At 45.8% G+C, this 144,179-nt stretch overlaps 1 protein-coding gene across 1 annotated transcript; it reads left to right on the top strand.

The window, feature by feature from the left end:
- Positions 1-71,111: 71,111 nt before the first annotated feature.
- Positions 71,112-133,195, top strand: FABP3 (fatty acid binding protein 3). Its single transcript, XM_085645655.1, has 4 exons — positions 71,112-71,266; positions 109,343-109,515; positions 121,260-121,361; positions 130,597-133,195. Exons 1-4 carry the CDS (start codon positions 71,194-71,196, stop codon positions 130,648-130,650), a joined length of 402 nt encoding a protein of 133 aa, XP_085501781.1. The 5' UTR covers positions 71,112-71,193; the 3' UTR covers positions 130,651-133,195.
- The last annotated feature ends 10,984 nt before the right edge of the window (positions 133,196-144,179 follow it).

Here is a 144,179-nt window from a genome sequence, read left to right as displayed (position 1 = left end):
TGAGTGAGTGAGTGAGTGAGTGAGTGAGTGAGTGAGTGAGTGAGTGAGTGAGTGAGTGAGTGAGTGAGTGAGTGAGTGAGTGAGTGAGTGGTTGTTTGGTTAAGTGAGTTGGTGTGTGAGTGGCTGTTTTGGAGAGTGAGTGTCTGTGTGAGTGGCTGTATGGGTGGCTGAGCACGTGTGTAAGTGGTTATATCAATGTGTTAATAGATATGTATGTGGTTGTATGAGTGGGAGAGGGAGTAGTTGTATGGGTGAGTGAACAGCTTTGTTCAGGGGCTGTGTGGGTGAGTGACTTGCTTTATGAGTGGCTGTATGGCTAAATAAGTGGGTGTGTGAGCATCTGTATGGGTGAATGGGTGACTGTGTGAGTGGCTGTGTGGGTGAATGACTGGTTAAATGAGTAGCAGTATGGGTGAGTGAGTGGTTGTGTGAGTGGCTGTATGAGTGAGTGAGTGGGTTTATGAGTGGCTTATGGATGAGCAAGCGGTTGTGTGTGTACTTGTATGGGTCTGTGAATGGGTATGTGAGTGGTTGTGTGGGTGTGTGAGTGGGTGTATAAGAGGTTGTCTAGGGGTATGAGTGTGTGTGTGAGTGTTTCTGTGGATGATGACATCAGTGATGTCATTTGAGATGTCATTAGTGATGTCACTGACCATGTCATGAGTGATGTAATATGTGAGGTCATAAGCAGGACATTGCATGACCATAAGTTATAGTTAGTTCAGGTAAATATAACAGCTGAATTTCACTGGTTTTGTGTGAATGAAATCTGAGCCTAAGTATAATGTCCCTGTAACCTCTGTTTTTTTCCGGTGAATTTCTAAGGTTTTTAATATTGTTTTCTAACTGGAACGTCCCTATAACCTTCAGCTTTTTTAAATGATTTTCTGAGATTTTAAAATGTTATTTGATAACTGTAATCTTTAAGAGTACGTGCACGAGTGAGTGAATGAGTGCCTCAGTGGGTGTGTGAGGAAGTGCAGGAGTGTCTCAGTGGGTGTGTGAGTAGGTGTGTAAGTGTCTGTACGAGTCTGGGAGTGGCTGCAGAAGTATCACTGGATGAGTGACTGGATGCATGAATGTCTGAGTAGGTGTGTGAGTGTCTGAGCAGGTGCATGAGTGTCTCAGTGGGTCTGTGAGTGGGTTTGAAAGTGTCTGAGTGGGTTTGCGAGCACTTCCATGAGTATGTGAGTCAATCTGTGAGTGAGTACATGAGTGTTTGAGTAGATTCATAAGTGGGTGTGTTAGTCTCAGAGAGGGTCTATGAGTGGCTGTGTGAGGGTCTGAGTGGGTCTGTGAGTGGGTTCAAGAGTGTCTGAGTGGGTCTGGGAGTGGGTGTATGTGTCTGAGTAGGTCTGTGAGTGGGTGCATGAGTGCCTGAATGGGTCTGTGAATAGCTGTGTGAGTGGCTGTATGGGTCTGTGAGTGGGTGCATGAGTATCTGAGTGAGTGTCTGAGTGCATCTGTGAGTGAGTGTGTGAGTGTCTAAGTGGGTCTATCTGTGGGTGTGTGAGTGGGTGTGTAAGTGTCTGTGTGGGTGTGTCAGTAGCTGTGTGAGTGACATGGCCACAAAGGAACTGCGTCGGCCCTTTCATACAACAAGATTTCACAGTTTTACACAAAATATCTACCCAAGTGGAGTTCTTTCTCCTGGTTAATTACTAAGTGCTACCTCCTTGGGTAAATGTCCAGTACGTATTCTACACTGCAGCTGTGTAATGGATCACGAGGAAATATCACCAGTGACCTTGTGTGCAATTTAGCAATGTGATTGTGCCTAGTGTGTCTTTATCCAGAAGTATGTGATAACATGAATCCTCCTATACAGAAGACAATGGGACTACAAAGAGGTAAATATCCACCAAACAAGGGCCCTTCCTCTTGACTATATGAAGTAAGTACTTCTTTGCTTGGTGGAGATGTCCTCATATCCCTCGGCATCAAGAACTCCTCACCAGAATCGGCAGGATACACAACGGGGGGGTGCTTGTTAAGCTGTCCATCATCCTTGCAAAAGACAGCAAGACTGTTGGCTAATACTATGGTGGGCGGGGCCATACGGGTAAGCATCCAAGTGATTTCCACATTTGCATACTCCTAGCAATTTAAAGGCATGGATGTTGCTCTCACCAGGAGAGGACAAGAAGGAACCCACAAATCACAGTCACATACAGACAGATGCAGAAAAGGACAAAGTATTTGAGTGAGTGAGTGAGTGAGTGAGTGAGTGAGTGAGTGAGTGAGTGAGTGAGTGGTTGTTTGGTTAAGTGAGTTGGTGTGTGAGTGGCTGTTTTGGAGAGTGAGTGTCTGTGTGAGTGGCTGTATGGGTGGCTGAGCACGTGTGTAAGTGGTTATATCAATGTGTTAATAGATATGTATGTGGTTGTATGAGTGGGAGAGGGAGTAGTTGTATGGGTGAGTGAACAGCTTTGTTCAGGGGCTGTGTGGGTGAGTGACTTGCTTTATGAGTGGCTGTATGGCTAAATAAGTGGGTGTGTGAGCATCTGTATGGGTGAATGGGTGACTGTGTGAGTGGCTGTGTGGGTGAATGACTGGTTAAATGAGTAGCAGTATGGGTGAGTGAGTGGTTGTGTGAGTGGCTGTATGAGTGAGTGAGTGGGTTTATGAGTGGCTTATGGATGAGCAAGCGGTTGTGTGTGTACTTGTATGGGTCTGTGAATGGGTATGTGAGTGGTTGTGTGGGTGTGTGAGTGGGTGTATAAGAGGTTGTCTAGGGGTATGAGTGTGTGTGTGAGTGTTTCTGTGGATGATGACATCAGTGATGTCATTTGAGATGTCATTAGTGATGTCACTGACCATGTCATGAGTGATGTAATATGTGAGGTCATAAGCAGGACATTGCATGACCATAAGTTATAGTTAGTTCAGGTAAATATAACAGCTGAATTTCACTGGTTTTGTGTGAATGAAATCTGAGCCTAAGTATAATGTCCCTGTAACCTCTGTTTTTTTCCAGTGAATTTCTAAGGTTTTTAATATTGTTTTCTAACTGGAACGTCCCTATAACCTTCAGCTTTTTTAAATGATTTTCTGAGATTTTAAAATGTTATTTGATAACTGTAATCTTTAAGAGTACGTGCACGAGTGAGTGAATGAGTGCCTCAGTGGGTGTGTGAGGAAGTGCAGGAGTGTCTCAGTGGGTGTGTGAGTAGGTGTGTAAGTGTCTGTACGAGTCTGGGAGTGGCTGCAGAAGTATCACTGGATGAGTGACTGGATGCATGAATGTCTGAGTAGGTGTGTGAGTGTCTGAGCAGGTGCATGAGTGTCTCAGTGGGTCTGTGAGTGGGTTTGAAAGTGTCTGAGTGGGTTTGCGAGCACTTCCATGAGTATGTGAGTCAATCTGTGAGTGAGTACATGAGTGTTTGAGTAGATTCATAAGTGGGTGTGTTAGTCTCAGAGAGGGTCTATGAGTGGCTGTGTGAGGGTCTGAGTGGGTCTGTGAGTGGGTTCAAGAGTGTCTGAGTGGGTCTGGGAGTGGGTGTATGTGTCTGAGTAGGTCTGTGAGTGGGTGCATGAGTGCCTGAATGGGTCTGTGAATAGCTGTGTGAGTGGCTGTATGGGTCTGTGAGTGGGTGCATGAGTATCTGAGTGAGTGTCTGAGTGCATCTGTGAGTGAGTGTGTGAGTGTCTAAGTGGGTCTATCTGTGGGTGTGTGAGTGGGTGTGTAAGTGTCTGTGTGGGTGTGTCAGTAGCTGTGTGAGTGACATGGCCACAAAGGAACTGCGTCGGCCCTTTCATACAACAAGATTTCACAGTTTTACACAAAATATCTACCCAAGTGGAGTTCTTTCTCCTGGTTAATTACTAAGTGCTACCTCCTTGGGTAAATGTCCAGTACGTATTCTACACTGCAGCTGTGTAATGGATCACGAGGAAATATCACCAGTGACCTTGTGTGCAATTTAGCAATGTGATTGTGCCTAGTGTGTCTTTATCCAGAAGTATGTGATAACATGAATCCTCCTATACAGAAGACAATGGGACTACAAAGAGGTAAATATCCACCAAACAAGGGCCCTTCCTCTTGACTATATGAAGTAAGTACTTCTTTGCTTGGTGGAGATGTCCTCATATCCCTCGGCATCAAGAACTCCTCACCAGAATCGGCGGGATACACAACGGGGGGGTGCTTGTTAAGCTGTCCATCATCCTTGCAAAAGACAGCAAGACTGTTGGCTAATACTATGGTGGGCGGGGCCATACGGGTAAGCATCCAAGTGTTTTCCACATTTGCATACTCCTAGCAATTTAAAGGCATGGATGTTGCTCTCACCAGGAGAGGACAAGAAGGAACCCACAAATCACAGTCACATACAGACAGATGCAGAAAAGGACAAAGTATTTTGCCTTTTCTACAGCAAAGTCTTTAAGCATAGGATTAACACAGTGTTGTCTATGCTGAGCTGTAATACTGTGCCTGGAGTGGTGAAAAGCCTTTGTCATTTTACAGCTCGGCATGGATAGCACTGTGCTAATCCTATGCTTAAAGACTTTGCTGTAGAAATGGCAAAAGACTTAAGGCCTCATTTACGAGGCCCCTAGCGGCACTTTTGCACAACTATAGGTGTTGCTGTGGGTGTTATCACGCAACACCCATGGAATTCTCAGATTTATGAGGAATCGTAAACCTGGGAATGCATCAGATTCTAACGCCACCCCAGGGGTGGTGCTAGGGAGGCACAACGAGGAGAAATAGCCGTATTTCTCCTCGTTTTTTCCTCTTTCTATGTGTGCTGCATTCTGCAACACACATAGAGTGAAACACCTCTTTTGATTGTTTTTGTGCAGGAAGGTATCCCTTCCTACACAAAAACAATCACCCCTACTATGCAGACACCCTTGCACCATGGTGCATGTGTACCTGCGTTGGCGCATGGCAGCCCATTGTGCACCAGCACAGGGGAAAAGGACAGGAATGCGGCGTCTCTCATAGACACGGCCCATTCCTGCCCTTTTCTTTTGACCTAGCAAAGCAAGATTCCATGCGGCGCTGTCCTTCACCAAAACCTCACAAATTAGGTCCTTTGTCCCTTTCTATCTTGGCGTGGATGGCAGTGCATTGAACTGATGGCTGAAGTGGGAAGATCCATTACCATGCCATTTCATGATATATGCTGTGGTAGGTGGAATAAATAACAACTGAACTGTCCAGCAGATGATGAGGGCTGACCGAAAGCCCCTCTATCTATCTATATAGTTTAAGCCTATCCTTTGAGACAGTTTTAGCTGTCTCTCCAGTCCATTCTTTTAAAAAGAAATGTATACAAGATATACATGCATAGAAAAGGTTTTAGTCTGTGTACTTCATCCACTGGTCTGTTGAATTTTGCTCCCGCCCACTGCAGTGTGATCCATGGGGCAATAAGTCAGCCCATTTTACCTATTGACTTCACTCACTTTGAGTAGCTGCACAAGCCTGCGCACATTAATCTTTTCTCTCCACTAACATATCTGGTTCAAATTGTATTTTATCTTATCTTGATTTTAATTTTAAATGCAAGCCACTTATTTTGTCCGGACATTGGGTACCCAGTTAGATGGCACAACTGGAAGGATTCTTATTTAATAAACACCACTTGCAAAATAGTCACATCAGCAAAAAATATTTTAAGTTTCTTTTTTTATTTCAAACATATGGCAGTCACATTTAGGTGGCTGTTTTGTTTTTACTTTTCAGATTGTGCCATATGCTTACGACACAATTTTTTTACAAAAATACCCATTGTACCAGCATGCAAAGTTCAGACTTATTGGAGTTGCCATGTCCTGTTCAATTATAAATGTATTATTGTCAAAATGAAGTTGATATACGGCTTGCAAATGTCACACCGCGAACACGAAAATAAATGTCCCAGAAATGCATTTTGAAAACTGACATCTGGGTAGGGCTCTCGTGTGTTCTCAGGACACATGACCCCGTCTTTGCCCTTGACTTCGGAGCGCAGCCAGGGGGCGGGGCCTAGTGCTGGGCTGCACAGTAGTATTTGGTGATAAAATACGCTCACGGTCCTGGGAGTCTTGCTTGAAGGACGCCGCCGGCTGATAGCGCTGGGGGAGGGGGTTGGCTGGAATGCACACTGCCTGGCGCACACACAAATGCATGCCAGGGCCTGGGCCCACTGGGCACACTGAGCCTTTCCTCACAAGGTGACCAGCCTGTCTCCGAGCCCAGTAGGGCAGGGTCAACTGGACAAGTGCAAGGCGCCTACAATAGCATTAACTTCTTGCCTTTCGCCTCTTCGCTGGTTGTACATGTAGCGCTGTGAGGCATCCACATAGTCACATTAGCGCTAAACAAAAACTATATGTAATGCCAAACAAGCATTAACAATGCCAATAGGTGAGGCTTTGACGTGCTGCACGCTGCGCTCGCGCACACAAAGTACGCCATTCACTACATTCACAAGTATATTGCGTCATGCAGAATTATTAAATTTGGGATTTATTACAAGACATAATGCGAAAGCGAGGTTTGCGCCCATGTGACCTTTGTTTATTTTACGCTCGGTTTCTCCAGTAATTGTTTCCTCCATAAAAAAAAAAAGCTAATACAAGCACAAATGTGGACCATGTAGAAATAGCCTTCCATTATTTGCTCAATGGTGGCCTGTATGGTCATTGTTGCTCCTACTTAAAAACCGAAACTATTCTGGATAATGATGTTTTTTCAATCACCTAGGCTGACAGCAGCTGCTCTCTTTCTTCATCGTGCAGAGGGGCAGTACTGTCAGCTGGAAATGGCATTCAAAGGGACGGGCACGGGACAGCACAGACCACTGCAGTCAGAAGGTGGGGGGATGGGAGAAACAGTGGGAAGGGGGGAAGGAGGGAGCTGACCCTAAGATTTCTCAGCAGGTTGTGTACATCCAGAAACGTGTGTGCAGCAGGTTCAAACAGAGGCGTTTTAAGCCATGGGCAAAATGAGAAATTGCCTAAGCCCCCTCCCACCCCAACCCACCTTCCAACTCACCCACCCCCACCTCAGGGAAAAGTGATCTTTCTATCTGACCTTTGTATATTTCTATATTGCAGTCTCTCTCCACCAGCATTGTCGGCCTCAATCCTCTGACTCTTATCTTTTTTTACCAGTGTCATTTTGAGGAAGTCATATTTCAACTTTTTTTTGTCACCCCGTGTCTGGAGGTTTGTTAGGCATCAGGAAGTCTTGAATTAGCAAAAATGGGAAATACAATTCACGTTGCTTCGAACATGTTCACCAAAATAGGCCCTGCCCAGGAACCAACATATCTTGAAAATGACACTGGGTTCAACTCTGTTGTTCATCTCACTGAAGCTTGGAAGTGTTACAAACCTAGGCAGCGCATAGTATTTTTCAGATCACTTTCAACATCCGAGTTCCTCAAAGGAGTACAGCTTGGGGCGAGCAAGGTTATATAGATGGTAAATATTTATTGAAAGCGTGTGCCATGGCGCGGGGAGTGCCCACTGGAGCGTAATCACGTACAGCTTTGCTTCTGTTGTGAGAAGCGAAATCTGGCCTGTTTAGGAAATATTTAGTAGAGAACGTTATTTTCGGTGAATAATATGTATATAAGCTTTACTATACCGGGTCTGTTTCAAGCGAGGGCACAATTTGTGTCTTGCAGTTGCAACATTACCCTCCTGTGTTTATCGTGCCAGGAGTGTGGTGCCATAGGGGCAACAAACTTGCTGTAAACAAACGTCCTCCATGGGCACAGTGTGTGGAGGCGCTAGTTTTAACTTTTGCACTTCCACCTGCCGCTAATGCATACAGCTCAACTAACTAATGCACCTGCTGCTGAAATCATTGCACGTCACAGCTCCTAAGCTCAGAGTCAGCCTTTCATCCTTCAGTGGTTGATGAAAGGATGGTTGCTTTTCCGCCTGGAAAATCATATTGAGTATTGGCCTTGCTTCCAAGTTGCGACCACTAATTAAACAATATTAATTACTATTAGCCACCAGTGGTTCAATCGGTAACCAGTGCTGAAATAGAGAGAGCCATGCTCTATTCTCTCAAACATGACGGCTCTATTCTCTTGAACATGGCCTCAGATCTTTTTTGTAAACCAAAAAACATGAGTTACTAAATGTGTGCTCGGGTTTTGGCTTGCCCATATCGCGGTAAACTGCACATTTGCTTTGCAGGCGGTGTCACAGCGTTGGTTGGTAAATGGGGGGGGGGGGGGGGGGGGGGGGATCAGGGAGGGGAGGGGGGAGGAGTGAAATGTTTGTGGCAAACCATTTATCAGTAGCCAGCATTACATGTCCTTGTTTCCCATCCTCACACGTGCAGGTATACATTTAATGGTGCGCCAAGGACACTCTAGTGCCCACTTCGGAGCGTTTTGCGCAAGTTAAAAATAACCATTCAAATATACAAATACTACTAAATAACCCTAGCCATCCAACTCTCCAGATTCTGCAGGCAATGGGGGTAAAGCAGAATGAGAAACTGATTTGTACAAGATCACAGACTGGTCAAGTGGGAACGCCAACGCCTGAGCTGAAGCCCCGCACCCCCATAGTGACGCCGCTGGCTGAAGGGCCCACTATTACTGATCTGTCTGTAAAACCCTAACTGGCATCTCGGCCACTTGTGTGCACATTCATGTTTCTGTCCTGCAAAACATGCGCCGTGTGTTACCTACCTCAGCCCGCACACAGAGCAGGGGTGATCTGTAGGCAAACAAGTATCTTTTGAGGTACCCGCGTATGCCTAGCTAAATCTCAAACACGCTGCAGTATTAGAGACGATAGCTGGGCAGCTGAGACGAGTGCAGAGATAGAGTAAACAATACAAAGGAAATATGTTTGTAACTATATTTGATTGTTACATAAAAACGACAAATAATAAACATATAGTGCGAGTGTCTCTGTTTCACATAAGTATCCCAGGTGTCAGGAGGTACAGGCGTTTGCAGAGATGGTTCACACCCAGAGGTCAGGAACTGAAACAACAAAAAGGGTCGTACACTGGTGAGTACATCTTATTAAATGAACCAAGACGACGAGCTAGACATCAATAAAAGACCAGAATACAAGCTCACTTGGTCGCTTTACATATCCCAGTGTAGATTCCAACCAGGAAAATGTAATCCTCCTCCCCAGAGTTTTCGTCGGCTCTTGAGTCTCCCTCCTCAGTGAATATCTGAAGCATTTGGGCCTAAAGCATTATTTCCTCTACTGCCCCCTCATCAGTGTGCTAGACAAGCGCATGTGGTAATCCTCTGCCACCCCACACTCCATTAGGTCTTTCAGCCACGGGACCATCAGTGGCACCCTGGTGCCCAGCAACCCAATGCAAAAAGAACAAATGATGGACTGAATGCTGAACAAATCAAACATTCACCCCCAATTGTTTTGCCACCACGCCATTACAATTTAGACCCAGCCATATGCAAATCAGTCTCACCATGTTCCCAATGGGAACAGCCCAACCCAAACTGCCAGGTCAAGCTAGCCTGGCTGATATGGGGTGATACCCAGAAACTGGTCCCAGGATGCTTGTTTCCGGTCCAGGGAGGACCTGGCTTGGCAGTTTGGACTGGACTGTTGGTAGCAGGATCAAGACTGATTTGAATATGGCTGGGTCCAAACTGGGGTGGCATGGTGAGCAGAGAATTAATGGATTTAACCCAGATCTCTTGACTGGGGGTGAGTGTTTCAAAAGTTTCAGCACCCTGTCCATCATCTTGTTGTGTTAGCAACCCAATGGCCACACTATGTTTGGCAAGAAGCAAAGTCAACTGAGCGAGATTGTTGAGAATTTTACGTCCCCAATCCTAGGTGCCACCAACCTCCAAAAGTCCTGGAACTCAGTGCATTCCCAAGCCAGATGTAGAAAGGCTGCACCCACCCGTCCGCAACACACACAAAAAGGAAATATGTTAATGGGTATCATGAGACAGTCATGCCTGACAGCACCAAATGGCATTTGTGCAAAAAGAAGTGATGCTCGAAAAACGAGTGCTGATATAGTGCCTGACCAGAAGCGGTGGTTCCTTCATGGGAACTAGAGTTTTAGCCTGACCCAGCCTTGGACACCGGGCACGGACGACCGCCCCCTCCCCCACCCCTCGTAGCAGCTGAAGTTGTGGTTCTCTATGCCACCTTCCATGCCAGCTGTATACCTCTTGCTAATGTTCTTCCACAGGTGTGTTAGGGGTTCAGCCCCCCCTGCACAGAACCACTGCTGGCTATCGCACCCCTGCGTCAATGTCATTCTTTGAGGTGCTGATGCGATAGGGTGGGGGGCCCCTTGCAATCCATCGCTTCCACATTGTATAGTACAGACAACAGATGTGTACTGGAATCGGACCACACACTATCACATTTTTCTCTGTACCAGGACTTCCAGTGATTTTACTGCACACAGATCATCCGAATCACAGTTCATTGTATGCATGTTATTGTTTGCTGCTTCACCTAAAACCCCAATTACCGTTACCTGGTCAGCGTCATAGTTCCCATTATACCTTCTTCCAAATAATCTAAACTATTCCTCTAAAACGCAATATCTACTTACTTAAAACAATTCCACTCAAACTTCCTCATAAACACAAAGCAGCATTTATTTCTATTTAAGAGCTGACGGCGCATCTTTTGAACAAGTGTAAGCAGTTCCTTAATTAATGTTCTGGTATACATCCATGTTTCATATAATGCCTTGTAAATTGGAAAAAACTCTCCCAAACTTTACTTCCCTATAAAGTATCTCTCCACAAGCTCCCCACACACCCGGTTCTTCGCTTTTTCCTCTAACATTTTTATTGTTATGTTTATTTTGCTGCGCAATACACTTAGTTGTATTTAAAAAAAATATATATTTCAGTCTTTTTAAATAGAATATTACATTTACAAAACTGTGCCTCCCCAAAAATGTCCCTCTCCAACTAGCAGAAGACCTCCTGCCCAGCACTACATGTAACACGCTGCACACAGTCTACCGCTTACTAGTATTTTTATTTTGTTTGTGCCATACATTGCTTTCATAACGTAAACACTGTTTTCTCGTCTTTTTAAAATAGTTCTGAAATGCTCAACGCAGTCCACTCCCAAGTAAATATCATTGCCTGCTAGTGATGTTTCACTTGCACAGCAGCAAAGTGTGCACTAATCCGCTGCTCTTCCTCTCAATCAATGATAGAATCGAACACAGAATATTATCCTACTCAAAGGCACACTTACACCCTACATACGCATGCAACTAGGAGAGGAGTCGGCCTAACGCTAGGGCGGATGACCTCGAATTGGGGAACTGGGTTCGTGTCTCGGCAATGACGCTGAACATCCTGTGATTCTGGGCAAATCACTTAATCTCCCCGTGCCAAACAAAAAATGAATGTGTCCTCATGTAACGCAACTGGTGCTATGTAAAGCGCTCTGATACCCGATTTGGGTCAAGTTCACGGTATATAAAACTCTGTAAAAAAAAAAAATCCACACACATATGCTGCACAGCACTACATTCTAAATCGATGTAGGCCAAGGGTGAGTTAAGCACATAGTGCAACCTGTAGACCTCAATCCAGTGACACAGGGAAAACAAGCATTGGTATAGCCAATAGGTCTCGCCATTGGGACCTTATAAGTGTTTACCCATGCAACAGTTGATGTTGTTGTACCAAGGATATTGTGCTGCATAACTAAATACTTATAAGGTCCCAAAAGCGAGACCTATTGGCTATGCCAATGCTTGTTATAAAAGAGATCACTTGTACTAGACATTTGAAAATACACCATACTTAGCTCTCATTTTGAGACTTGGTAAACTTTATAACAATCATGTTAATTAAACTAAGTTTGGCAGAGAGTTGGTACCTATTAGTGCTGCTTCCGCAGCACCCCCCACCGCCCCGTCCCTGCATGGGGGTTGAACAGAGGGTGAGAAAGCACCCAGGGACAGACACTTTTCGTTTTCTCTCTCAAACCCTTTCTGGGGAGGCGGGTGAGGACTGGAAAGGAAAAAGGTTTGGCACTAGGGAAAGACCTACAATAAAGCAACACATTCCTCTTGACTACACTCATTCCATCTGATGTGCTGGCAGAGAAGAAAAATAGTGTGATTATCTATGTGGCAGTGTTTATTTTTATTTTAGTACCATATCCGGGCTATGTGTGCTTTAAAGGGCCGGCACCATCCATTCTAACACAATAGGATTACCATGACTGGATTCTTTATGCACGCTCAGGATGAGGAGTATTCTTAATGGGAAAGCAAGCACTGGTGATGCCAAAACGTCTCGCCTGCGAGAGCATTTGGCTTAGGCGATGTTTTGTAGCCATGCTGCTTTCAGTTTGAATAAAACTAATTTTAAAAGTGCTATGACGCAGAAAGGGCTAATATGCTTTTTTTTAAGTGCATTACTGCAGGATGCATCATAGTTTTTTTAAAATTATTATTGTTATTTTAGCCTTGCTGCACAGCAGCCACACTGCTATACAGCATGGCTAAAAAATCATTGCCAAAGTCAGCAATGCCTTCGCTCTACAGCATGAACAAAAGGCAATGGCAGAGCCAATAGTCCCAAAGGTAAGACCTATTGGCTTTGCCAATGCTTTTAAAATCTCGCCACAAAACTCCTGTGATTCTTAGCAAATCAGTTAGTTTCCCCATGCTTGAAAAAGAAAAAAATATGACATTTGGCAAAAAATCCTACTACATAAAGAAAGCAATTGTGACCATGCACATCTTAGTGAAAATACATTTTGAAGCAAATAACAATTGTTGCCGCAGTAAACATCCATTTCAAAGAAGAAAAGCGCTTCTTAGAAGTTCATGTGGCAAAGCAAAAGACAGCTACAAATGGCAGGAGATTCAACAAGGATGAGATGGAAAAATAAAAAATAAAAATAGTGCCTTATTCACAGCAAGATCAGCGGAACTATGGCAATCAAGCTGAACCAATCAGTACTTGGTTCATGCTCCATCCGAAAAAAGTGGAAGTGAAGCCAGCATGGCCTGGCCAATTAGAAGGCAGCAAATAAGAGTGACAGTGAAGACAACAAATGCTAAGCAATGGGTGGGCTGCAAGTCCCTTGTTGCATACAATTTCTCTCGCAAACGAGAACGCATACAGTGCATGCGCTGTTACAAGCGAGACCTAAAAATGAGCCAGCTATATTGTTGCTGGCTCTTACAGCTTGCTAAACACATGACCACAGCTGCATTGAGGGGTTCCACTTGTACATCGTCACAGCATCACATCGTAACAAGATGGATATGTTAGGTGAGGGCAAATCGTGAACGTTGTTCCATTTGTTCCAAGCAAGTGAAACTAACCCATCCGACCAATCCCATGCTCTGCACTAGCTAGTGTATTAAACTGCCATTTATATAGCACTTACTACTCCTGACCAGATCCTAAAGTGCTTTGTGGATGGATAGCATAGAACACCATAGGCTTATAGGGTTAGCGCTTTAGCCAAGCATAACGTTATTCAAGCTGTTTGCATTCAATGTCATACAATTTATAACGTTCTTTCCATTCAGATATATGTAAACTTCTGCAAATACCATAAGTGCCTACTAATTTCTTGCCTCCAAGAGGGCAGAACGCTCCCACTTTTAGGAATATAGTCATGAACACGGGTACTTTTGTCATGCTGCTAGGGATTTAGCTACCCTATCATTTTGTGCACAGTTCTACTTGCCATTAATTGTGAGGATGAATCTTTGAATTAAGAATAATATAATCGTGCCATTTAGTCCGATGAGCATGCTTGTGTAAGTTTCAGTGTAAATTAGCTTTAGGTTGTACAAATAAGCTACTAAAGTAAGAAAAGTGACATTCATACAATTTATTTGTAGTTCTTTCGTAGTCCTGGTGCTAGTCACGCGTTATTTTCACCTGGAAGGCAAGTGTCGGGCAATATTTATTTAATGCAGCAGCAAAGCGCAGATACCTCGGATAACTATCAACTTTGTTTGTTGTTTTTTGTTACTTAGATGTTTATTTTGCGAAATATATATATTTAGGATGGTGTGCTTTCTATCTTGTTGGTGGGGCAGCAGAGTGAGAATGGTCTCTTTGTTGTCGCCGGTGTGTTCAGATGAGGAGGTGAGGTCTTCTCCATCTTCCTCAATTTCAGATGGTCATCAATGGCTTGTAACCTTAATGGAAGTGAGTTCCATAGAGTGGGAGCCAAGTGCCCATACTACTCTGAGGGGAACGCTTTGAGGACGACAGTGGAGTAGATGGTAGCTCAGGTTTAATTACTGCTAAGGCCCGGTCCTATCCCGCTTCAGAGTAGGCCAAGGAATTATCCTTAAGCAAGAAGTCCCTTGGTTGGTTATGTCTACTCATCGGTGTTCAGCTCTGCATCCCTCCGCACTTCGGTGCTAGAGACCTTTTTAAATTCATTTTTACCGGTAAACAACCTTTACCACGCAGTCATTACATCGCACTACCTTTACAACGCAGTCATTACATCGCAACATCCTTTACATCGCATGTCATTACAATGCAGCCATTACATCGCATGTCACTACAACACAGGCATTACATCGCAAGACACTACAACAAAGGCATTACATCGCAAGACACTACAACACAGGCATTACATCGCAAGTCATTACAATGCATACCATTACAACGCATAGTACCCTTACACTATCCAACACTTACCCTACTGTTGCACTCACTGGAGTTAGAATAGTAATTTTTATCCCTACACTATCCAACACTTACCCTACTGTTGCACTCACTGGAGTTAGAATAGTAATTATTTCCCCTATACTATCCAACACTTACCTTAAATGCGATGTAATGGTAAGCATTGTAATGGTATGCGTTGTAAAGGTATAATGCGATGTAATGGAATGAGTTGTAAAGGTAGTTTCTGAAAATGCGATGTTTGGCATGTGATGTAAAAGAATGCATTGTAAAGGATGTTGTGATGTAAAAACTGTGTTGTAAAGGCATGCATTGTAAATGTATGTGTTGTAACGTCATACATTCATCCCTTTGTAAAGTGTGGGTCGAACCCTGAAGTAGAACTGAGTACTTTGCAAATGTATGTCACCAAGAAAACACACAAATCTGGCAAGGGCAAAAATAGTAAAAGAGAACATGGGAAATCATCATAAAGAAAAATGCAACGTACAAAAAATAAGTCAAAACAGAGACATGCAGTCAAGAAGGCAAGCATTAATTCAAAAATTAAAGCTAGTGCATCCAGATGAGAGCCGAAAGTGAAAGCTCACAGAAACATGTTTTAAACTTCTTTTCCACAAATGTGGAGGAGCTGTGAAGTTAAAGGTCTGGGTAGAGAGCTTGCATTTGCAGGAACTGTGAGTTGCTCAGCAGAATATTTCTAGACATTTGGCACTGCTTGAGTCACCTGAGAACTTCACCTCCTCGACAAGCATTTGGATTGGCCCTGGAGCAGTGACATGAAAGCAAGGGACCAGATTTTGAAAGTGATAAGCAAGCCTAAGGAGCTCTCGGTGCAGGTAAAAAAGTAAAGGCGAAGTCTTCAAATGTGCCTTTCTCTAAATTTAAAAGGGCCTCCCAATGAAGGACAACCTTTATTGGGAAGACCTCACAGATGAGATTGCAAGGATTGAACTACAGTGTAAAAGTTTGAGGCATAAATGAAAGATTCAATTTTTTATGAGAAGTTGCAGATTGACAGAGATGATCAATGCCAACTGAATAATGTGAAATTGAAATTGAAGGTCCAATCTAAAGTGAACCCCAATGGTTTCCCTATAACAACACCTACAGGAGTGAGGAAGCCAAGCATCAATCACAGAGGGAAATTCGGGAATCAATCTTAAAGAAGAGGTAATTAAGGAAGGCTCAGTCGTGGAAGGATTATACATTTCAGAATGATGAGGGATCCATCTCAGGCGGTATCCCCCATTATGAGCCTGGCGGGGAAAGTTGCCCTGAGAGGACACCTCACACTTAAAGTTAGGTGTCATAAGTTTCCTGGTGGATTGCGACGAAGCATGTTACCTGACACACCAGCTCACCCAGCAAAAGGACAGGAGGTACCAAGAAGGCTTGGTGATCAGGTATGACTTTGCACTCTCCTAGAGGTACCGATTCACAAACAAGTTTATGAGTTTCCAAATGCTGATGCTAAGATGGGAATACGCTTTCTGTGGTGTACCGTATCAGAAGCCACTGAGACATCAAAATGAAGGATGTGTTAACAGGTGCCTGCATCACCCGGCCCATGAACAGCATCAACCACCTCGTGCCATGGTGTCCTTCTTTGTGCTCCATCAGGGATGGAAGCCAGGCAGATAGGACCGGTGAAGATGGAGATAGAACAGGTAAGCTCACAGTCTAAGAGCTGCACACTTTTCAAACAGTCAGAGCCTGCCAGGTAAAGGAAGATTTGTAATAAGGCAAAATGTCCATGACATTCCTCACCTAAATTAGCCATCTTTAACAAGATTATACTTTGCTCAGTCTCAATAGGCGTCCAAATGTCTCTCTGAGACAAGCACACATTTTAAAGCGGTAACCGAAAGTAAGAAAAGGCTTCAAGTATGGACTTTAAGGAGGAGGAGCTTAGCGCGTGATCAAGATGGCCGCGTGAGCCTAGAGCTCCCGAGACCCTCGCTCCCTCCGGCAGCTATCCTGTCTATTATCCTGCTTTTGATGCCCAGAATATTGGAGGGGAGCTGTTGCTGAGGCGAGAGCCGCTGTCCGGATCGAGATCGTCCACCGGAGACCGAAGTTGTACTGCCTGGAAGTTTGTGGCCTACTCCCCGCACGGTGCCCGGGACTTGCGTTGGCACAGTGCCCGTGCACTAATTGAACAACAGCGGCCGGGCTGGGGAAGAGTCGGCGGAGGGAAGGTGTTCTCACTTTCACTTTCACTTTCGCCTTCCAGTCTCCACAGCGCCCGGGACGGGGCGTGCGTAGTGCCAGCCACTGGTCGCATGATTGTCTACACGGCAGATTGTGATGTCGACCAAATCGGACGCTGACAAACAGAAGCCTAAGAGTACCAGGCGGGGCAGCTACACCCAGACTAACAACATGGACCGTTATGCCCATCAGAAGGGGTCTCCGGGCGGATCGGGCCCGATACTGGAGGCCTCGAAGGATGCGACACCTCCCTCCACAGAACTAACCCTGCAAGATATCATGGGGGCCATCGAAGGGATGAAGTCCTCGATTGGGCAACAATTTGAGACCCTGGCACATAAAGTGGATGCCATATCGATTGACGTCAATCTGGTCCGGGCAGACCTGGGGAAAACCAATGAGCGGGTTCAGTCCTTGGACCTCAAGACTGCCGGCCTCCTGGGCGACGTCTCCGGCCTTCAGCAGGAAGTCCGTACCCTGCGGACGGCAAATGATCACTTTGCCCGACGGTTGGAAGAGTTCGAAGGCCGTGCAAGGCGCAATAACGTGCGCATCATTGGGGTCCCGGAAAATTTGGAGGAGCAGTCGGTGGACCTGTTCGTGGAGGACCTGGTGGTGAACCATCTGGCGCCCAAAGGCCTCAGTAAGTTCTTTGCTGTCGAACGGGCCCATAGAGTCCCTGGCGGGAGGCCCAAGGTGGGGGCCCCTCCGAGGCCGATTGTCGCCAGGATTTTTAACTTCAGGGACCGAGATGCCATTCTGCAAGCATCGCGGGTGGCCGGCCCGCTGCCATTCCAGAACACTACTGTAAGTTTCTATCCGGACTTTACCCAGATGGTGCAGAAGCAACGGCAAGGTTTCCTGGCGGTCAAGAGAAGACTACGTGAGATGGGACTAAAATATGCCATGCTCTTCCCGGCCAGGCTGCGGGTGGTGTTCGAAGAGCGGACTTTCTTTTTTGAGTCACCTGACATGGTCGGAGACTGGCTGGACACATTGCCCCAAGGACGGACTGGCGTGGAACGCTCCGGTGGCGCAGACGGTGGTGGGGATGAACACTGAGCCAGGACTTATGTACTAGGACTCCGGTTCCTCCGGGAGGTTGATAATCCGGGGGGTAGCGGGGGCAGTATGGGAGCTTTTTCCTCCTCTGGGGTTCTTTTCGTAGATTAGTCTTTATAAGGGGCGACAGGCACACTGCAAGTTGGGGGGCACTTTAGAGCTTACGCAGGGGTGCAGGGTGGGGGGTGGATGGGGGTTGTTGTTGGGGTTGTTGTTGTTTTCTGTTATGCAAGGCGTAAAGATGCAAGCTTCTGTGACTCGGGTCTGGTTCCACGCGGGGGGTGGTGGTCTCCTTACATGTTGAGATGGGGGGTAGGGGCCTAAAAATACTCAGTTGGAATATAAATGGCTTGGGGGATCGTATTAAGCGTGGGATTGTCCTGCAATTTCTGAAGCGATGTACCCCTGATATTGTCTTATTGCAAGAGACGCACCTGATTGGTAACACATGCTATGCACTCAATCGTAAAGGCTATAAATTTGTTGCACATTCCGGGTTTTCCTCGGGTTCTAGAGGGGCGGGAATACTAGTCAGGTCCTCTCTGCCATTCGAGGTTGACTCCACTACCGTTGACGATAGGGGACGCTTTGCGGCAGTAGCGGGGCGGTGGGAGGGCAGGACCCTGGTCCTGGTGTCGGTTTATATCCCCCCTGCACTGCAGCCCTCTACACTAGCGGACTTAGAGAGGACATTGTTGGATCTCCCAGAGGGAATGTTGGTGGTGGGTGGCGACTTCAATGCGGTTGGCTCTGGCCTGCTCGACAGACACCCGCAGAGGAGTTCGGGGGGGGCTCAGAAGTGGCTTCCTGATTTTATAGATACCCTTGGGCTGGTTGATTGTTGGAGACTGTTGCATCCCACACACCGACAATATACTTTCCACTCAGGGGCGCATGGCAGTCTCTCCAGAATTGATTATGTCCTTACCCTAGCAGCACACGCCTCCTTTGTCTCTGAGGCCAGGCACATGGCACGAGGTATTTCCGACCATTCTCCGGTGTGGATCTGTATGGATGTTGGCAGAGGAGTGGGTGGTAGGGTGGCCCCAATTAACCCGTGGTATTTCAGGGACCCTGCGACTCGTAGTGCGGTACTGAAGGCGGTCGACCGTTACTTTCAAGAAAACCTCGGCTCGGTCACGTCGGCGGTGTCCTTGTGGGAAGCGTTCAAAGCAGTGATTAGGGGTGAGGCCCTCTCCTTGATAACAGCGGCCAAGCGTCGGAGAGACGCGGAGGTCGCCCAGCTTGAGGCGGAGATCGCGGATCTAGAGCTGGCTCTGGAGGGGGAGGTCACGGCGGAGGCGCTGCACAAATTGAGCCTTAAACAATCGGAGTACAGGGCCCTCGTGACGGATGCGGCCAGGGCCCTGAGTAGGGAACAGCGGGGCCGTCTGTACGATGTCGGGGACAAGGCCGGGAAATTGATCGCGTGGCTGGATAAAAAGGAGCGGGCCAATCGTGTTGTCCCGGACCTTGTGACGGAGGATGGCGTCATGGTCACGGAGCCGGATGGCATAGTCCAGTGCTTTGCGGATTACTTCCACACGGTCTATACCTCCGTGTCGGACAGGCCAGTGGAGGATTCATGTGAGCCCCTGCGCGATCTTGCCCTGCCTTGCCTCTCCGACATGGACAGAGACGATCTTGATGGCGACATCACAGTCGACGAGATTGCGGGGGCTATCCGTTCTTTGCGTCCGGGCAGGGCCTCAGGTCCGAATGGCCTGCCAATCGAGCTTTACAAACTCCGACCGGACAAGATCGCTCCGCATTTGCGGGCTATGTTTGTGGAGGCGCGGGAGATGGGCTGCCTCCCACTTGACCAGCGCCTGGCAACGATCGTGGTCATCCATAAAGATGGCAAGCCCAGGAACCGGTGCAGCTCATACAGGCCGATCTCGCTCCTTAATGCTGAGCCGAAGATCCTTGCCAAAATCCTCGCAAACCGGCTGGTCAGGGTGGTCGGGGATCTGATCCACCCTGACCAATCTGGCTTCATCCCGCATCGTAATACCGCGTTGAATCTTAGGCGCATCCACGGAGTGATGGTAAGGGTGGGGACGATGCGGGAGCCGGCCATGGTGGCTGCGCTCGACGCAACGATGGCATTCGACACGGTGGAGTGGGCATACCTGTGGGCTACGCTTGCGAAATTCGGCTTCGGGCCCGGATTTGTGGGCTGGGTAAGGCTATTATACGAAGGACCTCTCGCCAAAGTCGCAGTTAACGGTAGGGCGTCCCGTCCCTTCGACCTGGGGAGGGGTACCAGGCAGGGTTGTCCTCTATCGCCGCTGTTGTTCGCTCTCGCCCTTGAGCCGCTGGCGGCCTGGATACGATGGCACCCAGATGTGAGGGGGATTCGATGGTCCCCTGATCACGAAGACCGCATTTCCCTCTATGCCGACGATATTCTGCTCTATCTCACTTCACCCCGGAAGTCCCTTATAGTTGTCTGCGACATATTGACTTCCTTCGGGAGGAACTCGGGGCTAACCATTAATTGGGGAAAGTCATATCTGTATGCCCTGTGTGGGGACGTCCCGGCTACCCCGCGGAATTGCCCGATCCAGATCGCCCGGGAGGGTTTCCTGTATCTTGGGATTTATATCTCTGCCGACCCAACGGTACGGTATGAGAGGAACCTGCTCCCTCCGTTGGCGCGCCTGCGGCGGGACGTGGCGGGCTGGAGTCGGCTGCCGCTTTCCCTCCTTGGCCGTGCGGTGCTATTCAAAATGATGTCTCTTCCCCGTTTTCTCTATGCCCTGCAGAACACCCAGGAGCTGGTTCCGGCCAGCTACTTTCGTGAGGTTGAGAGTCTGCAGCGTTCGCTGCTGTGGGACGGCCGCCCGCGTATAGCGATAGCAAAATTAACTCTCCCTTGGTACGATGGGGGTATCGCGCTTCCCGACATCCTTAGATACTATTGGGCCTCCCAACTGAGCGCGATCAATCATGGAGTCTACGGTCCGGCGCTTGGCCCTGGCTTTGCTATGGACCGGTGGTTGCTGCGGGGTGGTGGCTATTATAGAGCACTTTATTCGAGGCCACCGGCTGGGTCCCTCACAGGGCCGACCGGGGTGGCGGTGCACGTGTGGAAGACAGTCACGAACTCCCTGGGATGGAAGGATAGGCTCACCCTCGCCACTCCGCTGTATGACTCGGACATGTTGGGGAAACTCTGGCACTCTAAGGGATTCGACAAATGGGATCTGATTGGCATCTCCAGGGTGGGGGACATGCTGACCAAGGGGCGGATTAAGTCGTTTGACGAGCTGCGGTCGGAATATGCGCTTGAGGGCACGGAATACTTCCGGTATGCGCAGGTGCGCCATGCGCTGCAGTCGGTCCTCGTTGAGGGGGAAAAGGTGCCTGAGTCCTCTCCATTGGAGGACCGGATCCTGGACGGCCATATGCCGGAGAGCACAATCTCCCTAATTTACAAAAAGCTTGTGAACGTTCGGACCGATCTCCTCCTGGGGGTGCGGGACCAGTGGACTAGAGATGGCCTTGAGCTGGACGATGAGGATTGGCAGTACGCGGTCTCCTCTCCTAAGGAGGTCGCAATCCCCGCCAGGTTGCGGCTGGTCCAGCTTAAGATATTCCACAGAGTCTATGTCACTGGGCCCCGATTGGTCCATATGGGTTTCTCCGAGGATGGGCTGTGTAAGAGGGGCTGCGGGATGGTGGGCACCTTTCTGCACATTATATGGGAGTGTGGTGTGATTGCAGAACTATGGAAGCGGATTCACGTTGTGATGCAGGAGGTCACGGGTATTGTATTGCACCCAGAGGCGCGGCGCTGTCTTTTGAACGTGTGGGGTCCTACAGACTACGACGCGGCGCAGACTCAATGGGTGACCCTAGGTAATATGGTGGCTAAGCGAGATATTGCAAGATTGTGGGGATCCCCTAGCCCGCCCACCCTGGATGCGTGGAAGGACAACATGGACTGGTGCATGTTCCGGGAGAAAACGGTGTATAGTGCGCGGGGGAGGCCCAAGAAATGGCATAAGGTATGGGGAGGTTGGAACCAGTATAGGGGGTACATATGTTTGCCTCCTGCCACTGAACCACTAGAGGAGCAACTTTCCCCCTAGCCTCGCTTCCGACTTGGGTCTTTCTGATGCACCTCCGCTAGACTGTTAGCGCCTCTGCTTCTCCCTCCTCCTCTCAGTCGGTGGCTTGATCTGATGTTGGAAATGGGGCCGCCCCCTCGCTGGGAACTGACGCGAACTTATGATGTATATTGCCTTGCTTGTTGTGTTCATTTTTAAAAATTGGAACCTTTGTTTTTATCCTGCATGAGAGCTGTAGATGACTGCACGTGTCGATTGACGAGCTGCCGAACCTCCGGGTTGTCGGCTGAATAGCAGTGTATCTGAATTATACGAATAAAGGTTTTTAAAAAAGAAAAAAAAAAAAAAAAAGTATGGACTTTAAGATGGCAACCAGAAGGAGATAACAAGGAAGCAGAAGCACCTTCTATCACCAAAAAAGTATTCTTTGACTGTAGACTTTCTCAGAAGGGCAAGTGTTTGCCGAACATTCTCACTGGGATGTGAGGTGAACGAGTTGGATGCACAGAAACAGATGGAAGACATTTCTTAATGGAAGCTATAGATTTCATTGAAGAAATCGAGACTGATGCTATTACATTTGTCATGCAACAAGAACAGTTTTGAAAGTTGATAGAGGATTCAAACAGAACTGAACCATTTAAAAATTGTCCTCGGGGAGTAGGCGATTGAAGCAGAGTTAGTTTTGGTGTGAATGAAGGCCTTCTAGCACGTAGAGAATGTTTTTTTACAACTTGGGGGCCGATTATGATGTTGTTCAGAAAGCACTCCGTCTGAATCGGTTTCGGAATGATTTCCGACCAAATCAAATTCTGGGAATCCGATTGACTGTTTACGATGGTTCCGAACACTGTTCGATAAGGCTCCCATTGACTTCAATGGAAGCCTGTGTTCTGAACGGACTAGACTGGCTCCCGTTGAAGCAAGGGGTTCGTGCGGAAAATCGTGCACCCTATGGAGGGCACCCCATGGTGCCTGCCACACTGTGCATGCATGGTAAGGGGGAACTCATGGGTACCCCCACAGGCCCCATTCAGAGACCCCCGTGTGAAGAGGGCCTGCTATGGGTCCGTAGACCGCTATGATTCGGCTCTGACCAACTCGGCTACTCTGAATGGCGCTCGGACGCAAGACAGAAAGTCCGAACGGTTTTTGACCATTGTAATCCGTTGTTCAGAAATGTGTCGGAGTCAGTCGGAAAGGCAGGTTCCAAATCAGATTTGGACTTACCAAATGCCATTCGGAGCCTTTCCAAATGCCATTGTAATCGGCCCCTTAATGGGAACCAACAACCTAATTCTTTGTTCATCCTTCGTCATTGTAGCACGATGCATGGGAAAGCACCGTCCCCTCAGGACACTACAAAGTGTTCCCCTGGTACAGTCCCTCCCTGGGGCTCACCGCTAATTTGTGCCTCTGACTGCAGCTTCATCGTTCTCTCTCCTCCCCATGATGAGCACCTTGGCCAAGAGCTCCAATCTGCACTGGCCATGCCCTTAGCATGATTTACTCCTGTCCCTCCCAACATGGGTACGCTTCTCACCACATTCCCTGAGCACAAGTCATTACCTGATAGCCCTCGGATATATTTATTTTCACACCCCTCTAGGGATCCTCACCTTCCACACAACTCCGTCCTTCCCAATGCTCTTTACTTCCCGCCCTGCCCCTCTCCCCCATAGCCCTTTCTGCCCGTTCTAGGTGAGGGGGAGCACTGGCACCCGGCATCGCCCCCGTGCCCATACCGACGAATGGAGAGCCTGCTGCAGTGTATTCAGGACTGGGCCTGACCTATGATTTATTTAGATTGCACTCTTCTGACACCTAATGGCATTCCCTCTTCTCTCCCACCAGACAGCCTTCCCAGACCGCCCTCGTCCCCCTTTTCCTCCTGAAGAGCGGCTGTCAGTCAGGGAAGTATTTAGGCAAAAGAGACATGCATTCCTGTTCCTGGCATATACCCCTTTTGGCATCTTATGGCACAGGAGCTGAGAGCAGTTCACATCACAGCTTCTCCTGGGTACTTTGTGGCACATGGCCCCATGATAGGTCACTGTAAAAGACCTAGTGGGCATTTCGTGACATGGGACAGATGGGTGCTGCATGCCACTGAGTTTGCTGGGTATTTCCTAGTTAAGGCCTGCATGGGCTCCTGGCGGATATTGTGGGATTTTTTGTGACACAGTCATTTGCTGATATTTCAAGGTACAATGTTTGAAAAGCACTTAATGACACAGGACCTCGTGGTCGAATCATAAAATGCAACTTGAAGTCTATACAAGGTCACGTGACCTTGTGGGCAATTCATGCCATGGGACAACAGAAGCTCTGCATGACAGAGGCACCCACGGGCTTCTAATGGCACCAGCATCACAGGCATTGTGGAACTTTTTGGGTATTTTATTATATTGCTCTTGGCGTCATGTGCATTTCACAGCACATGACCGCGTGAGCATTCAGAGGCCCAGAATCTACCAGGCCTTTTGTGGCAATGAACATCTGGGGTGTTTCATAATAAAGAACTTGAGGGCGTTTTGTGACACTGCCATGTGCAATTCATGGAACTAGGGCTCGAGTCGGGGAACCACGCGGGTGGACGGCGTCCCCCCACTTATTTTACCAGGAGCTCGATAACTGGGGCAAATGGAGCCACAAATTCACTCTTTGGCCTCTCTGGGGCGAGATCGGAGCTCATTCAGAACGCTGCTCACGCGCTGGCTTCTCTGATGCAATCGCATCTAAGGGGTGAGCGAGGGAGGCAATGAGTCTGATGGTGCAAGCCATCTTTCGTGACATCATTCCCTGTCGTGATGTCAGCGTCCCCCCACTTCTTTTTTTAGGACTTGTGCCCTGCATGGAACACGCCCCTATGTATTTACAAGCACATAACATCATAGGTGTACGATAGGAAGGGCTTACAGGGCACACCATCGCAGAGTGCCTCAATGACATTTCATGGCACAGTACCTCCTAGCACTTCATGGCAGAGGGTGGGATTAGCAATTTATGGGACCGGAAACCAGTTCCAGTTCATGGCTTATGATGTGTGTGGTCTTTCATGGGACAAGATATCTTTGACATTTCACGGCACAAGATTCGGTGGGCATTAAGTACCCACAGGGGACATGGGACTGGTATGGCACATGGTAATTTCACCGCACAGGCTCTCAGTGCCAGGTCACGGTTCAAGATCTCATCTGCATGTCTTGGCAGGGGTCAGGGGGGTATTTCTTGAAGCAGGGTTGGACAGTTGCATGGTAGAGGACCTTATGAGAAATCCTCGGCTTAGGGCATTTCTTAAAACATTATCACGCTGCTTGATGATTTGTCCTGTAGGTCAGTCAGTAAGTCGCCGGTGGAACTGGGATTTGCAGACATCTGTCCACCCCGTGCCCTTGAGCAAACAGCGAAACCGATCACCAATCGATGCCGCGGCGCCATCACACACCCATCGTGTGCAAAGGAGCGCACTTCCGCAAGCACATGACAGGGAAATGCTTCTCACAGCATATCCTTCCGCCATAAAGTGCCTCCCTGTTTAACACAGAGACCTGCTGCTGTTCGTGCTCCCCCTCTCACTTATGAGCCCCCCAAAGCCCCTCCTCAGTTCCGCCGTGGTCCCCAGCCGACCTCTGACCCCATCAGTTCAGCCAGCAGAACCGTGACAGGTGCAGCATTGTTCAGTCTCCAGCGCAGCGGGCATCTGAGAGCCGAGGTCAAATGTCAAGATTAAGACCCGCTACTGGGCCCGAGATCGGAATGCGGCGCTTCGCCGAAGAACCCCCGAAATAACCGCTGCTTTTGTGTTTTAGATCATTAGGAAAAACAGAACTTCAGCAAAGTGGGGGCGGTGGGGTATTGGGGAGGGGGCCGTCGGAGGGAGGCCTACGCACCCCTCTTTCTTGCCCATCACTTGGGCCTGGTTCCCAGGGCTGGGGAGCCCATTGTCTGCTCCAATTATTTCCAGTTACAGCCCCCATGTGGAACCTCCCCTCCTCCCATGCCTTTGTACTTTGGCACTTCACTAATCTTACTCCAAGTGCAGGCGAAGGGCACAGAAAACGTGGTCCTCCCTGGGAGGGAAACAGTAGAGAACAGGCGCTGCTATGCCCTTGATACCAGCGTTTCAATGTCGGATCAGCACTTCTCTATTTTTTTTCACAAAGAAGTGCAGGCAAAGTGCATAGAGTTAGAGTACCGGGCTCGAAGCCAGCCCTGCGAGGACAGGGTGGGAGGTGTATTTACAGGCTCTGTGTACTGGCACTTTGATGTCATAGGGCGAGTAATGGCACTTCACGTCATGTGGAGGAGAAAGCACAGTGTGCAAACTCAATGGCCAGCAGTGGGACAGGCACCTGGGCAAAAGGCACTGGTTGCATTGGGACAGGGAACCCAAATCAGCCCTGGCAATTTTCTTGGACCTGGTGCCAGGGAAGCAGTGCCTGGAAATGCTTGCTGCTTTTGTTACTGTGGGCAGATACTGCAGCACCGTGGCAAAACCGGCCTCCAGTAACAAAACCAGCCTCCACCACTGAAAAACCGTCCCCCACCCTTCCAGCCTCCCGGGGAAATGCCCGATGCCAAGTACGGCCAGTCCAGCCCTGTGGAATACGGCACTTTAATGTCACCGGAATTTCACTAACCTTGTATCACGTGCTGGCAAAGGGCATCGAGTGCAGGCCCAAGTGCAAGCCCTGGAATTGACACATATTTGGAGACATATGGTGCCCTAGGACCCAGAGGTTCTACTTTGATGCCTTTTGGATATTTTAGTGCCATATCGTAATTATATTTGGATAGCGCTTACTACCCCAGACGAGGCGTTGAAGTGCTCTACGTTGCTGCGTAACCCGAGGTTAGTGGTTAGCCCAGTGTTGACGGTTATTGTGAATTATTGAAATTAATATTGTACTCTTGAGGAAACCATTTCATGCTTTAACTTTTAAGTTTCTTTGTGGTAGATGAAACTAATATGACTTGGCTATAATCATCAGTAGGAAGTTTATGAGCTCATTCAGATGGCTGGTGGGATTAATAAGTGAGCTACTGGAGATTCAGAGGCCTTACCAGGGCTTTAAGTGGGCCGGGTCCTTCCAGTGCTCAGCACCGGCAGTTCTAAAAAGCAGGTGCCAAAACGGGTCCCTATCAGGCTCTCCATTTTGCCCTCACTCTCAGGGTGAAAAAATAATCTTAACTGCAGCAATCCCACCCTTCATTCATTGCCTTTGAGGGAATTTCAAAGAGACTGCTTATAGTTCTTTCACAATCTCATCATTTCAGAATGGAAGCATTTTCAATGCTATATACAACAAAGCCATAGTTGTTGCTAATTTATCTTATGCAACTAACAACCATTGGCAAAGTCAATAGTCCTGGCTTGTTGTATGTGTAATGTTACTTGTTGTATTATATATCTGGATGCAATGATAGAAACAGCAAAATACCAGACTGGCGGCACACTATACTAAGCACAGATGTTTAGCTTAGGTGTTTTTAAGCCACTTCTTAATTACATCGCCCACACCCCTTTGAGAGACCCCCCAGTTTTTTCATTCCACTTAAAGCCCTGGGTATTACTTACAAAGTCGTTTGTTATGATCTTTCAAAGAAGGTATGGACAATTTGCAGACATGAAGTAATAGAGATTAAGGCAAACACAAATTACACATTAAGCTGTGTTCTGAGAGAGGAAGCAAGCAGGGATGGAAAGTAGGGGTGTGTCGTTGAAGGAAAATAAGAGAGGTAACAATCAGAAGCTTTGACAGAAGGTTGGTTTTGATGCAGGGTTTTAGGAGTATTGACTGGATACATATATTGGGCAATATCAAGAGATTTAGGCAGCACTTGAAAAAGTAGGAACCTTTAGATTGTAGCAATGTGAAAATATAAAGGAGTAAATAATGCAAACATTGAAAGGATATTCTGCACACACTGAAGCAGGTTTCCTTTCATTTTCACCCTTGTAGTTTGGCTCACAGTGTGAGAGGGGGTCCATTTGGATGTCCTTGGTTTAGCATGGCATAAGAGGAGGGAGAGAGCAGACGTCCTTGACAGTGGAAGTGTATTGCCTGCATTCCTGTGGGTGGGAGGTGGTGATCCAGACATTGAAGGACGAGGTGTGCAGACAGGACTACCTTAGAAATTCATGCCCAGTTTATTAGCGAGGGGCTGCAGATTCGTTTTTCCTGGGCACTGTCCTCTGGTAGCCTTAGGGGGAGGGTGGGGCTGCAGTTTCTGTTGTTAAAGATGAGGAAGTTCCTGGGCCATGCTGTTCTAATGTCTGTCTCTGATTGCTGTGTCTGGAAGGTTGAGATACAGTGATTTCACACCTCCTTGTGACTCTGTTTTGTGCTTTCCTGCTTGGAGCCAGCCCCAGGGATCCCGACTGTGAGAAGAATGCACAACAGAAAGGCTGTGTCTGTGGAGAGTCCAAGAAGGACTCTTAACAGAGAACAACACTAAACATTGTCCGGCAGTAGGAGCTAATGGCTGCACTACCTATGATGCTGTTTGCATGATTGAGCAATTGCACAAAAGCTGCTTTTTAAAAAGACAGAAAAGTAAGGTGTGTTCACCAATATAATCAGGAGCGGCCGGTCTAGGTAAGAGAGGTGCGGTGGGTGGAACTTGACAGACGACCACGAGGAAAAATGTATTGTTTATTTAATTTTCCCTTGTTGTCTGTCGAGTCCCCCCACCCTGCCCAACCGCTTTTACCTGCACGAGCCACTCCTTTATGATTTAATCAGATTAACGTCTGTAATCTATCTGTACCTCGCAGGTCATTTGTAACAGATATATAAAGACCTGTGCAGGCATGTTTTAAGCAGATTATTACTAATGAGAAGTGACATTCAAATGTATGGTGTATTAAACAGTAGCGGCTCATGGAGGGAGAGCTGCGGGGCGGTGGGACGGGGTGGGGGAGTGGCAGGCTGGGGGTAGTAAACTGCAGCATACGGCGTGCGCAATGTAATTCGTTTTATTTATTTATGTACTTACCTCCGTTCGTCCGTATACCGGAGATTATTACCCCCCACCCTGCCCTTCTCCCGCCCCGCCGCCCCGCAGCCCTCCCTCCAGGAGCTGCTACTGGTACTAAAGGAATACATGTGCAAAAACAGAGAGGGGGCAGACAGATTAAAACATGCTGTGGTAGATGTGATACCCAATCATGGCATATAAACAGAACATGCCTGAAACCCCAGTAATATTAAGAGTATTTAAAAAATACGTTTTAAATATACATTCTCTTAGGGTACAGAACCGGGGACTGTTCTAGGTTGCAATATTTAGTGGGGTAGAAAATACTGAGAAATGAACCCACGTGAAACACGTAAAGCCATGTTGCAGTGAAAAACAATTGAGGTTTGTAGCTAATGTTTACTTTCCTCTCGCACATCACCTTTTAATTTATGTGAGAAAGTGGCTCTGTATATACTGTTCCCAAATAGGTACAGTGTGTACAGAGTCCACAGTCCCCAGAGGTTTGGCAGAGGTTAAAGTTAGATATAACCTTACTCTCTAAAGTGGTACCTTGGTCGAGCAGTAAGGCAATATCAGAGGACAATGTAAAGCATTTGTTGTACACACTCAGTCAGCAAATGGTCTCACTCACTCAAGAACTGAACTCTAGGCCAATTGTTTATATAAAAAATATATGGTTGTGTGGCGGGGTAGCAGTGACAGAGTCGGAAAACAGACTAGGGTGGTGTAACGAGGGCTTTATTTTAGAGAGCACTTTCTTTTGACGAGCTGTCAGTCGGAAGCTAGCAAAAGAGGAAGAGTCCGGCTTGCTCCGTCTTGGGGACTCCAGAGTGAAAGAGGGGTTGTGTTCAACCATCTGGATCTCCTTTTGTCGTGTCCTCCGGGTCTCGTCGATGGTCCGGATCCGCAGACCAATGAACCATACGAAAAGAAACAAAGCAAAGGAAACCAAGGATTAGGACGGTCGTCCTGCACTGTATATAAAGGGGCCGCGAGTGAGGGAAACCGAGTGCTCTGGTGTTTCTGTCACCTCCGTACGGAAATGTGCTCCGGTGCTCAGTGAGGGGTGGGAGTAAAGGACTAGGCGATATTTACAAGCGCTATGCAGGTACGTGCTCTCACAGGGACTGGTGACTCCTTCTTCCCACCCAGCCCGCTACTCGGCCCCGTACCTGTTCTAGCCACGCTCCTCCCCTGGGAACGTGGCAGGGCGGCTCGAGGTATCGTTGGCCTCCTGGCTCGTCGGGGGTTCCTCCGGTCGTTCTCCCTTCGAGCACGTCGTTCTCTCCTCCGGTCCAGATCTCACGGTTCGCCTTTCTTCTCCACTCCGGTTCTCCTCTCTCCTCCATGGAAACGCCGTCCGTCTCCTTCCGGGTTTCTCCTATTTTTGAACATCCCACCAACGTGACGTTGTCCAGGGGAGGGGTTTCGTCCTGCTGGAAGGCTGTGTTAAAGGAACCGCGTTCCGTTTCTGGAGCCCAGTCTTGCGGGGAATACGAGTACCACTCGTCCTTTAGGAAGGGTACCTCCGGCTGCTGTAAGGGAATACAAGGGGGCAAAGAAGCGACTGTTGACCAACAGTTCCACGATGTCTCTAGTGACTCGGGTATGTCACCCGCCCCGTCACAGGTTGTTTTATTTTAGAACCAACAATAGGTATCAAAATATACATTCTCAGAATGAGATGCTTTAGTTAAATACTTTTGCAATATGCAATTGACTTTTGTAGGTAATAGTTACCGGTTGTTTCAATAGGCAACACAATTTCAAACACAATAATACATTGAGCTCAATGGGAACTTTAAGTTATATGAAATTAATAACTTTCAGGATTACTTTTCTAACTCCAGGACTGGATCCTAGATTCAGTCCTGGGACAGTTCTTGGAAACAAGTGAGTAAATTCAGTTAAGTTACTGTTGGGATTTTTAAGCAATATTTAGCTATTTTAAAAGTTGACACAGAAACTTTTTCTGATCAAATTACCAATGTTATCCTATGGAAGGAAATTCACTTAGCAGGTAAGTGGGGTTATGGGTACTTTTTCTAGGTCAGTGTTGGATCCTGGATCCAGCACTAGGGTACCACCTGTAAGCAGTTGAGAAACTGCGTTTAAGTTGTACAGGCGATTTTTAAGGAATATTTATAAGTTTGTAAAATCGACACTTAGAAGAAATGTCATAGACAAACAGTCAATGGTTCCCTATGGAAGAAAATTCAAGTTACGGGTAAAGTAAGTTCTTGTTACTCTTGTAATCCAGGGCTGGGCTCCTAGGCTCAATACTGCGACCTCTATCTAAAACAGGTAAGTCATTACGTTTTCACAGTTGGTACGATGTTTAAAGAATATTTGTAGTTTGCAAAAATCGACACTTAGAAGAAATTTCACAGAAAAACAGTCAATGATTTCCTATGGGAGAAAATTGGGTTAGTGGTAAGTACAGTTGTGAGCACTTTTCAGGGTCAGTGCTGGGCTCCAAGATCCAGCACTGGGAGCTCTCCTAATAGCAGGTGAACATTTCCGTTTTCGTTACTCTGTTGATTTTAGGTGAGTATTTTAAGTTTCGGAAACTCCACACAGAAGAAATTTCAGAAGAAACCAGTCAATGTTACCCTATGGAAGAAAAGTGAGTTATCGGCTTTTGGGTAAGTACTCGACTGGCAGAGTTAAGGTTCTGGGCACAGACTCAGGGGTCTCCCAGGGTCAGGTTGGTACAGTTGTTACACCCTCAGCGGCACTGGGGCGGTCGGGTGCAGAGTGAGTTAGGCCCAATGTTATCCTAGGGGAGGCAGGGGGGCCTTGGTTGGTGGCTGCTGACTAGCAGGCCACGCGGCTGTGGGAGCCACCACCACTTCGAGAGGTAAGTTGGGTAGTTGGAGGATAGGCAGGTGTCTGGAAATCTTACCCTCTGTTGATCGCGGTTGGGGTTCTGAGGCTGCAGGCATCATCAGGAGCGTCGAGGTGGGTCCTTGGGTGTTGGATTTGGGTTCACAGTCGCCAGGGGGACATCCTCGGGGTCTTTGTCCACTCCGGCACAGGCCAGGCTTGGCGGGTGCAGAGTCTGCAGGTTTTGGGTCCCAGGCTGATGCTAGGGGTTAGAAACTTGCTTTGGGCAGAGCCACTGCTCATGGGAGTTCCAGATGCTCAGAGTCACAAGGTAGCCAGGTCCTCCGGGGTTTGTGAGGTTGCTGGCCACAAGAGGTGCCGGGATTTAGCAGGAGCAGGTTCGAGGGTCGACAGGCCGGTAGGGCTGGGGCCAAAGCAGTTGGTGTCTTCCACTTCTTAGCGGCTGCACGGCAGGTCTTCTTTATTCTTGCTCTTCTTTGCTTTTTTGGAATCTGGAATCTAAAGAAGGAAGGTTCAGGGTGCCCCTAAATACTAGATTTAGGGGCGTTACAGGTAAGTGAAGGGCAGGGACCAATGGGTCCCTGCCCTGGAGTGGGTACACGCCCTATCCTGCCACTCTCCTGTGGAAGGGGGGCAGCAGCCTAGTCCTGATTGGGCAGGGCTTCCCATCTTCAAGATGGTGAGCGCCCGGAGATGTGCTTCACCTCGCCTCCCCCACCTGAGGGGTGGGGTTGGCAGGCTGGCACATCCCCTGTCCTTACTTGGGGTTTCTGGCCAGTCTTCCCACCACAGTGGAGGTCAGAACCGGTGGGGGCCAGTTGCTGGGTACAGCAAGTGGCCTGGAGAAACTTACAAAGGCGGCATGCCTTTGAAGCTTCTCCCTGCCAATCCTGGGGGAGGAGACCTAGCACCTCGCCCAGGATGTGCATTGTTGCAGGCCCAGGAGAGCGAGGGTCCTCCACCCAGGGGTCCAACAACATGCCTGCTGTGTGGCAGCCTAGGCAGCCTCCCAGACAAGACGTGGATTGTAGGTTAGGTTTCAGGGGGCATCTCTAAGATGCCCTCTGGAGTGCTTTGTACATTAAATCCCGCACTGGCATCCGTGCGGGTTTAAGGTGCTGAGAAGTTTGATATGAAACTTCTCAGTCTTCAGTGTTGCCATCATGGTACTGTGGAGTTCGTGTTTGACGAGCTCTCAGCACCATATACTCTTAAATGGCAGCACTGCACTTACAGTGCCCAGGAATGGACCTGGGTACTGTAGGGGCACAGGGCTCAAGCTCCTGTGCCCACACCACTGGCATAGGGCACCCAGCTAGAGGGGTGGCAGATGTATGCCAGGGCAGTGTAGGTTGTGGGCATGGCACACAGGGATGTGTGCCATGTCGACTCTTTGTTTTGTCTTGTACCCAGACACTCAGCCTGCAAGGGCAGTTGGGTTGTGTTAGGGTACAGGGCCTCTAAGGGTGGCACAATAAGTGCTGCAGCCCTTGGAGGCCTTCCCTGGTCACAAGGCCCTGGGTACCTTGGGTACCATTTACCAAGGGCTGACATGTGGCCAGGGTTTGCCAATTTGGGGTTTTAGGTTTTAGGAAAGGAACATAGGCCCTGGGCACCTGATTGGCCGGAGTCCAGGGCACACTCAGTCAAAGTACATTCAGCGAAAAGTGGGGGCATACCATGCAAGAAAGATGGCACTTTCTCACACAACCCCCCCCCCCCCAAAACGAAAGGTGATGAGACTATCCTTGCCCTAGGGAGTCTTCACTGTCTAAGTGGAAGAACCTGGAAAGTCCATCTGCATTGGCATGGGCAGTCCCTGGTCTGTGTTCCACTTCAAAGTCCATTCCCTTTAGGGAGATGGACCACCTTAGTAGTTTTGGATTTTCCCCTTTCATCTGCATTAGCCATCTGAGAGGTCTGTGGTCAGTTTGAACCAGGAAGTGAGTTCCAAACAAGTATGGTCTCAACTTCTTCAGGGACCAAACCACAGCAAAGGCCTCCCTCTCAATGGCACTCCAACGCTGCTCTCTGGGGAGTAGCCCCCTGCTTATAAAAGCAACAGGTTGGTCTTGGCCTTCATCATTGGTCTGGGATAGGACCACTCCTATCCCTAGCTCAGAGGAAGCAGTCTGCACTATGAACTGCTTGGCATAATCTGGAGCTTTTAGAATTGGTGCTGAGCACATTGCTTCTTTCAGGGTGTCAAAAGCCTTTTGGCAACTAACTGTCCAGTTAACCTTCTTGGGCATCTTCTTGGAGGTGAGTTCTGTGAGGGGAGTCACAATGGACCCATATCCCTTCACAAACCTCCTGTAGTACCCAGTCAAGCCAAGGAATGCCCTGACTTAGGTCTGGGTTGTTGGAGCTACCCAGTCCAGGATGGCCTGGATCTTGGGTTGTAAGGGTTGTGCCTGGCCTCCACCTACAAGGTGGCGCAAGTATACCACAGTGCCCTGCCCTATCTGGCATTTGGATGCCTTGATAGTGAGGCCTGTATTTTGCAGAGCCTCTAAAGCCTTCCCAAGGTGGATCAGGTGATACTGCCAGGTGGAGCTAAAGACAGCAATATCATCAAGATAAGCTGCACTAAAGGACTCCAGCCCAGCCAGGACATGGTTCATCAACCTCTGGAAGGTGGCAGGGGCATTCTTTAACCCCAAAGGCATCACAGTAAACTGGTAATGCCTATCAGGTGTGGAGAATGCTGTTTTCTCTTTTGCTCCTGGGGCCATGCCAATCTGCCGGTACCCTGCAGTTAAGTCAAAGGGACTGAGGAATTTGGCTGCCCCCAATTTATCTATCAGTTCATCTGCTCTTGGAATAGGGTGAGCATCTGTCTTGGTGACAGAGTTGAGCCCTCTATAGTCCACACAGAACCTCATCTCTCTCTTTCCACCCTGTTGATGAGGTTTGGGGACCAGAACCACTGGGCTAGCCCAGGGGCTCTCAGAGGGTTCAATGACCCCTAAGTCCAGCATCTTGCTGACTTCAGCTGTGATGCTTTCCTTGACTTGGTCTGACTGGCGATAGATCTTGTTTTTGACAGGTGCACTGTCACCAGTGTCCACATCATGGGTACACCAGTTTGTCAGAACAGGGGTCACGGAAAAGAGGCTGTTGCAAGACCTGCTTGCAGTCAGTCTGCTGTTGGGCAGAGAGGGTGTCTGAAAAGACTACACCATCCACTGACCCATCTTGTGGGCTGTAGGAGAGGAGATCAGGGAGAGAGTCACTCGCTGCTTCCTGTTCCTCATCAGTCACCATCAGCATGGTGATGCCAGCCCTGTCATTGTAGAGCTTAAGGCGGTTCACATGGATAACCCTTTTGGGTGTCCTACTAGTGTCTAGGTCAACTAAATAGGTGACCTCACTCTTTCTCTCTAGGTTAGGGTAAAGGCCACTCCATCTATCTTGGAGTGCCCTTGGTGCCAATGGCTCCAAAACCCACACCTGTTGCCCAGGTTGAAATTCAACCAGTGCAGCTTTTTGGTCATACCAGTGCTTCTGAAGCTCCTGGCTGGCCTCATGGTTTTTGGATGCTTTTTCCATGTGCTCAGCCATTCTGGACGTTAGGCCAAGCACATAGTCCACTATGTCTTGTTTGGGCTCTTGAAGAGGCCTCTCCCAGCCCTCTTTTACAAGACAAAGTGGTCCCCTCACAGGATGACCAAACAGAAGTTCACAGAGTGAGAAACCTACTCCCTTCTGTGGCACTTCTCTGTAAGCGAAAAGCAGGCATGGCAACAGGACATCCCATCTCCTTTTGAGTTTCTCAGGGAGTCCCATGATCATGCCTTTCAATGTCTTGTTGAATCTCTCAACAAGGCCATTGGTTTGTGGATGGTAGGGTGTAGTAAACTTGTACTTCACTTCACACTCCTTCCACATGTGTGTCAGGTAAGCAGACATAAAGTTGGATCTCTGTCTGAAACCACCTCCTTAGGAAACCCTACCCTGGTGAAGACACCTAGGAGGGCCTTGGCTACTGCAGGAGCTGTAGTAGTCCTAAGTGGGATTGCTTCAGGGTACCTAGTAGCATGATCCACTACTACTAAAATGAATTTGTTCCCTTAGACTGTGGAAGGTTCAAGTGGACCCACAATGTCCACACCTACCCTTTCAAAGGGCACCCCCACCACTGGTAGGGGGATTAGGGGGGCCTTTGGGTAGCCACCTGGCTTGCCACTGGCTTGAGAGATAACACAGGAGGTGACACACTCCTTCACCTTTTGGTGCATCTGGGGCCAGTATAAAAGCCTTTCCCAAGTTTTGGATTGCCCCAGATGTCCAGCTAGAGGGATGTCATGATCCAAAGTTAAGAGGAACTCCCTGTACTTCTGTTGCACTACCACCCTCCTGGTGGTTCCAGGAGTGGGGTCTCTTGCCTCAGCATACAGTAATCCCTCTTCCCAATAAGCTCTGTGGATACCACTGACATCTCCCTTTGCTTCTGAAGCAGCTTGCTGCCTCAGGCTTTCAAGAGTGGGACAGTCTCGCTGAACCTGCCACAGCTCTTCCCTAGAGGGTACCCCTGGACCCAAGAGTTCAACCTGGTAAGGGTCAAGCTCCATGGGCTCAGTTCCCTCAGGGGTATCTAAGTCCTCTTCCTGTGGAGAGGGGTCCTGAGTGTTCTGCTGTACAGAAGCTGATCCTCCAGTCTTCTTACCTTTTCTCTTGGTTGGTTGGGCCATTATTTCAGGCCCCAGACCTACTTTTTCACCCTTCCTCTGTGCTCTGGTTTGCACACACACCAATTCAGGGATGCCCAGCATGACTGCATTGGCCTTCAGCTCCACCTCAGCCCAGGCTGAGGTTTCCAGACCATTTCCTAGCAGACATGCAGCTGGCAACTTTGGAGAGACCACTACCTGTTTCAGGCCAGTAACCCCCCCCCCCCACCAGCCTAATGTCACCATGGCCATGGAATGACTAGTGGTGACACTGTCAGCATTGGTGACTGGGTAAGTTTTCCCAATCAAATATTGTTCAGGGGAAACCAGTGTGTCTTTCACCATAGTGACACTGGCACCTGTCTCCCTCAGAGCTTCTACCCTACTTCCATTCACCCAGGGGTACTGCAAATATTTCTTTAAGTTGGGTGGCCGCACAGCTACAGTGGCAAATTCCACTTCCCCCAGTGAGACTAGACTTGCCTCAGTGTGTTCCCAGATTTGCTCAGGGTACACTTCTGATCCCATCTGTAAACGCGCTGCCCCAGGAGTAGCTAAACTGGGTGCCTTAGGGGATTTGTTGTGGGGGCAAGATTTATCTACAGTTAGGTGTTCTGACCTCTTACAGTTATTACACCAGGCCTTTAAGGGATCAACGTTCTTCCCCCTATAGGGTTGAGGCACATAGGGAGTAGTTTGGGTCCCACCCCCCTGAACAGGATTTTGGGGCCCTTTGGATGACTCAGACTTTTTATCTTGGAGATTCCCACCACCTTTCCCCTGGGGAGGTTTTGTGACCACCTTCTTCTGGTCACTCCCAGTGGCTGTCCTTGTCACCCTAGTCTTGACCCAGTGGTCTGCCTTCTTTCCCAATTATTGGGGGGAAATTAGACCTAGGTCTCCCAAATGCTGATGCAACCTTTCATTTGTGCAATTACTTAATATATGTTCCTTCATGAACAAATTGTACAATCCAGTAAAATCATGCAGACCATGTCCAGCTAACCAACCATCCAGTGTCTTTACTGAGAAGTCTATGAAGTCAATCCAGGACTGGGTCTGGGTTTTGTGAGCCCCCCTAATTCTATACTCCTCAGTAGTGAATCCAAATATCTCAATCAGAGTCTCCCTCATGAGGTCATAGGATCCTGCATCTGGCCCAGAGAGGGTCAGAAGCCTGTCACTGCAGTTACCAGAGAACAATTCCCACAGGAGTGCCCCCAGAGAGGTTTCTTTACTCTTCTTATTTCACAAGCCCTCTCAAAGGCTGTGAACCATTTGGTGATGTCATCACCTTCCTCAAATTTAGGGACAATCCCTTTGGGGATTTTAGGATCAGACGTTTCCTCCCTATCCTTGTTTTTGGTATTGCTGCCACCATTGATGGGTGCTAAACCCATCTCTCTCCTTTCTTTTTTTAGAGCCAGGAGCCTGGACTCTAGATCCAACCTTTTGGCCAGCTTTGCTAAAAAGCTGTCCTCTTCACTGGTGGGTCCTCCAGTGATCTCTCTGGTACCTGGTTCACCTGTGTGATCTCTAGGTTCCCAGATGCTAATTCTTGGATTCGAGGGTATGGGGGCCCTTTCTTCCCTAGGGAATAGTGTAGGGGGGTTATTACCTGGGGATTGGAAAAACTGCACTTACCTGGTTTCAATCCTTCTTAGAGGACTGCTTTTATCAGGTATTTGAGGGGACAGCCACGTCCAAGCAATGGCCTCTTAACTGTGGGGTCCCACAGGGATCCTCTCTAAGTCCCACCCTCTTTAATTCCTACATGGCCCCACTAGCCGAGATAGTGCTTCCCTTCGGCATTAAAATAATCACCTACGCTGACGACACCCAGCTAGTGGTGGCACTCAACCACCCTGAGGGTTCATCTGACACTCTTGGCCTCTGTTTAGAGGCAGTCGCTCATTGGATGCACCACTCGCACCTCAAATTAAATGGGGAAAAATCTGAACTCATGTTCCTAGGAAAGTCCCCGTCGCCTTCCTCTTCCTTCATCTGGCCACCATGCATGGGACCTCTGCCATCCCCAAAGCACCAAATTAAAAGTCTCGGCATCTGGCCCTCTGTTTTAATTATCAGACCACGAAGCTTTCGGCCATATGCTTCGGTCTTCTACGTCTGATCAGAAACATTTTGCCCCTACTTCCCTTCCAAGCCAGGAGAATCATGGTCCAAGCATTGATTTTATCCCGTCTAGACTACGGGAACACACTCTACCTAGGCGCTCCTCAATCTACCTTAAACAAACTACAGGTGACTCAAAACTGTGCGGCGCGTCACCTGGCACAGATCCCCCGAAGACAGTCAGCTAAACCTGCTTTGATGTCCTTACACTGGCTGCCCATCCGCACCAGGATCCAGTTCAAAGCCATGTGCCTAGCACACAAAGCTTTCTGGAAACACGGCCCCCAAATCCTACAATCTTTGGTTGTGCCTTATCAACCGACCAGGACTCTCCGGTCCAGTGACACTTTCCTAACCGGGCCCCCAAAAGTCCGTAGAGCGAGATGGGGCGGACGGTCCTTCACTCTGAATGCCTCCAACCTCTGGAACACCCTCCCACTCACGCTCCGTGGCGAACCCAATATTTCACTCTTCCGCAAACACCTCAAGACCCACCTCTTTCTCTCAGCTTTCTAGTAACCCTCTTCCTTTCTCTGCTCTCCGCTGTCCATAAACGCTAGGAGGCCTCCAGGTAGCTACGCGCTATATAAATATAATTTCATTCATTCATTCATTCCTCTTCTTCCCTTTCCTCATCTGACTGGCCATCACCATGTTCAGATGGGTGGTCCTTAGCATACTCAGCCAAGAGCTCCTGGAGCCCTAGTTTGGTTGGATGCAGGCCCATTGGTAAATTTTTAAGTTTGCATAGGGACCTCAATTCCTTGAAAGACAAGTGTAAGTAAGGTGTGAGGTTGAGCTCCTCCACCAAGTCCATGTTATTATGTTTACTAATAGCTGGGTTTGTTTGAGTCATTCTAACCTGACAGTTCTTATCCTCTACCCTGACTATAGTGACTTTTATTTTTCTAAAATTCTAATGGGACTTAAGAAAGGCCCAGACAAGACTTCAGTATTTTGGAAAAGACCAATCAGAATTCTAAAGGCAATTTTAAGAGTTCTGATGTGTGATCACTTCAAAGTCAGCCACTTCCTGTTGATTCCTGTCTAAATCACGTACCTGAATTAGCACTCCCGCTCTGAAACGCGGTCTAGTGCTGGGAGGGAGCTGGCAGCTGCTGCACAGCAGAGATGATTGGTTGGTGGGCGGTAGGGGGCGGCATTTTAGCACGCTGGAGCCAACGCGCAGCGGACGAAGTGAGAGACGCGCTAAAGACTCTGAGGCAGTTCTGTGTATGTGTGTGACTCTGTTAAGCAGTACATGATTACCGGTACTTGTTTTAATCTTGTAAATCGTTTTTAAACTGAATACATGTTTTAAAAACTTCAAAGTCAGCCACTTCCTGTTGATTCCTGTCTAAATCACGTACCTGAATTAGCACTTCCGCTTTGAAACGCTCTGAAACGCGGTCTAGTACTGGGAGGGAGCTGGAAGCTGCTGCACAGCAGAGCTAATTGGTTGGTGGGCGGTAGGGAACGGCATTTTAGCACACTGGAGCCAACGCGCACCGGATGCGCACCGCGGGCACGCCGAAGGCGCGCCTAAGGCAAGCCCGTCTGCGCCCGTCCGCGCCATGCCGGGACCAGGGGCCACAAACCCTGGCCCAAATATTCTATACTCGGCTAATGATTTACTGTCCTTTGCCACGTGCATTTATTCTCTCGAACCCTCCACCCTTTCAATATTGGAAGCTGAAAACCTCCTAAGGACTCCCGCTGTAGTCCCAGACCCTTTGGTTGCGCCCTTAGGCCACCTCCCATCTAGACTAGAGAAACCTCTGGGTTTGACAGTGGCTGTCCTGAATACAAGATCCCTGCAAAAACATCATCTTGAGATCTTTACCCTTCTCCAGGAAGGGGATATTGATATTCTATCTTTGACAGAAACCTGGATGGGGGATGCTTCAGCCCCTGATATTATCTCATCCCTGCCAGGGAATTTTGATGCCATTTGGCACAATAGGCAAGACAATAGAAGAGGTGGGGGGGTGGCGACCCTTTTTAAATCTAGTCTTAAGGCCACTATGATAATGTCAGAAAGCTCTGACAATTCTGAGATTCTAGGAGTCAAGTTTAGCTTTGACTCCTCTTGCTTTGTACTTCTGACAGTTTATCGTCCCCCGGATGCTACCCCTGGTTTTTGCAACTATTTTTGTGAAACTATATCGGATCTTAGCACACGTTATCAAAAGCTTATGGTTGTGGGAGACTTTAATTTCCATTGGGAAAGAAGTCCCCGTGAGTCACAAGCTAGACAATTTGATATGACTATGTCAAACCTAGGACTCCACCAATTGGTTAACGGCCCCACCCACATTAAGGGACACACTCTTGATCTGGTTTGGTCATCTAACCAGCAAGACAGACTCTTAAACTGTCTCCCTTGTGCTTGGTCGGATCACTTTCTAATCTCGTGCTGGGTTCCTTTGGATGGTTCCCCCACCCATCCCCCCCAGAATGGAGGAGAGTGCGAAGCTGGCACAAGATCCAGACGGATAATCTTACGGGTTTCCTTCAGAATCTATCTTCACACAGGCCGGCGGTGGGATATACCAATATTGACTTAGCTAGTCAATCTCTTAGTGACACCCTCCAGTTGGCTATTGATCACCTGGCTCCAGAACGTAGGGAACGAATAAAGCCCAAAAATAAAGGGGCTCCCTGGTTCAATGAAGCCTTACGGTTACATAGACAGAGCTTGCGTAAAGTGGAGAGACCGTGGAGGAAAGCGTATAACGCCTCCGATCTGACCCTTTATAAAGCTGCTCTGGCTCTCTACAAGAAATCCATCACCTCCAGGAAAGCAGAATATTATGAGGCTCGGATTACAGACGCCTCCAATAAACAGAAAGAAACCTTCAAAATCTTAAAGGAACTTAGCAGAAATATCGATGTCAACTCAACCTTAATACCTTTTGACGTCGACACTTTCAGTCCTTTTTCCTGCAGAAAGTGATGGATATTCTCCGTGAGATCGATAGATAACCTGCTGCTCTGAACACTCAGGGACTGGCGTTGTTTCCCACCTCACCAGCTCAACTTCTTACACATTTTCCCCTTCTGGACGCAGAAGCTCTGGCCTCCCTGATAAATAAAACCAAATCTGGGTCACCGGCTGATCCTTGCCCACCCAGGATTTTTCAGCTGGCTTGCCCAGTCTTGGACTGTCAGATTCTCATGCTGCTCACCAACTCCCTGGCCACTGGCCAGGTGCCATCTAATCTGAAGGAGGCAGGAGTTATCCCCCTGTTGAAAAAGCCAGGGGCTGACAAGGCTGAACTGAAAAACTATAGGCCTATCTCGCAACTCCCTTTCTTGGCCAAAGTTATGGAGCAGCATGTTTTGAAAACTTTATCCGACTTCCTTGACAAATCCGAGCTCCTTCATCCACGTCAGGCTGGCTTTAGAGCCCATCATAGCACGGAGCTTATTATGTTGTCTGTCCTTGTTGATCTTAGACTAAATGCTGATAATAGAGAGCCGAGCGCACTAGTGCTCTTAGACCTCTCTGCAGCATTCGACACGGTCAGTCATCCTATCTTATTGACTCGACTGATGGACTTGGGACTCAGGGGCTCGGTCTATGACTGGTTAAAATCCTTTTTATCTGGACGCTCGCAAAGGGTTCAGCTCGGCGATTGTGTTTCCAATAGAGGTGACATCCCATGTGGCATGCCCCAGGACTCTGCACTGTCCCCCTTACTTTTCAATATATATTTACAACCCTTAGTGACTGCATTGTCCAAATTGGACTGCTGAGTCTTTAACTATTCTGATGATACTCAGCTTATTTTGAGGATTGACAACTCGGCCCATGCTCAAGAGATGGTTCAAAGTATTTTAAGATTCACCACTAACTGGATGACGGTTAATTCCTTAAAAATTAACCCTGACAAAACGGAGGTTCTCGTCATTCCAACCATTAATAACTCTTGGAATGGCTTGTTTTGGCCCAAAGAACTTGGGGTCCCTCCTTGTCCATCACCAGTTGTGAAAAGCCTGGGAATCAAGATTGATGCAGAACTCTCTTTGAGTCATCAAGTCTCCTCAGTGGTGGGCACTTGCACCGGCGTCCTGAGACAACTGAGGAAATTGGTTCCCCTCCTATCAGTTTCCTCTATGAAATCCATAGTCTCGGCTACTATTTTATCACGCCTTGACTATGGGATGCACTCTACCTAGGACTTCCTCTGAAACTCACAAATCGACTTCAAGTGGTACAGAACGACGCCGCTAGGCTGGTTTTTAGCCTTCCTAGGAGGACCCACGCCTCACCCCTGCTGCTTAAGCTACACTGGTTGCCTGTCAGACAGCGCGTAAAATTCAAGGGCCTATGTATTGCTCATAAAACTCTTTATGGTCATGCCCCCAGCTATATTAGGGAATGCCTAGTAAAGTACGTTCCAGGACGCTCACTCCGGTCTACAGACGCCTCTCAGCTAGTCTGCCCTCGGAGCAATTTGGCTACCAAGGGTGGACGAGCTATTTCTGTCATTCTGCCCCGACTTTGGAACTAATTACTGGATGCCTTACGAAAAGAACCAGGTTTGCTCCCTTTTCGGAAGTTGCTGAAAACTCTGTTGTTCAGAGACACATTTTAAATTCCTCCGTCACCAGGACTGTCCATACTGGGTCGAACGTAAATCTCCTTCTGTCAGCGCTAAGAGACCTGCTGGTATATACGTGCTATATAAATTCCCATACAAATACAAATACAAATGGTAACCAAGTAGTCTAACAAATGCAAGTTTGTATCTCACCGCTGATCCACTAATGTGAGAAAGTGGCTCTGTATATACTGTTCCCAAATAGGTACAGTGTGTACAGAGTCCACAGTCCCCAGAGGTTTGGCAGAGGTTAAAGTTAGATATAACCTTACTCTCTAAAGTGGTAGCTTGGTCGAGCAGTAAGGCAGTATCAGAGGACAGTGTAAAGCATTTGCTGTACGCACTCAGTCAGCAAATGGTCTCACACACTCACAAACTGAACTCTAGGCCAATGGTTCCTATAAAAAATATATGGTTGTTTTATTTTAGAACCAACAATAGGTATCAAAATATACTTTCTCAGAATGTGATGCTTTAGTTAAATACTTTTGCAATATGCAATAGACTTTTGTAGGTAATAGTTACAGGTTGTTGCAATAGGCAACACAATTTCAAACACAATAATACATTGAGCTCAATGGGAACTTTAAGTTATATGCACTTAATAACTTTCAGGATTACTTTTCTAACTCCAGGACTGGATCCTAGATTCAGTCCTGGGACAGTTCTGGAAACAAGTGAGTAAATTCAGTTAAGTTACTGTTGTGATTTTTAAGCAATATTTTGCTATTTTAAAAGTTGACAGAAACTTTTTCTGATCAAATTACCAATGTTATCCTATGGAAGGAAATTCACTTAGCAGGTAAGTGGGGTTATGGGTACTTTTTCTAGGTCAGTGTTGGATCCTGGATCCAGCATTAGGGTACTACCTGTAAGCAGTTGAGAAACTGCATTTAAGTTGTACAGGCGAATTGAAGGAATATTTATAAGTTTGTAAAATCGACACAGAAGAAATTTCATAGAAAAACAGTCAATGGTTCCCTATGGAAGAAAATTCAAGTTACGGGTAAAGTATGTTCTCGTTACTTTTGTAATCCAGGGCTGGGCTCCTAGGCTCAATACTGCGACCTCTATCTAAAACAGGTAAGTAATTACGTTTTCACAGTTGGTATGATTTTTAAAGAATATTTGTAGTTTGCAAAAATCGACACTTAGAAATTTCACAGAAAAACAGTCAATAATTTCCTACGGGAGAAAATTGGGTTAGTGGTAAGTACGGTTGTGAGTACTTTTCAGGGTCAGTGCTGGGCACCAAGATCCCGTACTGGGATCTCTCCTAATAGCAGGTGAGTATTTCCGTTTTCGTTACTCTGTTGATTTTAGGTGAATATTTTAAGTTTTGGAACTCCACACTTAGAAGAAATTTCAGAAGAAACCAGTCAATGTTACCATATGGAAGAAAAGTGAGTTATCAGCTTTTGGGTAAGTACTCGACTGGCAGAGTTAAGGTTCTGGGCACAGACTCAGGGGTCTCCCAGGGTGAGGTTGGTACAGTTGTTACACCCTCAGCGGCACTGGGGCGGACGGGTGCAGAGTGAGTTAGGCCCAATGTTATCCTAGGGGAGGCAGGGGGGCCTTGGTTGGTGGCTGCTGACTAGCAGGCCACGCGGCTGTGGGAGCTGGGCTCCTGGTCACTTGCTCAGAGCAAATGGGGAAGTAGGTATGAGTAGAAGTTGCACTGGCAGGGCCACTCGGGCCGCTGGGTGCAGGGTGCTTTTGAGCCTTCGGACGCTCAATGAATTTCAATGGGAAAGCTCAAGGACGAACAAAGGTTGCAAGCTCGGGGACGAAGATTCTTCGGGTGCCACCACCACTTCGAGAGGTAAGTTGGGTAGTTGGAGGATAGGTAGGTACCCAGGAGTCGGGCACAGTGGGCCGCAGGGCGCCGGGTGCAGGGGTGCCTTTTGATGTCAGGAAATCTTACCCTCTGTTGATCACGGTTGGGGGGGTCCCTGGTTCTGAGGCTGCAGGCGTCGTCAGGAGCGTCGAGGTGGGTCCTTGGGTGCGGGATTTGGGGTCATAGTCGCCGGGGAGAAGTCCTCGGGGTCTTTGTCCACTCCGGCACAGGCCAGGCTTGGCAGGTGCCGAGTGTGCAGGGTTCGCGGTTCCGGGCTACTGCCAGGGGTTAGAAACTTGCTTTGAGCAGAGCACTGCTCATGGGAGTCCCAGGTGCTCAGAGTCACAAGGTAGACAGGTCCTCCAGGGTTTGTGAGGTTGCTGGCCACAAGAGGTGCCGGGATTTAGCAGGAGCAGGTTCGAGGTCGACAGGCCGGTAGGGCGAAGGGCCAAAGCAGTTGGTGTCTTCCTCTGTGGGAGGGGGGCAGTAACCTAGTCCTGATTGGGCAGGGCTTCCCATCTTCAAGATGGCGAGCGCCCGGAGATGTGCTTCACCTCGCCTCCCCCACCTGAGGGGTGGGGTTGGCAGGCTGGCACATCCCCTGTCCTTACTTGGGTTCCGGCCAGTGTTCCCACCAGAGTGGGGGTCAGAACCGGTGGGGGCCAGTTGCTGGGTACAGCAAGTGGCCTGGAGAAGCTTATAAAGGCGGCATGCCTTTGAAGCTTCCCCCTGCCCATCATGGGGGAGGAGACCTTGCATCTCGCCCAGGATGTGCATTGTTGCATGCCCAGGAGAGCGGGGGCTCTCCACTCGGGGGTCCAGCAACATGTCTGCTGTGTGGCAGCCTAGGCAGCCTCCCAGACAAGACGTGAATTGTAGGTTATGTTTCAGGGAGCATCTCTAAGATGCCCTCTGTAGTGCTTTGTACATTAAATCCCACACTGCCATCAGTGTGGTTTTAAGGTACTGAGAAGTTTGATACCAAACTTTTCAGTCTTCAGTGTTGCCATCATGGTGCTGTGGAGTTCGTGTTTGATGAGCTCTCAGCACCATATACTCTTAAATGGCAGCAATGCACTTACTGGGCCCAGGAATGGACCTGGGTACATTAGGGGCACAGGGCTCATGCTCCTGTGCCCACACCACTGGCATAGGGCACCCAGCTAGACGGGTGGCTGATGTATGCCAGGGCAGTGTAGGTTGTGGGCATGGCATACAGGGATGTGTGCCATGTCAATTCGTTGTTTTGTCTTGTACCCAGACACTCAGCCTGCAAGGTCAGTGTGGTTGTGTTAGGGTACAGGGCCTCTAAGGGTGGCACAATAAGTGCTGCAGCCCTTAGAGGCCTTCCCTGGTCACAAGGCCCTGGGTACCTAGGGTACCATTTACTAGGGGCTGACATGTGGCCAGGGTTTGCCAATTTGGGGTTTTAGGTTTTAGGGAAGGAACATAGGCCCTGGCCACCTGATTTGCAGGAGTCCAGGGCACACTCAGTCAAAGTACATTGAGCGAAAAGTGGGGGCATACCATGCAAGAAAGATGGCACTTTCTCACAATTTACACCTGATCATTTCTGTGCCCAAGCTTTCTGGAGGCCTCCCTCACCCTACCATTCAAAACATGAAACATGAACGTGTGTGTTTAGATGCAGGGTGCTCTGGGGGACGTGGCATCATGAGTCCTCTCCAGGATTTGGGGGAGCAGTTAGGTTACTTCACAGAGAGGACCGGTGCTTGGCAACAGACCGCGCTGTTGGTCATTTGGCAGTTCGGTCCCTTGTTGTCAAGCTCCCATCCTCTCCATGAAGTAACTCAACTAGCGTACTCTTAGGAGTATGTGCTAACCCAGATGCTAATTCTCCTTGCAACCCTTTTAGATCTTACTGACTTAAATTACCAAGTTAAAAGGTATTTAGTTGCCTGATCAATGGACATGGGGTAAAAACATATATAATGAGTCACAAGTCGACTGCATATCACTTGAGCGATTTGTAGCCAATCCTGTATTTCAATTTGATACATTTGTGTATTCTGGGAGTTGTAGTTTTGGTTTGATTCAATAAAACGATCCCATCGAAAAGGAGCATTTCTACTGGCATCATCAGCTATCCCTAAGAAGGGCCGATTTGAATATGCCTTCATCGCAATTCACACACACATTTATCTTACTACTCGGATTTAGGTAGCACTCTGAAGGGTGTCACTTGCCTTTTGTATTTGGCATAGAGTGCATCTACTGTTATGACTACAATGCCGTGAGGTGCAGGGGAAAATACTACTACTACAGTACCACCACTTATGTAATTCCAATCAGCCTAAAACAAGGGACTCCAACCTTTTCTGTAGTGAGAGCTACTTCTGATCAGTGAAAATCACCGTGAGCTATTGAAGACTAAGCAACTCACATATTGTTACCAGATACCCTCACACCCAACTCCATTGACTTTAAGTCTAATGTCCAGAAAACCAAATACTATGGTTTGAACAAAATACTTTGGCTTGTGGCGCGTTGACAGGACTGCCAGGTGTGTAAGTGAGAGTGTGGTCTTTGGGAATGTGTGCATATGATTGTGATAAATGGGTCACTGAGAGCCTATGTCGGATGGCTTTGTGGCACTGGAATACCTTTTGTCATATGTGGTATTGTTACATGTATAATAGAAACATATAACACTTTTTTAAATGGGAGAAATTTAAAGTACAGAAAAAACTTTCTGCAAAAATGTTTATATGGAATATTTTTTTACACTTAAAATTTCTCCCACTTAAAACAATGGTTGTATTTTTCAGTTATAAATATGGCACTTTTTCTACTAGCCACTGGGAGCACATGCCTGCTGTGTGTAAAGGCGACGCTGTGAAATGGGAGAAAATGTAACTGAAGAGTTAACTTTACATTTATTTGTATTCCATAAAACTCATCATGTCAAATCAATCCCATTTCCAAGTGTCACATTTAGAAATAGCAGGTATCTTGCTCCCAGTGGCCTGTAGCCAAGGTGCCATATTTATAATAGAAAAATGCAACCATTTGGTTAAAGGGGAGGGAGGAATTTAATGTGAAGAAACATGCTTCATAAAACATTAAGGGCCACATGCATCAAAAGAAAAACCGGTCGCAAACAGGCAGATTCTCAGAATCTGGCCCTTTGCGACCTGTATTTTTGCATTTGGGATGCATCATCCCAAATGAAAAAATCGCAATTTAAGGAATCGAAAAATTTGCGATTCCTTAAATTGCGATTGCATTTAAGGACTCGCAAATTGCGACGCCTCAAATACAATGCATGATTCCATTGAAAATAGCGGTTTCGCTATTAGGGGATGCAAATTACCGTCAAATGAAACTTAACGGTAATTTGCAAAAACTTTGAAAAATGCACAAAAGTGCATTTTTCAAAGTTACTGGTTACACACACACATGCCTTTGGGTGTGTGTGCAACATGTGTTCACATTGCAATTTCAGGGGTGCAACGGGGTGTCCTTTTGGCACCCTTGCTGCCTTGAAATTGCATGTGCGATTTACAAGTACCTATTGGGTACTTGCAAATTGCGCATGCAATTCCCATATCTTGGACTAAACCCCATCTGCTCAAGCACACCAAAGAGGTACGGCCATTCCACTGAGTCAAAGGCCTTATTAGCATCTAACAAAACAATTGCCTGCCCCACTGATGAGTTCACTGCCACTGCTAGGTTATGATGTAGCTGTCTCATGTCCGGTCTGGTTGAGCGGCCAAGCATAAACCGATTCTGGTCTGGGTGTACCATCTCTAACACCAATGCTCAAAGCCTGGTAGCTGGTAGTTTGGCCGGGATCTTGACATCAGTGTTTAGCAATGATATGGGCCGGTAGGACTCACATCTATCTGTGGGCTACATGTATTTTTTACTGTTTTACAAGGTATGCCGTTTTGGTCTCAGAATTAGCCACTGCCTGAAGCTGGGCTCTCTTTAAATCCATGGCCTCCTTGCCAGGGGGGATGGGGCCTCTACATAGTACATCTCAATCTGAGAAAGCTCTCCCTCCAAGGTCGTCATTCTAGCCCGTCTCTTCCGTCGGTCCTCTATTTACCCGGTGAGAATGACTCCTCTCATTGTGGCCTTATAAGCCTCCCACAATGTGACTGGGCTGCTCATGGAGATTTTATTTTCCTCAAAATAGTGTTGAGAGGCCTTGTCTAAGCATTTTTCCTCCTGTACATTGGATAAGCACCACGTCTCCATTTTCCACATTCCCTGGGTCTCTAAATTTTAGCAGACAGAGTCACTTGCAGCGGTGAGTGATCGCTGATTCCATAGGCCAAATATGTGGGCTCGCTAAATCTAAGTAGTGAGTCATTTGTGATGAAAACATAATCAAGTTGTGAGTGCATGCTGTGTGCCGCTGAGTAAAATGAATATCTTCTCTCGTCAGTGTAGAGATTTTTCCACACATCGCATAATCCTCAGGCCTGTATGAATCCTTCTAATTTCCCCTCGGTGGCCCCCCCCCCCCTCTACCCTGGAACTTATCCTGTCAAGTTCTGTATTTAATACCAAATTGAAGTCTCCACCTACCACCACCAGTGCAGGGGGGGCTTGCACTAGAACAGCATCCACATGTTGTAATGTTACTGATTGAAGGCCACTGGGGGTAGACATTAATCAATAACACTGCTTCTCCCTCATATTCTACCGGGACTGCAGTGTAACACCCCTGTGTGTCCGTCCACGTGTGTTGCACATGAAACGGGAGCACCTTCCTAAGTAGAATCATCACCCCTCTCGAGCCTGAGGAGTATTGTGGGTATCCTACCAGCCTATACTTCAACTTCCCCATGCACAATGCTGTCTCTTGTAGGTACAGAATGTCAGGTTCAAATCCATTAAGAGCCCTAAGTATCAAACTCCTCTTGACCTTGTTACCCAGCCCGTTAACATTCCAGGTCAGCAGCACCAGTGTTTGAATCTGCATCATGGTGGGCGCGTGGTTCCCTCCCCCAGAAGAGAAATTCCCCCTGTAAATGACTGATCTAAGACCTCATCCAGCCCATGGTGCGTCAAAGTGTTGTGAAATACCCCTAAAACGACCCCCCCACCTTACTGTGTAGTGATCGTAGAACTAACCTCTCCCCAACTCACGGTACATATACACTCCAAACAAAAACATTATGAAACAAACTAATGCTACTGTCACTTGGGCATAGATCCCAGTCTCTTTTGCAGGGCTATTCATTGTTCAATGCCCAACTGTAGGCAATCTCCAGTCCATAGCAAGAAGCCCCTCCACATCCAATAAGGCTACCCCAACCAAGAGCTGCTGATGTTCTTCCCAAACCTTGTCACAAATCAGAGCCACACTTAACCCATGTGGTCGAACGTCATGGGTGTCACCATGGACAGGTGGTCATCGTCTGTCTCTAGTTCAGTCTCAGTTCGTTCTGAGCACCTACTCCCTGTCTCTGAGACAAACGGCCTCCACCTATTATTTTTGAGGACATCACTGCAACGCTGAACCTCTTTGACACTTTGTTCTTGCGCCGCCTTCACCTGTTCTTTGGTCGGTGTAGCCACATCGGGCCTCCTATTGGTCCTTCGCCTCGAGTGCACCTTCTTCCACCCTTTCTCGCACTCCGTCCCCATGGTGAGCCCAACCACAGATCACATTGCTCAAGCCATGACCATCCCTCCTACGCGTGAGTGAGTCTGACCCTCATGTGCCACCCGCAGCTTCGCCAGATAAAGGAAGGCATACTGAAGATCTAGCAAGCACAACACCCTTTTAACAGGCATGAACACATCTCTATGAACCAAATTGGTGTAATCCGGGTATATATGTACCTCATGGCTCTCAATCATCCAGCAACCATGCTTTCTTGCTGCCTGGATAATGACAACTCTGTCTCTAAAGTTCATCAGCTGTGCTATAATCGGGCCCAGGCTTGCCCCAGGTCACGGCAGGTAAGATGGAATTCTATGCGTCCACTCCACTGAAAAGAACTGGGAAGGGTTACCCTGCATAACTGTTTTATCTAACCACTCTTCTTTGAAGTGTTCCCTGATCAGCCCTTCTGCTTTATCTGGCACTGCTACAATCCTAACACTGTGGTGACAGGATCGTCCCTCTGCGTCTTACTGCCTGCCAGCCAACTGTCTCGTCTCCTTCTCCATGGCCAAGCATCTCTTAGTAAGGTCTTATAACTGCGGCAAGGCAACACCCAGTTGATCCTCTGTTTCTTTGACCCTATCCATTAGTTTCCCATGATCCTCTCTCAACAACACCACCCCGCCCACCACTGCCACTATTTGGGTTTCCAAGGAAATCTTTGTGTCTTTTATAGCCTGCAGGATAGCCGCAGTGTGCGCACCCAATGAGGTACTGTCCTCACCTTTTTCTGGTGCATCTGCCTGCTGACGACCACCTCCTTGTCTGGGGTATTCCCCTTCGCATTTTGCTGGTGAACCATCTTTCCCCAAGGCACTCGCGAACCGAGCGCCGCCTCTGCTGCACGTAATATAAGCAGGTGGTCCAGCATAGGTCGCAGTAGGGAAATGCAAAATGTACTGGAGGAGTACCAGAGATGGCACAGAGGTAAGGTATGCCACACTGCCACACATGTATAGGAAATACCTGTGGTGGTCAGCAGTGCAGTTCAGACAGTCCCCAGGCTCCCGGCATCTAGTAGCTGATGTCCTGGCAATGGATCGCAGCCAAAGTCATATACCAACTACTGGGTTAGTACATATGGGTCGTCAGGCGCCACTCCGTGGCTGGCTCGGCAGTGCAGCGGTGTATGCCCCACACTGTTTATCCCCTGATCTCTAGGTGGGAATCAGAGACAGTGAGAAGCAGACGGCAGTAAATCACTAGTTAGGAGACAGGAGGGCAGGCAGTCATTCGAAATATGGGTTTTGTGGCAATTACTTTCACCAGGACCTCACTATTCGCCACAGTCGTATGAAAGTGATGTGCTATTAACGACTCAGTATGGCAGACAATATTGCAGTAGCTGTCCAAACCTGCTACCACTAGGTGGGATTACCTCTGCGAGGTAGCGTATTGATTCAGGCAGTGTGTGCTCAGTTCCTTCAAATTCAGTGCCCCCAAGAGTGAGGAAATCAGTGCATAGTGAGGCATCTGCAGTTCAATGGCCTCAATGTAGAAAATAACGAGCTGCTCCCCTGCACAACTTGTTGTGCGGCCCAGGGTCTGCAGCATTGCTAAACGGTCGAGTCGCGTACTCGCGGGGAGCCCACCCCGTGATGATATATTTATGAAAATATTACTCGCTTAGGGGCTGCACTCGTCTTTGCAGCGCTCGTCCGCATAGATCATCCAGATAAGTGACAGGCTGCCCCACTAGTGCGACACCATGCGAAGTAGGGAGGCAGGCAATGTGGGCATGTACAGACCTCTGGTTTCCAGGGGCCAAAAGGCCACCGCAGGTGGCTACAGGCAGAATCCTCAGGGATCCGACTTGACTGCAGGTCGGTGGAGAGCGCTTCTCTTTGTTTGGCGTGCCCCACCTATGCCAGGGAGGTTGAAGAACCGGGGTTTAATCCAGCGGCGTCAGGGGCACGCCTAGGATCTTCGAGTTCACCTGTCTTGGTATACAGAGACACAAAATACTTCTGGATGGCATCAGAGACCAAGTTTATTAGCTGCAGCTAGTAACAGTGATCCTAGAAATACATCACGGTGTAAATTCTCAGGAGACTGCTCATTTTACTAAGGCGAGACGTCTCCTTTTATACCCAATATCCACATTATAAATGTACACCCACTGCACAAAATTCAAGCCTATAAGGTACATTTTCACACAAAGTGTCACATAACAAAAACTCAATTTACAGTACCCCAACCCAAAAGTTAATTATTGGGAATGTCCCAAATTCAATCTCCACAAGCCGGACAAACCTATAATTGAAAGCATAACCCCTGTAATGAAGAAACATAAAAAAAGAAACGGTAACAGATGCTGGACAAGATAAGGCATGTGCAAGGAAACTAAAAGTTAACGATGTCCTGAACATTGATTGGCAATCTCAGATCGATCAGGGAAATTGGCTTTGCTGGGTCCGTTTCAGGCGCAGAGGTCAGTTTCTTACAGTTCATTTCAGAGTTAAAAAGAAACCTAGTTAATGTATACATGAACTAAGAAGGCCAGGACACTTTATTCGCCAGGCTACCTTCACAGGCCTACGTGAGGGCAACACAAAATGGTGGCACAGAACAAAATGGAGTCAGACTCGAGAATTACAGAACCTCAGACCCTCCTTTTGCCATTACGTAGGCAATAACCTAAGACTTGTGTTAATCTGAATCTAGGTCTATGTCTATATTCATTAGGTCATCAAGGTGTTGCTGTAGCATCATCTTATTATTCTCTACTTCTCTCGGGACAGGTCTCTGAACACACATAGTAGCACAAAGACTACAAATGGCGGGACCACACTGGATGCAAAGACAACAAGAGAAAAGGATGGTTAAAACCATACCAAGGAATGTCAAAATCTTCCATCCCCATTTGGACAGCAGTCCCCAAAACCATCCCGTCAATGACCAGTCTCCTTCGTCTACATGGATAGACTCAGAGATTTTATACAACCTAGAGATGGCTTGGTACACTGTAGGGGCATTATCTGGTATGTAAACACAGCAACTGGATCCAATCAATTTACATACTCCTCCTCGATCTGCAAGTATGATGTCTAATACCATACGGTTCTGCAAAGTCATAAGGCGGTCCGCTTGAAGCTCAGCTGTAACATTACTAAGAGCACCTGCTGTCTCATTAATAGTAGCTTCAACAACGCGGACAAGCTGTCGAATATGCCTACTATTGATCATAGGACCCCAAACGGGCAAGAAGCCCTTGAAGAAATCTCCTACTTCGTGTGCTGCGGTATCTTCCTTGTTGTAGACACCTCTACCATATCTCGTTCTATGATAGTCTGAAGCAGTAGTGTATGTAGGGGGAAGTAGAAACGCCACATAACACGTTCCTGAAAAATCAGGTGGCAACCATGTGTAGGCTCTGTCATGACAAACAAAATATGTGCCTTTAGCTGGCACAAACGGTGGAGAAGTCCGAGATGAATAGACATAGGTTTGAGCACACACACTCTTACCTAGCTGAGCTTTCGGATTCCGACCATGACCTTGAAAACAAAAGTGGCCTCGGTGGGGTACAATCCAAATAGGGGGAGACCTTTTTCATCTCTCCTTCTCTGTCAAACTGGTACTATCTCCAGTCACGTTCCAACCAACGTAAGCCTGCACCTCATCCTTAGGGATAGCATTATATGCATCAATATCTCGGATCATAGCTACTATTCCGTTATTAAGGCACTATTGCTCGAGTTATCTTTAAGGGAATGTAAGGGGCGTACCTCATTTGCATAGATAAACATGGTCTGAAAAGCCCACACAGACCCATTAAAAGAAAAAGGCAAAACCAAATATGGCATACCTTTATCTGTCGTATGAGGCATAAGACCATAAACCCAACAATTAGTGGTATTTACTTCTAACTGATGCTGATGCAACAACTGTATAAACGAGTTGTTGACAAATTCTGATCTCCTTGTCTGTTCATGTTCAGGCAACGTATAAAACTGGTGCAAAGAAACAGTAGTGAAAGAAAGCATAGGTTGGGAGGTGGGTGCAGATGTCTGTTGTGTAGCATAGACAGTCCAACCCACACAAGCTAATGTGATACTTAAAAACATCAAAAAGCACAATATTATAAAACATTCGCTATGTATCAATGTACAAAATCTTGTCTTAAGATCTATTCTCTCAACATCTCTTTCAGTTACAACAGACTCCATCCTCTAACGTGCTGCTCGCGGCAATTTTCCTTCTTCACTCAAGTGTGCGTCCAGGCATCCTAGACGTCCCTAGAACCGCAGGCCTTTCGTCAATACGCGGGCCACCCCTTAAGTTCTTATACCGCGACCCTGCAGCTGAACCCGGATGGTGGTTTGAAAAAGAAAAAGAAAAAGAAAAATAGTCTCTTGTCTGAAAGAGTGAAATTCACAAAAAAATTCAAATTTTATTTGTCCTTTTTAGACCTTAAGTCGTAGCGTTCTTTACCAGGCACAGTTTGATCCTGAAAGAGTGTCTCTGGGTGCGTAGTATCAAAACTCAAACACGGCGGCACAGCTTCTTGCAAGACTTTATCATCCGCACGTTCTGACTGAGTCCATTCCAGATGTGCATCGCTACAAGGTACAAATCTCGGAACCCTTTCACTCTCGGAATCGGCAACACCTTCCCGGACCCACTTATCGTACGGTAAGGGCAAAGGTATCTTCTTACAATGGGTACCATGTACCCAGTTTTTCTTGCCGAACACCTTAATAGCAGTCCAAGTTGATAACAGGACTTGGTATGGACCGGTCCATCTTGGTTCCAAGTTCTTTGACCTCTGGAAATTCTTGGTTAGAACCCAGTCGCCAGGTTGAATCATGTGGCCTGCGTCTGCAGAAACTGCAGGCAAAGTGTCATGGACCTGTTGGTGAAGAACACGCAATTTAGCAGTCAAATTATGTAAGTAGTCAACCAACATGGGGTACTCGATATCACTGTACTTCTTAGGCCTCGGCACACCCCAGACATTCGCCGGGCGTCCAAAAACAATCTCGTATGGGCTAAGTCCCACGCGAGAATGTACTGTCGTTCTCGTGGACAAAAGTGCCAATGGTAAGGCATCGGGCCATGTAAGACCAGAGCTCGCTTGCACCTTGGCCAACTTCAGCTTTAGAGTGCCATTATAGCACCCGACCAGGCTTGCTGACTGGGGTGATTTGCAGCGTAAAATTTCTGTTTAATACCCAGACCCGCACATACTTTCTTCATAACCTGACCCACGAATTTGCTTCCATTATCACTCCATACCATCCTTGGCAAGCCATAACTGGGAAAGAATTCTTTGAGCAAAACCTTGGCTGTAGACAAGGCAGTATTATCCTTTAGGGGGTAGGCCTCTATCCATCTGGAAAAGGCACAAACAACCACAAGGACATACTTCAAGTTATTGCATCTTTCCATATGAATATAGTCTATCTGCAGCACCTCGAACGGATACGTTGGAGGAGCAAAATGACCCGCTGGAGTTGGGGTTCCCTTTCCAGGATTATGCATCAAGCAAATCATGCAGTGTTTAACCAAATTCTCAGCACACTTAGGAATTCCACCATTCTGCCATACCCGAGCCAACAACTTACATATCCCTTTTGAACTAATGTGAGCCAACCCATGAGCCATAGTAACCACCGGAAGCACATATGCATCCGGCAACAACCATCGCTGGTGCTCTGACAACTCAACCCAACAGCCTCTTGAATCCAACATTCCCGTACTCTCTCTCCACATACTCAATTCTTTCTCAGTAGCTTCTGCCTGAATCATCTTCACACTTTCTGTTGTATCTTCACACGTTCCTCCTTCCACAACCCATCTGGCAGGACCTGCAACAGTTTCTGAAACTGTGGGGGTTGCTGAAAACTGGGAAGGTTGCTGAAACTGACGCTGATTAGGGCGAGCCTGATAAGCCTGCTGCAGAAGAACTTTCGTTTTTAATTCCCTAGTCTTCTTCTCTACTTTATCCTTCTCATCTTTATCTCTATTCTGATAGTATTGTGCAGTAGCCAATATCTGAGCCGAAGAAGAAATAGCCCATGAACTCTCAGAGTCCTTTAACTTATTAGAAAGTTCAGGAAGTAAATTAAAAACAAACTTATCTACAAACAACCTCTGACCTCCTTCTGTACTCATATCCTGGCCACTATGATCAATTAATGTTTCCTCAAACCTAGTGAAGAAATCAGATACACTCTTGTCTTTCTTTTGTTTGCATGCTGCTAACTTGTCCCAATTCACCCGCAGAGGAGGCATCATAGTTTTCATTAAATTAATAATCCTACCAGGTAGTTCTGCAACTAAGGGTTCAGGTTTGGCACCTCCTACCTGCCGACCATCTGCAGCAGTAATATGAACCCACGTATCTCCTAAATCTGGGGCGTGATCCTCGTGACGGATCTTCGCCCACAAGGGTTGAGGAACTACATTACCCATCAACATATCTATGTCAGCTAAATTCATAACACACGCATCAACTGTCTGAGACAACTCCTTATAATAACCAGCAGGATTTTTACGGGGGTCAGGCAAAGTCTGCTTAAGAGCCAGGACCTCAGCTCTCTTCCAAAGGACATGCACCCACACTCGCTGAAAATGAGCCGGTGCAGCCGCAATACCATGAGCGGCATCAGCCACAACTGCCTCTCTCCATACAGGGGGAACCTCTCTCGTAGTATACTGCTTCACTTTTCTCCTAATAGAAGGGTCAGGTTCGAACAATGACTGAGGTGGAAGTCTAGACCTAAAAGTGAGTAGTGTCTCTACTGCTTCCTCAACATCGGAACCCACTATCGTCCCTTTAGCAAATTCAGACTGAACATTAAGCAATTCCAGTGGAATTGAACCCAACTCATTATCTTCCCACTCCTGACGAAGGAAGGTACACATGACATCAAAAACATACCTTTGTTTTGGTGCCTCCCACTGTAGGAAGATATCCATAACCACTTGTGGACTGTACTTGGAGGTATTCGAAACCCATCTACGAGCAAGGAGGTCTAACACTGCCCGCTCTTCGGGACCAGGGAGCTGACTACGTCTCTGCTTACGTTCAGAAACAGGGGTCATATTCAGTGACCCAAAGAAAGGAGACAAAAGACTAGTGACAGTCTTAGTCATTCGTTGCCGAGCAGAAGGAGAAGAAGTTGACATGAGGACAGGAGACAAAGTGTTTTGAGGTGACAGAGACGTAGGGACAGAAATAAGAGAAGTCGAAGATAAAGGAGTGTAAGGCAAAGGAGTTTGAGGCAAGGCTGGTGGCAAGGCTGGCGGCCCTGGAGGGGGCTGTGCCGGGGGAGGAAGAACCACCTGTGAAGCAACGGGTGGCTGAACAACAACAGGGGGTTGAACGACAACAACGGGTGCAACAACTGATGTAACGGAGGTGCAGTAGCACCCTGCACATAAGGGGGTGGTAATCTCAGTAAATGTGACATCAAAGGATCCTTTTCAGGGTCTACAGTCACATTTGAAAGGGGAGGTGGCAAAGCCGGGTAACATTTGTCAATGGCCATGCAATGTTGTCTATCTGACACTTCAATCGCACGATCTTCTTCATCTTCTTTAAACTGCCTAGCAGCTTGCATTACCGATATATTCCTTTCCTTCCTGTCTCTCTTAGCTGGCTTAATTTCTCGCTGTTTGGCTTCCTTACGCCAAAGGCGGAAAGAGTCAAACATCGCCGGCCAGACTTTCTTCTTAAATAGCGCAACTTCTAGGTTATCTAAAACATCTGATTCGAAACTACCATGTTGGGGCCATCGTAAAACACCATCTTTCCTTATATAACGGACCCATACTTCATTAAAGGTAATGGGACCTACACCATGCTTTGAATAGAGCTCATAAGTCGGAGTTCCAACCGGAGGTATCGGACACGAGTCCTCCAATCGGGAATCCCTATTACAACTACAACAAAACCATTTCCTAAATTTGCTAAAACCAGGCATCTTTTAGATCACTAGTCTTGCTTCAAACTTCAAGAGGTTATCAAAAATGATACACTCGCAAATATACGAACCCCCTGGCTTCGACTATTGCAACGGCCGAATCAAAACCAAGAAACAAAACAAAGTCGTGGGAGCGACCCACTTATACTTAACCAAAATGTCTGTCACGCCACCAGATGATCGTCTAACGTCTCGCCTTACAAATCATCACAAGAGGGTCCAAGACAGGGTGACAGTCAGGGCAGCAGTCCTTCGCAGCCGTCGGAAAGGGGAAGCCTCGCAGAAAAAAACCTTCGGTCCACGTCGAAATGCAGGGGTCGATGAAGTGGCGGCCGTCCTCCAGAATTTCCTCACGGGGCTCCTCACAATCTTCGGGCTTGGACCAGTACCGCTGAAGTCGCCCCACGTTGGGTGCCAGTTGAGGAACCGGGGTTTAACCCAGCAGCGTCAGGGGCACGCCTAAGATCTTCGAGTTCACCTGTTTTGGTATACAGAGACACGGAATACTTCTGGATGGCATCAGAGACCAAGTTTATTAGCTGCAGCTAGTAACAGTGATCCTAGAAATACATCACAGTGTAAATTCTCAGGAGACTGCTCATTTTAATAAGGCGAGACGTCTCCTTTTATACCCAATATTCACATTATAAATGTACACCCACTGCACAAAATTCTAGCCAATAAGGTACATTTTCAAACAAAGTGTCACATAACAAAAACTCAATTTACAGTATCCTAACCCAAAAGTTCATTATTAGGAATGTCCCAAATTCAATCTCCACAAGCCGGACAAACCTATAATTGAAAGCATAACCCATGTAATGAAGAAACATAAAAAAAGAAACGGTAACAGATGCTGAACAAGATAAGGCATGTGCAAGGAAACTAAAAGTTAACGATGTCCTGAACATTGATTGGCAAGCTCAGACAAAGATCGATCAGGGAAATTGGCTTTGCAGGGTCAGTTTCAGGTGCAGAGGTCAGTTTCTTACAGTTCATTTCAGAGTCAAAAAGAAACCTAGTTAATGTATACATGAACTAAGAAGGCCAGGCCACTTTATTCGCCAGGCTACCTTCACAGGCCTACATGAGGGCAACACAAACTGGTGGCACAGAACAAAATGGAGTCAGACTCGAGAATTACAGAACCTCAAGGTGTTGATGTACTGTGCCTGTGTGTGGATCGGGCAGCAGCAGCAACAGCACTCGATAGCCCATGGGACGCAACTCTGCTGGCAAGAAGTGGCCGCCCCAACAAGGCGAGGCACTCCGCAGCCACCACCAGGCCATCCGCAGTCTCTCAAAACAGCTCTCCAGGGTTGCCGCAACATGGGTCGTCAGCAAGTGACAAGTTGTATGCGCATGGCTTGGAGAAAGCAGGATTAATGGTAGGATGCGGGACAATAGGCACTGAGCTGAGCTAAGGCACAGCCGCCATCTTCGCTGTGCAAGCCACTCCCCCAATTAACTTAATCATTAAGGTAACTTTTCATTAAAATTTTCTATCATTTAAAAGAACTCAAAAACAGCATTTTGTTCACACACTCCAATATTGAGTTGACAATGACTTATTTAAGAGTTAAATACCTCAGTGCTTCTGTTCTTCACCTCTGAGCCCTGGATCATAATTCTGACTCCGGTACTGCTCATTATGAGGCCCTGCTATCTGCAGCCTGAAGATAATAATGTAAAATAAACACAGCTTTCCCTTAACTTTAAAAGAAAAATGTGACGCTGTGCTTTTTTGAAAATGAACTTAATATTAATTGGGACAAATCGGTACTATACTTCCTACATGGAACACCCCCGCGGCTGCCGAGAGGATGCGAGGTTAAGATAGCCATGAATAATTTTAAATACCTGGGCATACATGTCACCTCAGATCAAGACTCCTTTTTTGCCCTTAACCTGCAGCCCCCCTTGCAAAAACTGAAACGGGATATTAAACATTGGAAGGCACTACTGCTCACGCTGCTTGGTAGGGTGGCCCTATTTAAAATGATGGCCCTTCCCAGATTTCTGTACGCCCCGCATAATACGCCGTATCCAGTCCCTGACACATATTTTAAAGCAGTGAATGCAGAGATTGCAGCCCTTCTATGGGACAGCCACCGGCCAGAGTGGCTGCGCATAAACTGACGCGGAGTTGGTACGATGGTGGGATAGCACTGCTGGATGTAAAAGTGTATTACTGGGCCTCACAGCTCATGATAATCAGCCAATGGCTACATGTACCAGACACAGACCCCACGTACCACTTGGAGAGAATGACCCTGGGGAGTGGAGGGGTTAATAGAGCACTCTACAACCAACGAAAGTCCTGTGACTTCATAGGCCCAGCGATGCACACTATTCGCATATGGCATACGGTTAACCGACACCTGGGGTAGGCTGGCAGATTCACAAAACACACACCCTTATGGGACACAGGCCGACTAGGAACATTAGGCAACAGTAAAGGGTTTCGAAAATGGGACCTGATCGGTTTCTCCCGGTTGGGGGACATTTGGCAAAATGGAGACCTGCAAGAACAGTACACAATGGCCCCAAGAGAGCAGTTCAGGTATATGCAAATAAAACATGCTATAGAGGCGGTCCTCTCTCCTGCAGAGGCTCTCCCAGAGTCATCACCTCTAGAGGACCAGTTACTCACAGATCATTTGTATAAGCAAGCGACTTCACTAACATATAAGAAAATCATCAATAATCGGGCAGTTCCACTCGTCCGGTTCAGGGAGTTCTGGCAATCAGAGGTGGGGGATATGGATGACCCTGACTGGCGAGAAGCCATAGCGTCTCCGAAGGAGGTGGCAATCTCCTCTAGACTATGACTAGTGCAGTTCAAAATACTACGTAGGACCTATTACACCAGGGTGGTTTTACACAAAATGGGGAGGACCCCGGATCCAGGCTGTCTACGGCAGTGCGGTGACATAGGTAACTTCTATCACACCTTATAGGGCTGCACGAAACTTGTACCATACTGGGAGACAGTGGTATGAACCATTACAGAGGTTACAGGGAGACAAGTCCCGGCTAGAGCCTAAATGCTGTCTTCTTAATGTGTGGGGACCTACAGATCTTACTCACGCTGAACGACAATGGGCAAAGCCATGCATGACAATAGCCAAGAGAAACATTGGGCAAAAGTGGGGGATTGAGACTGTACCATCTGTACGCGTTGGGGTAATGATATGGATATAATCATGGTAGCGAAGAAGGCCACATTTATTAATAGGAAATGCCCCAAATAATGGGGAAGAATCTGGGGAAAATGGAACACATATAGGGGAGACATCTGCACCCCCAGATGAAGAGAGCGACTCAGACGACGATGTGTGACGGTGGTGAAGGCATGTGTGAATTAGCAAGTGCGCAAATGTATCGATCAAATGTAAAGCAGTGATATTAAGATGGTAAATTGTACATGTAGATCTTTGTTGTTGTAAAAAAAAAAGAACTTAATGCTGTGAGCTTCTCTGAATGGGTCAACAGGCTACTGGCAGCTTGCTATTGACCTGTTGAATACACCTGGTCTAAAACTACGTCACAGACCATGCCATGAAAAAGCACTCTAAAAGCTCACTTTATGTAGCCCAACTCCAAATCTCATCTTCTGCTTACCCATGTCCCTACTTACAATCACATAACTCTTATGTCCTCATTTACAATCCTTTTTATAATTCTTTATTGCATTTTTTAATGGTGCCTGGAATAGCCCTCTCTTTCCCTTTCTACATTTTATTGGGCTTGTTGATGTCCTCATGCTTCGTTTGATTGATTCTGCCATTTTCAGCTGTGCTTGGTTACTGGTTTTGTTTGCTTTGCTTTTTTTAGGTCGCGCTTGAGACCTGTTGTATTTTCTCTTGTGGTCTTAAAGCCATCGCCCTGGTTTTCATTTGTTAGTTTCAGTGTGCTTTAAAAATCCTTGCTTGCTATTGGTCAATTCTTCCTCTTTGTCCCTACTTTTGGTTGTTTGTTTCCTTCCCTGGAGCAGGGACAAAGTACTGTATCTTTATGCTTTGGTTGTTTATCTGTTCGTTTTAGGGACCATTTTTTAATATTTCCTGCTCATATTACTGTTGGCCTGTGTTCAGTTTTGGTACCCATAGCTACTTGCATTTTAATGCAGCATTCGCCCTCCCAACTTCTCCTATGTCGCTCTTCACACTAGTGTTCATGTGTTTCTCTTAATCAGTACAGCGCCCATTTCATGGATGCCACGCTTCATGTTTCAGCATGGTGCTGCTTCAGGAGGCCGCACGCCTTTCTTTCTTTCTATACGGCATGGCGGGTGCTAAGGAAGTCCACTCCCCTTTCTTTTAACCAGCTTTGGCTCTCAGGGCTAAACAAGACTGCTGCCGTAGTTCTGTCTGGGCTCTCCCCAAACGATTAGTGTCTCCACGCCTTTGCCACATACGTGCACATGATAACATCTTTAACATGCCTGGCGTGAATCCAATAAGACTTATGTTTTTCCTTTCCCAGACTACTGTGAGAATAGCTTGTGTGTATTCTGTAAAGTCCCAAAATCACCAGCGACCATTAAATACACACAATTTGCCTCTAAAATAATCAGTAAATAATAAAACTGATCATCCTGATCTCTGGCACCTTGTAATACTTTGTAGGAGCATCCAATCTTTCTAAAACATTCATGCTGCATGCCCTCTTTCAAGTTCCATGGCACAGTCTGGAGCAGTCCCCTCTTATTGGCTCTGCCTCTCTGCTGAAATTCCGTGCCTGTTGCGGTCTGCTTACGTTTACCTTGGTTTGCATTTCAGTTTATTTCCTGCTTGCAGTAGCAGCTCCTGGTGGGAGTGCTGCGGGGTGGTGGGGTAGGGGGGCGGGGGAGGAGCAGGGTGGGGGGTAGTAAATTACAGCATACAGCCGAACAGAGGTACGTAAACAAATAAATAAATAACATGAATTTCATTGCTCGCGCTGCATTGCCAAATCCGATACAGCGCGCGCAATGAAATTCCGTAGTTTACTACCCCCCACCCTGCTCCTCCGCCGCCCCACCCCTCCACCCCACAGCACTCCCACCAAGAGCCGCTACTGCCTGCTTGGGCTGCGGCACACTGCGGGTGCAGTGAAAGATGCACCAGGCCAGGGTTGGGGCTGGCACGATCGCTAAAAAGAAACTGTCCCAAACAAGGAAAGTGTAGTGCGTTTCGCAGGAGATTCTGATGATGAGAGTGTGGAAGCAAAGAATGTCTTGTTTTAAATTTTATTCCTATATTGAAGGGAAAAAGCCTCCCACAGAAAATACCCCCTGGCAAAGTGATTTCCATCACCATTACCACACACTCATGCATCACTGGCAGAGAGAGAGTTACTTTGGTAAGACTCAACAAGTTGAGATTTAATTTCCTTTATTTGCCTCTTAAGCGAAGAAATGATGAGGACCTTGTTTTGCAGAAGCTTCTGCTTTTATTGTGGCCCACAATCATGTTTAATGGCGCAACATTAAAAACAAGTTATCAGTCGTAACACTTAGCCTTTCATATAGTGAATAATCACATTACGATTTGCTTTCTGTGAAATAAAAGAAAATGCAGATGGTGTCTGTTTTTATTATTAAAATTGGAATACGCTCTCCCAGTATAAGAAGAGCCAGTGTTTGTCCTTCATAGAACAGTCCTGTCCGTAAAGGTACTGATGCGGGTTTTTGGAAGGCGAACACACCAATGCATAGTTAAGTAGTTAAACACTACTGCCTACCAGAGGTCAAAGGCCAGATCTCTGACTATTGTGGACCTAGACAAAACAGTAAAAGTATCAGCTGTTCTGTGCATCTCAAAATAATAATGTTCTCAAAATAATAATGTTCGCAAACGTCAGTCTTCCCTTTAGTACCAAAATCAAGGGGTACAAATCTGGTACCTATTTAAAACAGCTTTTTTTTCGCTATCCCCCCTTTTCACTGCTTGTATAATGGTAACTGTGAGAAGCTGGCCTGGTATATGATGTCCACTTATGTAAGTGGGCACCTTGCACCAGTCCAGACAACCCTTATGGTGACTTAAGAGGCCTTAGACAACACTAGAAAGCTCTCTCAGTAGTAGCTCTAGTCCAGAAGAAGTGTAGAGCAGCTTGGTTTACCAGAATGCAATCTTATAGTATAGATTAAGTGGAAAGGAACCACATAAGGTAGTTATAAAAATATGTTTTTATTATATATTACTCTCTAATAATTTCAGATATCTCCTACATGGAGATAAGCACAATGCACACAATACTTTTCGTGGAAATACAGTAAATAGCACGAAATACACCGTGGCCCCCGGGGGAAAGTGGGGGGGGGGGAGCAAACCCTATACTAAGAAAGTGGTATAAAAACCACAACCTGGGTCAAGACAATGTCAAGAGGACGTAGAAGTGCTGAAGACCCAAGGAACCACCCATGGTGAGTGACTTGGAACTCCACGGAGAACATGTGCAGTGTGGGAACACGACTGTGTGCTCCGTACAACTCTATGTGTAATGCACGGTTGGATTTTTAAGATTAAGGACCCTTTCCAGTGGACCCTGAAGAAACCTCATGGAAGAAAGAAGGTTGGAGAGCCACCCTACCTGTGGATACCCTAGTACCCATGTTACCTAGACCAGGGAAGCTGGGTGCATAGGTGCCGGAAACCGCTGTCAAAACCAACGGAGGACTTCAGGAAAGTGCCGCTGCTGACAAAGGAGAAAGTGTCTGGTGGAATCCGAAGGTAGATTCTAGATCAGAGGTACCTGCAAGCAGAGTCTATGTCACTCAGAAGTGACCAGGAGACTTGGAAGACGAATGCCCTCTGATGTCGGTTGTTGCAGGAGAGTTGATGATGACCATGACTCTGCAGCTGTGAGGCCCAGGCGATGCTGAGGCAGACCAGGAGCCAGGTACGAGCTGTCCCACGAAGGATGTCGCGTGCTGAACGGTCGGTGTCCGGCGGGAGCACCAACAAGCCTTGGCAAATGCAACCAACACAGTAGTTGAAGAAGGAGCAACGTCAGGACCAGCAAGGTCCAAGGGACTCACCAAAAGCAGGGGAGTCAGGGCATCCCCTGAGCAATCAAGGGAGCCCAAAAGGAACAAAGGTGACCCTCAAATGGACCCACATGCCGGAGGGACCTAGAGCTGCTCACCAAAAGATGCCGTCCACGATGCACATGATGCGATGTGGACCAAAACTTTGGTCACTGGAGGCGCTTGAGGTTTTGGCTCCTTAGCGCACGAAGATCTTCTTGGAAGGAAGCCAACAAGCCATTGCAACTGGAAGTTAATGCGGTGCACACGGGTTTGGTTATTGCAACCCCCACAAGGGAAATTGGCCTCAAACTTGGTTGTAGAACATTACGGAGTCTGAAGGAGCTCAGGATCAGCAGACTGGTCGACTTAGTTGCGGTACCTGCAAATGCAGGGGAGTGACTCCTTCACTCCAAGGGAGATTCCTTCAGGTGTCTTTGATGCCCACAGGCCTTTGAAGGTTCCTGTATGGTGCACAGGCACAGACGATGCAGCAGACTGGAAGGGAGACAAAGTCAAGCCCAAATGAATTCCAGCGAAGTCCAGAATGCCCAGACGGTAGAAGAAGAAGTGGTGTCTGGTCTGAATCTTGTCCCACGACGAATCTAGGGACCTACACCCAGGTAAGCCCTTAAGTACCCTAAGGAAAGGGTTGGGACGATTCAGGGGCAGGGGGGAGGTTACTCCCATGTCCGTTGTCCAGTTTTGGTCCAGAGCAGGAGCCAACGGCTCCCAGGGCTTGTTTGAACTGGACTATGCGCCGGGATACCAAATGTGCCCCTCATGCAAAGTTTGCGGTGCTGGCAAACCCAGCCACCCGGTCCCAATACACTAAATCCTGTCTGGGAGGTGGTTGCACCTCCCTGTGACCGGATGCCTATTGTTCTGCCTTCCCCTGCTTGAGCATGGCTCGGCAGCAGGAGGGCACAATCATGTCTCTGGTCAGCAGCAACCATTTTGTGCTGTCTGGGTCTAGAAGGTTGGCACCGGGAACACTGAGTGCCTAACGGAGAGCTCTTCCAGTGCTTTGAATCAAACCTCCCACACCGTTTAGAGTGTTGTGGGTATGATTCCATAATGTTTGATACCACACATGATAGGATTTGTTGCAGCCGGTTTCGAGATAGTCATCGCGTAATTATGCGGTGCCCCACAATATAGTATATGGCTGCTCTACCGACAACCCGGGAGAATGGACTCCGTAGGCTGTAAGGGTGTCCTGCTCATACAGGCGCACCCTCTCACTTAGAACCTAGCACCCTGCCTTCAGGATTGCAAAGGCCTGCTATAGGAGTGACTTATAGGTTTTAAGTGCAGTGACCCTAGATATAGGAAACCAATATCTTTAGTAAATGGTGCTAGCACGAGTTTACACAGGCTGCAATGGCTGGCCTGTAGTTACATTTTGAAGGGACTCCCATGGGTGGCATAATGCATGCTTCAGCCCATGGGGGGCCTCTGGTGCACCTATGCCCTGGGTACCTGAGTACCATATACTAGGGACTTATAAGGGTTCACCAGTATCCAGTCTGGGATGTATCTAAGTACTGAACACGACAATTTAAGGGAGATAGCAGATAGACAGGGATCCTGATTAGCAGGATCCCAGTCAGATTAGTCAAAAACAGCGTGCCACCAGGCAAAAGGTGGGGGTAACCATGCAGAAGGATCCCACCTTCCCACAGTAACTATAGAAAAGAAAGAAAATGTCACAGTCTATTATCAGAGCATGCATAACATAAAGAAACTAACTTGTAGGCACAGATTAACACAAACAATAAACACTCAATGTCCAGATAACTACAGTAAAATAGAGATCTCAAAAACAAAATTTGACCTATTGGCTTTGCCAATGCTTGTTCTTGCAACTGTGACAGACACTGAGCCTCTTCTTTCTGCATACCTTTGTTGATTTAAAGCTCAATTGTTTAGTTTAATGTCCCCCCCCCCCCCCAATGCACTATGCATGCCTGCACTCCTCAGGCCCCAAAAACACGGCTCCTATGAAAATGATCACATTTTATTGACTTAACATGAAGTGAAGACCCATCTCTTTGAAGGAAACTGTTGCAAAAAGGCTCTGTCCATCTCTGAGTATTCCTGGCTGATGAGGGGTGATACAGCCAAGCTGGTCACAGGATGCTTGTTTCCGGTCCAGGGAGGACCTAGCTTGGCATTTCGGGCTGGACTGTTCTCATGAGGAGCAGTGACAAGACTGATTTGCATATTGCTGGGTCCAAACTGAGTTGGCGTAGTGAGAGTAAGAACGGTGGATTTAACCCAGAATTCTTGACTGGGGGTGAATGTTTGATTTATTCAGCATTCCGTCCATCATTTGTTGCCATAGCAATTTTAGTTCTAAGTGAGATAGGTATGCCCAGACATGGGTCCTTTGCTCGCTGTGCCACTGAATTCAAGCTAACCTGGCTGATGAGGGGTGATACCCTGAAACCATTCCCAGTATGCTTGTTTTCAGTCCAGGAAGGACTCAGCTTGGCAGTTCCGGCTGGACTGTTCCCATGAGCAGCATAGTCAAGACTGATCTGCATAAGGCTGGGTCCAAACTGGGGTGGTGTAGTGAGCAAAAGAAGAATGGATGTAACCCAGATCTCTTGACTGGGGGTGAATGTTTGATTTATTCAGCATTCCGTCCATCATTTGTTGGCATAGCAATTTTTGACCTAAGTGGGATGGGTATGCCCAGACGTGGGTTCCTTGCTTGCTGTGCCACTGGATTCAAGCTAGCCTGGCTGATGAGGGGTGATACCACAAAACAGGTTGCAGGATGCTTTTTTGTCCTGTTCATGGAGGACCCGTCTTGGCAGTTTGGGCTGGACTGTTCCTATGAGGCGCAGGGACAAGCCTGATTTGCCTATGGCTGGGTACAAACTGGGGTGGGGTAGTGAGTAAAAGAACAATGAATGTAATCCAGACCTCTTGACTGGGGGTGAATGTTTGATTTATTCAGCATTTGGTCCATCATTTGTTGCCAGCTCTGAGTATAGGCACCCTAATTAAGGGAGAGTTAAGAGTACAAGAGCTTCACTAATCTTACATCATGTGCAAATACACTGAGTGCAGTGGGCAGTCCCCAGACACAACCTTGGGATGGACTTCTGAGGAATAGTGCATAGTTTTGCTCAATCCTTTTATGTCGTAGGAGAAGTCCCGGCACTTCTTCCAACAGTGAACTGGCCTATTAGTTAAAGTCTTCATTTGTCGACAGAGCTTGGCCACTGAGGGCAACCGGGGCTAGGGCAATATCCTTCTATATTGCCAAACTGTGCTTATTTCTTGTAACAAACACTTCTACATTCGATCAAGAATTAAAAATGAAATTATTCCTCTTCTCCATCTTGGCTCCAGCCAGGCCATTGTTGTTTATTAGTGCACCAGTGCTGCTTCTCGCCCACTGGGGCGTCGGTGTCCGGAATATTCCCTCTGCTTCTGTTTTTATTGCAGAATGGGCAGATATTTCAACTTCTCCTCAGTGGCGGCTGGTAAGGAACAGGGGTGGCAGTGCGGTAGGGTTGAAAAATATTTTTTAAAAACACTTACCTTTTCCTCCATCTCTTCTCGACGTCTCTCCGCATCTCTTCCTAACTCTGAATCCGGAAGAAACAGGAAGCACACTGGCTCCCCTAAGCCAATCATGTAGTGTAATGTCATGTAATGTAATGTCTTATAAAGCGCACTGTCACCCCACGGGTATCCTGGTGCTGAGGTTACATTAGCTCCCCTATTCGCACATATTACCATAAGGATGACTGGTCTGCATTACACCCTTGGGAACAGCCAGGTTTTAAGCTTCTCCCTAAAGTGTAGGAAATCTTCTATTTGCCTACGGTTAAGCGGGAATTTGTTCCATAAGCGAGCGGCTGCACAGCTAAATGTTCTTCCTCCAAACCTGGTGGTTCTAATTCTGGGTGTGCTAACCAGATGGGCTGCAAAGGATCGGAGGCTTCTTGTAGGGGCATACCAGACAAATGTTTCCTGCAGTGGCACTGGCCCTAGTCCACGCAGAGTCTTGAAGACGATACAGAGTGATTTAAAGTGTATCCTCTGTGGTACTGGAAGCCAATGGAGCTCTTTAAGGGACAAGGAGGCAGAAGATCTGCGTGGTATCTTTAGGGCTAGCTTTGCAGCTATCGTCTGAATTCTATTAAGTTTCATGATCAGAGAATTAGGGGTGCCCAATATCAGAGCATTACAATAGTCCAGTCGACTCAAAATGACACTTCTCACCATGAGCGCCCTGGCTGTCATTGGTAGCATAGGGAGTATTTCCGCAGTGCTCAGATAAAGGAGAAGCATGTTCCCACCGTTTTATTTTTACGTGGGTTTCTAGGCTCAGCTTGTCGTCAAAAAACCCCCAAAATTGTGCACTGCCTTGGAGGATGTAGGGGGCTTATCTGAGGGGGTAGACCAAAAGTTAGCCGGGAGCGGATGAGTGACTTTCTTGGCCATACAGTACAGGATTTCTGTTTTTTCTTTGTTGAACTGCAGGGAATTGTCTGTAAGCTATCTAGCAGCTTTTTGCATACATTCATGAAAACTATGGAGAGGTATTGATTGATTTCCCTCTAGAGACAGAATGAGTTGCGTGTCATCCGCATAATTCACCAAATTGATTTAACGTTGCAATGCCATGGTTCGGTGCACCGATGGGGATAGAGAGCCTGTGCATGTTCTCCACCCAGTCTGTGTATTGCAACCTGGTGGAGAACATGCAGCGCGGGCATGACTGTTTTTCCGGCCCAACCGTCAGGCACACTTAAGTGCATGAACCACTCCTCCTCCCTGTACCACCAGCCCCGCCACACCCTAACCCAGCTGCACACCAAATTGTAATCATTTTATTTTTGAAATGCTATTAGAGCAGTGGGGAGATGCTTCTCCACCTTAGCGGAGGAGCCACCCCTGCTTTTCCTGCAAGTATCTGGCAGTTTCGAACAATGAATTTAGGTTAGGGGTACCATTAGCAGACTGTTTTAAGGTTAGAGGTTAGAGAAAAGAGTTAAGGTTAGTTTTAGGATTAGCAGATAGGGTTAGGATTAAAGGACAGAGTTAAGGTTAGCATTAGGATTAATAGAGAATAAGATTAAGGTTAATATTATAGGGCAGGGTTATGGTAAGGATTAGAGTTTAGGTTTAAGGTTATCACTAGAAGTGGCAGATATGGTTGAGGTTAGTGGGCAGGGTAGAGGTTACCATTAGGGTCAGTGACCTGGCTACGATTTCGGTTAGCGCTAAAAACTGAGCTATAATTGAGATCTGGTTAGGAGACGGGTTGAGTTAAGGGACCGCAGGTAGTGTCGCGGATAGAGATAGGGATACTTTGGGATAAGGGGAAGGGCCCGTGTGGGCGTGGCCCCCTCCCGCCCCGTGCTCCCCGCCTGCCTCTCCTCTTCGGGGATCCCGCTGCAGTGTTCCTTTAAATCTCCCCACGTGGCCCGAGGCGGCTATTTAAGGCCCGGCAGGGGCCGCGCGGACACACTGCTCCCTTCTCTCGCGCGCACACACGCTCCATTCATTCTCGCACCATGGTCGACGCGTTTGTGGGGACCTGGAAGCTGGTGGAAAGCAAGAATTTCGATGAATACATGAAAGCCATCGGTAAGCGCTAGGTTTACATGTATGTATGATTCTGCTCTCGCCGGCGGCTCTACCCTACAGGCGGTTTAAACGATGCATCCGGCGGGTATGTTTCCCTGTGTGTAATCTGGTAGGCAGACGTATCAATATCTGCGAGGTCTGATGATTTTATTTTTCAGCTGAGAAAGCAGCCTCGGCGCCGCCTGCGGAGGCAGGAGCAGGCGCTGCAATACAGATCTTACATTCATTCTGCATTCGATTCAGCGGCATGAATAACAGCATGTCATGGAATCCGTAGCGCCTTCAATAATTAGTGTGGCACCGTGGCACTTTCATGAACTCTTTGCCTTTATCTTGCGGGTCTCGACTTCCCATGGGACTGGGAGGGCACAGAACCAGCGACTGGGTACATTCTCATGCCGTGACACCAGCGAGGGATAATTACATGCGTAGGAAATGCTTAACTCACCAGTGCAATGTACTTTCTGAGATTACGGTTTTTAATGCAGCTATATATGAATAAATTCAATCATTATCTGTCTGCCTGCCTACCGGCCAGCTTCAGGGGGAGAAGCACATGTTTAGAGTGTATGAGGGAAATCTGCTTGTAAAAACCTGGGTTGTTAACGACAACGCCCAATCCTCGTCGGGGCTTAAAACTGAGTCGGGGAGACAATTCAACCTGTCCAAGGCCAAACCGAGACTTCCTGTCGCACCCTATGTGCGAACACATTAGAGATGGTGTACATATTAAAGGATTTATTTTCTAAAGCGTCGAGGGGATCAGCGCTGGTGTGTTATATGAAAAAAGCAGGAACATCTGATTGCGAGCAATCATGAACCACCTGCTTTATAGATGACTGAGATGCGGCGCCTATATGATTAAAGGGTGCGCTCAACAGCACATAGTGTTTCTCGAGTGTGAAAAGCAGGTTTAGAACCCAGGCCTCCTGACTTGTGATTGACTCTGACCCAGCCCTACCAGCCTGAGGGAAAGGCCCTTGAATCACTCAAATTCCGTTACGCCACTGCATCAGGCTGAAGAACATTGTAAAATGTTGAACTCTGTCCAGACTAAAATGTACGTCTTTGAACCCTTTAACTCACTCACCCCTTCCCGCTGAAAAATTATAAAATCCTACACTGTGACCAGAATCAAATGCGCACGTGTTTTATTTCCCGCAATATAATATATTGGGAGAAATGGAGAGTACGCTGTAAAGAAAACGAGCATATGTCCCCGGACAACGGCATGGATGGGTTTATTTTAAATAATCACGTCCTGCATTTCTGTGAGGAAAGGTTTGATACGCAAGGTCAATCGAATTTCATCGTTCCGTCTGGTTGTGTGCGGGGGTCTGCTCACTACATTAGGACGTGGCGCCCGGAGGCATTTTGTGCCATCTGTCCCTCCCGATTCAACTGATTTCCCAGCCGCCCTCCCCGCCTCCCTCCCCACACTCGCACAGAAGCCCTGAGTGATGTGTTCTTGATTCTGCAGAGTCAGGAAGGAGAGACCATGCTGCAGAGTCAGAGGGGAGGGGTGGTCGTCTGGGCAAGCAACCTGCAGCGTAAGCCAAGCACCCGAGCCTCTTCTGGCATGTTGATGTGTGAGCTTGCTGTTGCTGAGCCGTAATGTCTCAGAAGGCACATGTACCCCCAGCAAATACCGAGCGAGGCCTTCACAGTCCGCAGCCCCCTCCCGTGACTTTGGAATCAACAATGTGTGAGTCGGCTGGGCCCTGGGGTGCGCCATGTTCTGCTGACATGCCACAGCGGAGCGCCCCTCTGCTGGTCGGCTGCAGGCACACGTTATCCCCGCCATTGTAATTGGGTGCGGCTGAATGGCGTTGTGAGGAGTCTGGTGCAGGTTGGCGTTTTTTTCAACGTTATGGGGTACCTGGCTTTTTACCTGCGGGTCTTCCGTGGAGAAATCACTTCAGTCCCCAAAAATGGCCTCCCGCTCTGGGCCGAGTATTTGTGTACCGCGTCATGGGAATGCAGAACGTTAAATTGCTTTCCAGGCACTATTGCTTTATTGACGTTGGCATGCCAACAGTGCCTTGTAAAAAAATTGTACCCCAAGGGCTTCCACAGTAATCGATGGCACATGGAACTTTCATTATAGATTGGCTTTTTCTGTCAGGCCCTTGTTATCTATACGTTCATAACTTACACGGTTGTAGATGATTACTCATAAAGCAAAGCAGAGAGTGGATCCGTGCCAGCCTTTTGAGAAAGGCACTGCTTATGCAAATTAATTCCATTTGTAATCATTGTATGTAAATCACTCTTATCTTGCCATTGTGAAAAACTGGCATATAAAGCCTTCTGGACTCCCTCTCTGAACACCTCCATACTATAACTTTCGGTTTATTGTCTTTGCACTTATTGTGACTGATCTACTGATCTACCTTTAATTAATTGACATATTAATTTTGAAATATACATCACTGAACGGGACATTGAGTTAACATGCGAGTAACCACCTTTAAAACCCTCAAACAATAATTGGAATTTCCCTTTACTGCATATTCATAAACCACAGGAGAGTAAAGTGTGCAAAGAGAGTCATTTGGCTATCCTATTGGAACACCATAGTATGTGGGGTGTGGTCCACCAGTGACTAATGATGGTACCCACAGAAGGTATTGTCCAGGAGCCACTGACTGCCCCATGACCTAAAGAAAAGGCCTCACTCTGCCGGGGCACCACTCCCATTTGCAGCAGCAGTACCTGAGTAGAGCTGTCTCTTTGTTCAATATATTTTATTAGCACTGTGAAAAGATCAGGTAGAGGTATTTAAATAATCTTTGTTCTCTCCAGTTTGAATGTGTGCTCCTTTCATCTCTAGAATGATGGAGACATGCTTTGTGCGTTCTACTTGTACACAAACTCAACACACAGGGCTGGTCACACACACGCGCAGGCCCCCACTAACCACGAGTTGCAAGGCGCTGGGTCTTTTTACAGCAAAGTAAAGTCATGTGTGTTTTTACGTTTCCCTCTGGTAAAATTGTCTCAGTAATGGTCAACTATGAGCAAAACCCCATGAAAAGGTGAATGACAGTGTTATAAAAACGCACTAAAATCGCTATTTTATGTGTTTTTTCTGCGTACATTTACCACCTGCTCTGAGCCACGTTGTTTATGTTTGTGAGGGCTGGTGCCCAGGGTGGGGGTGGGGGGGCTAGGGAAGGTAAAGGGAAGTTTGTTTATTTCTTAGAAAAAAATGAGACAATGCTGCTGCAGCTAGTCTCAACAGCCAGACAGAAATATCTAGTCCTGCTCTTCCCCGCCCAGTGAGTCTGGTGCACAAAAACCTAAGCATTGATAAGCAGGCAGAATGCTCTGCCTGACTGGGAATCAGGCCCAGGGGTGAACCTCCCAAAAATGGAATCATTATAAGTGTGCTATCTTATTATTTCAGTCTTAAAAGGAGAGAACATTTACACAAAAAGCCATACTTAAAAAAACACAACTTTCTGGTCAGTTTTTTTACCTCCTTTGTTTGTGGTTTTGGCTTATATATAAAAAATATTACATTCCTGTTACTAGGTGGAAGGCCATCTTCTATTCTGAGGACGAGGCGTGTTCCCCAGTAATGATGCGGGTTGGCTGCGGTATGTGTCACCTGGATGTGATTATTACCGCAGAGGTGCCATTTTCTAATCTGATGGTTATTTACTCTGTGCTTAATGTGTAAAAAATTAAGTGCCAGGGCTCTCGCCAAGGGGCCACGCAGTCTGCACCACGCCTTCCCCCTGCCGGTGCTGCCAATAACTGCACCACCACAGCTAATAACCATCACACTCCTGCAAGTGTGACAATTCAGACCATTCTACACCCCTAAAGCTATAAGAATGGCTAGGGTCACACATTAGTCAATTTTTAATGTTTACTGAATTAATCAATAACTGTTGTTGTGCTCCTCTCTAAATTAGACAAAAGGCGCCACCATGTGGCAGACTGTCATAAGTGCCGATGTTGATAATTAAGTGCCGGTGGCGAGCACCGTAAACCAACGACTCAATTTAAGCACTATATTTACTGTTTATTGAGTCATTTTATAAAGAGCTGAGTATCACCTTCCAGTTACTTCAGTGTGCTTAACAGAAGGAAAATACAGCTTGATGGCACTGCGGGAGAAGCCAGTCCAGGCCGCTATGGTGATAGACCATGTCTGATAGTTTACACTTGAGACAGCTTCCCTTATTTAAGTTCATTTAAATGCAAAACTGAATAATTCAGTTTTAAAACGTTTCCCGAACTTCTTGTGGCCGGGCGGGATGTGGGGGTAAGTTACCTGTAGACTGATGCATTCCAGAATTTAGGTCCTTGCCTCCCAGGGGTCTTGCCTGCACGTTACACTCTCTCAATCAGGGTCGGACTGGGACAGAAAATGGACCTGGGTACCAAAATAAAAGTGTGCTTCGTTAGCGAATCAGATACATGAAGAACTATAGGCAAAGCCAACAGGTCTAGTTTGTATTCTGCACAGAGCTAAAATATTTTTTTTAAAGCCTGCTGCAGTGAAAAAACACAATACACAAGTATTTCCATAGCCACCTTTGTGCCTGCTGCCCTCTTGGTAATACTTAGACCATGTGCTCCGTGCTTAATTTTGAAATGAAATAACATTTTTAAAAGAATGAGTGCCTGTGCTCAAAGCTCTGCTCTATCAGTCCTATTAAAGATGTCATGCTTGCAGGTCGCTGCTTTCTTTCTTTTTTCTCGTTTTTCCTTCTTTCTCTTCCTCCTCCTCTCCCATTTGTGTGTGTTTCTCTCTTGCTCGTAGTCAATATCTGATAAGGAAAAAATAACTGTTGGTCCCTAAAAATGAGTGCTGGTGGACACCACTGGCAACCACTGGCTCAAATTTAACACTGCGTGTGTCCAGTCAGGTAACAGCAACAGTAGATGGCACAGACAGGCCGTTAGCAACCACACACACTTGTAACAATTATCAAACGACCCACATGCACAGGACAGGGTTATCATCAAACCTCAGAGGATATTGGGTCTTAAGACAGTGGGGCAAGAATATTTCTTTTACTCCATCCTTATGAGTTGCCTATAGCCACACTGCGCCTTCAGTTCCTCATATACACACACCAGGGCCATGATGAAGGCGCATGCATAACGGGCAGAAGAATGGGTCAGTCAGCAGGAGGCAGGATTTACTGGGCGTGGCAGTCAGTGAATATCCTAGTGTTGATTCTCAAGATACTGCGGGTAAACCAAGAGCGTCGATAACAGAAAGGGAAAACAGAAAGAACAGACACACGAATAAACACACAGATACACAGAACTGGGCAGAAAATTGCATGGAAAAGGTAGGCTGGTTGAGGCAGACAGAGATACCTACATATAAAAACAGAAATGTATAACAAAGTAAGAAATATAGACACATACATACACAGACTGAGAGATACACATGTAAATAGCCAGATACATACATATATATACAGACCGATACGGACATACGTGCATACATAGTCGGATGCATTCACAAATTAAGAGATAGGTATGTACATTCAGAGAGCCAGACAGACAAATAGAAAGACATACAAGTACAGACTGGTATGCATACACAGACATAAGGTACATACATACAAACATAAACGGGTAACAACATAAGATCCATACATTTATAGAATATGGAGCGCATTGACAGAAGTGAAACAGACACTCAAGATAGAGATGGACAGTTGAAAGAATTGGTATTAATAATTTAATAAATACATGAATATATTTGAATGTGTGTGATGTGTTTTGTGTACTTTTTAGGGTGTAAGGTGTATACATTTGTAGGCTTGGTGTGTGTAGATGTGGTGTCTAGTGCATGTCCCCAGCACCAATTTCCAGTCCTACACATTTACTCAGGATAGTACCAATCTCAGATGTCATTAAAATGAGCTATCTCTCACTGCTCACCATAATTTTCTCTCTGGCCTCCCTCCCCACTTAGTGAAATCACTGCCCTCCATGGCCCAAACCTCAGTCTTATTTTGCATCCAAAATCTGAAGCTGTGTGCAAAACAGTATTGTTGGCTAACAGGCCAGGAGCACCACACAAATCTTCTTCAACTGCAATTGCAAACGCTGTTGACTCTGAAGCCTCCTAGTACATACAGAATAGAGACACTCGTGTTCATAATCTTGGTTTCCATGTGCTAGTGCATGGCCACTCTCCTCAACTATCCCAAGTGTAAGCATTGCGTGACTGGCCTAATTCTATCGTCGGTGACACAGACTGCCTGTGAATTTCTACCCCGCCACACTCATGCCTCTCACCATCACACCTGACTACCTTCTATCAATTTATTTTTTATTTCTGTCTCATTTTTGGTTTACTCAAAGCGCTACACACACATTTACAAGAAACAAATATTCATAAAGTTAAATATGCAGTCTGGACTGAATATTTGTGATATGAAATTGGTCTGTTTCAACAAAACATCCAATAAGGCACACACATTTTGTGTTTAAAACATTTTTTGGGCCTATATATCTAGCTTTCTGTTTCTCCAGCCATACCTGATAAATTCATCCAAGGACAGACTCCATCCATCCATCCAAGCACCTAACCATACCGACCATCCAAGAACTAGCCCACCCATGCAACACCTACCCAACCATCCAAACATCCTTCCACTTATCCTTCCGAGTACTCACCAATCCATGTACTCACGAGGAATGTGTTGACTAACTCACATCCACTATTCCACCAACCCATCCAGTCATCAATCCAACCACTCACCCACTCGTACATCCGTCTTAAACTGTACCATCTTCTTAAATGCTCACATTACCTGGGAGGTAGGAAGACGGTGTTTCACAGCCATGCAAGTGCACTCTGAATCCAAACAGAGGACATTTAGTGGCAAACATAGACTCAAACTAAAGTGCATTTTCTATTCTGTGCCTGGTGGCATTGGGTAGATGCCACCTGACTCTTTCTGTGTACCAATAAGCACTACTCAGTCCAGTTGCTCCATGTACGAAAGACCACAGGCTGCATCTTGCTGTTATATGATGGAGCCAATTTGCATATGTCACTTACATGTCCAGATTAAATAGATTTCACCTGCATCTGTCCAATTTTTGCGTTGACCGCTGCACTAATTAATTGCTGCAAAATGTATTCTTTTAATTACTCGGTAGGTGCAAATGTTCCTTTTCTCTTTGTTGGGTGTTGCAAAGTTTCAGAAACATCAGTACAGGCTGTGTGAACTGGAGATGTTGGTGCACATAATCTATCCCCAGATGGTTATGGAGGTGATATGGATATACCCTAGCCCATGACAGTGCACTTTCTCATGCATGTCCCAAGGCCTTCCAGAGATCCTTCATCAGTAATGCTAACAGCTCAGCCTCCTTCATCATGGGCAGCTGCTGACCGTCAGGCCCTTTGCTAGGCCTTGGCAGGATTTCAATTACACCAGAGTAATTTGGTAATTCTGAATTACTCTTTGATGTGGCATTACAGATAATTACTCAATTACCCCTGCTTGCGTAATTAAGAGTAAATTGGGGGGGGGGGGAGGGATCTACAGGGAGAGCACATTTAGTGAGTGCAATCAGTTGTTCACATTTGCTAATTGTGTTCTGCTACACTTAGTACTGTTTCTTAGTGCAAAATGCATGCTTGCATCCATTTAAGACACAAGGGTTCATTTTGCGCTAAGAAAATAGCGCTAAATGCTGTTAGTAGTTTAAGGGAAATCCTACCCCCAGAGCGCATATAGTGATTGCGTGTGGCCGCTTGTGCTTGCTATTTATATTCTGTTGTATTTAGCACTATTTCTTAGCGCAAAATACATCCTCGTGTCAATTTTGGACTCAAGGGAGTATTTTTGTGCTAAGATATAGCGCTAAATGCAGAATTACTCTTCCTGCGCAATTCCACCATAATCTTGCAGAATTCTTAGGTAATTCTGCGTCATTACGTTGCACAGAATTACGCAAGTTACGTCCACCCCTACCCGTTGCCCGAATTTGGCTGGACATACAGGTTCCAAGCTACCAGACACATCCAAGTCAGGAATCGTTATGCACAACATGCAAGGGTGGGGAGGAGGCAGCTTCCACAATCTCCTATAGCCACGCCCCCAAACCCCCCTATAGCTAATGTTTTAGAAACCGTAATAAAAATGGTTTTGTTCAAATAGCATGACGGCTCATATCTCGGCAGGTACGCATCAATAGCTCTGCAGTTAATGTCTTTTATTTATATCCATGAGTTGTTTTCTGAGATTACACTTGAACAGATAAACAGCGTGTGTTTTGTTTAGTGCCTGTTATCTCAACATGGTTGCTGTAAATGACTGGTGTTGTTACTGAACACATTGGTGTTCACGGTACGAACCTTAGAAAGATCAAAAGCAGAGTACAGCTGTCCCAAAGTGGTTACAGTTTAGCAGTTATAAACATACGGATGTATTTTAGCCACTTGAGCAGGGCATTCTGCTTTACCTATCCAGACAAGTACATAGGGGTGCAGGAGAGAATTCCAGACTGGCAGTCTCCTCCACCCACCCCGGAGAGCCTTGATCCACCCTGGGGCCCTATTACACATAGGGCGCACTTTCCCTGTTTGCGCCGCGGTGCACCTTAAAACAGGTGTGCCGGGCGCAAACAAGGAAAGTGTGCACTATTACATTGAATGTGGTGCTCCCAAGGGGCAGCACATTCAAGTGAAATGTGAATTGAATGAGCCGCTCCATGTTTCACTGTGCAGGCGGCAACCCACCTGCACTATTAATAGAGGAAGGAGATCCCCTTCCAGGTGGGTGCTCTGAGTGACTGCACCTTCCTGCAAGGGGATGCCTGAGGTGTCCATAGGGCCCCAATGCCCCCTCCAGAGGGCTGCTCTCAGGGTGCGCACTGACAGTGTGTCTCCTGACAGCTTCTTTGACCCTTCGCCCGTGTCTATAATACGGCAAGGGCCAGAGGTAAAGCGATTCCATCCTTTGACTCAATGAGGGAACACCCTCTGGTGATAGTTCTTCCTATTAAGCATACACGTCATCTTGTCCCATGTAGCAGGATTTTGACATTGTATAAGAGATAACAATCACAGTGTATACCATCTAGTCCCAATGTGACACAGTAAGCCCTTATTGCATGTGTGTGCAGATGTTACAACTTCAAGTTTTGTCTAATAGGCCCCTCAAATACCATAAAAACTCAACACCAACGCTTTAACACCTAAAACATGATTGCCTGATCTCAGCTACAGTCTCGATCATCTAAACCTGAACTGTGTAACAAAAAAAGGAAGGCAACAAAGCTGATTAGAAAGAACCTTAAACCTAAGACTAATGCTAACCATAAAACTAACTATAGTCCCATGCCCGATGCCATGACTAAAGCTAGCCGTAGGCCATAAACCACAGATTAATACAAAAGTTAGGCTGGATTCCATCTGTAGCCCTCCTTATAAAGCTAGCTCTATGTCTCACTGTAAGCCCCACCCTAAGCCTAGTGTTAAACTGAAACTAACCGTAGCCCCAAGTCTAAGGCTAAACATACACGTAACCCTAGCCCTCACCAGGGACTAATCTGAGCTGGTGTTATGCAGGTGGGGCCCACAGGCATTGTTTTTTGGGGACTAGGACATATTTGCAGTCATCCGACAAGAACAAGAAAGAGAAATGCAACATAGGGGGAAAGAATGAGGAACATAAATACAAAAAAACAGTGAAAAGGAAAAGAGGAAAAAAATATATACAAACGTGAGATAAAGGGGCAGGAAGAGTTGGTGGATGAAAGAGGCAGGAGGTGAAAGCAAGACTAGAGAGCCTTGGTGTTCATCAGTCCAGGTTTGAGGCAGCGCCAACTCCGGCCTTTTAAGAAAGTTAGGGAGCGCGGCACATACTCTTTTATAAATGAAGCACCACCGCACCCTAAGCCTAATGTTGCACCTGTGACCTATACTGACCTGCGCCCTGACACCTCCCGGGCCACTTAAGTGGTGCAAACATGAACACAGGGCCTGGTTGAAAAAGGTAAACTTACACTTTTGTGTAAATGTACTCTTTTTTTGGTATCCACAAGCTACGATTTATTAGTAACTTTACGACTGCGAAGACTCCGCAGTCCGAGCGAGAACTCCGCACATTAAAAATATAAGACAGACCTATATTTTTATATGGTCCCAACTGCAGTCGTAAATTTACTATCAAATTGTAGTGTGTGAATACCGAAAAAGAGTACTCTTACACTTGAGTCCAAATTTGCCTTCGTGGATCAGTCTCACAGCATTTGCTCCCACCTTAAGGGCAAAGCGTAATTTACCCTCGCGTAGATTTCCACGCGCGCATCACTAGCGGGTCTACAGTAAAAGCGAACGTCAAATGTAAAAAAATAAAGAAATAACGAACGCAAAAAGGGAGCACAAGGCCTTTCCGCCTATTAACCACATTCTTTGTGGGAAATGCTCACATAGGGCACAAAAGCACGCGGAGTTGTTTTAGCAAAACGCAAATGAAACCCCATTGGAGACGAAACCACGAATCTAAATTTAATGTAATCTTCTTAACGTCGGCAAAGTCGATAATAAAAAATTGGATCGTTTTCAGCATAAATATTTCAAATGGTTTGAACTTTACATTTTCAGTATTGGGTGATTACATTTTCTCTGCCACAGACATAGCAGCGCACGGCCCGCCCTGCTTCTAGACAAACCATCAGCCACTAAAAAGCCTTAGATATCACCCCAGACTGGGCTGTACCACTGCACTGAATAGGTAAGGTAGCTTCACATGCTGTTTTAAAAGGCTCCTTCAAGTTAAGTTTGCCCCTTTGAGTCTTGGACATGGCATCTGTTTGTGGGAGCATGTTGCCACGCGAGTTTAATGCCTCACGAATTAATGGGGTTGGGCGGGGGCGGACACCCCTTCCCTGATGGCATTTGGTCTCTCCCTAGCCATCTTCCGATGAGCAGACAGGCTGCGAAGACTGCATGGGCGGCAATGAGCCGTCTGGTATTAGCGTGATTGATGTTTGTAAAAGCACTCTGTCGCGCAGTGGTGGTCTGTGCTAGAATGAATGGTACATTCATACGATGCGCCTTAAAGCTCAATGAAACAATTCGCAATAAAAAAGGGGAAACTCCAATTCAAGGTATAACACGGAGACATGTAGGTCATCTTCCAACCACCTGCTAGTTTTGACAAGCAGATTTCAAATTCAAGGCAATCGAAACTGCACAGTCAAATGCACCCTAATACCGAAAAGGTTGGACACACAACCACAACGTTTATGGCATAATCAAAAGGCAGCCTCTTTCAAAGGAGTTTGTTATTGGAAGACACTCCAAGCTGTTAAATAATCAGACGCTCTTTCAGATGTATTCAATTATTCCCACACACTGTATACACGTACACACATTGTCACAGCTAAATGATGTATAGAATAAATTGTTCAAAGTTGTAATGACCTACTCGGCCCTTATACCATGCAGAGGACTGCAGAAAGCACCTTTAAGGCTGGCACAGTGGAGGGGTATATAAGGGTCGGGGGCCCTAGGCCCCCATGCAGTAACAATGACCACACAGACACAGTGGTATAATATCTGGACCTGTCCCAGGGCCCTTTCATAACCTGTGACACCTATGATGGTGTGGGGTGCGTGTGGAAGTGGGGTGAGTGGCTGGTGGAAGTACATTACTCATAAAAGCTAGAACGTGACCAGCCGGTCGCTACAGGGTGTAATAAAGGGGATATGCCCATTCGGAGCTCACTCCCCCACTAGTTCGCCCTGTGCAGGACCACAATGGCGACAAGGATGCAACTCTAACCCACAACTGACTGCATTTGATGCTGCTTGCATGCGACTTACGCAATTCAGCTGTTGTATCTCTTAGCAGCCCCTCCGCCCACATCCTGGTGATCCCTGCAGCATCCAGACTGCAATCCGTGTTTGGGCTTCGGCGGCAGCTGGAGTGAAGGGAAAAGAGGCGGTGCACGATATATACTCCACTGAAGGCCGCAGTGCTACGCTGGGCACCTATTACTCGCAGCTGTGGCCTCCAAGAAGCGTGAGGTGCCGGCCGCAATCACCCCACGTCCCAGTGTGGTGGCCAAACAACACCACACCCTGTGTCCATTCAAGAGTCGCTAGCAACGGTGCCCAGAGAGGCAGGAATACTCCAACCAGGGTAGGAGCACGGTTGATAAGGGAAAACAGAAACATTCCAGTGGATATACCATAGGCAGTGACAAACTTATCTCACCGTTAACAGACACTGATGTTAGTTTGCTACACATACTCACCAGCAGCAGAATCAAGCACCCTCTCCTGCTGAACACCGCGGGGGCAGCCTGGCTACCTAGAGAACACAACTAAAAAAGAAGGGCATTGAAATAAGCACAGGTATTCCTCAATCTAGTCAGCGAAGTGCTAAACGCATGCTCAGGGGGCGCCAGCACCTGCAGCCCACCTGTTGGGCCGTGGCACTACACACAACTTGATGACTGCCCTCCCCACTCAGCGAGCTGGCTGACCGAGCTACCGCATTGCCCAGATAGGAAACGTGGGTGGGGCACCTCAATATCCACTTGAGGTCCACAAGTGACATTGGTGAGACAGTCCAACTGATCCCGCCTGCTCTGCTTTGAGAAGCAGGAAATATATAAACTGCTACACCCATTTCAACCCCCAGCTCAAACCCGACTATGAAAGGTTTAAATTGAGACAAGCCCAAGAAAGAAAGATAATAGATGACTTCTATGCCTGCCTGAGGGAACTGGTGCGCACGTGCGCTGAAGATGACCAGCCAAAAAGAGTAAGGGTATTAATCATAGAGGGCTGTTGATCATCGACGCAGCAATGCTTAATCCTACGAGAATTCAGAATCTTACTAGAGGACATCCTCATAATGACCAGGTTCCATGAACTGTTAAATACCCGACCAGAGGAAATGGAGGTCACACTAACATGAGGACCAGTGACACCAAACATGGTGAGAACAACACCTGTTAAAACGGATACTGTTGAAAGGCCTGGCGGTAAGGGACAGTAAAAAACACAAAATGCCCCCTTACCCATGTGAGAATTCCCATGGCATGTGGGGCATTTTTTTCTTTCAAAAATGAAAATCCCACTTTGTGGATTTTCTTTATGAAAATAAAATAGAAAACAGTTTGGTGCACAGCTTCGTCATGTTGATGGAGCTCAGCCCCAAACGACAAAAAGCATTAACAGCGGTTCTTGCCAGCGCTCTGGAAACGACCGCCAGCTTGCTCGCCGATATATGAATCGTCCCCTTAGTGTTCTTCCTCCTTGCTTGAACTACTTAATTACTTTTGGTTTGATTGTGTGGGAGTGTGTTTATCTGTGAGCTCAGGTTAGAACATATGAGGTGCCAGTTTTTAGAGATGGCCAGGATCCCGGATCTATGGAGCTTGGGATTTTTAATTTGAGCAGGCGTAGGCAGTAGAAGTGTTTTAGGGCACGACTGATGCGTTCCTATATTCTGAAGCTTATACTCTGTCTGGCAGGCTGGAGTTAGATCGATTACACTTTAATTAAGATATTTTTGCAAAGACCTGTTTTCATTGTGTCGCAAAATTCCAACTGGCTCATCAGCAGAGCTCTGGTTAACGCAATATGCTTGTTGGCTTGCAACACAGGTAGGAATTGTTTCCAATAATAAAAGACTGAAGTTGGTATTCTTGATCTTCTGGTTAATTTACATTACAGTCTATGCTTGTGACATGAGTGAGCCTCAGGGTGCACCAGTCCAGCTCTTAATTGGAAATAATAAATGCTACTTCCAGATTTTTTCTTAGGAGGCTGCCGCCCACTTTCACCACTGGCATGAATCACTTCTCTCAAGAGCGTGGAACAGTGGCACATGGCTCCACTCACTTTCTGTAAGTACTCAACCCCATTCCTCATCCAAACCAAGGTGTTTGAGTGGGAGAAGGTAGCACATGTTACTGTACAGCAACATTGAACACATCAGGCCCACTACTCAGTCGGGTGTGAAGTCACTAGGGTGCGCAGTCAGTACCACAGTGCATAATTAATGAGCCATGGGGCATAGTCTACCCTGGTGGGTTCAGGCTCAAACTCAGAGTTCATTTTTGCAGCCCAATCAGTAGCGGGGTAACTATGGCCGGATCATGCAGCATCACTGCTGCTCTTCCAATGTAACCTGGCTGGGTGTAACTCGTAGTTACATGCCCTTCCTTGGCTGACTCCTACCTCCCAGTCCTGTTTCCACCATTGCCATTAAGTGCCATCCAGATCACCTGCCATCGATCACTGTAGCAACGGGTCAGAGACAACGTGACTGATTCACTGTGTGACCTGCTACAGCACCCCGTGCCTGCTGCTGCCTACCCACCCCCAGCTATTGTTGGTGGTGCAGTGCAGTGAATTGTGCATGCTCCACTGTCATCAGCACTGGGATGTCTGCACCATCGCTGAGACTCCTGTTCAGGGGACTAATGCTGTGGCTCACTGACTCTACTGACTGCTAATTTCAAGGGGTAGTGCCGGTGCACTCTATTGCCCGCCTAGCACAGAAGTCCTAGAGTGAAGAGCAGACTGGCGAGCGGGCCCCTGCCTGCGTATAGTCTTTGACACTGGTGAGCTATTCCTCGGAGGGTGGAGTCCAGGGTGCTCCCACCAGTGACAAGTAAGTTATCTAACTCCACTTCTCCATGGCAATGGGCTGCTTTGCAGCTAGCTCCCAGCTCCAGCATCAGTTCCAGTCAGTCAGTTGCTGGGGCTGGCTGCCAGGGAAGGGATGGGCAGCAAGTACAGGTCTGACATGACAGCCATTCGATAAAGTTTCAAAACTTTTTTTTTTTTGAAAAATAAAACCCCAAAATGGGATTTTGCTTTTGAAAAAAAAGTGACCCACTCACCAGGGGAGTTTTCTCCCATGGTGAGGTGAGCATTTTTAGTTCTTTACTTCCCCCTTACAGCCTGGGTTTCCTGGCGATGATGGTCAGTGGGCAGGCAGACATATAGCCATTTCTTCAAGAGCCCTTACTCCGTCGGGTTGTCAGAGAAGTTTGTCCATTGCAGATATAGAGTATTCTCCACCATTGCTGAACTATGGTCACCCGCATCTAAATTCGGCGAGCGGAGCAGTATATTGGTGGTAAGGAGGATACGTCGTCATCGTAGTTGCAGAGTATACATACCACCAATATATAAATCAGGCTTAAGTTTTGTTGGTTCATAAATCTTGTCTGTTGTAAGGAGAGTGCCCACTCTGACATGAGAGTAGGCAAGGGACTTCACTTGGTTTGTGTCATGAATGATGTGACATCACTTGAAGCCACAGCCACCAAATTGTGGCACTGATAGGACATGATCTATACCTGGGCTTGGGTAAGGCACAGTTATGGGATAGGGTGGGCACTCTGGGACTTTCAGGACTGCCACATTCAGGACAGTCTCAAACAACACCTGGAGAGAGAACGGCCAGCAACCACTGCTTCAAATAAAGTACTTCTCCAGTCATGTCACTATGCACTATACACTACGCTTAGGCATATGAGAAAAGCAGAGGAGTCTGAGCAGTGCTTGATTTGTGCAGGTGTTTGCCCGTACGTAGCACCAACACATATTTTACCGGACACTTTTAACGCTAATGTCAATAATGGCAGACAGTTGGCCCCAACACAAATGAAAAAGGTTTGTGTTCTTGCAGGCCCGCCTAGGACCAGACATCACACTACAGTGACACATTTATGGCCTACTAGATTAGTCACTTTGACCTGACATATATGCCATATTCATCACAATGATGCAGGGTCCTAAGACCGGAGAGATACTCCCATCGATGAGTAGAATTGTTTTATTTTTAGTGTGTCAATGTCACAACACAGTTTAGAGATTGTGCATTAACATTTGCACAACCTCTCCTGCAGTAACACCATCTGCTGTTGCGTAACCTCACATCTGGCATCTTTCAGACACCTCTAGGTCCAACTGAGAACAAACAGGATAATACTTTGCTAGACCCTCCTCCCAGGTGGTCCCGAGTGCACTGAGGACATCCCACTTGTGTATGTTGGCGACATTAAGGCACATTGACAACTTGCAATCCCTTAGGTACCAACATGTCTGGAGCTTATGAGCATTTAGCTGAGATGTGCTGTGTAGCAATAAGTGTCCTGTTAAGGTATGGAACGAGCAGGCTTTCTTCAGTCTTTTCACCGTCAGTGCAGAGAGGCAAATGCATCTAGGGCCCAATGTCTACACAAGCTGTTTCTGGTCACAATGTCTCTAGGGTGAGAGAGTCAACCGAGGAAGAGGGAAAAGCTTCCCACATCCAAGCTCAAGCCCTTCCGTGATGTACGGCAACTGCACCAGAACCACATTATTGGGGACCTCAACATGGTAATCTGGGCATGGGAGTGCAATGGTGGGCTGAGCTGTCACTTATGCAGTGGCGCTCCTACACAGGTATTGCCCGTGCTGCAGTGATTGGTGGAAGTTGGCGGCCCAGGCAGTAGGAATGGAAAAGGCACACTTTTCTACAAAGTATGGAACCTACTCATTTTACAAAGTAGGCACGGAGTTGGATATAGGTATTATTGGTACTTACCATCTCATAGTGAGAGTACTTGAATCTAGATGTAGGCATTATTGTGAAGCCAGAGTAGTTTACTGAAAGTAAATCAGCTGGTAAAAATTGGGGGGAATATTAAGTTTTAGCGCTATGTAGCATGTCAACCAACCTTGCATTGCTGGAGTGTTTAAGAGGAAGAAAGCAGCGCAGACCCATATTTGTTAACAAGCATTGGCAAAGCCAATAGGTCTCACCTTTGGGACCTATTGACTTTGCCAATTGTTTATAGTGATGCTATACAGCAGCCCTGGAGGTCTGCAGCATGGCTAAAGAGGATTAAAAAACGTTTATGATGCAGTAGGCTGCGTCATTTTGTAGGTGAGCACACCTAGCACCTGCATAGAGATTGACGGGGGTCCTTTTATTTTTGTTTACCAATACGAGTTGGCTCTTTAACCCCTTCACTGCTGCGGACATTCCGCTGCAGCGCTGGGGGGGGCAGGGGGGCAGCACGGTGGGCCTGTGCTCATGACGGAGCCGCTCCGTCATGAGCCACAGTTGAGCTGTGCTCATGACAGAACGGTTCCGTCATGACTCCGCCCATTTGCGTTGTCCCCACGCACAGGCGGGGAAACAGCGCCGCGCAGGCGGAGCGGCCGCCAACGGGCGTGTCATGACGGAACCGTTCCGTCATGAGCACAGCTCAACCATGGCTCATGACGGAACGGTTCCGTCATGAGCGGGGAAGGGGTTAAATAAAAAGAAAAATCTGTGAAGTTTTTTTTCAAGCTAACTGTGTGGGCGAAACACACATAGGGGGTGAAGGAGTTGGAGAGAGGACAACCCACACAAGCCAAAAAATAAGAAGCAAGCAAATGAGATGCAATAGAGCCAACCAATGGTAAACTGAGGGCAAGTTCAGTGGGCTCGCTGTAAGCGAACAATATGTATTTTCGGGGGCAGACAACTTGTGCTGTCTGGTAAGCGAGACCTTAAATTGGCCTACTGTTCCTGTCATCCCTCCACTGGCTCATAAACAGACTGCTTAACGCCACACACAACCTTTACACCATGGTGGTGTGGTGTGTGTGTGTGCTGTCTAGCATAAGATTTATACTGGAAGCATAGCCTCTTTCATTAAAATAGAATATGCCTAAGCAAATTCTGATATATTCAACACATTGGATGTGTGCTCTATAGTGTAGCACACATCCAATGTGTACAATGCTTGGAGAAATAAAAATACTTTTCCAAGTTAGCGCCTGCTTCAAGTAGGTGTTAATTTTTTATACAAATCTCGGTCTATTTTAATAGATTAATTATTGTATCAGAAACTATGGGTGTTTGCCATGATCTGACCATTTCACACCCATTTAACATCCCCTTAAAGTAAAGTGGCGCAAAGCAGCAGAAATTGCAATTTACATTGAGAAAAGGGCACCTCTCCAGTACAAAATAGGTTTCGCACTGGAAAGTAAATAAACTGCCAAGACTTTGCACCACTTTGTCACTTGGCACTGGTGCAAATTTTTGATAATTCTGCCCCAGGTCTTTCCCACTCTTAGGAGCACCAAGTGTGCGAGTGGTAAGCAGTGATCTGTGTGCCTTGTGCTTGTCATGCTTTTATAAGTAAGTGTTTCATTTGCTTTCAAAATAAACCAGTTACAAAATAAAGTTTAACTTTTTATAGAAAGTATATTAAGCTGTATTAACACTTTACATTCTCTGTTATCACTCAGATCAGCAGCATACCTTTCGCTGTGCCGAATGTGCGTTAAGAAGGGATCCTGTCTGAACTTCAGAGCTGGACATTTAACAAAGACTTTTATGGAAGCACATGCTTTCCCACATACTTGCTTAATCTTGCATGCTTTGGTATGCCTCCCCATGCACCAAACCGGTTCATAGACTTTTTAAGTCCATAGCAGATCTGGTAATTGACCTGTGCCCACGCCTTCTCAGGGGCCTTTTGATAAAGTAGTCAGGGCAGTCAGAAGGCCTGGTATGCTTAAAAAACAGATTCTTTTTTTTCTGCCAGCCAGGGGACACACTTTACAGAAGCTTGGTGTGCATGCCAGTTCCGGCAAATCTTAACCTCTGGGTTCCTAGGAAGTTAATGTCAATTACATTCGGACTGAATCCTTTTGGTTTGTGTTTCTGCACTTCGTGTCTTCTACCTCACCCTCTCTCACTCTGCGCCTGTTCATGTCTTTAGCAGTCTCTTTCAATTGCTGCTTTTTGGCTGGCAGCCACTTGGGAGCCTGGGCTTTGAGCTGTTTTTGTGGGCACCTGTTTATGAATCTTTAGCTTATAATTATATAATATTTGCCACGACAAGGGCTTGAATTAGTTAGAAATTCATAATTCCGATCAAAGTGCCCCACAATATGTCTTGTCGAGGACCCAAAAACCCTCAAATGGAAATGGACATGTAACTGGCAGCTAGCTGCACAAATGTTCATTTCTCGCCACCTTTCTTTCTGCTCTGATATTCATTTCTAGATACAGTTGAAGCTCCCAATATTCACGTAGTTGTGCATTAAACTGCCATGTAGGCCTTTTTATCAGCTGCCCGTACAGATGCCAGAGCTCTTGCAAACCACATTGTTTCGAATAGCATCGTTAGGGCAACAATAGGTTTCATGAATGTTTCAAAAAGTCCAACTCGTGGTGTTCATGTTGCTATTTTGTGGTCCTCGAAGTATGCAAAAGAACGCCCTTCTTTACTGTTTGCAACATAGACCAAGGCCGCACTCACGAGGCAGGCCCGGCTTCGTTACCAGCTCTTGGGCCTGCCAATCTCAAATGATAAGCCACAGGCTCAAAACTTTCTACTTGAGTATCGACTCCGTCAAACAAAGTAGCTGCAGGCCCTCGGCTTGCATTAGGTCATGGGAGGATGCCGTGCTAGGGTTAGCTCCAAATCGCAAGAACAGCCCTGAAAATTACCGTTTTATTATGAGAGGGCGAGCAATGCAAAAGAAAAATGAGTTTTTTTTCTGGAGCAGCCAAAATTGTTAGACAGTTCCTGTGCAGATGCTCCATAGAAGAGAAGCGTAACAATTTTTGCAGAAAACTCCTTCATTTAGGTCACAGTAGACACTGTAATGTTTAGGCTATATATTCACACCGTTCATTATGTGACAACTTGTTGCCTCCTGGGACAGCCAATCTGTCTATCTAGAGAAATTAATTGAAATCACTGGGATCTGCAGCCAGCAAAATGTTAGATGCACATCATGTGTGTATGTATGCATATATATATATGCATGTACAGACATATAGAGCTATCTAAAAATAGATAGATAAAAAGAAAGATAAATAGACCAGGGGTCTCCAACCTTTTCTGTAGTGAAAGCTACTTCTGATCAGTGAATCATTGTGAGCTACTGAAGGCCAAGCAACACACGCATTGTTACCAGACGCTCCCACGTCCAGCTTAATTGACCATAAACCTAATGTCCATAGAGCCAGATTCCACGGTTTCAACAAAATACTTTGACTAGGGGTACCATGACAGGCCTGCCATGTGTGTCAGTGAGAGTGGTATGAATTGGATATATGTGTATGGGTGTCTGAGAGATGTACTTGTGGCACAGGATATATCGGCATATGTGGCACCATTATATGTAAAACACAGACATACAACCATTTACAACCATTTTTTTTAATGGGAGAAATTTTAAGTGCAGAAAATTTTCTGCAAACATTTTCAAAATATGGAAATATTTTCTTTACTTTAAATTTCTCCTACTTAAAATAATGGCTATATATTACACTTATAAATATGGCACTATGTCAAGAAAATTAAACCAAAGAGTTCACTTTGGTATGTAAATCCATAAAACCCATCATTTAACTGTTCCCCCAATTCCAAGTATCACATTTAGAAATACCAGACATCTTGCTCCCAGTTGCCTGTAGAGATAGGGCCATATTTATAAAAGTTAAATATGTTTATTTAATTTGGAGGAGTTTTAAGTGGATAGATATAATTGGCTAAATTGAATGTGGAGAATGACATTAAGACAATGTGTCATAGAAAACGTTTTCTTCATTTCAGATTTCTCCAATTTTTTTTTTTTTAAAGCACTCCTTTTCAGTTATAAATGTGGCAGTATCTACTGGCCACTGTGAACCAAGTGCCTGCTGCTTGTAAATGCAACACTTTCAAATAAGGGGAAATTAAAATGAAGAGTTGATCATTAAGGTAACTTTTCATTTTAATTTTCTCCCATTTAAAGTCATTCAGAAGCATCATTTTGTCCTCTCTCCAATATTGAGTCGAAAAGGACTTTTATTTAAGAGTTAAATGCTTCAGTTCTTCACCTCTGTGCCCCAGCCTGGCCCTTATATCTACCGGATGGAGACATATGGCATAGACTATTTAGCTGGTTTTAATTTAGGTTAGTTACCAGTGTTCAATTCTGAAGGATATTGGGGAACATTCATAACCATTTTAGCCAAGAACCTCAGTGAAACAACTTTATCATATGTGGTTGGCAAGGCCAAGTAAATCCAGTGGTGCAGCCATGCTAAGCAAAGAATGTTGTGCTATGGAGACCAGCACAGCTGCGTTGTTCACATATGCAGACGCAGAAGCCAGTCTGGAACTCGGAGTATTTTAAGAGATTTGACCCACTTGAGGAGTTGCTTCAGGGCTTATCTTGCAAACAGTTGTGCAAAAGTGTTGAGCATGCACATCAATAAGCAGTAGTTTGTAAGTTTATCTCAAAATCCCTTCTTCAGTTTCATTGTCAACATCCCTATCCGTTGAAATTAGAGAGATGAATAATCCAAACAGTGAGACAGAGTGATTTGTTACAAATAACCCTAACTTTAACCCCATCACAAATATGACGGATATCCTGTTTGCCATATTATAAGTGCCATAGGATATAATGTAGGTGTAATACAGAAAATAGTATATCCATCATATTTGTGACTGGATCTCACATATGCCTAACTAATCAAATACTTAGTCTTGACAATTGTTGGTACAATCAAAATGGGACATTCTGCCCGCCAAACAAAAGTTATATCTTCTGGTTGCTGAGAGGCAGTTCTATCTGCAGGGAGCCTCCTCAACCAGTGATTTACACACTGATTTCATATGCTTAATGCACTCCTCTTCATTTATTCGAATCACTCATCTGAATACCCATCCATCCACAAGGTAATCGGCTTCCTCGAAGTTCCCACTGCCTCTTCCAAAACATATCGCGCTTAATCATCTAAGTGTACTCTTCATCAACTATTGACCTCGTTTGCCAGCAGTTGCCTATTTTATGTACTTAACTATTTTTTCTGGCAAGGAAAGAATGATTGAAGGCTTTTTTATACAAATTGTTGACCCATACCTTCCCTTAAGATGACTGGGCAAACTCTGGTTCAGTTTTCCACAGATTCTGCTGGTCACATCAGGTTCTCGTGAGAGCCTTTAATTATCACACACCATGTGTTAAACCGTATACTGACCTTCATCTACACAGGACGTTTCAAGACTGCCTAGAATGAATGGCTGTAGTGATTGGTTTGCTGTTTGTGGTGTGTTACTTTGAAATTGATCTTGTGACTAAACGTGTCTATTGAATGAAATGCGCTTTGTGTCATGTTACAGTGTGTGATACGTTCTTATATGCTGTATGGCATGTTTTGTTCATGATCAGCATTCTGTTATGCAGTGTGTCTTGTTCTACATCGTGTAGCATGTTTTCTTTTCCAGGGAATGTTTATGGAGTGCATCTTTTATCATGTGCTATGTGGCGTGTTGAACGTGCATTTGTGTTCTGTCATATTTTGTGTTGTGTAGTACACTGTTAGTCTAGCATATTGTTGTGCAGTCTTATGTTTCATGATGTGTAGTACAGTGTGTTCTGCTCTGTGGTATACTGTATTGGGTAGTGTGATAAACCATCTGTTCTGTGGCATACTGTAAGCATTATACTATGTGTTCCAGTTTGTAGCACGATGTAGTGTGTGGGATTGTGTTGTTGGCTATGGTGAATATTGCATGGCATAATGTGCTGGGCTCCATGGTAGGTAATGTGGTTAGTTCTGTTTTGTGATGTAAGTATTATTCATGCAAGCACATGTATGGTGGCCACCGTGTGCTTTTCTTATATTTAGTTGAAGCTTTATTACAAAATCACCATCGTTCTTGGCCCTCAGTGTAAAGCACTATGGGCTTTATTTACAAGAAAGTAACGCAGCGCGGTGCTGCAAGCTATTTGGCTGCACGGCGCTGCGTTACTTTCAAAGCAAAGAGATGTGTCATACTTACAACAATATGACGTATCCCTAAGCTCTCCCCTGCACTGGCACACAATTGGCTGCCATGCGCCAACGCAGGCACCCATGCACCATGGTGCAAGTGTACCTGCTTTGCGGGGGTGCACAAAGGTACCCCTTCCTTCACAAAAACAATCACAAGTGATGGTTTCCTCTTTCGCACAGAAAGAGGAAAAAATGAGGAGAAATAAAAGTATTTCTCCTCATTGTGCCTCCTTATGCCTCCCCTGGTGAGGTGTAGGGTTCTGACACATTCCCAAGTTTACAAAACTGTGTAAATCTGGGAATGCGGCAGAATCCATGTGTGTTGCATGGGAACATCCACAGCAAAACCATGGAATGCTCCTTTCACACAGTGCTGGTTGAAAAGGGGTTTATTTGCAAGGACATGAAAAGCCATGCAGGGTGGCTTTATCTGGCCTAGAAAATACAGAGCACCACACTGCGTCGCCGGTGCATCAAAAGTGGCACAAGGGGACTGTAAATAAGCCCCTATGTCTTAATGATGCTCCTCCTACAAAAACTATCTTGTCTATAAGGTTTTTGCTTCTCTCCAAAGGAAGGTGAGGATTTGATCAATGACTGAACACGATATCCATCTGCAATTGGCAGGAAGTCCTAGGCTCAAGGATCCCAGAATATCACTGCTAAAATTTCCAGCACCCCATGACTCTTGAGTTATGAGGATGCCAAAGAGACGTACATTGGAGGACACTTTTTTCACATCAAAAACAGGAAGCCAGACAGTATTAGTAACTGCCAAGCTGTGCCATGTCAATACTGTGCCATGTTTGAACTGTCTTGCTGACATATACAAGGGCTGTTTTTGCAGAAAACTGCAGCTGTATTGCAGGCGTGGTGCGTCCATTGGGGCGTGGGGGCGTAGCCCCCCCGCCCGTGCGCACCCGCCCGTAGCTCCCTCGCGACGCCGAGGGTGGGGAGAACTCAACTGACAATGCATGACGTCGGACCGTGGGCGGTCCGGCGTCATTGTTGACTGACAAGCATTGTCAGACCAGGCAGCACTGCAGCACAAGTGCGCATGAGTGGGCATGGTGAGCTAGTATTTAACCCGTGCCCAGTCATGCGCACTTGTGTTTTCACGGATTTGCGCATGCCCATTAGGAGCCCCTCGGTCTCCTAATGGGCAGGCGGCGGGCGAGGAGTAGGCTGTGCCCTCAGCCAATCCTGGCGCTGCAGCAGTGCCAGGATTGGCTGAGGGGTTGCCACTGCAGTGCTGACGTGACGTGACGACGTGCTGTTCAACTTCCATCCAGTTTGAAGAGGCGCCAACGCGGACCAGGAGCAGAGGCGGTCAGGTAAGACTAGAGGGGCTGTAGGCGCCAACGGACGGACCAGAGGTGGCGCGGACGCGCTGAGGACCTCAGGCGAGCCGCGACTACAACCTGTGCTTGATCCGCAGGTACAAGGTTTAAATGTTTGTGCTAATGCGGGGATGTCTGCAACTGTTCTCTCTAATCCTGTTTTTCCTTGGAGTCAAGAATACAGGACACCAGCTGGGTCATGTGAAAAGTAAAAGAAAAGTTTAAAGATTTTGTAGTGTATTAACTTGTATGTTAGCATGCAGTTTTTTCTTTTTCTGTTACTTTAAGGAGGAAGGTGATGTTGAACATGCAACGTACGAAGGCAATGTATGTTGAAGCATTATGATGTGTGTTGTTTACATTCAATATAACCTCATGTGCAGAGAACGGCGAGGAGGATCACATAAGTACTAGTCAGATACTGTGGGATCCTGGCTGGCCGGTCGCAGCACATCGTGGGTATTCTTTACTTTGAAATAAATCCTTTTGAAGTTTTCTACATGACCGTGTACCGCGTCTTACTACAACATCCGAGCCCTGTCTGGCAGTACACCCCACTCCAGTGCACCCAAAGCCATATTTCCATTTTGGCTTTGTGGTCTACCTATTAATGTGAGAGCCCATAAAGTTGCAACAGCTGGGAATGCTCCCCTCCTCAATGATATCCAGTTCCTTAATAACATTCCCCGCTTCTCATATCAGTCATTATTTTAATGACATATTTTCAGACAACAGCAGGATGGGTTTGCACTTCCACCTTGTGGATTGTTGTGTGAGTGATATAATCTACATAGATGTATGTGCATGCATGTGTAGAAATAAAGCCAAACAAATATAAACTCATGTCATGTGAGTGACTTTAGATATTTGGTAGAAAATACCAGAGAAAAACATTCACTTGTTTACACCACCGACTTTCCAATTTACATTTACAGATCATAATATTATTACTAACACACATACGCTTATCTACAAAAGTAGATATGAAATGTTAATGTTGCTTAGATTCCTTTAGAAGAAGTAAACTCATGTAAAATGTACGACTGTTAAATCGAACACAAGCTTAATGTGCTTGTTAGTAAAGGAGCATTTAACACAGCCCTTGTATACTGCAAAGGAGTATGTGTTAAACATGACCTATATAGGAGTAAAAATTAATTATGCAAGTATAAAACAATGCATACACACAAAATCGTGTAAAAAAAAAAACATAGGCAACAGCATGGGAATATTACATTCGCACAGTTTTTCATGCCATACAAGGTATAGAGTTCAAACGCTATAGAAGGTTAATGAAATATCAGGATAATAATGATGAACTGATGTTCTAAACAACATATCTTCACAGATGTAACACCGCCGTTCAGTGTGGCAGGGTTCCGAAAGTCGGTATTTAGGTGTAGTGAGAGTCAACTCTATGACTCCTGGCGTCTACCCTGATTCTTGTGCCCTGCCACTGCTTGGGGAGCACCATTAGGGTAGAGGTCACGTTTAGATTTGTATGTGTAGATGCAAAGTGATGTTGTACAACACGTACCAGGTAGGGTAATCTTGCACAATATATATATAGGAATGCGAGTACAGTAGCACACCCTGGGGGTGAACTTATAGAAACCCTTAATGTCCTCGCTGTAATAATTGTAAATGGTTTGAAAAGATGTGTGAGTTGCTGGCCAGGAGTGGGATGATTTCCCTCGTGTGAAGTAATGTAGACAAACCGCTGTAGCAATATAGGTAAACATGTTTGTGTGTGAGCATTGTCCGCCGTGCTGGAATGTCCATGAGCTGCTTTATAGATGCTGGGTGTGAGTCTTCGTGGCTCACCGCCACCCATTCTGCTGAAGCGTAGGTTTGCACATTATTATGAGTGTATTCCAGTCGGGCGCGGGTGTATTTCCAGAGCACGGCAAACCGATTTATGGATCTTGAATTTGTGTGACTCCTGGTGACCCCTTATAGACCCCTCGCTATACAAACAATCAAGGACCCTATAAACACACCCTTCACTGGGGGGCACCTGCTGAAAGTAAAGGGGGGGGGGGGCGAGGGAGGTACAGAGGGCTAAACAGAAAGCAGCCTTCTCACCCGAGTGCCTGTGAGAGAGGTATTTTAAGGAATAGTTAAGGCTGCTTCGGGCCGGGTCAGGCTTTGATTGATGAAGTCACTTGAGAAGTCTTGTGTCATTTTTAGAAGAACCCAAAGCTGTTACCAGGGAGCTCTGGAGTGCGTGCTTTTAAGGGACATTTATACAAATGTTTGCACCAGAAACAGTCTGATTGTGTATTAATAATATATATGTATTTGAGACGACTTCTGTGATCTCAAACATGAAATGTTTTAACACACTTTGCACAGCCTAATACTGCGCCTAATACTATTTTACGTTTACAGCGTGCGGTATGTCACAGGGTGCGACTTTGCAGCACTATAAGGGCACAGGTCACTCTTCCCAAGTACATGGCAGGATTCACAGCTGTGACTCTGTGGTTGCACACAGATATCCACAGGGGTCACACTCCTCCCAGGGTACGACCTCGTAGTCAGTGCACTGGTATCTGTACAGTGACGGGTGCGTGTCAAGTGTGTAGGGTGGCAGTGGCAGTGCGCAGTGGGGGTGTACATTAACGCATTCATGATGGACAGGTGCATGCAGAGTGCAGGGGCATTCCCCGAGGTGGCTTGGATCCCTCTCAGTGCACAGTGCGTGTGTGTACATTAACGGATTCATGACGGACAGCTGCATGCACATTTCAGGGGTCGTTTCTCTGGGTCGCGTGGTTTCCGGTCCGGGCCCTGTTTGTGTACAGTGACGGGTGCATGCGGAGTGCAGCGGCCTTCCCTGAGGTGGCTTGGTTTCCCGTCAGTGCACAGAGTGTATACAGTGACGGTCCGGATGCATGCACGGTGCGTGGCTCGCTCCCCTGCACATTTTATGCCCACCACTTTCAAATGTCACCAGCCGCCCCTGCTGAATTGTGAACGACCAGCTCCCGATCCTCTCTGAACATTGGGATTCTGCTGGATTGGATCTTGGGGTGTTCCCTGCCTGGAATTTGCCCAAGTTCTGGGAAGATTTAGCCTCGTGCCCAGACTCCCCTGCTATGGGGGTGGGAGATTGGGTGGTAGGAGCCCACGCTTTAGGGGTGACCCCCCTTGTGCCGTACGACTAGGCATACTTTCATAGGATCAGGCAGCTGGATTGCTTATATGTGATATTTTGCCCTTGTAATCAACCCACAAACAGCATTTTTCTAAAGTCTTTGTGTTTTCAAATCTATTTGAACAAGGAGCGCAAATGGATAGGGGTTCCACCACTACGCAAGATGAAGCTTGGGAGAGAAGTCATGCCTACTTGGAGAATTGGAGTAAGGAACATCTGGCTGAATTTTGTGATGAGCTCTTCAGAGGAGGTGCCAAGCATTAGGAAGTACACCTTTGAGGCACTGTTATCTGGATACAGGCGCACGTAGTGTGGCACTGCTGCTTAGTACAAATACAGTGGTGGTGGACCTTTTACAATGAGACATGAAAAGTTTTGATGCCTAAGAAATTTAGGTTTGACAGTGTAGAATTAGACGTCTTTGCTGATAGAAACCCAAAAACCTACGGATTACATTTCTCTGACGTCCCTGAAAACTTGAGACGAAGCCACGCTATTGATGCAGACAGGTTGGTCAATGCCTCTTGATATCAATTCTTTATTCAATTTTCAATGGTATTGTTTACAGAGTGCACGAAGTAGATATACATCCATTACATCAATCTACCCACTTACGAACAAAAACAAGCATATATCTTCGTAACCCTGTAAAGGTAATCTCTTGCATTGAGATACAGGGGCGTTATCGTAGCATGAGGGTCAACAAACACTGCACATGGGCCAATGCTTCTTGGATTGTTAGTATGGTAGATAGTGACGGTGCTTGTTTATATCTACCATGTTCAGCACCTCTGAGGATTGAAGTTTTTAAGCTTGACTCTTCCCTCAAGCAAGTCTTCTGGCCAGGGCCGGACTGAGAAAGCAAACCAGCCCTGGTAATTAAGTCACACCGGCCTCAGGGGTGGAGGTGGGAGTGCTGGTCGGAAACACAGCTGCTGCTTTTGATACAGGGGGCCCATATTGCAGCACTGCTGCCCATATTGCAGCACTGCTGCAAAATTGGCCCACAGTAACAAACTACCCCCACAGGTCCAAAACCGGCCCCCACCCATTCAACCCACCAGGGAAATGCCCGGTGCCTGCTGCGGCCAGTCTGGCCCTGCTTCTGACCTGCCTCTGCCTCTTTGAACAGCTGGAAATGGACTTTGAGGGAGCTGAACATAAGCTTCTGAACCTCTACAGGGAGGGCAGGGGAAGGCAAGGGGTTGTCCGACGCAGATGCTGGCGAGCGGGATCCATGCCAGATTTCCAGGAAAACTACTGACTATGCAAATTAGTTCTATTTAGATTTTGTGTTTGTAAATGTATCTTTTGTTGATATTCTAATAAATCTAGTACGCTAGCAGCCTCGCTTGAACTGGCTAACAATGTCCGCTCTCTCATGCTTGCCCTGCCAATCGCTTACTTACAAGGCTGGCATGAAATAGCTTTACACGGGCAACATTTCACAAAGTGACAGAGCTGACATTCACAGCTTGGTCCCCACTGGGCAGTCACTTTGCATGTACAAGAGCACTATTGTGTACTTGCAGACAATCACGTGGTATGCAGTCCAGAGCAGTGTTGTGTGAACAGTCATCAAGTTTGGTCACTAAAACAACACAACCCCGAATTAAAGTAAGTAGTGTTTTGTTAAACTTTATAAAGCACACTTGTGCAAATAGTTATATACTGAGGAACCGTAGAATAGTCTTGTTAGTACTCATGTAAGCTTTCAGAAAACATAGACCATCAGTGCACTCGCTTAGCAGACAGCCACAGGTCTTTCTTGTGCAGGCAGACACAAATACTAGTCCCAAGTTGTGTGATTTACCGAGAGTACCTAGATCCAGTGGAATAAAGAGCGAGAATAACCTATATTGATTTCGGAATAAAAGGTGCATACCTTGTATATCTTCATTTGAGTTTAGGTTGGCAATGTTGGGTTTCTTGTTGGGCTGATAAATGATGGGAGTGATAGGTTTTCTCTCCGCCTATGTCCTTAGAAATAACTTTGTGGCTGAAGAGGACAAGCAGTATTGGTTCTGAGTGGTAGCAGCCACGGCCTGTGCAGGTAAGAGCAGTGGGGAGGTAGTTCCTGGGGGGGGGGGGGGGGGAATATCAACAGACTACAACGAGGGAAAATAAGTTATTTATTTAATTTTCCATCGTGGGCGTCTGTCGAATCGCCCCCCAACCCAGCCCCACCGCCCTCCGCTCTTACCTGCACGGGCTGCGGCTGAGTGGTAGAACATCTAGCGAGGGAGGAGCGGGACCGCATATGATAAGGTACAGTTAGTCGTGTCAAATGAAGGTCTGCGTGAGTGGTGCAGATTAACCAGCGTCGGTGCTTGGGAGCTGCATTCTTGTCTCTTGGTGTTTTACCTCTTATATTCTCTGATGGGCTTGGTTCTGACAACAGCTCGGCAAGGCGAGAGAAGCAGCACCATATTTTAGTAGATTTGGCACTGCTCTGTCCCTCCCTTTCACACCACCCAAAGCAGTGCATCAAAACATATTGAATCTACCCCTTCTTTTCTGTATGCTTAAAAGAAAAAAATTGTGTGGTGTCTGGTTCGCTTGTGTAGCACTTTAATGTCCTTGGGCCGAGTTCATTCATTTAAAAAGTGCACAACAAGGATGTGGCCGGAGACAAAACAAATGAAATGGAAATGTACACATGAGATGCATACTCAGGGCTGCGATTTATACTTTAAAATACCACAAAGCACTGATTAGTGGACAATGCCAATCATGGAGTGCACCTCACTTTGGAAAAAAACATAAAAATTACAGATTTTTTGCTGGGCACCAGCGCGGCTGTACCACTGGAAATGTGGCGTTCATTGCCCGTTAACAGAATGGAAAATTCAAGGTGTCTCTGGGATTAGGTTTTTAAAATGGTAGAAACAAACAATGCAGCCAACATTAGGTTTGCCCTTTTAAATTAATCACCCAAATAGAGAGCAGTGCTTTAGTCTCAAGTTGCATAGTGCACTCCTCTCGTCTGCACTAGTGTTGGGAGTCCTCTGAGCAGCCAACCCGTAGAGCGTCTGGAACTAATTGCGTCACTTGCTCGCGTTCAATCTCTGCTTGCATCCAAGGAAATGTTGCATCACTCCAAGCGGACCAATAGGGAGACACTCTGCACCCATCACTGACAGAGGAATGGAAGTGTGCATCCTTCAGGTCTTCTTCAGTGCTTCAGGCATCAGAATGAGAAGCAGCCTCAGCCTCACGCACCCAGTAGCGGCTGCTACGGGAAGTAGAGGTGGGCGGGCAGGGTACGGATGTTAAAGAAAAGTGTGGGGGGGGGAAGTATAGTAAAAATCCCTTACCTAGCCGCCGGCTGATTATCCTGCATCCTCCACGTCCACGACGCACGTAGGAACAGGAAGCATTCAGGCTCCCTCCCCTAAGCCAATCACAATGCTGTAATGCAGTGTTGTGATTGGTCTGAGCACGTGATTCGGTGCTCAGATGGGAAAAGGGAGCCAGGGCATGTTCCTCACCAGGCTGTGTACGGTATGCAGCCTGGTGGGGAACATGAAAAGTGTGATTGGCTGATTAGCCGGTGCGAAAAGGCCAGCCAAACAGTCATGCCCCCTTTAGAGTGTTCTCTTCACTCCTCCCCCTGCTCTGCGGCCGGCACAGCCCCGCCCCGCCCCTTTAGAGTGCACAACAATAGTGAAAAATAAAATGATAATAACATTGTTATTATCATTTTATTTTTCTTGTGGGGCGACACTCCTCCGCCTTAGCAGAGGAGCCGTCACTGCATGCACCCACTCCAAACCGACAAATTGCAGATTACAAGGTTCTATCAGGGGCTGCAGGTCGGAGCACTGCACCATAACGTTACCTGGTGTAAAACAATGTTGTACAAAAGTGAACAAAGATAGACTGGATAAATGTGACTCCTACTGTTGTCAAAGTAGAAAGTATGTTTGTCCTGTCTCATCATTGTTAAGTTCTGTGAAACAGTTTCATGTTTTATTTTTTAAACAACACAACATTTATCCTTTGTGAGCCGGCAAACATTTTTATGTTCTACAAATACAGCGAATGTGCGGTCTCTTCGATACCATTTGCTTTTTAACAATGAACAAAGACCACTCATTGGTTGACTTCATTGTCACTCATTTGCTTGCTTCTTATTGGTCGGCTGCCATATGCATCCTTCCTCTTCATGTCCATCCCTACCCAGGAGGATGGATACATTAGTTGTGGCCTTTAAGCCACCCACCGCTATTCCTCTATTGGTCAGTTATTGTGTCAGTCATATTTTCCTTCTGTCCAGTGCAGCATACATATGGCACAATCAGTCGGTCTTCTTCAGACATTTGCTAACTTCACTGTGAGCAATGCCATATTCCCATTTCACAAGGAGTACATCAACAATGTAGTCCCCTTAAATGCCAGGCAGCTGCAGCCCGTGCAGGTAAGAGCGGTGGGGCGGTGGTGCCGGGTGAGGGGGAGGAGGATTTCAACAGACAATGACGAGGGAAAATAAATTATTGATTTAATTTTCCATCGTCCGTCGAAATACCCCACCCCCCAACCAGGCCCCACCACTCTTACCTGCATCTGCCGCGGCTGGTGCCAGGGACCACAAAATGAAAACATGCTATTTTTTAGACCCCAAAAATATTCTTTTTTTTTTTTAGACAATTTTGTTTTTCTCATAGAGGGCCCATGCAGTTCTCCAACAGTAAAGTTTTGCAAAAACCATAACATAACAAGCATTGACTATGCCGAAAGGATGACTCGCACCACACCTATTCGCTTTTCCAATGCTTATTTGGTTTTTTTGGAGGTGATGGAAGGGCCTGTTTCAATGTTCTTTTGTTTAGGTATAACTACAGATAGCTTAAGTTATCTAAGAGACTTCCATTCACCTATACTTAAAAAAAACGTACATATAAAGTGCGTGTGGGCTTTGCGATAGCCCACTGCAGTCATTGGACTTGTCTACATTTTTCATGGCTTGCCATTGCGTGGATGGGCGAAGCATCAAGGCGATGGCATTTTGTGGATGACCACATTATCCCATTTGTGTTCTCTTTAGATGTTGGTGACTGCAGCAGACCTTCTGTTAGTCTGCGGAAGTAGCATTCTGTGCAGGTTGTAATAAAGAGCTGGTGCGTGTTCTTTAATGTATTTTCTGACATGATGACATAATTGTTTGTGTCTTTTTTGTGTGTATGAATTTCTTCCTGTTTGTCTTTATGACAGGCTAAGAATTCTCACTAATTACCCCTGCATGTTCTTTTGTTTTACTTTGTCCTTATAAATGTTGGGAGGGAGTACACACCCCTAGCACCCACAGACCCTAGTAAGATAGACTCTATCCTAAACTGTGGTAAACAAGAAGTCATGGGTCCGGAGTCACCTCTTCCGTAAGTACTAAGGGGCAGATTTATGAGGCCCGTTGCGCCATCGGAATGTCACTTTTTGTGACGTTCCGTGGCGCAGAAGCCTGCGTGATATTTATCAGGCAGCACTGAGCCACTTTTTTTGGCTTAATGCTGCCTCATAAATATCAGTCCCTTTAACGCAGTGTTCTGCGTTGAAGGGGCGTGCAATGGGTGTTGCTGGGGGCGTTCCCAGCAACACCCATGGCCTTTTGACACTGCCCCAGATTTACGAGAAATCGTGAATCTGAGGCAGCGCCAAAAGCTTCCGCCTCCCCAAGGGAGGCGTAAGGGAGGCGCAACGGGGAGAAATATCTTTATTTCTCCTCGTTTTTGACCATCCGGTCTGCCGAAAGCAGAACCGGAAGTCTGGAGATTTAATTTTTGGAGAAGAGGGGCTTGAACCCGCCCCTCTTCTCTCCTCTTCTCCATTGGCTGGCCTCTTGAATGCTGGCCAGCCATTGGAGAAGAGGATCGTCTCTCCGATCAGGCCCCGTCCTTTTCGGATTCGGGGGCGTGTTTTTTTCAACAAATCTAATTATCTCCTCCAGCCAATTGCTGGAGGAGAGAAAAGAAAAACACGCCCCCGAATCCGAAAATGACGCGCTTGGCAGCCCACAGACCGATATCCCCTACTTGACAAGGCGGGAGAAGTGCCCTCTCGCAGTGTCCATCTCTAATGGGCTCCTGGGCCAGCGGAGGGCACTCAGGCAGTTTGAATTCCTATGCATAACATTCGCTTAGTCAATTTACCCTCGCCAGTTGTGCTGCTCTTTTGTCAGTGTTTTGGGCCACAGCAAGCCATTGGACAAAGCACACATGTTAATATATTGATCTAGCACTGATTATTTTACCATGTGGACCTTTTCTGTTCGGAAATGTAAATCTTTTAGTAAACGTCACTCCTCCGCCGCGTATTTAAGTGGGAGGCCCGCACTACGCTGGTTAATGATTGGATCGTAAGTGGCTTGCTAAATTCCCAGTGAAGGCTGCTCCTAATTCAGTGAGACAAGGTGTAAAATACTAAAGTAGACTTCTGGTACTTTAAACACACGGTATTCAAACCATTTTCAAATAGTGCCTAAACGCGAACACTGCAGCGAGGGTCTGCCTGCTCCGAGCTCAGTTGCGTATTATGTTCCTACATTGGACTGGAGCCCGCTGCACATCAGCGAGGCCTGTCTCTCCCTCGAGTCTAATGGCTGCGGGGTGTCTGACCTGTAAGGTAGCTGATAATGAGGACGTCAAGTCCAGAGCGTGGACGGAATCCGTCTGATTGAGACCCTTGCTACTCCTGGGACCGGTTTGTAAATCTCGGCACGCCCCCTCCTGTGTGTTGTGATCTCCCACAGCGCTTCCTTGCTCGGGCATCATCCACTTTTAAAAAGCTTTGTTTCTGTGATCAATCCACCTCAGCCGGTCCTGCGACTAAAATCATAGTACCATTGTATTTAATGCAGCAAAGGTGCTTTTTTTGCTATCATTCCTTAAAAGCCAGTGAAAATGAAGATCGTATAAATAATGGTATCCATACACATAAAACTGTTAGCAGCTGCTGTGTGCCATGGCCCTGCCTGGGAGAGAGCAGCCTTCGACTGCCGAAAGAAGGGCCGAGCTTGCACCCATTCAATACCTGGCTTCTCGGCAGAGATTACCAACGCTGCTGGAGAGGATGTGTATTTATCTATCGTTCTTCTAATAGCGCTTCTTGACAGAGTAAGGTTTCGGAGCGCTTTACAGTGTTGGTTATGATGGAAAGGCGAACGAGAAAGGGTGTTTATTTTTTGCAGTTTTTAAATGAAACAAAAAGTGCCACCATGTGGCAAACTGTCATAACAAGCATTTACAATGCAATGGTCTCGGCATTGGTAAAGTTAGAGCTATTGGCATTGCTCATGACATTATTTTTGTTTATGTTTTTGTTTTTAAAACATTTAAAGAAACGGCATTGTCATGAGCAATGCCAATAGCTCTAACTTTAACAATGCCGAGACCGTTGCATTGTAAATGCTTGTTCCTTTTTCTATGTGTGCTGCATTCTGCAGCACCCATACAAAGAGGAAAAACCTCTTGTGATTATTTTTGTACAGAAAGGTTTCCCTTCCTGTACAAAATATTCATTTCCTCAACGCAGGCACCTCGCTGCGTTGGCGCAGGCAGCCCATTGTGCGCCGGCGCAGGGGAAAAGGACAGGAATGCGCCGCATTTTATAGATAAGGCGCATCCCTGCCCGTTTCTTTTGCCGTAGGGAAGCGCAGCAGGAAGGCCTGCTGCGCTTCCCTACGGCAGAACCTCATAAATCTGCCCCAATGTGTCTTGACGTCTTGTGGTGGAATTTAAATTTTTGTCATAGAGATTTTTGCGACGCTCACACTGGTGGCGCTGTTAGAGAACTGCTTGCAGCAAAAAAATACTCAAAACGATGCTGTAACAACTGGCACGCGGCAGCAACAAAGCCGTCTTCACGTGGCAGCGGTGTGCCGGTAAGAGAGGTTCTACTCAGGCACTTAAAGCGAAATCCTCATGAGGGTGAGCTGTGAGGAGGCTGTTGCAAAGTAGCGGTGAGTAGCTGTTACAGGAAACGTGTGTGCAGAAAGATACAGGTTGGAAAGCTCACCGGGAGTTTCCGAATTGTTCTCTGTTGTGTGGTCATCATAACCCGCCCATACACTGTGACAGAGCATTTGTATGCAAGCAGTGTCGGAGCTGTTGTGTGTTCGCAGTGTCCGTGCACTCATGTGCAGGCAATCACAAAGCATTCACACGCGAGGCAGTGAAGCTGCGCGCGCAGTCCCCCACGGAGCTAGTATCGAACACGCAGCCAGCAACAGCGAGGAAGCTGCAGTGAGAGGCAGAGCGGCCGGTCACAGCAGCAAATAGCGGTTTTGTGCACTCAGTCACCGAGCAGTTAGTCAAAACGAAGGCATTCACATAACCTAATTCACAAGGTAGCCAGAAGCCAGTCACTCAAACAACATGGTATTAATCGCTGAGCAGTCGGTAATTAAGCAGAGTAGTTAGAGCCGCGGGGCAGTGGTGCGCAGTCAGTATCAGGCAGTCAAGTGTAGGCAGAGAAAGAGCAGGTGCACAGAAAGGTCCCACCCCCCACTGCCCATCAGCCTGTATCCCCCTCTCCCCCGACCGGCAGGGGCTCTTAGCGCCCGGCGCGCGGCGGGGGCCCCGGGTTAGCTGGCGACCTTGTGCGCGCGTTAATAACTATGGCACGTGGGCATGCATGCCTTGCTGGGACGGGTGGGAACTACAAGTACACTGGCTAAGATGTCAGTTCCGGAGCGGAACATTTGCAATCACTTCAGAGAACTACTTCTATCCAACTCGCTAAATAAATATCACACCTCAGTAAGATAACTTCATTGCTAAATAAGAGCGGTGAGAGCATTCTGGGCAGCCGGAAAATGCAGCCTCCCAGTGTGCTGTGACTGCGCCAACACCCACCCTTCCAATACAGGTGTCACCAGTCAGAGGACCCTGATAACAAGAGGGTGCTTGGCGCACGCGCCCTCACCCCAGATATATATTACTATCATTTAGAGGTCGCACCTGCGACCCCTTGGAGACCCTGGCACTGCCTTTGTGAGCCCTGGCCTCAAGGTGGTAAAATCAGTGCCAATAGCACAGGACCGGCTCCACATTCTTTATTTTCTGCCCCTTTTCCTCTTATTCACCATCAGTGTAATAACAAATTAAGTGGCAGCTGTCGTAAGTAAACATGGCTTTCATTGTGTGTGGTGTGCATGCATGCGGGTGAGAGTGGACTTCTGTGGGGGAGCACGTGTGCATGTGTGAGCAGGTGTCTCCATGTGTGTGTGTGTGTGTGTGAGTGAGAGTCAGTGACAGTGAGTGAGATCGAGGCCCAGATGTACTATTCTTTGATGTAATGCAACGCTGCACCAAAGTTGCTGCACTTATTTGCGTCCAAGTGAGACAGAAAAAATGCACCATATCTGCATTTCTTCTCTCTCCCTGTGGGCTTGTACACTTTTGGCAACCATGCACCAACACACACAAACTTGCACCATAGGGCAAGGGTGTGTGCATTTTCTGAAGCATAGCTTTTGTACTGGAAGCGTTCCCTTTCAGTAAAAAAAGCAATGCTTTGAGGCTTTTCCCACTTTTTGTGTATGTGCTGTACAATGCAGCACACATGCAAAGTTGAAAAAATGAAGAAAAATGAAAACATTTCTCCTCGTTACACCTGCCTCGAGGAGCTGACCCATGGAACTTCTCCTTGACGCAAATTAACAAAAAGCAGCACATAGTGCAATTTTCCGTCACTTTGGGATATTATCCAATGCAAATCAGGATTTGCTTGGATAGTAAATCCCACTCTAGCGCTTTGTGCTGGGTTTGTGTAATAAAAGTGATGCAAACATGGGGTATTCCAACGTAAATTGTGTCACTAATTTTTCCTAGAATGCATTATGTGCAAGTGCATTGCTGCTGGAAAAAAGTGTCTTTGCATCTGCATCTTCACGGGACATCCTTCTAGGAAGAACATTCGCCTTTGTAAAATGAATACTGTAGGCCTGGCTCTGGTTGGGGGTGGGGAATGGGGCATTTGTACTTCACAGACAGCAATTGAAGGAGGCAGTTGGCTCCTGGCCCCAAAAATCAGAGAGCTAATGAATGTGTTTTATGCTACTGCCCATGGGAGAATGTAGAGTTAGTTGGAGGGACCATGAGAATAATAAAAAAAGTCGATCAGATTGTCTTCCTACTGAATAGAGACATTGACTCATATTTTATTTATTTACAGTGCCCTGATTTCGTCAACTGTTTTTTTTTTTGCTAGAGGCATTCCTTTGTCCAACAAAGCCATTGATTTTTGTTTTAACTGCAATGACTTTCAAAAAATTTGTAGGACAGATTTTTTTTTACTTTAGGCGCATAAAAAGACTGCATGCAACTAATAGATTTTAGGTATTGTAAGATGAATTTTAATGTGATTTTTAAACATCTGTTATATGGCACTGGAAAAGCCACGCATTGAATGTGTTACTTTAATTGATGGTGCAGATTATTTGCATAATTTTAATTACTTTCTCTGCACACCCCTCTGCAATGATCAAAATAATCTGGCATTGGAAATTGTCTGTTTCAGAATTCAGTTTCAGTCCATTTGGTCTAAATCCAAATCAATTTTCAGTTGTTTATGAAATCTGATTGGGTTTACCAAAGCCCTGTTTTTTTGATTTTAAATAAAAAGTTATTCATTTTTAGTTTTGGGCTTACTACAATGTGTTTTGCTTCCAAGGGCTTCCAACATGGCGGTGCTGTTTATCCACAAGTCACGGTTTGAGAAGGGACCCTGAACTAACATTCCAAAGTCTTCCTCTTATTGCTGATATTTTGTCTCTCTACAGGTGTTGGCTTCGCCACCAGGCAAGTGGCCAACATGACCAAGCCCACCACCATCATTTGCCTGGATGGGGAAACAATCACAGTGAAGACACAGAGCACTTTCAAGAGCACCGAGGTCAGCTTCCAGCTGGGGCAGGAGTTCGACGAGACCACCGCCGATGACAGGAAAGCTAAGGTGAGTCCATGGGAGAGCAGCATGGAAGGGACAGACTCTGGCTGACGCAAGATCGCAGGCTGATAATGTAGGGATCTGAGGGAGGCAGAGCTATGCCACCAGGTATGGTCATGCTAGAACCAGAGCAAGACTGCATAAACCTGCTGTGTAGCAGTGCAATTCATGCATTAACATTGCCTGAGAGACCAGTAAGAAACACAACATTTTCACTGAATTGACAGTGCAAAAATTGTGTTTTTTCAGAAGTCCACTGTAGCAGATGCTCCTTTTTTTCGCACCGATCAATCAGTGAAACAGTCAGTTTTGCATACCTCAGCAGGAACAACATAGGTGCAAAATTCCATTGCAAATACACATGCAGTGGTGTAGCAAAGGGAGGTGGGGGCGCTCCGCCCAGGGTGGCACTAGTATTGGAGGGGCGGTGGCATGCCCCCCTCTTACCTCCATTGGTCACGGGGTGAAAGACGCAGGGACCGTGGCCGCCCTCCCCAGCTCCCACCTTCAGCCATCAAGGGGCGACAAACGCACTGGTCGGCAAAAGGTCTAGCTACGCCAATGTGCACATAGTCTCCCCCCAGTTTTATGGAAAAGGCCTATTGCTTCAGGCTAGGTGTATGAACACGTGTCTCCAGAGAGAGGGTGTGGTGCCAGATGTGGCTTGCTGTAGCGGCTGCTCCAGGGCAGTAGTGCTGGCGCAGGGATGGGGGGTTTGAAAAGAAAATATCACTTATCTGCAAGCTGGCCAACCGCCTCCTCTCCTCCGTCCTCTTCTGTCAACTGGAAGCACACAGGCTTCCAGACTCCCCTAGCCAATCAACACGCTGTTGTCACCAGAAGGATTGGTCTGAGTGGCCTTGTTCAGCTCTCAGACAGGGAGTGGGAGCCTGTGCATGTTCTCTCCCCAGGATGTGCAATACAGCCAGGTGGAGAACATGCTAAGTGTGTATGACTGTTTGGCTGGCCCAAGACAGCCGGCCAAACAGTCATGCGCACTAAAGTGCACCAACCACTCCTCTCCCTGCTGGCTGTGACAATAGCCGAGCCCCGCCCTGCCCCAAAACTGGCTTTCAGCATGGAAAAATAAAATGATAATAACATTGTGTTATCATTTCATTTTTCTTTTTTCGTACTGCTTAAAAAAAGTGGGACGATGCTCTTCTGCCTTAGCGGAGGAGCCGCCGCTGGGGGCTTATGTCCCTGCTCTATCTGTCCTAGCTCCCTCTTGTGCCTCGCCACCATAGCTGCCGAATGTACCGGGAGGGGCACAGAAAAAACAGACACTGCATTGTGCCGCAAACATTATTTTGTCCACCTACCTTTCATTGCTATGGGGTGTTATTTGTTTAAATTTTTAACTCTGACTTTGTGTGTGTGTGCGCATATATCTAAATATACATTTGTGTGTGTGTATATATATATATATATATATATATATATATATATGTGTGTATATATATTTATATTCACTTAAAAAACCATAGGTTTCACACATGTTATAGTTAGCTGGACATTTCCCTCGTAAAAAACCAATGAAATTCCCCCGTTATAGTTAGTGCAGGCAACTATAACTCACGCGACCGCAATCCTCTGCTGATGACGTCCGATATTACATCACTGTATTTAGACACCTATTTACCCATGTCTTCTTCCATTAATCTTTAGCTATACATATATTACAAATATTTATTTTTCAGAAAGACACATATTTAATCAGTGATGTAATATCTGACGTCATCAGCAGAGGATTGCGGTCGCGTGAGTTATAGTTGCCTGCACTAACTATAACGGGGGAATTCCATTGGTTTTTTACGAGGGAAATGTCCAGCTAACTATAACATGTGTGAAACCTATGGTTTTTTAAGTGAATTTGCAAGGTTTTTTAAATGCTAATTCCTAACTATAACGTGTGTGAAACCTATGGTTTTTTAAGTGAATTTGTACGGTTTTTTAAATGCTAAGTTATGCATTTATTAATATTTTTTTTTCAGGTTCTTCACCGTGCGCGCGCAAAATTCGCGAGGATTCGTCAACCGGCGCCAAAGTTATTCAAAATAGAATTTTCAGATTTCCTATGGAAACAAGGTCCTAACTATAACTATCTACTGGCGACCGCCAGTAGATAATATATATATCTATATATATATATAATCTACTGGCGGTCGCCAGTAGATAGTTATAGTTAGGACCGAGTTCCCATAGGAAATCTGAAAATTCTATTTTGAATAACTTTGGCGCCGGTTGACTTATGTTCGTGAAATTTTCAAAACTAATGGGGCGCTCCGCTCAGCTCCTACCCTGAAAGTCTCGGGGTGATTCGTCAAGCGGGGGCTGAGAAAGAAGGGGGGTCCCAAAACGCGTTTTCCCCATGCATTTTCCCATAGGACCTTTAGTCGAAGGTACAGCCCGAACGGCTGAACAGAATTACTTGAAATTTGCCAAAGAGGTAGTCCTCAGGTCAGGCATGTGCCTTTTGCATATATGGTGTCAATCTGTTCAGTAGTTCCTGAGAAAATTGCAGGTTAAAAGTACATAAATATCTATATGAGGGAAATGTCCAGCTAACTATAACATGTGTGAAACCTATGGTTTTTTAAGTGAATTTGCAAGGTTTTTTAAATGCTAATTCTTAACTATAACGTGTGTGAAACCTATAGTTTTTTAAGTGAATTTGTACGGTTTTTTAAATGCTAAGTTATGCATTTATTAATATTTTTTTTTTCAGGTTATTCACCGTGCGCGCACAAAATTCGCGAGGATTCGTCAACCGGCGCCAAAGTTATTCAAAATAGAATTTTCAGATTTCCTATGGAAACAAGGTCCTAACTATAACTATCTACTGGTGACCGCCAGTAGATAATATATATATCTATATATATATATATATATAATCTACTGGCGGTCGCCAGTAGATAGTTATAGTTAGGACCGAGTTCCCATAGGAAATCTGAAAATTCTATTTTGACTAACTTTGGCGCCGGTTGACTTATCTTTGTGAAATTTTCAAAACTAATGGGGCGCTCCGCTCAGCTCCTACCCTGAAAGTCTCGGGGTGATTCGTCAAGCGGGGGCTGAGAAAAAAGGGGGGTCCCAAAACGCGTTTTCCCCATGCATTTTCCCATAGGACCTTTAGTCGAAGGTACAGCCCGAACGGCTGAACAGAATTACTTGAAATTTGCCAAAGAGGTAGTCCTCAGGTCAGGCATGTGCCTTTTGCATATATGGTGTCAATCTGTTCAGTAGGTCCTGAGAAAATTGCAGGTTAAAAGTACATAAATATCTATATGCACGCACGGTGCGCGCACCAAATGTGTGCGAGCGTAATTCTGATTGGTGGTTAGATGTCAGTCAACATTCGAATCGTTCGAAATCAGGAAGTGTCGGACGCCATTTTGTGTGTGGCAGTGAAAAAGAAAGGTGGAGAACGTGTAAAGAGGGCAGGGTTGAGAGTTCCTGACCCCCTAACCTTTGTCAGGGGGTCCCTAAAGGACCCCGAAAGGTGAAAAAAACATTTTTTTTTTTTTTTAAATCGCGGGGTGCGCGCACGGTGAAAAACCCATAAAAAAAAAACATTTTAAACTGTTTATAAGTTTATAGAAGATATTAACCATGCTGTTCAACTTTATCCAAATAAAAAAAAAGAGCTGAGCCATTCCTTATTACAGGATACAGTCAATCTATAACTATATACATAGGTAGTTTATTGTAAAATAGATATATAAAAAATATAATAATACATACATAAATGATCATTTAAAAAACCTTACAAATTCACAAAAAAAAAACCATAGGTTTCACACACGTTATAGTTAGAAATTAGCATTTAAAAAACCTTGCAAATTCACTTAAAAAACCATAGGTTTCACACACGTTATAGTTAGGAATTAGCATTTAAAAAAACCTTGCAAATTCACTGAAAAAACCATAGGTTTCACACATGTTATAGTTAGCTGGACATTTCACTCGTTAAAAACCATTGAAATTCCCCCGTTATAGTTAGTTCAGCTAACTATAAATCGTGCGACCGCAATCCACTGCTGATGACGTCACATATTACATCACTCATGACATGGTCAGTGACATCACTCATGACATCACTCATGACATCACTCATGACATCACTGATGACATCATCCAGTTAATGTGTCTTTCTGAAAAATAAATATTTTTTATATATGTATATCTAAAGGTTAATGGAAGAATAAATGGGTAAATAAGTGTCTAAATGGATGTTTTTTTTTGTAAAATTAATTGTATAACTGACTTATTAACAGTATCTTAGTGAATACAGTGATGTAATGTGACGTCATCAGCAGTGGATTGCGGTCGCGCGAGTTATAGTTAGCTGAACTAACTATAACGGGGGAATTTCAATGGTTTTTTACGAGTGAAATGTCCAGCTAACTATAACATGTGTGAAACCTATGGTTTTTTCAGTGAATATATATATACACACATACATACAAAGTCAGACTTAACGCATTTTAAGCAAACATGAACATAATTACATATATGAGACCTTTGTAGGTGGCCAAACAGTTTTTATTTGTGGCCCAATGTATGCCACCGTTAATCCTCTGCTAGAGATGCCACTGTTTACAACTTGGACAGCAGAGGTGCTCCTTCTGAACTCCAGATCTTCTAAGCAAGGTAACTCCACAATAGAGCTAACCCTTTAAGAACTGTTGTAATTAGAGGCGGCGTAGTTAGACAGTCGAACTATCAACTAGCCTTGCAGATATGTACTGATAAACATTATATAGATTAGGGAGTAATAAATTATACATTCAGGTTCATATATTGCTCAATCATTTTCACTACAGTATAATTTGTCATACAACATATACTTGCTTAAAAATACAAAAAAATAAAATGCACTTGAAATCTAAAAAAATCAACTCGATTAAGTAATGAAAACACTAAATTTATGGGCCTAGACAGCAAAGCTATAAGGCTAATACTAAGACAATAGTTTCAGCACCAATTGACACATACATGTTTTGCATAAAGCACCAATACTCAGAACTAGTAAAAAAAAAATTCTTCTTTGCTAATGGGTTGGCAAGACTGCTTGAGGGTCTTCGCTACAAGGAAGTGTCCCAGGCTGACGTTCAGAAACTTCTGTTTTCATCGCATCAACAACACTCCGTTATTAAATATTTCATATTCTGAAAGTCGCTGACCCTCAAATCTAGCAAAGTCAACCCTTCCCAGCACTGTTCATTTTCTAGGCGTTCACAAGACGTATTCAGCTTCATGCATGATCTTTCCATGACAATCCCAGATGGTATCATGGACAACCCTGGGGATTAGGCATTGATGTAGACCGTGTGTACAAGTACACATATGAAAGAAAGTATCAAGGCTTACTATAACTATTTACTCACTATGTTGATCTGTTGTCCTAGAGTTATTCCTTCTTGTACCTTCTTGATTACCTTGTTGTTTGCTCTACGTGGTGATGATGGATTCAAACCAGATCTGTTACTGGGGGTGAGTGTCTGAAAAGTTTCAGCGATCCGTCCATCATCTCCTTGTGTTTGCTTTGTTCACCCTAAGTTGGCAGGGTACGCCCAGAGGTGGGTCCCCTGCTCACTTTGCCACGGGATTCAAGCTAGCCTGGCTGATGTGGGGTGTTACCCTCAAGCCGGTCCCAGGATGCTTGTTTACGGTTCAGGTAAGACCAGACTTGGCAGTTCAGGTTGGACTGTTCCCATGAGGCACAGGGTCAAGAATGATTTGCATATCACTGGGTCTGAACTGAGGTGGTGAAGTGACCTAAAGAATGATGATGGATTCAACCCAGATCTCTGACTGGGGGTGAGTGTCTGAAAAGTTTCAGTGCTCCGTCCATTTGCTCTACATGCCTCCTCTTACTCGCTCAATTGTAAAGCGCTCTGATACCCCAAGGGGTCATGTTCGTGCTTTATAAATCTTTAAAAATAAATACATTTAAGGTTTATGTAGAGTGCTTGTACAGCTTTGCACAACCCTCAAAGTACTTACACATTGAGCCAAGTGCTTGCGGCGGTCTTGAAGGGAGAAGGTAATGCCCTTGAGTAGTTAAAGATAGGGAAACCAACAGTTTGACACTTCCCAAGAGGCTGTCAGCAAAAAGCCCAACAAGGGTAACAGTAAGAGAACTGCATCCAAGAGTGGGTGTCTTTTCTGAAATAATTTCTTGACGATCTCGACAGCTTTGGGTCAGATTTTTCACTACCTACTTTTGTTCGGAGCTCTAGTTCGCAGAGTGTGCCAAAGTTGGAGAGAGAGAGAACACACTATTGTTCTCACAGTGTAGTAGAACTCAGAGAGCTGTCTTATATTTATTTTCTGCCCTCTGGGGTAAAAGTGGATTACCAAAGACCTCTTGGTCACCTGAGCAGGCAAATAATGTCGTGTCACAAACAGAGGTCTTGGTTTTCTTCTGGAGGCCGACATACTGTAGAATGAGTTCTGCATCTGTTTGGTGAGTGACTGCCGTGGTGCACCACACACAGTGAACTGAATGACATTCAGTGCGACAGGTAAAATTAAAGGAGTGGATTTAAGCTTGGTGAAAGTGCCTCCCCTCCCCTCTCCCCCCCCCCCCCCGCTGCCAACCATGCATCAATGAAAACCCACCTCACTGCCCACCTGTATGAATCGCACCTGCTCACTGCACTCCGCCTGATCCACAAATCTTTGGCACCCATGTTATCTATTGCCCACATCTAAACATGAACCCATCAGTAATGTATATTTTGAAATGTTTGCGCTTTGTAGTACTTTATGCAAACATTACAAATCTTTTCTGCATAATCCCCAAGATGTATCCAAAGAATGTGGGTGGTGTTCCAATCCCTGCCTCCCACCCTCATCCCGAGAGTCTATCTGAGGAAACCCAGAGCTCTCACCTGGCCAGCTGCACTTTCTTTTCCTAACAGTGGGCACTGCTGGGTGGTGGAGCGGTGCCTGGCACCGCTCCAGCTGCAACGGATTTATCCTGTGACACAGTCTGAGCTGGCACCCAACAGCTGCACGTGGTGGAAAGTATTTTAACTTTGTCTCTGTTGTCTGGTCAGGAGTGAGTCAGTGTGAGCCACTAATGTGTGTGCGAGACCCAAACTCACTCCGCGCCCTTCAGATGCCCTCAGCTGCTGGCACACAGAACTACAGTGAAGGATAACTCCAGCCAACAGGCTCACAATAACACCGTGGACCTGTTCAAGCCCTCAGGGGCAGTAGAGGGCAGGCAGAGTGTATGAAAGGATCCTCCCGTCCTAAATAAATTATGGGGGATGTAGTTCCAACTGCTTTCTTCATTATTTAAAATTTGTGAAACGCAGTGCATGGAATGTCTATTGTTTCAAGGTTCCTCAATGGATGAATTTTCAAATCTTCTTTAAATATCCTTCTCTCCAAAGTAAATTCAGCTACTGGTTTGAATGTGTTTAGGGTTGGGCTTGTCCCCTCCTTTGAGCTTACAGAGAGTTTATACCTTTAGTCTGAACAGCGAGAGAGTGCCTACAGTTGCGGCACTAAGATTGTGGAGCCTGAAGAGGGCCACGAAGATCCAAGGATGGTTCATAAAGATGCACGAGTGAGCAAGCAGAAAAACAGTGTTTTAGGGAAACCTACTCTTTAATTCACTCAGAAAAAAATGTCCGGTGTCTACACCACTGAAAATGGAAAGTTACATATGGCCTCATTCACAATATTTTGACTCCTAGCAGCGCAGCAAGCCTTCCTGCTGCGCTGCCGTGGGTTAAATTAAAAGGTCAAGAATACGCAGGTCTACAAGAAAAATCAAGGAGAAATAAAAGTATTTCTCCTTGTTGCGCCTCCTTATGTCTCCCTTGGGATGGCGTAGGATTTTGATGCATTCCCAGCTTTTTTACAAAAACAATTCAATCTGGGAAAGTGTCAAGTTCCAAGGATGTTGCGTGGGAACACCCACAGCAACACCCATGGAACGCCCCTTTCACACAAACATATTTACATGGCCATATGCATGCAGGGTGACTTTACGTGGCCTTGTAAATATGGGGAAGCCCGTTGCGCTGCCAGTGTGTCAATAAAAGTGACACACCGGCGGCGCAATGGGCTTGTAAATAAGCCCCTTTGGGTCTTATTGAGTAGCCCAATGGCCCTACATTGTGTCCAGTACAGAATGTACCCTGCAAGCAGGGGATCTGGTCATCGAGCGTAGATGCAGACCATTTGTCCAATGGCCACTACACACAGCTGTAGGCCCTGCAAAACAGGTCCTGGGTGCAGGGTGTTAAACTCAGTGGATAGGTCCAAAGCCATTCCTTGACACCAGCGCCTGCGGAGCATATCCACGTCCACCAATTACCAAACAGACGGGTCTTCAAGTGGCGTGTATGAGCTGGGAATCACCAGGGGCTCCGATAACATTGCGAACCCTAAACAGTGAAAATCAATATTTCAGTGGATGTTTTTAGTTTGTGGATTTTTAATAAAACATTCTTCCAGCAGTGGTTTCTAAACCCATGTTTCAAAGGATTGTATCATATCTATGTTACTTTCTTATCCTTGCGAATAATGGATTTCAACAACTGAAAAGCCTTGAAAGCAGTATTGTATACTTAAGTACGAAGCTGTGCGATGTCATGTTTTTGATACGCATTTTTTGTTTAGAAATTGTAATAAAAACAAAAAAATACAGAACTGAGAATGTGACTCTCTACGAAAAACTGCAAACAACTTTGCCTTCCGTGTGATCAGCTTGTCACAGGAATCCCCACATTGGTATTACAAAATTAGGTGTGCGATTTATTAACACTTTAAACTTATAAAAGACTAGTCCATAGTTCGAAAGAACACAAAAAGAACAATTTATTATTCAGTGAGTTCTGAAAAATGTCAGCGCTAGTCCACGGAGCCATTACCAATATAATTTCGGCACATGTTTAATGGGGATCCAATAGGTCCAGACTGCAACACTTAAAATATGACTGAAAGGTACTGAGATACACCAATTAACATGGAAAAATACACATAGTTGTGCAATACAAAATACTTTACTAATCCTGAATGATACTCAATGTTCTATGACTTGACTTCCTACAACATTCAGAAATTATTGAGGAATTTGTATAGGACTAAGATGTGTTTTCTTTGTTATAAGCTCCATAACTGATGCGTTTCAGTACTTTTCACTGACCATATCATAATTTTTTTTATTACCGTTACTATTATTGTTGCTATTAACAATAAAAAGAACAATAATACCCAGAAACCTTGCTAGAATTGAATGCTTCTTAATATGACAGGATCTGCCATTTCTAAGCTTTGCAAAAAAAAAAGTGTTACTAATACCCAATTTAATGTGTTCAATTTTTCGACGTTTGTTGGCCCAAGTGCTGTTTTGATGCTAACGTATGTGGCACTCATGTGCATGGACTGTGTCTCTTGTTTTTCAGTCTCTTGTAACGCTGGATGAAGGACAACTGCATCAAGTCCAGTCAAAAGTTAAAATTGCAATTTGCGAGTCCCTATTTGTAGTCCCAATTTTAGGTAATCAAAATTTTTGCGATTACCTAAAATTTCAACTACAAAGCTTTTCATGAATGATAAAAGGTTATTTTGCATTCACGAATGGCCAAATTTTCCGATTCGCCTTGTTTGAAACAATTTTGCATTCGAAATTTGGTGTATGAGGAGAGGGCACCTCTTGGAATCCGGCTGCTGACTTGGCGTAGACTGGTGGTACATTCCCATCTCCCACCAGGGTTGCCATCAGCCATGGTGGTGTTGAATTAACACTGTCCAGGCAAATCCCTCTTGGGACTGGTAGGTTTTTTGTGGTAATGATTAAAGCCAATGTAAATTCACGCTTCAGGGAGTCTTAGGGTCTGAAGTGAAGGAGGGCAAAGCTTTGGGTGGTCGATGACGGAGACCAATAAATCTACAGATCCTCTGAAAGCTGACACCTGTGCAGGCCTATAGGAAGGTACGTATGTGCACTGGTTCTGGATTACAAACCAACACACTCAGGCTCCATCCTTTGAGAGAGAGCTCACCCACTTGGTCCTTCAAAGCTGTAAGGTCAGGTATGCCCACTACCGGTGTGCAGGTGGAATGGAGACGTAAAAAGATGCTCTGGTATGTGCATTGGAAGTATGCATGTTTCTGAACAGATGTGCTGTGTTCCATTACATCCATGTGTGTGTTAAATGTATAGTTTAGCTTATGTACTCTTATGATCACTGTAATGTTATGGATTTTATACAAAGCACCATTACACGTTCAGTACACGATAATATACTTATGTTATTCATTCGCCTAACAAATTGGGATACCTCTTAGTGCGCTGATAATACTTATATATTAATAAACCCCATAATTTATGTGGTTTCAATAGATTGGAGATGCCTGTGATCTTTTCAGATCCCAACTAAAACAATGTAAGCAAAACATGTTAAAAATATAACTAAAATAAGCCAGTGCTTTATAAATTCTGAATGAATACAGCACTCTTTTTTTTTTTTAGACCAGAGCTCACTTTTTTCAGTTCTGATGAGGGAGGCAGTTCGTTCAGCCTGCCCTGTCCTTGTAGTAATGAACCTTTTGTAAAACATAGGTGCATAAACTAAATTGAGGGACTTCCTGACAGGCCGTTACTTCTATATGGAAAGTATAAGTCGAATGTAAATAACAAAACCTCAGCTATAACAGCATTTGAAACAGAAAACAACTGGCCATATAAGGTCCTTATTGCCTATTGCTCGCAGGGTACACCCAAGCACAAGTTCTAAAAAAAAAACAAAAAAAAAAGATTTGAGGCCCAATTAGCTCATGCAATTGCCTGACACACAGTGGCATTACAGGAAGTGACGTCCCCAGAATGATTTCACAGCCCTATGATATCCCTCATGCAAAAGGGAATGGGCAAACTTTACAGCCAAAGCTGATAAATACCTCTGCTGTATATACAAATGTAAATATCTGTATATAATGTATGAATTCATATCTAAATTAAACATACCAGTATATCACTTTTTGTCTAAAGTAAAGTCGTGCGCGTTTTAACCAATAAGTGAGTCTACATTTAAAGCATAATCCATGCATTAATAAACATTTAATCATTTAGATAGTGGGTAATAATGGTCAAAAATATAACCTGATTGATCAATAAGAAGCTACGCTGCTGCATTCTCACCTCATTAACCTTTGAAAGGGTTAACAGTGTGCAAATAAGAGACCCAGAGATGATGTCCTGCAGGGCCATTCTCTCAGATATATAGTGCCTGTGAGATGGGGGCTGACAAACACATTATGCGGGCACATTTCTAGTGTATGTGATTACACACGGGGACACACAGGTCGACAATGTGAGCTGGGTTTGGGGGGGGGGGGGAGGCCTGGGGGAGCTTGGGGGAGAAGGAGAACCAAAGGTGACTACATCCAACAGCCTTCTTGGGCCTCGGGCTATGGAAGGTGTCCTCCCTCCCCATGGGTTACACTTATTTCCATATTAGTATCACTATTTTTTATTATTACTGTTACTGTTACTATTATTGTTGCTATAACAATAAAAAGCACAATAATACCCAGAAACCTTGCTAGAATTTAATGCTTCTTACTATGACGGGATCTGCCATTTCTAAGCTTTGCAAAACAGTTGGTACTAATATCCACTTTATTGGTATTCAATTTTTCGACGCTTGTTGGCCCAAGTGTTGTTTTGATGCTAACGTATGCGGCACTCATATACATGGACTGTGTCTCTTGATTTTCAGTCTCTTGTAACGCTGGATGATGGGAAACTGCATCAAGTCCAGAAATGGGAGAGTAATGAAACTACTCTGGTTCGCGAGATCCAAGATGGAAAACTGATTCTGGTAAGAAAGACATATGAAATGTGCTGTCACTTACACACAAGTGCCCCTGGCCCAAACTTTGGGACTATGTGTGATGGCAAAGTATGCTGTTCGCAGTGTTGTCCTTGCATGCTAATGTCAACAATAGAGATGTTCAGCTCTTAATAATGATTTCATGGCTGACAGGAAGCGAGGGTTCTTTCCCTTACTTAGTTGTCTTCAATAGGAACTACAGCCATTTAGTTTTAATACTGAAATCCAGGCATTTCCACAACCTCTCCAGGTCCTTTTTTGAAGCCATATGAAAATAGTAAATCAGAGACCAAACAAAATACCTTACTGCTTGTTGAGAGGGTAAGGTGGAAGGAGGCGCATGTCCTTTGCGTGCAATGGGGATTTCGTGTCATGATGGGGCAGGGCGGGTCAGACCATCATCAGCACACTCAATACCATGGTGGCGTGGCTCTTTCTGTGTCATCTTGTACTTCCAGATTTTACCAAGCTGTCTGCTGCGGTGTTCCAGAAACTTAGGTCCTCTAATTTGTAACTATGCAACAAGTGGTGGATAGCATTGCTTGATTTGAGACGGTGATTTACGTTGCTCGGCTCCAGGACTTAACTGCCAGGACCAGGGCTTATGACAGTCTGCCACATGGTAGTGGTGCCTGACACATTTAGGTACGAGCACAGTAACAACTGTTTATTAATTCAATTTACATTTCCAGTAATTAGTATTTGCCTCTCAATCCATTCTCATAGCTTTGGAGCCCTAGAATAGTATGAATTGTCACACTTTTAAGAGTGTCATGATTAGTAGTATGTTGGTGCTGTCATTGGCAGCGCTGCTAGGGGCAACGGATGGAGCAAGCTGCCGTGTCCTCCTGTCTAGGGCCCCAGTACTAATTGTTTTACAAATTAAGCACTCGTGGAGAGAGAAGTTATTCTCTATCCTGCGATGTCACTAAGTAAGAAGGAACGTGTAAGAATAGTCTAGAGTTAAGTCACAGAAAAGACTTTGGGCCTTGGATTCTGCTTGGAATAAGTGTACCTGAGCAGTTCAGAGTCATTACACACAGGGTCAAAAGTGGCCCTATGTACGTTGTTGAGTAACAAACTCTTATGTCAAGCTCTGTAATTCCACCATTCTAAAGTCCTCACAAACCCACCCAGGAGCTCATTAGGGCCAAATTATATTGCAGTTGCTGTTTACTGTGACTTCATCATTTGCATCTTATTTATTTCTGCTGGAGGTCTGGTCTGGGAATTCATGTGTTGTCACTGGTCGCAGAAGAGCAGGAACAGGGTTTCTCATTGGGAAGGGTCTGGTGAGCTGTAGGACATCCTTGTGTTTATTCAGAAGAAGCGGGAGATATGGTCTGGTGAATAACGTTTGATGCACGCGTTCCAGTGCCTAATCCTGTCTTCCTTACTGGACTACATTTGCTCACAGGCTCATCACTTTAACAGGATGCCTGCCTTTCAATCATGGGAGCCTGTTTGAAATTGCACCATGACATAGGACTTGTCAACACACCAAAAACTCATGGCACAGAGCAGTATACCGGTCTACGAATCACCAACTCTAAGTCTTTCACCAAGACCTCCATGGTTATCACCTCTCGGAGATGTACATGATCTAAAAACAAATAAGGTATACAACCTTACAGTCAATTACATCATGCCAAAGGCATCAAATAGAGATGGGTGTGCTATGCTATGTTATGTTTGTAAAGTACATAGTTCGCCAATGTCTTGATCTTTTGGCACAGATGGTCCTTCCATGCTTGGAGAACAAAATAACCAAATTATTCCAGAAGATCAGCTGTCAACAGCACCACTAGCATGATATGCAACAAAGAGCAGGCCTTTGGCTAACCTTGTACACTGAGATGGACACCATAAATAGAAACTCAGAATTTTGGACAAGCCACAGGCAAGGATTAGATCAGTCACTTGCCGGGCACTCCCTGACTATCAGCTGGCAGTAACCCAAACCCACTCACCTTGCAGAGGATCACTGATTATTCCAAGTATGTCATGAAATACATGTGTCACTTGTAACTGTATCAAGCTTGTTACTTAGGGTACGACTCATGGCAGATGGCGAAAGAGATGTCCCTATAAAGAACTGAGCTTAACCTCTGAACAACAGAAATTAGTTGATGAAGACTCTGGTTTTGGATCATTGCAATAAGGATGGTGCAGTTAATTTGGCTACGCTTACAAAATTAATATCCTGCAAACTCTGCCCTTAGGGCTAGAAGCACTTTTGCAGCTTGTGGGTTCCACCCGGCACCCCCTATTTTTGGACTCATGCACGCTCTTACAACTGCCAGATTCATGAACCAGTTAGTTTAGAAAAGGCAACCCAAGAACCACTTCAGAAATTGGGTACGTAAAGAAAGATGCTCTAAGAGAAATAATGCTTGTACGCTTAGTTGAAAATTTTTTGAAAAAATCAGAGAGGAAGGTGAAGAAACATCAAACCTCAATAAAACAATAAATGTAGACTTAATCAAAGTATGGGCAGATCAAATCTGGCGTACATGCTTGAGTTATAATAATTTGTTTTGATTACCTAGTTGTCATTTTATTTCAATACTCAAACATAAGTGGTTCAAGTTGCAGCATATGGATATTTAGGTCCAGCTAGAAAACAGTATTGAAATACACAATGGACAGCAGCATAAATATGCTTGGATTGTTCATAAGTTGACACTTAATTATGCGCAGAGCAAGATGCATAGAGTGCATTGACGTTTCGATCCCTGCATTAATGAATGGCTAAGAACCCATCGCCATATGCACGCGGGAGTCATTAGTCGCTCCACTGTGGAGGGGTGGGGGCCCAAGGAAGTGGGGTATGACCAGAAGTGGTCATTGGATATGCAAGGATGGGGCAGAGTAAGATGCTTTAAATGTAGGCTGGCACCTGGTGGCCGCCTCTTTGTCCCCTGATGTGCTGTGACACGGAGTTCGCTGACTGGATTTTGCTAGTTATCCTCCCCAACATAGCTACATTCGAGTCCAATGTACCAGAATAACGGCACTCGTTTTAATAGAGAAGGAACAAATCTCGATTCAGTCTACAAAAACTAAACTAAAGTAGGCTAATCAGAATCCTCGCAGATAATGCATACAGGAAAAGCTAAACACATCTCATTACGCATGCCGCAGAAGGTGAAGAAACGCAGTAGGCATTGTTTTCCAAAAATAATTTCAAGTAAGTGTATAAGCAATTCCTTTGGGAGCATCTTTGTTCATATTGTATATTCCTAAAAAGCCCCAGCTGAAATGTTTCCTTGAGGCAAATTCCATCGTCTTTAAGCTATTGTTGGATTACAGCCATAGTCTAAAGGTTCATCACCTCAAATAGACAGACTTGCTTGTAAATAACATAATGCTTGTAAACAGCCTACACCAGTGGTGATCACCCATGGGCAGCATTCCAATACTATGTTTTTCACCCGCTGTGCCATTGTAGACTGAGGCCCGCCTTATGCACATCAGTACTGACTCTGCTCTTCATGGTAACGATCCACACTGAGCTGGTCTCCTGAGGTCCTTCTAAAAGAGACTGCAAGGAACACAAGACGGATTTTGGCATTGTTCTGCCTCATCAGTGAGGTTCAGCTTAGCTCCTATCTCAAAGAGACTACTCTCCTTAGGCAACTTCACGTAGACGTAGAACGGTGTCACTAGGGTGAGCAGGATGAGATAAAGAACACATGCACATCCTTCAGTTTCAGCCATATGCCAAGCTCTCTTGGAAAACGCTGCATCTAACTAAAAGGAACTGGTCACATTGACTCTGGCTCCAGAGGGTAAGTGCCCAGAGATATGGATCTCGCTGAGCTCTTTACACTGATAGGGAAGAATGGACTCATTTGGTCTTTGATGCTCTTAGCACTCGTAAGGGCTATCGCCCGAAAGCTCCAAGTATCTTCTCGGGGGTCCTGGTTTCAATTGAATCATCTGATAGCTCCAAGCAGCTGAGAAGTCTGGGATTCCTCCTCCTATTGCTAATAACCTATTTGATGTCACACTTTGGGCAAGAAGCACCCTCAAAATTAGCAAATATTGGAATAATCAAAACAGTAGAAAAGAGTAGTGACTATCTAGGCAGACCGACTACCTCATTAGTTAGTCTGCAATTGAGCACTCCCAGGCTTATTAACAAAGAACTTTAAAACTGAGAAACAGAACTGGGAATTCCGACTCCAAACACTATGCAATAGAAGACACTAAGTGGTTCTGCACTCAACAATAGTGTCTGTAGGGTTCAAATGGAGGACAGTCTTTATATGCACGTCAAAGAACTTCCAATGCAATGTAGTTTCTTTTTGTTCAAATAAGTTCTTTAAGACTTTCTTTTATGTAAAAACAATTCAGGCAGATAAAATCCAGTAGCCGACATGTTTCGTCCCAAAGGGGCTTCTTCAGGGCTACAGAAAAACACATATAGATACAGTTAAAATATATGCAAACATATAAACAGACGCATAAATTCACTTTCCTAATATGAAGGTTTAACTTATACCATATCGGAGTAAGCTTTTTCTATGTGGTAGTCCATTGTTTATATTGGTCAATCAGATTCACTTGTATTATCATCATACTTTCTTTTCTTATGGAGATGGGGAAAACATACTAATACCTAATGTTGACAGTTGAGGAATATGTAGTTATAGCAACATATCTCTACAATGTAAGACCGAATACCCAATCCCAAGTTTGCTTTTGGCATGACTTATGTACTGGGCTCACACATTTTATACAGTGCGTTTATCCTATAATAACAAAATGTACAGTATTTTTACATGTAACTTGTAGTGTCCTATAACAATTTCAAAGTTGCAACATATATGATCTCAAGTGTACATAACCTTATTATACAAAAGAGAGAGGGCCTGACAGTCATCAGCACATTTATTTACCAAAAAGTCATATATAACAAAAGGTTCCTGTGACAAAAAACAAAAATCAGAATGTGCCATATCTAAATGATCTCCATGTTCGACATGAGCTCTATAAACAAACACATCAGTGCAACTATGTCTGAATAATAATACCCTTTAAGAGGGAATTATGCAGATCGATTACCTCACTGCATATCTCTCATTATGATATGTTCAGGGGCCCAGTACATAAGTTGTGCCAAAAGCAAAACTTGGGATTGGTTAAAGACTGTCCACCATTTGAACCCTACAGACTCTATTGAGTGCAGAACCACTTTGTGTCTTATGTTGGTTTGGAGCTTTTTCCAATTATGGAGTAGAGAGGGGGGTACTCCTTGATTTCCATCATCAGTATTTACCTCCCATATATTATATTGACAGGTGCAGACTGTCTCTGCCTCAAACCTCTGTTCGCCACTATATAACTATGCAATAGAAGTTTGCACAGCATTAGAATCTCCAACACAACAAACTGAACAAGCATTTACAATGCAATGGTCTTTGCATTGTTAAAGTTAGAGCTATTGGCATTGCTCATGACATTATTTTTGTTTATGTTTTTAAAACATTTAAAGAAACGGCATTGTTATTTACAATGTCAATAGCTTAATCTCTCCCAAATGCGAGACCTATTGCATTTGCACCCACACACAGAGCCACACACACAAAGCCACCCACACACACAGAGCCACCCACACATAGCCACCTACACAGAGCTATTCACATAGAGCCACCCACACACAAATAGAGCCACCCACACAGAGCCACCAACGCATAAAGCCACCTACAAAAAAAGCCACCCACACAGAGCCAAACACACGTAGAGCTTCCCACACACAATTCATGAGGACACAGTTCCAAATTCAGCAGCTCTGGCCATAGTGCCACATCCTATCCCCCACTGAACACCATACTGCCCCACTGAGAAAAACTCGCACTGCCTTCAACTACAACCCAATTGCTGCCGGCTATAAACACCTGGATGAGGCTCAATTTAAATGACGCAATAGACAAGAGCAATATGCGGCCTACAAAAAAAAGCGACAGCATCCTGGAAAAAGCAAACACTCATAGGGGAATGCAAAATTTAGCAAACCATGTGAAATGCAAGCAGGAACAACATTGTTACCTTAATGCTTTTACACTCACTATTCAGAAATCAGTGAGTGCTTTTGCCTGAAAGGGGCCTTGAATGGTCCCATTTCAACCGGACCTGCAGCAGCGGAGAGCGAGGTTCCATCCTCCAAAGATAAGCCTTGCAGCAAGGAAGAGGCGACCCCACGTCCTGACCGCGCACAAAATGGCCGACCCTTCCTTTCGCCCTAGTAATGGAACAAGGGATTATGCGAGTTACGCACACCCCTAATTTGAACCATTGAAAAATGTGGGAAATTGTGAAAAACAAATACAAAAAGATATATAATGTGTAACTTAGATTAGTGGTGATATTGTGCCAGTTCGGACTCTGGTGTGAATACTAAATCCCTGAACCAGGGGTCTCGAGGTTTACAATGCTGACAATAATACTTATTAATCCGCTGTTGTGTTTCTGCACTTTCTACCATCAGCGTACGACACTGTAACCAGTAACATAGCAAAAATGCCAAGGGCCCTCGTGCAAGTATCGAAAATGGACCCTTTGAATGCTGTTAGGGTAGTAAAATACAGCAATTGTCCAAAGAGCCTATCGGGGCTCTGTGCATTGGTGCAACTGCACCCGCTGCACCAATGCAGCTACGGCACTGACTGTAGCGCTTTATTCTATGCTGCTTTGTAAAGTTTGGTTGTGTGTGATCACTAGAGGATTAATATGCGTCGTGGAATCTAAATATTGATGACAATTCTGAAACTTTTTTGCAAAATTCCCTTCTGCTGATGTATTTTCTAGTAGTTCCTTGAGGGTCGGTCACCTGCCCATATCATTCACTGAGCTGATTTCCAAACGGACCATTGCATTCAGCAAGGCAATGAATTGCCCTTCTGCTGGCTGCTTTTGCATAGCCATGAAGTGGGTGTGGCGTACTAGTCAGAGATGCCGACTTTTTTTCCCCCGGATTACTCGCTTACTCGACCCAAGGTAGGAGTTGAGTTACCAACAGACACATTCATTTTTGGTAGGCACGGGGAAATTAAGTGATTTGCCCAGAATCACTGGATGTTGAGCCCCTGGTGAGACTCGATCCCGGGTCCCCAGCTTCGAGGTCGACCACTCTAGCCATTAGGCCACATCCTCTCCTCTGGAAACTAGGTTCGAGTCTCGGCTCAACATCCTGTGAATCTGGGCAAATTACTTAATCTCCCGTGCCTACCAAAAAATGAATGTGGTCTATTCAGAGCGGAGGCTGCCCAGAGGGACGCGGTTTCCATTTTCATGTCCTGTGACTTCAGGTCCGCGAAAACAAATACACTGCGTATGAAACCAACTCACTGTCCAGTGTGTAGAAAGGCGCCCAAGATAATGCACATAAGCAGAAGGGATGCGGATGCACATTACACAAAAACCCATCAGCTGCACTCTTTGCCCGGGTTAGGACGAAGTGGGTGCAAGTTGAAGGCACTCGATGAGCCACTGCTGACGCAGACAAAATACAGGCGTCTGAGAGACCTGGGAGCGGCATGGATATCTGTGCTATCAGTTTATTTGCGTAGATCTTTGAAGCAAGCAGCTACAGAAATGTACAAACAGCAGCTGCACTCGAAATAAACGTCTACCGGAAAAGGGGGCCGATGTTTCGCGGACTAACAACACGCAGGAGTCACGAGGGGTTATTCAAATAAAAAGTTAGGTCAAGACTGAAACGGAAATATGGAAGGAGTCGGAACCCAGAGGCAGGCACCCTTTAAGATGGAAAGAACCAAAACACCTACTTTTGTAAACCCTTCCACCGGTGTTTGTAAACACCCCCCAATTATCTTTCCAAACCCCAATGTCTGCCTTTTGTACCAGACCGTCCGTCTGCTGCAGGACACTTCCGACACCTACCCCTAAATGGTAGCCCTAGGAGGCCATGGGGGGGGGGAAATGGCCAAGATTGTAATTTTGAGCAACGAAACCAGCATCTACGAAGCGTTAAATAAACGTGGCCGCAGCCCCCTGGGACGGACGGCTCTGCACTCCCGGCTCCGCGCACTGGACGAAGGGAGGAAACTCAATTCTCGTAAAGAAAAGCGTCTGCTCTCCAGTGGCCCGAGACAAACAGAAACCATCTCGGAGGAAGTGAAGACAGCTCGTAAACCGACTAATCCGGGCAAGCAAAACAACAAAACATGGGATTAAGACCAAAGACGGACACAAGATACCGGTTCCACACATCCATTTTAGAAATCAAACATATAAACAGAACTAAACACTTCAAGCAGGCGGCGTTTGACTTGAACCCATATTTAGAAAACCTCCGAAGCGACGGAACAAAAGGTACAACACCGTGAAACGAACTGTCGACATCTTGCAATTTGTACACAGCCTGCAAAGAAGAAAAATAAAGCTACAAAAATTAAGACCGACCTGTGGAGAACTGTAATAAGAAATCTAAAGTAATAAGCACACCACTGCCTTTCTCCGAGGCGAAGCAGAAATGCCTCGGAGAAACGCAGCGGCGGTTTTCAGATTCGGGGGCGTGGCTAAAAAGTGGAAAGAACACCAAAAAACACGCCCCTGAATCTGAAAAAGACGGAGCCTATCTGGAGGGACGGCTCTCTCCTCCAATAGCTGGCCTCCGTTTAGGAAGCCAGCCAATGGAGGAGAAGCTAAAAGAGAGGCGGGCTAAATAGCCACTCTAGAAAACATTAAATCTTCCGACTTCCGGTTCTGCCTTCGGCAGACCGGTAGTCCTCGACCTAAAAACGATGCTTACCAGTAAAAAAAGAAAATCCAAGTATGCTATGTGATTTATGGCATCTGTGTGATCTTCCAGCCACCTGCAATATCTTACTGTGGTCCAGGCTTTGCCACCTAGTAAGTCTAGTTGTGATAGCTCTTTGTGGAAATCACTTCTCAAAGTGTACAGACAACAACTGCAGATGCAACCATGTGTAATGCCCTTTACCTGTCTCACGGGAGATTAATTAAAAGTTGTCTCCGCTGTTAACTTATGTTTGGTGCTTAATTACCACGCTTAGGTGTTGTGCACAGTTTTCTGTTATTTTCTTTCCTTTATCGAAAAAGCTATTTTTTGTATTTGATAATAGATTATGTATTGCTACGATTTTATGGATATATATATATATGTCCCCGAAATAAACTTTCCTGGAGATGTTCTGTATTCTAAGGTTGTCTTTTATTTTTCCCTTTTTTTCAGACTCTCAAAATGGGTGACATCATCAGCACGCGCACTTACGAAAAGGGTTGCTAAGGTTTGCCGTGCACCCCGGAACCCACCTCTCCCCCCTCCCCAAATCGATGTTGTACCCATTTCTTTTAATTCCATCATGTCCGCGCCCAGAAATCTCAGCCAATTCCTGCACCAGTGCCAAGGCCTTAAGAATGTGTATCCCGGTTACGTGATGAACACTCATCTCTACTGAACTGTGGCTATCTCCATCTTTGTTGCTTTGTCTATGTAAGTCCTCAAGTATTCTGCTTTTATGCCTCCTGAGGGGGTCAGCAGCCGGAGACGTGTGCCATGGATCTAGAGAATAAGTGTATTTGACTTCAAAGTGAGTGTGCTGTTGCCGTATTGTATTGAATTGTACTTGCTTTTATATAGCACTTACTACCCCTGACGAGGCATTGAAGCGCTTTTTCGGCGAGCAGCACGCTACTTTGGAACCCATAAAGGATTAGTGGTGAATTAGTATAGTGAAATATGAAATTAATTTGAGCGGTGGATATGTTATTTGGATTGAAAATGATTGTGGAGGGATAGAAGAGGGAGAGGTTTGCATTTATATAGCGACTGGCACCCCTGATGAGGCGTTGAAGCGCCGTTCAGTGAGCACGCTACTCCGGAACCAAAATGGTCAACCAGTTAACTACCTTCAATATTATGTACAGGCAGTGACTTTCTATTCCCAGACGGAAGTGGGGACTCTAAAGGTTATCATCAGCTTGTCATAAGAATGGGCTTCGCTACCCAATAATGAGGATTTCACTGCTCTGATATCACATGCCTGAGTGATGATGATTGAAATGTTATGTAATCAGATCTTTGGCACTGATGTCTTCTATTACCACAGAATTTAGACCGTAATTATTGTTTCACAGCCCTGATGTTGCAGCTCTGATACCGTGATGATTGTTTCACTCACTGCACTGATAACAGAGCTCTGACAATGTGATGATGGTTTCACTGCATTGATTTCACACCTCTGATGACGGTTTCACCATGCTGACTTCATGAATCTTGTACAGATGATGGGTTCTTGCTCTGCTCCAGCTCGGATACATCAATGATGGGTTCCCCGATTTCCTTTCACAGCTCTGACATAGATATGTTGATTTTTAACGTCTTCAATCTCCGAGTCACAAAAAACTATTTCCCACTTCTAAAGGTTCCTTTCGTGGAGGGGGGCTGAAGGAGTAATTGCATGAAGCAAAATGACGTGGTAGGCAGTGGTGCCCATGGGAAGCAACCTGCAGCTCTCATGCTATGTAGAGGCGGGTACAGGTGTCCATCTCATTCCTATCACTAGAGACACTGAAAAAGGGAAGATTTCCACACCAAAAGCTGCTCTTCTGATTGTGCTCCTGGTGAATTGTGCAGGGAGACATAGATACAAAGATGTTGCTGCCTGTTCATACATCTGAGATCCATGCTGCCTGCTCCTCTATAACTCGCTGCCACACCGGGCACTTTGCTTAGCCTCCAGCGCTAGCACTGTTCTTGCTATACATGCAATGGCGGGTATTTTTGGAGGAATAAGTTGAGTCCCATGGTAAAGTGTGTGCCTGCCCTAATCCTTTACCTACCAATGAGTTTCATGTACTAGAGTATGGGTAACCTGTGAGACGGATAGTTAGGCCTGCCCTGTCTTACCGTTCTGTCATTCTGATGGTACACCTTATCTTAGCATGAGTAAGTGTCATTGTTTTTTTGAAAAATCTGGCTGCTGATGTCTCATCCGTTTTTCCACTGGAGAGTCAAAATCATGTTGGGGTGCCCGTGCCTAGTGGGTGAACACGGGCTATGATTTAGGAAGGATACCTTTTCATGGGTAGATCACAATCTAGAACAGTCAGTAGGCTGGTGTGGGTTGGGTCAAACCAAATGATCCCAGTTGGCCAGTGAAAGCTTGACTATTTGTTTTATTAGAGAGAGCAACAGCACCGGAAGAAGTCCCGGGGATACGTTGATGAACAGTACCTTTAAGGATCTTGACTCTCACGAGTATTTGTGCCTTCAAATTTAAGGCGCAAAACACGTATCTGTTGATTGAGACACCAGAAGCCTTCAGCCAGATCTTCCCAAAATGTTATTTGGATTTGTTTCTCAGTACCTTTAAATGCAGGTATTTTGAGGATCTCGCTAGATGTATTTAAGATGGGAGAGGCACAAAGCAGGCCTAGGCTACAAGATCAATGGTGGGGTTCCCAGGAGGAGAAGGTCTCTGAAAGGCTGTTAGAGGTTGGCCAGACTCACTCATGCATCAAGTCAGTTGGCTGGTTACTCTCCAATCCAGTCCACCTACACAGGGCCGGCTGAGAAGAGACAACATATGACTACTTCAGGACATTTGAAGCATAAGGCAGGAGCAAGAGGTATCTGGTCAGAGGTCGGTGAATGGAAGGGGCTTGAGAGATATGTCCGGGCATGTGCCAAAGGTTAACTCATTGTTTGTCACTATATTTCTGTTGAAACCCGTATTAACAGTATTTTGGATACAGGGATGAATCTGATAACGTGTAGCTGTACATGTGTAACACAGCTAATCAAACATTAAAAACTAAACTGATTTACACTTATGTCTGAAATGATTTTGTTGCCTCGCGAAGGACAAACCAGGCCTCTCAGGGCATCATAGCATAGAACAACGATGGAAACATTACAAAAACGAGGACCCAGTAAGTATGGCAATGAGAAATCATACAAGGCACAAAAAAATGAAAAAAAAATACACTTGCAATGCACAAATGTGACTTTAAAACATACACTTTGTGATTACTTGCTGGTAAGCATGTATATCCAGAGATGTACCTTAGGGGCTGCGGATTGTCTTTTACTTTAAACCTCGGGACAGCATCGACATTTGATTCCATTTTTTTTCCTGTTGAAGTTCAGGGAGCTTTATTGCAAATACGATGGGCAGAGCCAGAGACTGGCCAAAAGAGTATTTTCTGTTTGTGGAATGTTGGGGTGTCTAGTTAAACGCCTGCTTTCTCTCGGCCTGTGGCATTTTAATCTTTTGTTCCAAGAACTCCCTGAAGTTTGAGTGAACATATGAGACGGTAAAGTCAATCAATTTTTAAAGAGATCTGTATTCATTGCTGAGCCAATTTAAAGAAACAGACACAGGTTTGATATGATCACATTTGTAATGCCTGATGTCAGATAGGCAATGGTATGGGAAACTACCATTAAGGAGGCAGAACTAACCTTGGGGATGCTTGTAAGTATGGAGCTTTCATTGTAATTCGCGAACATTACTAGAGTTTGAGCAACTGATTGGAGACCGGCCAAAGAGATGGACATTTTCATGTTCTTGAGTAGCCTGTACTTTAAATTTGCATTCTCAGCTAGGTTTTTGATGTATCATTGAAGGTTCAAGTTTTTTTCCAGGGTAAAACCCAGAAACCTAGCATTGCCTGTTAACACAGGGTTACTACCATGTAGAGAGGACAATCAGCATTTAATAGCAGGAGCCATTTGGTTGGTGGTAATTAAAATCAATTCAGTGTTTTGTGGATTCCACCTGAGGCAGGGATTGGCCATCCATTTTTATGTGTGACTTTTGCTAAGTTTGCGGCACACACTTGTGGTGTGCTCTTTAAACACAGCTGGTTGTTAGCTAGCGGGGCTACTTTCCTTGCCAATGCACAAGAGATGGAACTGTCTGCAAGACAGGAGGGTTTGTGGTTGAGAACGCTTTCTGTAGCAAGGTTGGTGTGATTTCTTTCGGGGCTGTGAGGATTTACTCAAATGTGGAACACTGTATCGGGTGTGGAACAGTGTCTGCTTACTGTCATTTAAGAGGATTGCTTTCTTAGATGCTGAAAGCAGCAGAGGTCTGCTGTCACACACCCATACAGATGCCTTCCTACGAGAAATAGGACTTGTTTCCATTTTGCAATACCAGGCAAACCATGGGCATGAAGGTATTCTAGTGAACACCACCCAGGTCAGCTATTTACCTGGTCCGTCACCAGCCCTCAGAGCGGCACTGTCTCTGGCTATCCTCACAGATTCAGGTTTCTGTACCCAGACTCATGCCCATGCTCTCTCAAACCTTGCTTTAAGGTCCCACCCACCACCTCCAACTTCCGCCCAAAGACGGCAAACGAAGTAAACAATGGGTTAAAGGTAACCTGCAATGCTGCACTTCCATCAGGAAATTAGGATATGCCAACCAACACCTAATTTTCACAACAGAAGCACCAAGTATAGCATCCAGATTCCTCTCCCTCCATCTTCTAGGTCACCATTGCTGGAACAATCTGCCTCCTGATGCCGGAGTGTGCCCACCCTGAACCAGTTGAATTCCACCCTTGCACAGAGACATTTTAAGGAATGGGCAAAGTGGGTTCAGGTCTGGGGCCCAACCCTTTCAGGGGCCCCCTGATAGAGCCAGCCCTGTTCTGAAGAGTTTTGCCCCGATCTCCTTTAATAATTCTTAAACAGATTGTTTGAAGGACCGTTTTCTTTTAATCAGTTTTTAATGTGGGCGATGTGTGAGTCTATTACAGACTTATTGCCAAGAAATGTTTTATTTATGTTTCATACAACATCCATAAAAATATTCCTTTAGATCAAAACAGGACCTTACGTATGAGAAATGGGAGGGCGCCACAGACGTTATTTGCAGTAATATTTGTGAACTGCTGTTGCGTTAGGGAGACAGTTGGAACAACGCAGGCAAAGCAACGCATGTTCCAACTTCACAAGCACTACTACGCTTACCTTTACCACGCATATGTCTTAACCACGCATATGTCTTAACCATGCATATGTCTTAACCATGCATATGCGTGGTTTAGGCAGTGCATGGTCTAGTTGCTGGCTGGTGGAAGCAGGAAGGATCGGGAGAGAACGCGACGTGGTGAGGTGAGTGGGGATGGGGCCGGGTTTTTGAGGAGGTTAGTTTGTATGGTTTGGGGGGGTGTTGACGCAGGTTTCAGGGCTGGAGGGGTCGGGATAGTTTTCAGGGCTGGGGTGGGTCAGGGTATTTTTCAGGGCTGGGGAAGGGTTTGTTTTTTTAGGAGGGAGGTGGTAGTTTTAGATGTCAGTGTGGGGGCTTGGGGGCCGTTTAGGGCTCAGGTTGGGGGGCAGGGATTGTAATACTTTTAGGGCTTAGCGAGGCAGGGTAGTTTTTAATGGCTCTGGGGGTAGGGGTCGTTTTTAAGGCTTGGGGGAAGTTGGGGTAGTTTTTAGGGTTCGGGGCAGTTTTTAGGACTCAAGGGATGGCGGGGTCGTTTTAGGACTGGGGGCAGGGACGTTTTCAGGACTTAGGTGGGCTAGGGGGTTAGTTTTTATGAGGGAGGGTTCCGTTTAAGGAGTCAATGTGGAGGCAGGGGGGGTTAAGACTTACCAATCTAGTCTTAACCACTGATATGTCTTTACCATACATGCCTTCACAACGTATAATTCGTTGTAAAGGCATTTGTGGTAAAGGCATATTCGTGATTAAGACTTGCGTTGTTGAGTCGGCGTGGAACTGGCATGCGTGCATGGTTCCATCACACAACCGTTGTGTTATAATATTAAAAACACACCTCACTATCCCTTAATATAAGTTGTACAAATATTTTAGAATTTGGAGGAGTGTGTCTGTGCACTGTCAGTGAACTGGCTAAAGAGGGCATGAAAGAGGTGAAATTGGATCATAAATTTAAAGCTATTCCGAACAGGGACCCACAAAATATGTTTGGCCCAGGGCCCCCAAATTCCTTAAGTTGTTCCTGGTGCAATATTTGCTATAAAATTATTGAAGAGAAAACTGTGCATGGCAAGTTATAGTTACCTTAGGGCACAAGTGAGATAACTAACTATAACTGCTAAATTTCTATTGTTTTGTGTGTGTAAAATCTGAACCTAACTAAAACATCCCTATAACCTTTGGATTTTTGTCAGTGAATATACATATGTAAGGGTACAGTGAAGTTATAGTTAGGCTCAGATTTCAAACGTTTAAAACCAGTGAAATTCAGCAATTATATTTACCTGAGGTTACTATAATGTACACCCCCACAATGTACTGCGTATGATCTCACATATTACATCACTCATGACATGGTCAGTGACATCACCGATGACAACATCTAGTGATTCTGAGTTTAAAAAAAAGTTTTGAGTGTTAAACATAGATAGGTTGTGTACTACTGAGTGATTCCATTATCAAACATAGATTATGTGTCTGTGCAACTGTGTGTGTGGTGTGTATGAGTGAGTGTGTGACTGGCTGTATTGGTGTATAAGTGGGTCTATGTGTAGCTGTATGGGTAAATGGTTGTGTGGGTGAGTGGATGTGTAAGTGGTGTATGTAGGAGTGAGTGGGTGGGTGGGTGTGTCAGTGGCTGTATAAGTGAGTCACTGTGTGGGTGACTAAGGTTGAGTAAGTGACTGTGTGGGTGTGTAAGTGGTATATGGATGAATGAGTGGGTATGTGAGAGACTGTATTAGTAAGTGAGTGGGTGTGTGAGTGGCTGTATGGGTGAGTGAGCGAGTACATGAGTGGTGTAAGGGTGAGTGGGTGTGTGAGTGGCTGTATGGGTGAATAAATGAGTGTGAGAGAAGCTGTATGGGTGAGTATGAGCTTGTTCCAGTGACTGTTTAGATGAGTGAGTACATGTGGTAGTATCTGTATGAGTAAGTGAGTGGATGTGTGAGTATCTGTATGGGTGAGTGAGTGGCTCTATGGGTGAGTGAGTGGGTGTGTGAATAGCTATATGGGTGAGTGACTCGGTGTCTGAGTGGTTGTTTTGGAGTATAAGTGGGGTGTGTGAGTGTCTGTATGACTAGGTGTTGGAGTGGCTGTTTTAGTGAGTGGGTGCATGGGTAAGTGAGCGGCTCTATCATTGCTGTATAGGAGAATAAGTGAGGGTATGAGTAACTGCATGGGTGAGTGTGTGGCTGTGCGAGTGGCTCTATTGGCGTATAATTGGGTGTGTGAGTGAGTGGTTGTATGGGTGAGTGAATGGGTGTGTGAGTGGCTCTATGCATGAGTGGGTGTGTGAGTAGTTATATGGGTCTGTGAATGGGTATGTGAGTGGTTCTGTGGATCATGTCATCAGTGATGCCACTGACCCTGTCATGAATCATTGATGAAAAACTGTGCCTGGCTGGGGTGCCAGTTTTAATGACCTTGAGCCATGAGTTATGTTTCCCGCTGGAGCCCATGCTGTGATTGACTGGCTGCAACCTGAACCAAAATTGTGTGGCCAGTATTACAGGACGGGGGACATGAATCTCATGTCCTGGAACTTTTTAAAAAGAAAAGAAAGGTATAAGGGGCAGGGTAGGGTCAATGGGACCCTATAGACCTTGTTTGTGGGGGAGCACCTCCCTACTGTTGTCAAATAAAAAAAATAATGGGGGGGCAATCCCTTCGCAGCTCCGCGGGAGCCACTGTGGCCCCTAGTACGGCTGTGGGAATCCCATGGAGCTGGCTAGCACAACCCCTTCAATTCCTGCAGTATCGGCAAACAATTTTCAAACAACCATTTGCAATGCAATAGGTCTTGCATTTACGCGAGTTTGAGCTATTGGCATTGTAAATGACAATGCCTTTTATTTATGTTTTGGTTTTTAAAACATAAATAAAAAGCATTGTCATTTACAATGCCAATAGCTTAAACTCGCGTAAATGCGACACCTATTGCATTGCAAATGCTTATTTTAAATGATGAAGCTCGGCACAGGAAAATTGCTTGCAGCACCACTGTGCTATTTCATTTAAAATTTACCCCTTATTTCGTAACACTGTAACATATTTATAACAGTCAGTCACATGCTGGCGCTCTAGGTTCAGCTGCCTGGTGGTTTAGAACCAATCATGTGCATGTGCATTTATTGTTAGCATCAATAAGCATGTGCATGTTTCTGTGCTGCAGCTCTAAACTCCCCAGAAACAAATGCCAACACTCTCGCAGTGACTTCTACGGGGCTCGGTTTCGATGTGTGTGATGATGGCGTTAAATGTAACTGCATGGTTCTTTCTACACGCTATAATGTCAGTCAAAGTGTCATGCTTAAGGCAAGAGAATTTCAAGCATAAACACGCTGAAAACACAGAAATGTCCCACATAAGGGGTCTGGAAACTTGACACTATGCCAATGTTGGGAGACATTGGGATTTTACAAGCAGGATGTCTAGGTACTGTTGCAGTTTCATAGTTCCTGATCAGGGGTGTGAGGTATGTGAAAGTGGAAGCAGTTGATAAAGAATAAGCCGCAAGGTGATGTGGATAGCAGGGCAGCTTCCTGAAGCGGAGGTTTAATAACACTGGCTCGAGAGAGATGCTGTTTCCATCATTCCAACACAAGGGCTTTAAACGAGCGGAAGCGACGGTGCGCCTCATTCTTCACCGGTTCTGCATGTCGCAGTCCCAGGCACGCGCAGATAATGCAGTAATTGTGATTCTCAAAACGTTACCGGCACTACAGGAAATTGAACCGAAAGAAAGCACAAAAATGCTTCTTTTATTTTGCATACACATGCCACATGGTGGAAAAACAATTGTGGGAGAGCTGTTAAAAGAATACGCTGTCCTCTGAAGCACTCTTCCTGCAATAAAAAAAAAAAAGCACTGTAAAAACAAGCATGCGAGTGGTGCGCGCGCGCCACAACGAGACATCTGGCGCCAGTGTCTGGGCACGATAATTGAAACCACATGGCGACCGTGCGGGTAACTGACACCAGCCATGTGCAGAGCAATGCGCCCGCCTTTGACCAATTGCATGCTGTCTTTGTTAAAAAGACGCACGCAAAGGCCAAAAGCGTGGGACAAAACAAAAAGCACACACATGAGCGTGTGCAATTGTTAGGTCAGTTTTTCAAAGCCCTTACATGAAGTCTTCGCCAGAACAGCGCATGCGCGCTGTTACAGGCTCGACCTAAAAATGGAAGACTTTGGATTGGGGGTCCATTGGTGCTTGCCCGCTAGTGGGGTGTGGGAGCAGGGCCTGGTTGCAATCGTATAGTAATAAGAGATCATTTTAAGTTTTAAAAAAAGATAAAAATTCACTGGAAAAAAACCCAGAAATTAAAGTGGAGTAATGCATAAATAAGGCAGTAAGAGTTTAACTTGCATTAAAAAGAAATCTTAGAAATTTACAGGAAAAGAACCACAGTTTAAAAATTAAAACAACACTGAAATTTGCCACTTATACGTAACTGACATAAGTAGAACATGCCCATGTGTGATACTCTGTTTATGACCTAACATGTTACATCACTGATGACATCTGAAATCTATGGCGGTGCAAATTATACTTACGACAGTTACTGGCAGATTTCAATGTTGTTTTGTTTTTTAAACTGTGGTGCTTTTTCAGGGATTTTCCAAGTTTTTTTTAACATAAGTTAAAATCTTACAACATTCCTTTTCAATAACTGAACTTTAACTCTGGCTTTTTTTAGTGAATGTAAAGTGCATTTTCTCCTGTCATCCAATAACGGTTTGCGGTCCCTAAAGTGGGTGGGCAAACCCTGGGCACCAAGACGGGCTTGCCGCAACAAGGAAATGTCTTTTATAGCCGTCATCACAGGATGCAGGGCTCGCAGTGGCACAATACAAAAGTAGCAAGCATATGAAAATCAGTCTTAGTGGCAATTATTAAGCCACATTTCCTCTTCAACAAACCGTTTACTTGTTTCTGTAAAATACTTACTGTAAATGCTGTATTGATATGAACCCCTCACATTTTTTCTAGGAAGAATTCCATTCCCTCATTGACTTTGCTTAGTTTGCAGTACTAGACAAGGAACAAACATATTCACATCAGTCCTGACCATCCCCCAAAACAGACTGCCTAAAACTGTAGGGCACGCTCCCTCTGACCAAGAATGCAGCAAAACCTTCACAGGTGTAGATGTTGTTAGGCCTCATTAGTCAGTTGTGCATTAAATCTCCTTCCCAGAGTAAGTTAAGAGAAAAACCTCTGGCCATACTCATCACACTTAACATCATTCACTCAGAAAAAAAAGTGACAGATGAAAACCCTACAGTTAAACTCAACCACTTTCTACTTTCATAGGCAGTATTTCCTTCCACAACTCTAAGTGAGTCGTAATGAAAAATGTCCAATCACATGCAAATCATTTTTGGACTCACACCAAAAGGAAAAGACCACCTGGAAACAATGGTCCACACCCTTTAATCAAAAACACATATTCCACCTCAAAGCACTAGGTCTGCTTTGCACAGCCTAATTGCCGAAATAAAGATGTAATCCTTGTGGTACAAGGAGTTACTGGAACCATATCTGGGCACAGCCACAACAATTGGAAAAATAAAAACAGTTGGAAGGAAATGTTTAAAATCTTATTCATTTGCTCTCAACAGCATTCCATCCCACTGTTCAGCTGCTCACTGTGCCATTACAGAAAAGTACCAACCATAACCAAAATCAGACTTGGATCTGACAAAAAAGGAACAACAAATATACAAAAGGTGATGCGAGTAATGCTTCAAACAGTCTAACTCACTGGTAATCGCTCTAGGTAGCATTTAAATCAATTGTTTTGTCACCCACTATGCCATTCTAGACTGAGGCCCATCGTATGAAATTAGTATTGACCCTGCTTAGCATGGGAACTGTTCATCACACACCGAAAGACAAAGCCTCCTCCAGAAGGGACCACAAGTCCAAATGTGGGTCCCATACTCTCTGTGCAACTGGATCCAAGCTAGAACTCACTGATGAGGCCTAATAAGGCACAAAACGATCTGGGGATGCTTGTGTTCAAGTAATTATCATTGGCCCGGACTGATTCAAGCCTGCCCATCCAACAGTTTTGTTGTGTTTAAGTTGGTCACCCGGGTATGCCCACGGGTTGGTCCAGAGGTCAGTGTACCATAAAAACTAAAGCTATACCTCATTATTGATAGCCAACAAAATCAAAAGAGGCCTTCAGTTGTATGTGTTCTTGCTCAGAGGAAACATGGCTATATAGTTTAGAAAAGCAAAAGGAACAAATGATGGACAGAATGCTAAACAAAGCAAACATTCACCCCAAATTCACGATACAAAGATCGGGATTTAATCAATCGTTCTTTTGCTCACCACGCCACCCCAATTTGGACCCAGCCATAAGCAAATCAGTCTTGACCCTGTTCGTCATGGGAACAGTCCAGCCTGAACTGCCAAGCCAGGTCCTTCCTGGACTGGAAACATGCATACTGGGACTGGTTTCGGGGTATCACCCCTCATCAGCCAGGCTAGCTTGAATCCAGGTGCACAGTGAGCACGGGATCCACATCTGGGCATATCCTTCCCATTTAGGGCAACAAAAGTCAAATGAACAAATGATGGACGGAATGCTGAACAAAGCAAACATTCCCCCCCCCAGTCACAAAGATCTGGATTTAATCCATCATTCTTTGGCTCACCACGCCACCTCAGTTTGGACCCAGCGAATACGCAAATCAGCCTTGACCCTGTTCCTCATGGGAACAGTTCAGCACGAACTGCCAAGCCAGGTCCTCCCTGGACCGGAAACAAGCATCCTGGGACCGGTTTCGGGGCATCACCCCTCATATGGCTGGGCCTAAACTGGAATAGCATGGGGAGGGAAAAAACGATGGATTTAGGCCCAGATCTCTGTACTGGTGTGAATATATTACATTGTTCAGCATTCTGTCCATCAATTGTTCTTTCTGCATACATAGTTTAGAAAGGCATATCTCATTAGGGTAGGGGACAATACTTGTTTGCATGTTTGGTTCATGCTGGTATGGCATAGAGGATTAGGAAAATTATGATTATCAGAGCCCATACAGGGAGGTAGCAAATGGAACTGAGTTATAAAGTGATGACTGGGATTGTTTGCCTCTGGTGTCCTGGGGCCTGTCCTGCTATGGCTTTTGCAAACAGGGCCAAGATCTTGATTTTCAGGGTAGCAAGAGAAAGCAGCCAAAGGCTTCTCAGGGAGGTTGCGTGGAAGGTAGTATGGGGGTACTGATGTAGAACTCAAAGAAACAGACACAATAATTCATTGACAGCCGATTGCTTTTCACAGAAATTAGCTGACAGCAGGAAAGGCAAAACAAAGCAGAAGAGGGCAAAACAGAGGGCAGAATAACGATCAGAAAAGGTAAAATGGAGGGCAGAAAAATGAGCAGAAAAGGGCTAAACATAGGGTAGAAAAACGAGCAGAAAAGGCAAAACGGGGCAGACAAACTAGCAGAAAAGTCTAAATAGAGCAAGAAATGAGCAGAGAAGGCACAAGCAGAGGGTAGCAGACTTCACGCAAGCTGAACAGGAGAACTGTTGCAAGGGGATCTGGCACAAGGACCTGTTCAATGGGTTTGCGCTGCAACCTCCATTAAGTAGGTCCTGGAGGATGACTGGCGCAGGGTGGCGGAAGGAGGGAAACAGCAGGAAGAGGGAAGAAGTAAGAAGAAAAAGGCAAAACAGAGTGCAGAAAAACAAGCATAAAATGCATTACAGAGGGCAGAAAGGCAAAACAAGGCAGAAGAGGACAAAACAGAGGGCAGAAAAAACGAGCAGAAAGGCAAAACAGAGGGCAGAAAAACGAGCAGAAAGGCAAAACAGGGCAGAAGATGGCAAAACAGAGGGCAGTAAAACGAGCAGAAAGGCCAAACAGAGGCAGAAAAACGAGCAGGAAAGGCAAAACAGAACAAGAAACGAGCAGAGGAGGCACAAATAGAGGGAAGCAGGTAAACAGGCAGCAGAGGGTAGCAGACTGCGGGCAAGCTGGACAGGAAAACTGTTGCGTGAGGAGCGGACACGAGGACCTGCAGTTTTTTTTTATTGTTTCCAGTCAACCTGCGGTCATTTTATTTATACATATTCCCAAAAATAAAATCAACCGACAAACCACATGCAAAAGCATCCCATTTTTGTTCCTCGGGAAAAGAGTGCTTGATTAATTAAATGCAACTACAACAAATGATGGACGGAATACGGAATGATTCAAACATTCTCCCCCAGTCAAGAGATCTGGGTTAAATCCATCGTTCTTTTGCCCACTACTCTACCCCAGTTTGGACTCAGCCGTATGCAAATCAGCCTTGACCCCGTGCCTCCTGGGAACAGTCCAACAGTTAAAAATATAGGAATTTTCCTATGAAGTTTGAGAAGAATGAAACATGTAGAGACAAGTTTGGACGTACTTGAAGCCATTCCACAACAATATGCAATCTTGAGACAAGAAAGACCTACCAAAAGGGAGGAGGGATTGCGGTGATTTACAAACTACACATCCCATGCGCCCTCTCTGAAGTAGAGATTGAGGGTTGTGAGGCAGCCTTTCTTTCACTATCCTTCTCCAGTACCCACACCACAGTCGGTTTCCTGATCTACCGTCCACCAGGTTCACCCTCAAAAGTTGCTAATGGAATAGCGGAGTACCTACCGGCTTATGCATTAAGTTATCCTAATTTTATTATTTTAGGTCACCTTAACATGCATATCAAAGATGACAAGTGTTGTATGGCAAAGTCCCTTACCAACGATCTTGAAATATTACAGTTCACTCAACTGGTTCAGGTCCCCACACACAGACAGGGCCATATGATGGTCAGACTACTTTTGCATTCCTTTTC

The sequence above is a fragment of the Triturus cristatus genome, chromosome 3_1, assembly GCF_964204655.1.
Source record: "Triturus cristatus chromosome 3_1, aTriCri1.1, whole genome shotgun sequence".
NCBI classification, from domain to species: Eukaryota; Metazoa; Chordata; class Amphibia; order Caudata; family Salamandridae; genus Triturus; species Triturus cristatus.
Note: the sequence above shows the minus strand (reverse complement) of the source record. Positions and strands in the feature narration are given on the sequence as shown.

Coding starts and splice junctions, on each gene's coding strand:
- FABP3 (XM_085645655.1), top strand. CDS start 71,194: ATGGTCGACGCGTTTGTGGGGACCTGGAAGCTGGTGGAAAGCAAGAAT. Junction 71,267..109,342: donor TGAATACATGAAAGCCATCG/GTAAGCGCTAGG, acceptor GTCTCTCTACAG/GTGTTGGCTTCGCCACCAGG. Junction 109,516..121,259: donor CCGATGACAGGAAAGCTAAG/GTGAGTCCATGG, acceptor CTTGATTTTCAG/TCTCTTGTAACGCTGGATGA.